This window comes from Convolutriloba macropyga, chromosome 7, assembly GCF_964194025.1.
Source record: "Convolutriloba macropyga chromosome 7, txConMacr16.3, whole genome shotgun sequence".
NCBI classification, from domain to species: domain Eukaryota; kingdom Metazoa; phylum Xenacoelomorpha; order Acoela; family Convolutidae; genus Convolutriloba; species Convolutriloba macropyga.
In genome coordinates this window covers 29,924,533-30,052,888 of record NC_134474.1, presented here as the reverse complement: position 1 = coordinate 30,052,888, position 128,356 = coordinate 29,924,533, and the positions used below count along the sequence as shown (strand labels likewise).

General features: G+C 36.1%; 4 protein-coding genes across 8 annotated transcripts in view; 1 reads left to right on the top strand and 3 right to left on the bottom strand.

The window, feature by feature from the left end:
- Positions 1-11,053: 11,053 nt before the first annotated feature.
- On the bottom strand, positions 11,054-46,831 carry LOC142342762 (protein GDAP2 homolog). Its single transcript, XM_075394305.1, has 5 exons — positions 46,536-46,831; positions 25,535-25,764; positions 24,575-24,703; positions 15,640-15,996; positions 11,054-11,689 (listed from the first exon to the last, which is right to left on the bottom strand). Exons 1-5 carry the CDS (start codon positions 46,743-46,745, stop codon positions 11,143-11,145), a joined length of 1,473 nt encoding a protein of 490 aa, XP_075250420.1. The 5' UTR covers positions 46,746-46,831; the 3' UTR covers positions 11,054-11,142.
- Positions 46,832-47,010: 179 nt separating this feature from the next.
- On the bottom strand, positions 47,011-78,252 carry LOC142342763 (intraflagellar transport protein 43 homolog). 3 transcript variants are annotated; one of them, XM_075394308.1, is made up of 5 exons: positions 78,173-78,252; positions 74,584-74,850; positions 62,205-62,498; positions 56,028-56,046; positions 47,011-47,274 (listed from the first exon to the last, which is right to left on the bottom strand). In XM_075394308.1, exons 1-4 carry the CDS (start codon positions 78,225-78,227, stop codon positions 56,030-56,032), a joined length of 633 nt encoding a protein of 210 aa, XP_075250423.1. In that variant the 5' UTR covers positions 78,228-78,252; the 3' UTR covers positions 47,011-47,274; positions 56,028-56,029. The 3 variants fall into 3 exon arrangements, with proteins under 3 accessions (XP_075250423.1, XP_075250421.1, XP_075250422.1); XM_075394306.1 differs by lacking the exon at positions 56,028-56,046 and adding an exon at positions 47,391-47,429; XM_075394307.1 differs by lacking the exon at positions 56,028-56,046.
- Positions 78,253-94,179: 15,927 nt separating this feature from the next.
- LOC142342197 (uncharacterized) lies at positions 94,180-95,015 on the bottom strand. Its single transcript, XM_075393436.1, has one exon. It carries the CDS (start codon positions 94,812-94,814, stop codon positions 94,206-94,208), a length of 609 nt encoding a protein of 202 aa, XP_075249551.1. The 5' UTR covers positions 94,815-95,015; the 3' UTR covers positions 94,180-94,205.
- A 25,395-nt stretch (positions 95,016-120,410) lies between these two features.
- The window catches only part of LOC142342761 (son of sevenless homolog 1-like), a 129,502-nt gene continuing 121,556 nt past the window's right edge, over positions 120,411-128,356 (top strand). For all 3 annotated transcript variants that reach the window (XM_075394304.1, XM_075394303.1, XM_075394302.1), the window contains exons 1-6: positions 120,411-120,524; positions 120,606-120,896; positions 121,281-121,373; positions 121,732-121,812; positions 122,101-122,331; positions 122,407-122,502. In XM_075394304.1, the coding sequence (XP_075250419.1) occupies positions 120,447-120,524; positions 120,606-120,896; positions 121,281-121,373; positions 121,732-121,812; positions 122,101-122,331; positions 122,407-122,502 (870 nt within the window). In that variant the 5' untranslated portion in view covers positions 120,411-120,446. The remainder of the gene's footprint in view (positions 120,525-120,605; positions 120,897-121,280; positions 121,374-121,731; positions 121,813-122,100; positions 122,332-122,406; positions 122,503-128,356) is intronic.

Below are 128,356 nucleotides of genomic sequence, written 5' to 3'. Positions count from 1 at the left end.
GAGCTGGGCCTGAATTTGGGCTACGAGATCTTAAAAATATACAAAGAAAACTGTTAAAATTTATTTTGAGTAAATTGCTTATAAACATCTCAATAAATTTGAAGATTTTTTTCTCCGTTTTTTCCGTGCAGACACGACGACGACACGATGATATATATATATATATATATATATATATATATATATATATATAATATATATATATATATATATATATATATTATATATATATATATATATATATATATATATATATATATATATAACACGATGAGCCATGAACTCAACAACGTCACGAATGAAAGCTGTGTTTTAACGTGTCTCTTACAAATATGTAAATTAAAGGCTCTGATCGTCGGGTTTAATACTTACGTATGATCTCAAATCTGTGCAGTACATTTTAATACAATACATTTGAGTCCAAATTTTGTCATTTTCAATCAAGGTTTATATTTGATTTGTCATTTTCGTTGACCATTTGACAAATTTCATCAGTGCTGCATATAGCCAGTATTTATTTTGCTATTCGTTTTTGAAAATATTTACTAGTCGCTAAAAATCAACTGATAGTTGTACTTTCATCTAATTGTAGTTTGTATTAATACAAAGATTGTACAATTTCTATGTCATTCTGCTAAAGGCGCCCTCTTTTGAAGTTAGTCATTAGTTTTGATAAAAAGAACACACTCAAGCACAGTGATTAACCTTATTTTGCTTGTCACTTCAGACGCAGTTTTTAGAATTTAATCACTTAGAATCGTTTGCGCTAACATTTATGCATCTGATGTTTCCTTTCTGATGAACTGAATTATCTAGGATTGTTACTTTGAAGCAAGAGGACTCCTCTGAGTCTGAAAATTTCTTTGTATTTTTTGATAAGTTACATGTACACTTTCTCTCATATGCCATCATGCTTGATAAGGCGTTCAATTGTTATGCTATAGTCTTGCCCATAATTATTTATGTTAACCATAAATAGCACTTTTTCACGAACCAGTTTTTAAAAAATACAAAACGAGAAAAAAACGAACCCAAGGTACAATCACGATTATCCAGTAATGAGATAATTAATGCTGATTCAATAGTTTAATGACATTACCCGGACCGAGCTCAAATAATTTTCTGATCAAGTCAAATTTTAAAAGGATCATAGTGAAAATTGATTCCGAATAGATCTTCTGAAATTGGACTGTACCAAATAAAGAAATTAGATTGAAATCAGACTTCATAGAAAAAATTCTTGATATGCAAAAAGGGGCACAGAATGGAAATTTTCTGAATAGCTGGGTAATCAGGATATGAAATAAAAACAGCGCAATATAAAAATAACAAGGTGCGTTATCTACCAAGCATAGCAGAGATAGGAAAATCAAAATGGCCAAGGGTAGATCATGCTTTGTAATTTAAAGCGTAATGTATTCGCGAATAAGTAAGAAACATGTATGCTAGCGATGTTTATACCAGTCTGGTTGTCTTAATTTCTCTAGAATGAACAAAAATGAACTGAGTAACACATTTTAAGCAGAGAAAAGAGTTTAATATTAAAAATAAACTTTCGAGCATAAAAAAATGACGATTTGGTAAATTAAAAACTATGTGTTCATTTTTAAAAAATGATTTCTTAAATTCAACTCCCATCCATTTTTCAAAAGAAATTTCAAATACTAATACCCTTCAACAAATCGAAACTCACGATAAGCTTTCTTAACTCCTAAATAATTTAATAAGCTTATGCTTTCTCAACTTTATAAACTTTATGAAGGGCGCTCAAAAATTTTAATAATCGATTGACAAAAAGCTACAATATGTGACAAAACATTACGTTGAGAGCAAATTCAGCACCAGAGTGTTAGAATTCGAAAAACGGAAAAACGCGCTCTTTAACTTCTTGACGCATGATTATAACCTGAATTGTCACAAAAAAACCGTAAAAGCGAACTTCATCTTGTTTCGGAATCATCAACTTTTTACGATGAACAAAACATACGAGAAAAACGCAAAAAAAATAAATCAAGACAAAAAAAACTCAAGACAAAGAAGAGTTTAATTCGAAATATAATAATGTTAAATTTTATTAAAACAAAACATATTCTGTTGAACAACTTTGCGGTATTCATCACAAAAATAAACAAACTTGCATGCTGAAAACAGGTAAGAAAGAAACAAAAAGGACAAAAGCTGACATTTCGTGAAACGCAAAAAAATGGCAGTGGCGCAAAATAGTGCTCTCAAAATGCAAAAACATGCAACCTCATATTAGAATCACAATTTAAAATCAGACCACACCTCATAGTATTTAGTAACTGAAAAGTGTAAGAATCGATGCTTAATTGCAGTTAGTGACACATTGGCAACAAAACTAACAAGCAGGTGAATGACAACTAATTAAGGCAATTTCGAAATAATCGTAATTTAAAAAAATAAATGGTGTCCTAATTAGTAACTTCAGCTACAAAGTCAAACACTAGGCTCTGCCTAAAAATCTGATGAGACCATATTTTTCAGAATGGGAAAAAACAGACCAGGTGTTGTCCTGAACTTCAATCAACATAATTGGATTAAATAATCACCTGAGAAATCCCGTTCTTAGAGCAACAAAAAATATAATAGGCAAAAAATCTACGACACTATATGCGCAAAAAAAAACAAAAAAAATACAAACACTGCGAAAAACTTTGTTTTTCAAAGGCTAGTGTATCGAAACATAGTAACATTATCAACACTTTTAAAAATATTGAATCTATGCATCTTTAGCATGGGTACACAAAGCAAAAATCTAATGGGAATCAATGGCAGATAAGGCGCAAAAAAGACAAAGACAAAAATGAAGTTGAAAGCAATCAATAAATTTTTGAAATCAGTGGCGTCAAAATAAAACTAAAACATAACTAAATTCCAGGATCTTTAACCACAACATACCATTAAGATTTATAGCAATTCGGAAACAAACAATGACTCAGTCAAAAAAGAAATTAGCTAAAAAATGAGGCAAATAAATTGACCTAAATCACGCCGAAGGCCAATGAGAACTGTATTCTTTTTTTAAAAGTGAGTGACAAAACCTATTACGTTTCTTGAAGAGAAGTGCCAAAATCAAAAAATCTATATAAACTCAAGCATTTAATTAAATTCAGTTTTTCTTGATTAGAAACCCATCAATTTTGTCATAATTGGGACTAAACAATACAACTACAACAATGCCATTGAATTCCCAAAAACTAAAGTATAGGTTTACACTATTAAATATTATCTGCATAAAAAAAATTTGCAGAAAAGAATTGCAAAAATAAAAAATCTTTTATTATGAACTCAAACACTCGATTAGATTCACTTTTTTCATGATTAGGAACCCATCAAATTTGTCATAAGTGGGACAAGAAATACGACTATGCAATACAACAATGCAATTGAATTCCCAAAAACTAAAGTATAGGCTGACACTATTAAACATTTACTGTATAAAAGTCACCAAAAACATTAGTTACGTACCAGAAATTTTTTTCAGTTAACTAAAGCTTCATTAGCAACTGAACGAATACCTATGATCAAAAATTATTAACTTGATTAAAGACACTTTATGTAGCAAATGATAAGACTTATCAATAATTGACTTTAATTAACTTTTCAGTTAATTAAGTCTTCATTAGCAACTGACTGAGTAGCGATGGCCAAAAACTATTAACCTGATTAAAAACATTTCATGTAGCAAATCATAAGACCTATCATTAATGAAATTAATAGATAAGACAACACAGTGACAGTAAAAACAATTTGACACCAAAGAACTGCAACCATCCAAAATTGCAAGAATTGATTCTTAATTGTAGTCAGTAACAAAGTGGCAACAAAACTAACAGACAGATGAATGTCAACTAATTAAGGTAATTTCCGATTAAACCTAATCTTTAAAAAAAATAAATGGTTTCCAAATTCATCATTTCTTCAAGTTAGCTACAAAGTGAAACCACTAGGCTCTGTTTAAAAATCTGATAAGAAATAAAAGGCAAAAAAGATTTGAAACTATATGCGCAAAAACAAACAAAAATTATACAAACAATTAGAAAAATTTGGTCTTCAAGATGTAGTGTTTCGAAACACAATAACATTATTAACACTTTTTGAGAATATTGACCCTATGCATCTTTAGCATGGGTACACAAGGCAACAACTAATGGGAATCAGTGTCAGATAAATCGCAAAACAGACAGGGAAAAAAGGAAGCTTATAGTAATCAATAAAGTTTTGAAACCAGTGCATAAAAAAGTAGCACAAAAACACATTCCACAATCTTTTACCACAACATACCATAAAGAGTTATAGCAATTCGGAAACAAACGATGACTCAGTCAAAAAAGAAATTAGCTGAAAAATGAGGCAAATAAATTGACCTAAATCACGCAGAATGCCAACAAGAACTGTATTCTTTTTTGAACGTGAGTGACATAACCGCAAATAATAGAAATTTCAAGACTATAAAACAATTTTCGTTTCTTGAAAATAATTGCAAAAATCAAAAATCTTTTATTATGAACTCAAACACTCGATTAGATTCACTTTTTTCATGATTAGGAACCCATCAAATTTGTCATAAGTGGGACAAGAAATACGACTATGCAATACAACAATGCAATTGAATTCCCAAAAACTAAAGTATAGGCTGACACTATTAAACATTTACTGTATAAAAGTCACCAAAAACATTAGTTACGTACCAGAAATTTTTTTCAGTTAACTAAAGCTTCATTAGCAACTGAACGAATACCTATGATCAAAAATTATTAACTTGATTAAAGACACTTTATGTAGCAAATGATAAGACTTATCAATAATGAAACTAAAAGGACAATACAATGACAATAAAGCAACTTGTAATATCAAAGTTATCGAAATTAATTCTCGAAAATTCTTAGCGTCAAGGTCAAAGCAATCAATAGCTTTGAACTGAAAAAATTAAAATGTTCAAACTAATCTCCTAAATTAGGTTGAATACGATTAAAGGGTATTAAATTAGGCCCCGAATACGATTAAAGGGTAACGAAAAATTCAACAAATACTGAAAAAAAAGTTGTCACTAAATTCACAACAAATTTTCTGGAATAAATGGTGCCAAAATCATGAAAACCATTATTCATGGACTCACGCCATTTGTAAGTTGAGTTATGTCTGGTTAGTGACCACCAAAACCATTAAAGATAATATGTTATAGAACGCGAGTAATAAATTTAGAAAAAGGAGCAAACTTCGTAGGTTCACATAATTTTTATGATTACAAGTAGTGTCAAAGTCAAAATAAGCTAATGCTGCCCATTGATAATTCAAGCAAATGAAAATAGAAGCAGTTTGAACACATATGTTTCGTTTTATCAATACTCAAGAGGAAACAGTGAAACAAGAGGTTAAATTGACGCACGTGAAAATTGCCTTCTGAAAAATCTTAAAGTCTTCTCACTCACCAATTCTCACTCCAGATTAAAGGTACTCTGAAACAAATCACACCACCAAACCGCTCTTTTTTATCACATTGCCTGAAATCACCAATCTTTTTGAATTCTCTTGACGTAAAAAGGCCGAAAAAAGTATTATCCGATTTTAAAAACCCAATACAGTCCAAATACTTCGGATTACAGCAACTACAAGCAAATCTCATTGAACCATTTTCTTTTAAAAAGCAGTAACAAAGTCAAAACTGTTTGATGAAAACTAAAATCACTAAAAACAAAACTCTAAGTTTTACCAGAAAGCTGCCCGTAGCTGTCATTTCTGAGACTAAGATAAAAGTCGAAAAAATCACGATAAAAAGGAAAAGTTAGATACTTAATTGAGTTTTTGAGTTTTTCAGGACAACCGATCTTCTTTTCATTGAAAAGATGTTTGGTCTCATATAACTGAAGAGCAAAATAATGGCTCTCGAAAACTCCTGCGGTTCTTCATTAATCAAAATTTTGCGAAAGAAGCCCAACATAAAAGAACAACTTGAATCAGACAAAACGAAAGCAATGGTGTGCAAGTAGCCAAAACCAAAGCATTTTGAGAGCTATTATTATTTTAAAAATTGTCCCATAAAAAACCTAAGAATTCCTCTCATTAAGTAAATAAATTGCTAAAAAAACAAATAGATGAAAAAATTAAAAGTTCAAGGTAGGCTCACGAAAACACACAGTGTCAAAGACACAGACACAATATGAAAAATTGAAGGCAAAGATTAAAACAGAGTACTTAAGTCTCCCAAGAGAGTCAAATTGTCTTTTCGTTGAACAAACTTAGTAATCAGGCCTCAGAAAAAAACGAAAATACAGACATAACTCAAAAAAGAGAAATTGATGGATATGAAGATGACAAATACGAATATTCTTTTCCAAAAACAGGGCTTCATTTATGGTTTTTGAATAATTTTTTATTTTTTGAGATTTTTTGAATATAAAACTACGCAAAAAATCACAATAAGAGAACAATAAGAGAACAATAAGAGACAGTAAAAGCTATGAAAAAAATTCACTGTCCAATGATTGATTCAAACTCTAAGTCCTATGCACCTTTAGAACACATATATGAGTTTTGAAAAATGTTGCAGAAAATCAGTAGAAAACCAGCAAAAACATCACTGAAAAAAGTTTCCCTTAAGTCCTAATATTTCGTTCAGCGTAAAAAGTTGTCTCTCAACCTGAAATCAGTAATAAATAACTCTAAGCTTTCAAACTACTCTTTCTTTTGCTACTTTTAGTGTTCTTTTGATATCAAAAACGCTGCTTAATTGCGGATTCTCAGTGATATTCTCATTGGAAAATTGAAAAAAAAAAACGCTTAAAAAAGAAGGGTCCAATCGACCATTAATTAATAAGAAAAACTGTCTTATGAATTCATTTGATGTATAATTTGCGTTCAAATCCGTACATATCTGTTTTCTGTTGAAATGAACATTAATATCTGCTGGTTTTGCGTTATCACTGCGGCTTTTAAAACCTTTTTGAGTCATAGTGATACTGGTCAAAAAATTGGTTATTCTCTTTGTTGTATTTTCGCTTAGCCCCTTGAAAACAGTCATTGTGTGTGTTCAAGTGGGGTGCAAGTGAACAAAGGTACTTTTTTCAATGAGACTCTTATCGTTTTAATGTTTTCATCACTGATTGTTTTCGTGCACTAAATGAGAATTTTTGCGATTCACCTGTACTTGCGGTGTCATTTTGTAGTTTTTTGACTTAGTTTCACTAATGACTGGTAAAATAGGCTAGGTTTCAATTTAGGTTGAGCTTAGGTTTAATTTGATGCTATTTGTATATCTTTTGAATAGATTTTGAGTTTTGCGCGCCATTAATTTTTTGCTGTTTGTCTTATCTTTTATTCTCCTTAACGGCAGGTGCCATCAGTCATAAATTGCGGCTTTGTTTTCATTTACAGGCTGGAATTTGCAACAATTTTGTGAACTCATACACCATTAGTTTTTGTAAACTATGTGAACTTTTGGAAGTTTCTTTTCTTCCTCATTTGGTAAACAATTAGGTCAAAATAAGTATGAGAGGGGTCGGAACATCATATGCAAACGCTCATTACCGAGCCTTTTTTATTACAGCGCATTTGGTCCGTTTTCCTTTAAAATTTCAATGTGTTTCCATACAGTTTTGTACAATCTTTACAGGTCAATGTACCTTTTCGAAAATGGGGTCACGCCAAATCAGCTCATTCAGAAAAATATGTCGTTATGCCAAGCATTACTTTTACAGCTTATCACACAGCTTAAAGTGTCTGGGTGTGGATATAATTTAGCTTCTCATTCTACGCAGAACAATCTTATGCCAATTTTAGCGGCTATTCAGGAAATCACTGCCTATTTTTCCGTCAATTTTGTGTAGAAAAAGAAATATTTTTATCTGATGTCCATCGGTTATTTCTAAATTTGATGTTCTTCAGATCTAGGTCAAATTCTCAAAAATTCTCAGGATAATAGCTATAAAATATATTAAATTACTATCTCTGATTTCCAAAAAAAAGAAGCTAATATAGCATTGAAATTATTTATATCATTATTTTTGCATTCGACGCATTATTGCTGCATTTTACGATGTTTTGCTGTATGATTTCAAAATAGTTTTGTGTTGATAAAAAAACTTTTTGTCTAATCTGTAGATACCCACATCAATTCTATCAATCCTTTCAAAATTTGTTGGCCAAATTCTTTTTAGTTATTTTTAAAAAATGATCTGATGCGTTAAAATACTGAATGACTTGGTATCTAATTACTAACATTTATGTGAAGCTTCTAACTAAAGTGAACTAAACAATTGCTCAATTTGGGCGTTTTTCGCAGATTATTACAAATTTATTAATAGCAAACTAATCAGACATTTTATGGTTCATTCTTTCAAAAACATCAATTGTTGTCTAATGAATTACTCAGTGTCTACAAGAGTGAAAAGTTCAAACTTTTACTGGTCTGGAAAAATCAGACATTCAAAGTTTCAGCTACTACTTTGAAATAGTAAAAAGTGTGACAAAACTACTTGTTTTATTGATCATCAGAATTGATGTGAAATAAAAGGTTGGTTTCAAATAGAACGGAAGAAAAAATCAAGTTGAAAACGCATGTTCAAGCAGTTCAAAAAAAACAAAACAGAAAAACTTGTGAATCAATAATTGATTCGAAACTAATTCCAGGATGCTTCAGAAAACCCGAGCTTTGTAGAGAAAAATCTCAACAATAGCAAAAATTTAATAAACAGACTTGTTAAATATTGGATGTTTTCTCACGAGAGCAGCTTGTTGCGGCTGCTCACGATTATCAGCGGAAACCAATCTCTACGGCCTGGATCTCGAGTTTTACGCCGGCCTGGTTCTTCACTCTGTTCCAATTGACTAAAGATCGCGTCGACACAACTAGTCGCTCGGACGTATTAAAGGACTGTGTTTAAAATATGCTTAATCTTGTATTGAAGTTTGTAAGGCTTCAGTCAGTGATAGTAATGATGCTAACTTCTCAATCGAATGCTCAACTAACTCAGCAATCTTTGCCGATTCTACGATCTAGCAAACTTAACAAGAAAAGACGTATGCTGATGGCGAATCAAATTAAAGTCCAACTGAGAGATTCTAAAAACAAAGCGGTTCCCCTATTGAAACAATTCATTAATGATAAATAATCAGATAAAAATCATTTTTAACATCTTTGTCAATCGTTTCTGATTGGCAAATCAATTAGAGTAATTTAGATCAATATTTACATACCAAACGTCATGTTGTTGCATTATTTGATTGCATTTGATTATTTTATTTTGCTGACATAAGCAGGGATGATATGATGCCTTTGAAGCAGTAAAGGTCTCAAATATATGGCATTTGATCATGAATAAACAACTAAGGGTTATATAAATAATGTATAACGAATTTTGGCAAAAACCGGATAAAATATGAAAAAAGGCACTTTTGCACCATATAACGTGTTAATAGCCACACTTGTGGGTTTGATGCGGAAATGTTAGTTGGGTTAGCTTAGAGCCTCTCAAGCGCTAAAAACATTAAGCACTCAGAATTTCCTTTTCCAAAATCCGGGGGGTGTATAGATTTTTGGTCCCAACTTTCAGTTTTTGTCTTTTTTGAAGTTTCTCTAATTCAGTTAATTTTCAGTTTTAAAGTTCATTGCCTGCTCTTTTGTGGTTCTTTAGACTTTTTGAAGGGCGCGAACACAACTGCCTCATCAATTGTTTCAAGACGAGAAACGAAAAAGCAGCAAAACGGGCATTACTATCAAAAGGTTATTGATGATATAAAAATCGAATAACCGAAATCTAGAGCAAAATCCCGCTAACTGCGCCGGGAGTCTGAAAGCAAATTGCAATTGAGAGATGTATCTGGAAAGAGACAGAAATGGTACAATACAAAAGTGTTCAACTCATTTAAATTGGCAGACATATGTTGATGGAGTCGACGCTTTCAGATCATTTCGACCAAATTGACGAAAGTAGAAGGCAAAAACTATGTGTTTAAAAGGTGAAATTTTTTGCAAAAAGCAGTTCATACTGTAGAAAATCACGCAACTATGCAATAAGGCAATTTATTGATCTTGTTATGGACAAAGTAACAAGTAATTTAGACGGCAATTTTTTTCGATGCCTTTGTTACCGGTTTCTGTCCGATGTTTCTGACTTGAAAATCGATTCCTATTTGGTCGGCTGATGTGTAAAAAAACAAAAAATTTAAAGCAAAGGCCACCTTAATTGGTACATATCGTGGTTGAATTTACTAAAAATTATGTTTAAAAAACTTTCCTGAAGCTTCTACGTATATTAGGACGCGTTTTTTGCGTATTTTCAAAACTTAGAAAACTTCAATTACTGGTTGGATAAACATACAGATTAGATAATCATCGTATATTGACTCAATATCATCCTCTGGGCGCGAAAGTGTTGGGAAAATGGGTATTAGCTTAACTAATGGACGAACCAGTGACCTGGTATGAGTACACAATACCGCGGAGCGTGCAACGCTATAGAGGCCGTGAAGCAGTTCTACAATCCGAGCTGTACGGTAGTAACACCTATGGTTGGTTTCTCTATTACCGAAACCATGTCACCGTTCTTAAGGTATTGCCCTGTAGTCGTCTGCCACTTAGAAGGCCTGTTTAGCGTTTGCCGAGGATAGTAAAGTTCTATCAGGTAAAATTCATCAGGCAACATCTGTCATCAAAACCATCCGCTAAGATTTAGTAAAGAATTTATCTTTTTCATTTTTTGTCACTTAGCATGTAACGTTTTCTCCACTCTAGTACCGAGAGATCATGCATCACAATCGTACACCCCAAAATTGTTTTGTAATTAAGAGTGAATGTTTGAAACAAAAATTATTTTCTGTTAAAAACTATTTCTATATATTTTTTGCGTTCTAAGAGATTTCAGCGGAGACATTGACATCTAAAATATTAAAAAGTACGTTTATCGGCACATATAAACAGTTTTTGGTTGCCTTTAATTATATGAATTACAATGATGTTAGTTGAAATAATCAAAAATTCTATGAGCCGCACTGCTCATTTTTCTGCGTCTTCCAATTGAGGAAGTTTTAAAAACCCATTGAAACTAAATTAATATTGATTATATTTAGAAAACTAAAAGTATAAATTCAACTGTTATGTTTTTTGAGCATAATCATGTTTTATTAAGGAGTAGTGGCTTTTTTCGTCCGAGCAAGAGTCTCTAGCTCATATATAACAGTTGGCAACACAGGTAAACTGTCTAAATCAGTAAGTTGCTTCAAATTGTACAAACTGGGCACAAATTTCATCTTGTCTTTGATCCCACTAAACCCGTGCATTGTAGTCATTGCCCATGTCCAAATGCGGTCAACCACTTTGCAATAAACTATGAACAAGTTGACCAAATTGCGTGAATACTTTTCGTCCAAACTTTGATACATGTCCCGGATACTTTCAATTGTAAGTCCGGACTTTTTCTGAGCGCAGAAAAATATCGCAATATATTTGCCGTTTACAATGTGATCCATGACGTCAATGAAACTGAGAAATGCTTCGTTCATCAGATCCGCATCTCCAAAGGGTAAATGCGGTCCAATCACAACCACAGTTTGTTCACCGAATTGGTTGGGTCCACACACATGCAGGAACTGTTTCAAATGTCCAGAGTAACTGTGTCTCTTTGCATCAATGAGCAGGCGTTGGTAGGGTCGCACACACCTTGTTGATTCACTGCAGAAAATGGAAATAAAATTTATAATGAATATTGGTCATGTGGGAGAAACGGAAAAAATATATATAGGAAAAACGACGTAGATAAGTTGGTGCCGAGATAGCAACTAAACCGACTGATGTCATACAAACTGCTCTCGAACCTAAATTGGAGCTATATGAAATTGGACTTTATGAAAAGACTCAATGGTTCGCAGGAAGGGGATAAATATTGACCTCATTTACACCAATAAGGTCAAGCCTATTTTCGCTAGTTTTGGCGTTTTTCGGACCTATTTTTGACTATTTTTCGGCTAATTTTGGCGCTTTTTGGACCTATTTTCGACTATTTCGGACTTCGATCAGGCTTAAATTAGACTTGGATTTCAAATTGACAAGTCTTAAATCAAATTTGAATATAGACTTGCCAAGTCTCAGCCAAGACTTGGATTTAGACTGCCAAGTGTAAAAAGTGACATGATCATAGCTCTGAATCAGTAGTGAAATGAGACTTTTTTCCTGAATGAGATATTTTTTGAGATGAAATGAGATATTTTTTCCTGAACAAATTTGTGTCTGTCCAAAAAATTCTTTGTGACTCGGGTTCGTTCCCTTATTCTAAACAAACATAGTGTGCGACCTCACCTACGCTTTTAAAATTCTAATTAAGAAAACAATATATAATGAATAACTACCACAATTAGAGCCTAAAATCGTGAACATCGTTTATTGTCGAGTCAAAGTCAAGGACATCGTTTATTTCGACTGACCGGGGCTCGATTACTTTTTAGCGTGTTTAAACAAAGGGAGGCCAATGTTTACTAAGCAGCTTCGAATTTTGTAAAAGCTTATTTAAGTCACTGGTAAGATTTGAAATAAAATGAAAACCGGTTTCAGTAAACTTTTCAGTTGACTTCTAGTGGTAAACTGCCAACAGGTTTAGTTGCTTAAAGTTGGTATTTTAATCTTTCAGTCATAAATCTATAAGACAAAAATTTGCATAAAAAGGACTTCCCGGGTTGCTCGTCATAAAACTTTCTTTGATTTCATACAAGGTCTTATGGGATTCCCAGGTAATCATAAAGGTCATTTATGATTTGTGTGATTTCCCGTAATCATAAACGGAGCATACAAAAAATTATTAAACGGGGTATGGGCGCCTTTTTGCAACTGATATTAACAATAATCTATAAAAAAAACGCATATAGAGTATACGCCTCCACTAAAAAACTGTAAAATTTTTGCCCTGCAATCATATAAGGTCAAACAAGACTTCTATGATATCCAGTAAGCAAATAATACTCATAAACATTTTTAATTCAAGAATCATACATGATTTCCTGAATCTCATATTACTATATAAACGGTATTTTGAAGGCTGGTGAGAATTAAATTGAGAATTCAGGAATCAAATATGATTTCCATAGTTCCATGCAAAGATCGTACTAGAAAGTATGTCTATGATCCTTGTATGCAACCTAGCAAATGTGCTCCCGGCTTTTGTTAAAACGGCCAAGCAAAAACTTGACAAGCATAAAAAAGACACGCACGATTACAATAATGGCTCCAAATTTTTTCAAGAGATATATAAAAACCGGTAAATATGAATCCCTTGCCATCCATGTACTCTTTTAAAGTCTCGTAAAGGCTCTGATAATATAATTGGTTGACCTCAATTGTTGTAATTGCGTTTTAAATGATATCAGCCCTCATTTGAGAACAATATTAAAAAATCAAAATTCAGATACTAAAACGGTTTTGTAGTTTATCCGAAATAAGAATGGAGCCATGTAAAAGCATTAATGGCAGGAAGTTATCAAGTTGATAATGTAAAAAAATAGGGCGAAATCAACAAAAGAGAAAGAAAGAAGATCAGTTACAAAAATCCTTTCTTCATTGCTCTCAAAAAGTGTTAATATTGGTAACTGAAATATCTTGACCGTTGACTGGTTACTTAAGAGCCACAAAACTGTGGATTTAAGTGACAAATAGCCAACAGGAAAGTGATCGTTATTTTTTTGTAGAAATCGATATCAATTACAACAAAAAATTTGACAATTTTGATTATTATCCAAAAACAACAACTTGTTGGAATAGTTATTTTAACAAAAGTTTTCTTCCTCTGTAACACTGAACAGAATGAAACTAGAATAAAAACATACACCAATTCACGTATTATAATCTGATTCCTCAACGGAAAGAGAAGTAAATATGATAATTACAAAAAAAATTAGACGTGGTAAGGCGAAAACGTAAAACAGTCTGACATTCTTGTACGACACTGCATCTTTTCCCAAATCCATCCCTCTACAAAACATTTTTTGAAAAATTTCTGCTTAATTTTGTAAAAGATTACAGTAATACATTGACGTAAAAAGGGAAGCGAAAACCATTTTAGCTGAGAGAATCTGACAGCTACGGGTGAAAACAAGGAGAATAAATATAATATGCATTACAGGTATTACACGTAATTTTAGCTAAATAGTAGGAAAAAGTGTAAAAGCCTGGAAAGTAATTCAATGTGCGTATCTGTAGAAACTGAATGCAGTGTTGTCCTCCTGTTGTTATAAAAGCAAGCCTTCTGGCAACTAAAAAGGTTTGGTATAAGGGATGCGTGTTCTCAAGCCCTTGATGGCCGCAACTTTGTATTTTCACTTTTCAACATTTTGTATGGTGACGTCGCCAACTGATTTGACGACAAGCTCAAACGTGGGTTTTCTTTTTTAAGCACGTGATAATCAACAAAATAGATTGTTCTCATAGATAAAAATAAGACGTGCACAATGCGAGAAATTATATCGAAATTTGTTTGAATTTCGTGCAATTAATGAACGTTTTCTGCTGATAATACGTCTGGTTGATACATTACAGACTAGCACCCCTATAACATGGAACTTCAATTAGATTGACACAAATTCCACAAAAAACGATGCTTATCCCACGCAAAAGTTTAATAATAGTAATTAAAACTATTTTCCCGACACAACAGACCTGCGCAATTGTGCAATAATGAAAATTTTTTAATTAATTAGGTGTGAATAAGTTAAAGGAATTCTTCACACAAAAAATCGGACAAGGCTCTCGACTGTTTCAAGGACTTATGATTACAAACTTTTTTTCAGCAAATTGAAATCCAATAGGTAAAAACAGAAAAACAAAAGAAAGTGAAAAATAAAAGCTTTCAAATAAGCAGTTTCGATTAGGTCTGAATAGAATTGAGGAGAAAAAAATCATACGAGGTTCATGTCGGTCTTAAGGACTTAAGGTTATAATTTTCTTCCAAACAATTTTCAGTTGTTAAAAGTATAACATTAATTACAGAACATAAGTAAAAAACGTATGAGATAAATTTCAATTTTTGACTGATACGAATGAAAATGAAAAAGAACACCAATTGAACTGAATTAGTGTGAAAATATAGGGACTCAAGGTTGTGATAATATTCGAGAAAAATTTCCTCATTTTTCCTAAAGACATGAGAAAATTTAAGACGTTTTTTCGAAGATCTATTCATTTTCTCGTGAGCCTTTTAATATATGGCTGATATCAAACTTTTAGAGTCAATCAACCTTTTAGTGGATTCCTTGCCTTTTGACGTAAAATGATCAATTCTCTTGGTCGAGCTCTTGATAATCTTTTCATCATTTTCTTCAAATACTCCGTTAATGGTGATCGGAATTGATGTTTTTAAAGGTCAAGTTCAGCAAAGTTAATAAAATCAAAAAGGCTAAGTTTCTTCTGCAATGCCCTGAGAAAAAAGGAAAAAGAGAAAGTGACTGGAGAAAAAAGGTGCTTTTAGATATAAAGTTACGTTTGGGGAAAATACTATTAATGAGCATAATAGGCCTAAATGAGGGAAATCCAAAATCTTGATTTCAATAAATCGTTTACAGAGACCTAGCATGTGCTTTATAATGTCAAAAGAAAAGCATGAAAACAGAACTGTTCTATTTGAGAGCATGAACTCTTACCGTTTTGAGCTTTTCTTTTCCTTCAAACTACTTGAACAACCAGCAACAGATGTGAACTCTTTCAACGCATTCTCGCTATCTTGATCAGACTTGGCCACCTCGTACACCATCGAGTTGAAGTCATCCAACCTGCCGGGTCTGGTGACAACTTTGACATTTTTAGTCTCTTTTATTAACTCGCCCCACTCGTTGTAATTCATCCGGGGGAGGTAGAAGGCAAGCAGCTCCTCGTTCTTATTCCGAGGGAAGTAGTAGGCAAGAACCTCCACAAATTCGTTGATTTCGGTTGAAATTGGGCATAGCACCACTGATTTGAGGTCGGAGAACATCGTGTTTTCTAGAATCTTTCGCAGAACTCTGCAAATTGAAAACTCTTTAAGTAACCGTCAAGTACATATTCGTCCCGCCAAAAATCGGTTGAATGATTTGATTTTCTGTTAATCTTAAAACTTTCCAGATTTAGACCTCCAGACATGAAAAAACCAAACTCGACCCAAAAAAACGTATGGAAAATCGTGCTCGGCCCAAATAGCATATGATAAGACATTAGATCGACTTAAGCGAACAGCTCGACACAAATTGTTGTGCTACTTTTGCTGGCGACCCATATTTATCAAACTGAACTTTATCTTGACCCAAATTGCCATGCTGGACTTTTGCTCGATTTAAATTAACGACGTTGGACTTTAGCTTGATCTAAATGTTTCTTTCGACTTTTGCAGCACTCAAAATAATGTAATACAAAAATTGGGTCCCTGGGCTAATGCCAAATCAGGAGTCGAGTAAAATTTTTTCAGGAGTCAGAATTTTTGCCTGGAAAATGGGACACGCATTTTTATTGCTCAATTTTGGTTATAAGGTAGTCAGCATGTATGTTCTGTCAATTTTTGCCATTCTGAAGAACCACCAACTAATAAAAAAGCTCGATTGTTGTTCCGACCCTCTTGAGGGGGGAGGAACTATATACTCAACTGGGTTTTTTTTTTTTTTGTTCAGTGAATTTTCGCCGCTCGATATATTCATCGTAGAGAGTTGAGACTGGTATCATTAGAAAGCTCGTTCAGCGTAGAATATGGAATTAAAAAGATTTTTTTAATTTTCGTTTTCTACAGGGAGTTATCGAGGCTTAAACTTCTGAGAAAAGAAGAGTGAATTCACGTTGTTTTTATTCACATTTTCCGGAATTTTTGCCTAAATTTTCGTCAATTTTGCTAAAATTTGTTATAATTTTTAAGAATAGTGTCGTTGATTTCATTTTTGAAGACGAACAAGCATTTTTGATTGTTTTGATTTAATTTTTTGGTCAAAAAATCTGGATAAACATTTCAAAATTTAGCCTTTTTCATCAACAACAGCACGAAATAAGCTACTTTAGTCCACTTTGATTAAATTTGCCTACAGTACACCCCCAAACAACACTCATACAATCTTTGTAGACTCAGAGGGGGGCTATTTCTACTTCAGAGTCCGCAGAGAGTGCCTTGTAGTTAAAACTTTGCCGTTTTTTGCTAACTTTACTCGTTGATTATCAAAAATGCAAAATTTATTTTGAGTTTCAACTCAGAAATTATCTATATCTACAACATTTGAAAAATCAATTGTTCTTAACGGACAATAAGTATTAACAGGGGTAGTTTTGGGCCATTCTTGGACTGTTACAATCCAAAAAAAAATCGGGTTGTAATCAGTCGGTCTTTTTTTTTTAAAAAAAGACTTTTTTTTAATAATAAAGAACAGAACATATCAAATCAAAGCTCAGGAGTGATAGGTCCAACCAATTCGCTTGCGAAACAGCTCCAGGCTAATTCATTTAGTTTTTTAATTGAAAGTTTATGGTGGTTTTTTTAAAAAATAATTGACTTTTCAATAAATAATGGCTTAATTAACTTTTCCTCTATTTTTTTCTTAATTTGTTCAACTTCCAGCTTAGTGTCAGCAAAAAAAGACTGCTTCTTCTTTCTACTGAGTTAACATTTATTCTCGGTTGCAGTTTTAAGCCTGAAATTATTGTTTTCTGGCTTTGATACTACAAGATTTTAGATTTTTGTTTGTTTTGATATTTGCCAGTTTTTCATGTTTTCTAATTTTGTCACATTATCACATTATTGACAGTTCTCATGTCACCTTATTAGCATTCAAATTAAAACACAATTGAACATATTAAAATCTTGAAAGATATAAATCATCGTTTTAATGGCCTCGACGCCTCTTTCTTGAAGAAATCAATTGAATTTTTTAATTTTGTCTTAACTGTCATTTATACTTTGTCGTTTCGGTCGTATGAAATTTCCTGTTTAGTGATAGCTTTCATTGGCTTTTCATGGAAGAATAGAAAAACCGATGTTCTGATATTAGCAGATAGCTGATGGCTTTTATGACTTTCAAACCCATCGTTTTCCAAAATTAAAAAATAATTTTTTAACTTCGCAATTTTGTTCTTTTTATGTTTCTTTTTGTTACCTAATCTCGTTAGTTGATTACAGGTCAAATATGACATTATGGGTGTCAAGGGAATAAAAGGGATTAGTGTCCAAAAATCTTTTTTTTAAAGATTTTGTTATGACCTTACTGGCTTCGACACCGCTTTTTCAGAAAAAAAAATTAAATTAATTTGATTTTTGTCATATTTGACGTTCTTTTTGTAGATGCAAGAAATATTCTGGATAATTACAGGTCTCGAGGGTTTCTTTTTCATGAAAAAACGACGATATTTAAATAGTTCTTTTTGTAATTAATGCCTTTCATGACATTGAATGTAATTTTGTTTCGAAAAAAAAATTAAAAGTATTACATACTTTAGCACTCCGCTTTTTTGTCTACTTGTTACCTAGTCTTACTAATGAAAGGCCACGTACTACATTATAACTGTTTGAAGAAGGCGCAATCAAATATATTTTGAGTGCCAAAATTTGGCTTGACGGTTTTGACAGCGTTTTCTGGCAAGTTTCAATTTAAATTTTGTTTGTTCTTTGTTGTTCTTTTTAGCCGCTCTAAAAAATGAATAAGGTCAGGTCCTAATGCCCTTCTATAGAAGCAGTGGTAATCGCAAATTTGTGGTAATATTAATTTATTCCTAATGGTATTTATTACTTTGAAGTTAATTGTTTCAAAAAAAAAGTTAATTTTTTTTACTTTTCTGTTTTTGTTCTTTTTTGTATAATTATTACCCAACCTCTCTATGGACTGGTCGCATATGTTTTGTGGTGATTTTTAAGTTATTTTTGTTTAGTTTCAGGTTTATCTGACGGTATGTTGACTTTGTTATTAAATTTAGTTTTTAAGAGGGACATAAATTTTTTGATATAATTAATGTTTGTTGTTGTTGTTGTTTGATTTTGCTGTTCGTTTTGACTCGCTCTCTTAATATTGACATATTACAGCAATCTAATGCATCAATTTTTACTCCACTGAGTTATTTGTTTTGGAGGTTATCTTATCGTTCATACGGAATTTTTTGAAAAAGACTTGGGCTTTTTTGGGATTCGCAAAAATAATTTTTGGGTTTTTCTATCTGTTCCTCATTTGGTCGCCCATCCACAAAATTGTGGATGGGCGGGGTCGGAACCTTATGTGCCATTGCACATTACCGAGCCGCCTTGTTTTATTTTAAACAAAAATGATAATTCGCAGTTTTGGAAGGGAAAACAACTCAAAAACGGCACATCTTGATCATGGCCCAATCGGAAGAAAGACAAGTGCAATTAAACGAAGTAATTTTATGCAATAGAGTAATGTAGAAAAATAGTCCAGCTACGATAAATGAGAATTGACAAATGTCTTCAGAATTGAAAAAAAAACTCAAGTGTTATGTTTAGTCTTGCCCCGTTCCTGACCCAAAATGTAGAAAAGCAAACAAAATTGAATCTTGCAAAAAGCAGCCCTATGAAATAATTTTTTCTCGACCTATGAAAAAATCATGCTCGACCCAAATGCCTATGAAAAGACTATGCTTGACCCAAAATGAACATGAAAACACTTTTTGCACAACCCATGAAAAAATTTTTTCTCTTTAACTGCAAAACTCCACTGTGTAATTCTGGTCAGTAAATGCCATCCCCACTCAAGGAGTTTTTCATAAGTTGAGGCCAAAATGTGGGTTGCATTGAGTTAATGCAGTAAACCGATATCAAAATTCCTGAGGAACCTTAGGTGATATATTGCAACGCTAAGAGAAATGATGTAAACGCAGAGTTTTCAACAGAAAATAAATTGATGAGAAAATATGGAGACTTTGGCCGATCGATATATTCATTATAGAGAAATGTGAGTGGTATCATTAAAAAGCTAGTTCAGCGTAGAATTCGAAACTAAAAAGATATTTTCGAATTTCGTTTCTTCGAGGAGTTATCGAGGATTGAAGTTTTGTGTGAACACGTGATATTTGGTTTGATTGTTCAATTTTAGTGTAATTTTTCTTCAAATTAAGTTATTTTTTATTTAAATATTAATTCAAAATTACTTTTCAGGCCTCAAAATAAAACAATTTGAGGCTCCCAAGAGACAAAAGGCGATAAAAAAGAATGATTATAGTCTCTTAAGGAAGCTTACTATGAAAAAAATTGAATTCCATTTCAGAGCTTTTCTTTAGAAATCATTTCATTTTTTTGTTTTTTTTCTTTTTTGGGGGGTAACCTATTGACTAGCCATATTTTCATATCTAATCTCCATCTTCTCCATCATCTCTAATTTCATATCTAATTTTCATATCTAATCTCCATCAATGACAAACCTGATTTACAGTCAAATGAAGCCCAACGAACAAACAATTCATTCTCAATTAATTGCTCGTGTTTTTTTGGCTTTGACTCTGAGTTTTCGTAATTTTAAATTAAATTTTGATTTTCATTTTGAGCTTTTACTAAATTTTTGGAGTCCCATGCCATTGTCTCTTAAGTTGAAACTGCAATAGGTTTCATGAGAATCATTAAGTGAACCTATCTGGAGCTTTCATTGGACAGCTAATGGCTGTTAAGCCTTTAAAAATGATTTTTCGAGAAATTTTTTTAACATTAACCGATCATAAACTTATTTCCGTGAAACGTAAGCCAGTCTCAGGCGAGAGGGCCCCATTTTTTTACTGCAACAAAAAATAATCTGGTTATCAGTGTTATATTCTTACTACTTGTCCATGAAAACACTTTTTGCACGACCCATGAGAATTTTTTTCCTCTTTAACTGCAAAACTCCACTGTGTTATTCTGGTCACTAAATGCCATCCCCACTCAAATTATTGAGTCTTTTCATAAGTCGAGGCCTAAATCTGCCTTGCATTGAGCTATTGCAGTAAACCGATATCAAAAATCCTGAGGAACCTTAGGTGATATATTAAAACGCTAAGAAAAATGATGTAAACGCAGAATTTTCAACAGAAAATAAATTGATGAGAATATATGGAGAATTTGGCCGATCTATATATTCACCGTAGAGAAATGTGAGTGGTATGATTAAAAAGCTAGTTCAACGTAGAATTCGAAACTAAAAAGATATTTTCGAATTTCGTTTCTTCGAGGAGTTATCGAGGATTGAAGTTTTGTGTGAACACGGGATATTTGGTTTGATTGTTCAATTTTAGTATAATTTTTCTTCAAATTAAGATATTTTTTATATGAATATTAATTCAAAATTACTTTTCCGGCCGCAACATGAAACAATTTGAAGTTCCCAAGAAACGAAAGGCGATAAAAAAGAATGATTCTATTCTCATAGGGAAGTTGACTATAAAAAAATATTGAATTCTATTTCAGAGCTCTTCTTTTCTTTTTTATTATTTTTTTTTCTTTTGGGGGGGTCACCTATTGACTAGTCACATTTCATATCTGAGCTCCAACAATGATAAACTTGATCTACAGTCAAATGAAGCCCAATGAACAAACAATTCGTTCTCAATTAATTGCTCGTGTTTTATTTGGCTTCGACTCTGAGTTTTCGTAATCTTAATTTAAATTTTGATTTTCCTTTTGAGTTTTTTTACTGCAACAAAAAAATTATCTGTCTAACAGTTTTATATTCTAACTATTTGTTTCATGACTTCAATGCGACAAATTTTAAACAAAATTTAAAAAAAATTTTGAATGTTTTTTTATTATTGGTTCCACTTGAAATCTTATAACATTATCCCAATATTGATATCTCCCATTGGCTTCAAGAAGAAGTTCACTGCATGAAGGATAAGGTTTTCAGAGAAATTCTTTTGGTTTAAATGGCTTCGACACTTTTTTCCCGCACTTTTCTATTTAATTTTTGGTTTTTGCATTTACTTGTTGTTGTTTCCATAGTAATAAGATGTATTGTCACTTCTTATTGATTATCTATAAATGGCAAATAACTTTGTCCTCAATCCGAGGCATGTGCTCCAATTGAGCGTATTTAGTGACTTCTGTTGAAAGCTATTGAATTTGATGGCTATTAAGACTATAAAAATTATTTTTCGAAAAAAATTTCGAAAATTAACCAATCTTAAACTTACTTCCGTGGAATGCTAGTCAGTCTCAGTAAAAATAGGATCTCTAATTCAACCAAAATCAATCTGTTCAGCGGTTTTATCTTCTAAATATTGGTGTTATGACTTTGATGCACGAGTTTTCATATATTTTTATAGTTTTGTCATGTTTTTCTTCCTAATTTTGTTTCCTGTTGGAGATATAACACATCATCCTCATACAAATAGTTGCATTGGCATAGCAATGACGTTCAACGGATCTTATATGAAGTTTAAAAGGCAAAGTTATGGTTTAAATGGCTTCGACACTTTCTTCTCGCACTTCAATACTTAATTTTACGATTTTGCCTGTATTTCTTTTTGTTTTCATTATCTATGACTTACTGTAATGTCCTATTCATAACTTTTTAATGAAAAACATCCTTGTTGTCTCATTGAAGCATAACTTAGCGTATTTATTAGCTTCTGTCGAAAGCTATTGAATATAATGGCGTTGATACTACGGGTTTTCTCAAACAATTCGTGGTTTCAATGTATTTGTTCATCTTTGTTGATCTTTTGGAGTCAAATTAATTTAAAAAACCATTGCTGTTATAAAAATAATTGGAAAAGAAAAATTCCTACCAAAAAAACAGTTTTTAATGGCTTCGACACCTTTATCGCTGATTTTTTTTTTTGAATTCGATATTTTTTGCTTTTTTCATTCCTTACGTAGCAATTGAAAACTGACGATCCCACTAGCGTGTGTACAAAGATTGACTAAAGGTCATTACTTGAAGCATTCAGTTTACTGCGAACAGCCCAAAAGTTTTTGATATAATACCTGTTAAGAGTTTTAAGGATTTTTCTGGTTTTTTCAGTTTTTGTTGTTCTTTTCGTGAACTTGTAACTTAATCTCATCATTGAGAGGTTACATACAATTCCATGTACTGTTTAAAAATTGACATGTCTACTGATTTTATGACGTAGTTGATATTCTGTTTGTTGACCAATATGCCCTTTTATAAATTTATGTGAGTGTTGTGTGTTTTTGTTTCTTTTTCTCTTCGCTTAGCACAATCGCGTAATAACAGATCCCAATGTTTTTCAAATGTGGTCCAATTGAACTGATTTATTCATTCAGTATAATGTTAGCTGAATTAGTATGAAAAGAAATTCAACTAAAAACACATAATATTCATATAATAGCTAATGATTTTAATTACTTTACTAATTTGTGCATTCGCAATGTTTGTATTTTTTTGTTTGTAATTTTTTAAGTTTTTTGCATCTATAGTCCGTTCCTATGGCTTAATCTATCCAGAGACAGGTGCTATTGGTTTTATTAGGACTTTCTAGTAAATTTATCTAGAATTATTTCCTTAACAGCTAATTATTTTTAAGACTTTTGAAATTATTTGGTTTAAAAAATGTTCACTGATTTTTCAGTTTCACCTCATTATTTCTTCTTTTTGTCGCCTTTTTACGTAATCTCATTAATCCCATCTGATGTGTAGTTAGGAAAAATAAATTTCTGCAGTTAGGATTTTGTCTGATTGTAATTTGACGTTACTAGGTGCCTCTAAATTAAGATATTGAGTTTTCGCCGTGAAATTTTGTTTTTGTTGCTTCTGTTGTTGTTATTTTATTCTGATAGACTTTTTAGTAGCAGATCTTGTTGTAATGAGGCATGGCATTATTTAATTCAATTATCATCTTGGGTGTATAACAAATTTGTAAAACTCAAACATCTATTTTTGACATCTCTTTGTCAAAAATGTAAGTCAAAAGACAGTTAAGTTAAAAAATGTAGATGAGCGCGGGTCAGAACATCATGTGCGAACGCACATTAACGAGCCTCCTTGTTGGATCTAGAATGATTTGATGCAATTGCATCAATTTATTCTGAATCCAACAAAGTAAGTGAACATATTTTCTTAACCATGCATTCTCATGATCAAAATCACCATGTTTTTGATCATGAGAAGTGTCTACCGGGACCTAATTCTTGAGTGAATTTTCTCATTTTTACAGCTGGTTTCCACTTTTTGTCTTAATGTATTGTTCAAGAGGACTGTACCCACTTTTACATTCTTTGGATTGGTCTGTAAGATACACCCACTTTCTTCGCAAGTTCCTTTATTTCGGTACACGTTGACGCTTTTATTTTTTATTTCGGGCCAATTTTTTTATGTAAAATCATCATGCTGCGATAGATTAACCTCTGACTTAATTTTCGAAACTATACACAGGAAAGTAATATATAAAACTAAACCCAAAAGGACATTATAAGACCCAAAGAAAATTAAGAGGGCGTCGTGTTAACGTATGTTCGCTAAAGAAAATCTGATGGGTACCGTAGTATATATGGTGGCTAGAATAATGGGTTTTACCCATTATAGCCCTTAAATCCTCCCCGATTAGCGGTCAAACAACATAAACCACCAGCCAAAACGGGGGCTATATTTTGGTCAATAATGGAACGACTACTGGGAAAATCTCATACTGTTGCAGTACCTGAATGCACTGTGCATGCCCTCGTAGCAACACTCTCCTGTAGGATATAAGCCACATATGGCAATGGTGTCCACTATCCCAATGTCTTCATCGTTCTTAGTCTCTATCATTAACTGCTTGTATGTCTTCGTCACTGTGTTACAGTTTCATCAATGGAATCTTGCTCAATGTTAGGTTAAATTACTATTCAACGCACTTCGTTTTTCGGGAGTTTGGTTAAAGCTAACATATTATTTACAGAATATGAGGATCCAGAATATAAGGATGCAAAAACCAACCCGGGTCGAGGGGTCAGCAGCTGTAAGCGGATAAATTTGTAAGAAATCCGCTGAATGTGCGGAAATTATGTAAGATTTGTGCTGATTGCGATGAAAAAATTAGTCTTCCTCCTGTACTACTTTACTTCTGTATGTACAGGAGCAGAAAAAATTTTTAAAAAAATCAAAATTGTTTAAGGAAAGCGTAAGATAAGTACTGAAATTACTGAAAATTATGTAAGAAATGCACCGACAGCAGCTGAAAAAAAAATTCAGCGGATATATCTTACTTAATTATCCGCTTAATGTGCTGAAATGTGCTGAAATTATGTAACAAAGATGCTGAAAATTCAGCAGATTAAGCGGATTATTATGTATGATTTATCCGCTGAAAAAATTTTTTTTCAGCGGTTATCAGCGCATTTCTTACATAAATTTTGACGAAATCCTCGACGCGAGAAAGAAAGCATCTTGTGGTGAAAGCGTCGCAGAATGGATTTTCAAGGAAAAATCAACATTTTAAATTTATCCAAATTATCTTTTAATAGCCTTAATATCCATTTAAACTAATATAAATATTTTTCACAAATTTAATTAGATTTTCGCATTCGTGGCTGGTTTGTATCGTATCAATCGCATTGTGTCAATTAGTAAAACTGCTATTTGAGATCGCATCTTTTTCTAACAAAGCCTAATTTACAAGATCCCTAAAGTGTCCAGGCTGTTTGCAAAAGTTCCAACTGGTCCATCGACACCCGAAACAACTGCCACGTGTTGTGCCCCGACTAGGTTGTGGGTACTGGCTATCTCGATTTGCCCGCAACTGAGACTGTGTTTCTCTTCCGCAAAACTGCGAAAGGATTTGCCAGCTTTCTGCATGAGAGTCTTGGACAGCTCAAAAGTGTCAGGAGCTCGGAATACGATAACGTCAACCTGTAAATTCGTCCACATTAGTCAAACTGAACATCGCGATTTTGCTAAAGTGTCGCAACTAGAAACCCAAACTGTTGTCCATCAATTTCACACTTCACAACACTTAAGCGATCTTAGTGAGTCCTGTCATAACAAGATTTCAAAAAAAGCTCAGTTGCCTGATCTAAAGCCTCTGGTTGCATTCTCTTTTTATTTTGGTATTTGGAAGCAACTGCTACCGCTATTATGCAAACATTGAACATCTCCAATTCAAGGTCTGATCACGACTGCTTCTTCGATGGTCACTTTTCTAAAAGCATCTAAGTTTTTCCTATTGATCAGAGAAAAAATTTTTGAACAAAACAAAATCTCGAGCAGTTGGTTTAAACTTTTATCAAAATCACTGTAAAAGGTAACACATCCCCTAAAAAAATCGGAAGTACACGTATCTTTACACCTGGTCTCCGAATCAAGAGTTGGAATCCACGTATCCTTACACGTGGTCTCCAAACACAATCTAAGAAATCTTTAAGAAAGCTTGATGAAAACTGCCTCAAATCTTCTTTGGTTAAATTCTATTTGGAAAAATATCAATTTCATCCTGACTTTCATTCACTGAGCAAAAACTCTTCATAGATGGATATTATGTTTACAAGTGTTTGATTTGATGGGTTTGCACAATTGAAATAATTGCAAATTAATTCAAATAATCGTTTTCAGATTGGCTCAATATATTTTTTGATAATCATTCAATACGTCCTGAGCGCCAAATGCAAGCACCATAAAGCTGTAGAGTCTAATTTTGTGTCGCAAGGAGCGGTTTCCTTTTTCCACATTCAATCACTTTATAAAAAAAAAGAGAATGCCACCAAAAACACCCCATGATCATTCACCTAAAAAAGAACGCACTTGAAAACCTAACAAAATTTGAAAAAAAACATCATGATGTAATTCCGTGTTAAATTATGCAAAATGCTATTTATTTTAGATTCAATTGTACCAATCTCTATTAAATAATCAATTATCTGCTCAAATGTCTATCAAATTGGCATATTGTCTCTTATCTAAAATTTTAAATGTATTTTATGGCATTTTGGATTCTCACAGGGACTAGTTTTCTGTTGTTTGCCGCACGTGTTACACGTGGATGTCAGATCATTCGCTCTTCGTTTACCCATTTTTTTTCAAATTCGTTTTTTGTGAAAAAAAAAGATGTTGTACGATTTCCCTTTGATAATTCAATCTAAGCAACCGCGCTAAACATTTTGATATTGCGTAAATTTGCAGTAATTTAATGCAATTTTGTTTTGACCTCTTCAGCCTCTAACTTCTTCACATTTCCTTTTACAGATCATAATTCTCAAGAGTTAACTGTCATATCTTTGTGATTGATCAATTATTATATTCTTAGTTAGTCCGTGAACAAAAACACCAAAAAACCGAGGAACCTATTAAAATTAATTACCAAAACTAATTTTCACTGCTCTCCGTTTGTTTTACAAAACCTTTGATGAATCTAATCCTATTTCCTGGAATCCCGTATGATTCTAATTTCAATAGTAAGAGTTGATGATATACGTACTAAAAATTTCTGATAGATCTAAAAATGAGCCTTTGCATTTTTGGTTCAATTGACAAAAAGATCCTTCAGATTTTCAACTATTGAAGCTGCTGTGGACTCATTACTGGAAAAATCCTCTTATTTTAAAGTCAAAACCCCACATTTAAAATAGGAGCCTAAGTGCCTTCTGTATATAATCCATTCAAATAGTTTTCCACATAAACTTGATACTGTTCTGTAGTTAGAAACTTTGTTTTATCACCAGTTTCTTGTATAGCATCACTATAGCCGTTCTCAAACTTTTGTGAAAAGTTACTTTTTCAATTCACGGGTTATTAAGCAGAGAAACCATCACAGGGCATATGACTTTGAAAGTTTAATCGAGAAACTATTTTTTATCACAAACGCCTTTGTTTTCCAATTGTTCTTACTTTCATTGAACACTTCAATAGATTTTTTTTCCAGAAAAAAAACAAGTGAAAAGATGCGTGATTAGATATTAAATGTCAATCACAAGATATCATAAATTTTTAAAAGGCTGGGTTGTGCTTCCAGAAAAAAACTCTAATCTTCAACGTCTAGGGTTTCACCTTCACTTAATGTGAGATCTTCTTTTCTCTGTTGTGTTCTATTGAAAAGGCTTTTTAACTTTTTAACTTTTGTTTTGGAAAAAGTTTTGGAAAAAGCTTACTTTAATTTTTCTCACCAACCAATTTTACCAAATTTTTTTCAGTTTGAAAAGTATTCTACTTGATTTATTGCGCTTGTATTTAAATTTCATTTGCTATCTGTTTGCCCCATTTTTTTCTTAAAAAAATAATCACCTAATGCAGTAAAACGCACTCAAGCACCTCTAAGACATAGTTTTGAAGCGCTTCAAACAGCTCTTCTAAAACCCGGTAATTACTTCGCTACACATCATCAGTTTTTGCTTCTTTTAACATTTCCTTTGTGATATCCAGTCAAAAGTCTCAACAATCAGGTTCTTTTCATTGTGTGGTACGGTTGTACCATATTAAGTTCACGTTTAGTTGTCTAAGTTTAGTTTCCCTTTAAGTTTGTCCTTGTCTGACTAAAAGTCATAATTCACATACGCCGCCGACTAATAAGTCATCTTTTCAGTTTGTTCACATCACCCACTTTTTATCATTTTTCATTCTCTTAAAATTCATCACTAAATTCAGTTGCTCTTAATCTACTCTGTCTTCCAATAAGAAGAATCCCATTGGATTCGAGGAGGATTTCCAAGTCAGATAAAATACAGCTACACTCGTAGCTCAATTGCTAAGCAAAATTAAAAGTGGTAATCCCACAAATTAGTAACAGCTTGGTTTCGCACCTCGGATCCCACTCTACATTTTCTAAGTGGATTCGTGGCTCAAGTACAAATCTCTACGGTCAGGGATATCACATGGCGCAGTCAGCAACCAACGAACGTGCACTCCTTGGAATTGAACCCTTTTGGGAGAAACCAACACTAGAACCACCTTTGAGACGGGACCGCTGGCAGATCATGTTGAAGTTTGCTATCATGGCAAAAGAGGGTATTTCAATCGACATTCTACTCGAAGATCCCCCAGACAAGGTCATCCTACCTCCTGAGCCTATATACGAGGATATTGTTGAAAACAGTACATCTCAGAGCGAAAGAAATCGAAAAATTCGAAACGAGCAATTGAAGAACTCGTGGCTAAACCGTTGTCAAAAAATAGAAATCATAGGTGTTTTGTGCGGTGAAAAACCCTGGAAGTATTGTGATAACAAAGCAGTCTCCCTAACGTATCTCAGCCTGGGGATGGAGAGTAGACGAATATTTGGTTCTCAAGAACCGAATATTCAGGTTGATCGGGTAACAACAAAGGATCTCTGGGAAAGTCTAGATAGGGTGTTTACTAAACAACGAAAAATCACTTTCGATCGGTATACCTTTCTCACTAAGAAACAACTGAAGGGAGAACCTGTGGAAAAGTTCTACGGTTGTCTTCGGGAACTATCCTTGAATTGCGATTTAGGAAGCCACGAGGAATCAATCATTCGTGATGTATTCATAGCAAACATGCAAGATCGCGAAACCCAAAAAGAATTGCTAAAGGAGACAAGAACAGCGAAGAAGGCACTAGAAGTTGCCATGAACATTGAAATGGGAATACAAAATCAATTGAATATATCTGGGACTACAGCTCAGGCGTCAACAAACGGAATTACCAGTACGACAGTGAATAATGTACAAGGATCATGGAATAGATCACGCCCTTTGACTAACCAATTCGTCAAGCCTACAATTTGTCCAAACTGTGGCTATGGATGGTCAGCTTCGCATAGACAAAATTGCCCAGCCCGTGAAAAGATTTGTAAAAATTGTGGTATTGTTAACCACTTTGCAAAAATCTGTCGCAAACCTAAACTTCCCTATAAACCAAAACCCAGAGTAAATAATGTAAATGATTCTGTTTCTGAGGCGGCCACAGTGGGTACCTCTACAACAGCGGCCGAACAAGTCAACAATATAGATAGACTACTCAAACAGCAGAGCATATACGACGCCAACTATGATTCGAATTATGACGACTATAATGATAACTGTGTGGCGACAATTTCAGTTAAAAGCGACACTCGCGAGGTGGAACCGATGAATTCGGACATTTTTGTCGGGAATAAGACGACAAAAGCATTAGTGGATTCGGGAAGCGTGTGCTCAATTATTAATAAAAGCCTCGCAAACGCGGTGGCGTCAGCATGCAAAGAAAGGTACTGGGTACAGTCACCAGAAATACATGACTTGAAAACTTTCTCTAATGATATAATCAAGATTTCTGGTGTGATTAATACATCAATCAAATGTAATGACTGAATAGCCTCGGGCATTGATGTAACAGTAGTGGCAGATGTTCATCGACCCATCATTGGACGAGATCTCTTCTCAAAGCTAGGCTTTTCTCTCACACAATTGAAACAAGTGGGAAATATTGATCAAAATCAATGTTGAATCAAGAAACAGATTACACCTACACCTACACTGTTTACACCTAAACATCAAAATGGACGACGAGTCCCAATAAATTTACAACCACTAGTGAACTCAGAAAACTACTTGACGAAAAACATATCATAAAATTAAACAGTTGTTCAAATAAAAATTTCATTTCTCCAGTAGTTATCACAGTAAAGAGAGATAAAATAGTTAAACTGGCTCTAGACTCCAAAATTTTGAATAAATCTATTCATAAAAATAAATACCAAATGCCGAATAACGATAATTTAATTGACACGATTCAACAAAATTTAAATACAACCGCTTCACAAAAGACAGCATATTTTTCGACCTTGGATTTGAAGTACGCATACAGTCAACTTAATCTAGACCCGAAAACGGCTCGGCATTGCAGCATTAATATTATTAGTGGTGAAGGAACTGGTACCTACCGTTTTATTACCGGTTTCTACGGACTAACTGATATGCCAGCGGGATTCCAAAAAGTAATGGATTATACATTAGTCGGACTACAAAATACTTATTGCTTTTTGGACGATATATTCGTAGTTAGTCGAGGTTCTAAAGAAGAACACTTAAAGTTAATCTATAAATGTTTAAAGAAATTGGATGAGGATAATTTACAAAATAAATCTACCTAAATGTCACTTTGCTAGAACCGAATTTGAATGGTTAGGACATAAATTTACTCAGTAAGGAATCGCCCCACTTTAATCAAAAACAGCGGCCATCTTACCACTACCAACACCAGACAACTTAAAACAACTACGATCATTCTTAGGCTCTGTTCACTATATAGGAAAATTCATCCCTAACCTATCACAACTGTGCCACCCACTTCGGCCATTACTTAAAAAGAACATCAAATTTGTTTGGAATGATGAACTTGAAACCCACTTTCAATCAATTAAAAATAAAGTAGCAAATGCAACGGAAGATACACATTATAATCCACACTTGGAAACGCGGATCAAATGCGACGCATCTAGAGCGGGATTAGGAGCAGCATTAGAGCAGCGCTCACCTACAGGTTGGCATACAGTTGCATTCGCGTCTCCTTTCCTCAACTCAAACAAGGAACGTTACAGTGTTAAAGAATTAGAATTATTAGGAGTTGTGTGGTCCGTTGAATATTTTAAATACTATTTATTTGGCAAATCATTCACAATCATCACAGATCATCGTGCACTACTTTCAATTATGGAGGAACACCGGTCCAACAAATCTTATAAAAGTCGTTTAACCCGTTGGATAGGTCGTCTTTTACCTTTTGATTTTAATATTGAACATATACCAGGCGCAAAAATGGGGCTGGTAGATTATATTTCCCGCCAACCAAACCAAAAAGCAAAAGTTACAAACAAATATGATGAGGAATTTGCAGTAGCAACAATTACCCGCATTCGTGACGCTATTGCAGCAATTTATGTAAATACCACACAGCAAAACTGTCAATCACACACATTCCACATGTGTCTCATTTCCTCGCTCAACAAACTATTCCAATTTGCTTTCTGCCATTAATCGTAATGCCACTCAGTTACTTCTCGAGAATTCTGCAAACGCAGCTCAAATCCATCCTCATTCAAATTCAAACACACACTCAAGTCGAATCCAGCCAAAATTCAAAACTCAAGCAAATTCAACTCAAATTCATTCAATCTTCCAATTCAATATGACAAGCCCGAGGTCAAACCCGCAAAGCCCCCCTACCCACAGCAGGGTCACATTCCAGTCAACCCCCAACTCCGCCGTGAACTCCACCCATTCTTCAAATGATGGCCAAAACTCTCCTAACTTGGAACTATCGAAGGAGGAAGTATTTGAAAACAACTTAACGCAGTTGTTTACTAGGGGATTCTTGGCCGTCCTTACCAGTAAGGACGCGGTCCTTAAAGACGAGGTGCGAGATTGCATCTTGCAAAACAACCCCCAACGGTGTAAAAAGGTGAACCCATATTTGTTCTCATACTGGAGAGACTTGCACGTCCGGTCTGGTTGTGTATGTGTGGACGAACGTGTGGCAATTCCACACTCCTTTCAAGTCGCCGTACTCGAGAGTCTCCACCTCACGCACTGGGGTGGGGTATGATAACCCTGGGACAATATGCATTTTGGACATATATCCATCGTGAAATTCTAAACAAGGCAGCTCAGTGCAAGCTTTGTACTGATATTGGTAAGAACCTCAAACCCGTTGTTCTGGCGTCAATATGGAAGCCTTTATTAAATTGTTCCGAACCCAATGAATAATTACAAATTGATTTTGGCGGCCCTATCAGAGATGAAAAAAATCAAGATATCCATTTTCTTGCATGCATTGACCGTTTTTCCAAATACCCTACTGTGGAAGTCATAGAAAAAGCTAACGGACCTAATGCTATTAAATTTTTAGATGAGTATATTCATATACACTGTGTCCACCGTAATATTAGGTTAGATCAAGCACGTTGATTAATCGGATATAAAGTAAAGAGTTTCTGCTAGCAACATAATTTTAACATAATTACTGCCCCTGCTAATGACAATAGAGCTATTGGATTAGTAGAGCGTTTGATACAAACAATTAAAAGACGCTTAGGCTGTATAATATTAGATAGTAGAAATAACACTTTCACAATTAAAGAAGCAATAAAGTCAATAGTATATCAATTGCGTATATGCAAACAAAAGACAACAAATGTAACACCTTTCCAAGCACATTTTGGAAGAAAGCCGAATACACCACTAAGTAATATTAGCACTATACAAAAGTCATCAAATTTATCATATGAAACCATTCTCCACCACTATTTAGACCCAGATACAGTTCCCGTGGAGGACTACCTCGAAGAAAATGGATGAGTGACCGGTGATCGCAGTGACATACTCATCAAAGATGCGATGCAAAAGGCACAAGTGGATGCAAGACGTCGTTACAATGGTGACACGAACAAATCGGTGTCCAGATTCATTATGCATCCGAAACTAAACAACCCCATCCCACGGTCGGAAAGGTCACTGGAAATCAAACTTGCACGCAAGGTGACTAAGAGGTCCAAAATAGATCTTCGTGGTCTATGGGAAACATTGGCCCCGGGCAGTACGGTTATCCGCATTTCTGACACAACCACAGTTATTAAGGAACCTGGAGTTCCAGAGGTAAGTGTGAGGAACTACGATATTGCGAAATTCGACACTCGCGCTGAACGTAAAACAGAGTTATGGCAATACGCTCAAAGACGTCCTCTTCCCTATGAGAAAACAACGGAAGAAAAAATAGCCCAACACACAAAGGACCTTAAAAAGAAATATCGTGGGGAGATCAAAATTCGCCAGCGACCTACCCAATCTGATGCGGCCTCAGGAGTCTCATCAGCCAACAGCAATATTTCGAAGGCCATGTCTTCCCGTAAACCGAAGAAGCCACAACCGGGAAGTACTCGCTCGAGCAAGTCGTGAACCAATTTAAGTACGTCCAATGCATCCTCTATTGCTGCGTCATCGGTCACCTCGTCAACTGCTTCGCCGTCCACATTGAAATCAAAAAGGAATCGACGAGCTCCGGACTATTTTGGTTTCGAGAAATCTGTCTGTTCCATTAGCGATGAGTCTGCCGCTGCTTGAAAAAGAGAAAAGACTGCAAATCCGGTTATTGAAACGATTCTTCAAGAAGAGACGTCACAGCCTCCTGCATTTGAAATAGAATTTGAGCTCCCAATAGTGAGTCCTCCTGCACCTCCCACTGTCGGAACCTGGTCTCCGGAGAGTTATGAATACGACGACTATGCAAGGGAGATTAGTATGAGCGTCATCGACGCAGAAAACCAATTTTAAAACTAAGTAAACTATTGTTGATAACTTATTACTTCAATGTTTCAATTTTCATTAGCAGTTGTTTAATGTAAATCTGGATTTGCAGTACAATTGTGCTGATTTTCTGTTAAAAGTTCACCATTTATTTGTGAGCGTGTTTAGTTTTTAAATTGTTGAAATTCATTTGGTTTCCTCGCAGTAAATCGCAATCATTTAATCCATTGGGATACGCACCACTATTGTGCAATAATTTGTGCTTTGTACTTACAATTAACAATAATTGTCAAGGACTTCCATGTAATGTAATCTAATCAGCTTTAGTCCCTCCTTTCCACTATAATTTTCTGTTGATTGTTGCTGCTCTCATTCATCTACTAATTATACTGACCAGTTCATATGTTATTAATATCCTATATTTTACACTGTTGCAGTTTAAAATTTAATTAGAGCCGACGATATGTGGTACGGTTATACCATATTAATTTCATGTTTAGTTGTCTAAGTTTAGTTTCCCTTTAAGTTTGCCCTTGTCTGACTAAAAGTCATAATTCACATATGTTAAGTTTGCCGTCGACTAATAAGTCATCTTTTCAGTTTGTTCGCATCACCCACTTATTATCATTTTTCATTCTCTTAAAATTCATCACCGAATTCAGTTGCTCTTAATCTACTCTGTTTTCGATAAGAAGTATCCTATTGGATTCGAGGAGGATTTCCACGTCAGATAAAATTAAAATACAGCTACATTAGTAGCTCAATTGCTAAGCAAAACTAAAAGTGGTAATTCCACAAATTAGTAACAGCTTGGATTCGCACCTCGAATCCCACTCTACAATTTCTAAGTGGATTCGTGGCTCAAGAACATATCTCTACGGTCAGGGATATCACACATTGTTATCTTTTCAGTTTGCCAGGACGGAAGCAGCAGTCATGAAGGAAATCATTTTTCGATCAATTGTACACGTAAGGATCTATATAACTATTTGTCAGCTGTTCATTTTGTTTTAAGTGGACAACCTGGGTAGAACAAATTATTTTTTTTTCATTTCTCAAGCTATTCAGCAGTTTTTTTTAACGTTTTATCTCTTAAAAACCCAACCTATTTATAGTCTTGCCTTTTCAGCAATCGAATTTGGCAGGTTCATGTACTGTCATCAAATCATTTGCACTCTGACCAATTGGTTTCATTGAGTGTTCTGAAGATCCCTAAATTTCCAAACAACTTTCATCTGAAAACATATTAATGAGAGATATTCTTTTCTCCGTCGTGTTCTGTTGATAACGCTTTAAAACTTTTGGTTAGTCTCTCCTTCTTTTTGTCAGATAAGTTTTGGAATGAAATTTCCTTTAATTTTTCTCACCAACCAATTTTACCAATTTTTTTCTGTTTAAAATTTTTCTACTTGTCTCAGTACTATCCGAATGCTTTTCCAAAGCTTCGGTTTATTGCGCTTGTATTTAAATTTCATTTGCTATCTTTTTTCCCTTAGTTTTTAAATTTTAACTTAATGCAGTAAAACGTGATCAAGCACCTCTAAGATATAGTTTTGAAACGCTTCAAAAACCTTTTCTAAAAGCAGGTAATTACTTCACTACACATCATCGGATTTTGTCTCTTTTAACATTTTCTTCGTGATATCCCGTCAAAACTGTCAAGAATCAGGTTGTTTCCAACAGCTTAGACAGATTTTTATCTTTTCTTTTCTTTCACCCTTTAAAAAATTCAGAGTAATCTATTACCCAATTATTCCTGTTTTGTAATTTGGGCAGTTTGAGATGCGTTGAAATTTGAAACAAATGAGGTATGTTTTACTGCATGTGCTTTTCACTTTTCTAAGTTTTCATGTTACGTTACTTCTAATTTTATTGTTCAAGGTACTCAATTGGTCAATGGGATATTCTTTATATATTAAGTTTATTGCTAAAGCCTCTACATAAAGTATGATGGGTTCGCTTCTCCAAACAAAAATCAATTGATTCATGGGTGAATCAAAAATTTTCGAATATGGGTGATTTGTACAAAAATCTGACTTATTCGCCACTCTTTAAATTAAAACCTTAGCAATGAGATACTTTGAGAGGTTCGGGGTTGTTCTAATTTTAATTGAAATTCTTCCAAATCTTTTTCCATTTATCAGCGGGAGCATGATCTTCCGTACCACAACCTGATGCATTGTAATCTTTTCAATTTGCAATGATGGAAGTATCAATCATGAAAGAAATCAGTTTTTGTTAAATTGTGCAAGCGAGGATCTAGATAACTATTTGTCAGCTGCTCACTTTGTTCTCAGTGGACAACTTGATTACAACATATTGTTTTTGTTTTCAATTCTCATGCTATACAGCAGTTTTTTCCAAGTTTTGTCTCTTGAAAACCCAAATTCTAAACAGTCTTGCACTTTCAGCAGTCGAATTTGGCAGGTTCATTTACTGTCATCAAATCATTTGCACTCTGACCTTTTGGTTTCATTGAGTGTTCTTATGATCTCTAATTTTCCAAACAACTTTCATCAGAAAACATACTTTTTAGCTTCTATGCTAATTTGCTCGCGAGTTCCGTCTGATTTTACACATTGGGTAATTAAACACTCTAGCGTATTTCATATCCTCATTGATATCCTTGAATTTAGCACAATCTTGAATTAGGCGTTACAACGTTATAAAAGGACGACATTTGAATAGGACGACACGAAAACTTTATTCAGACCACTGCAAAAAAAGCAGACTACAAACGAACACCCCGCTCTGATATGTTTTCAGTTTGCACGCAGAATTTGCACGCTAAAATTAATTTCTTTGTCTGATCCATGTGTTTTTAAGTCGACAAAGAAAACAGCAAGAAAACATTTGCAGAACAAAAAACCGCCATGGTACCATAAAGCTACACAGCGCAGTTTATGCTCTTTAAGCGTTAATTTTGCTCCAAACATTTGGTTTGCGCTAAAGTGTGAAAAAACTGTGAAATTTTGAAGTTGGAAACCAGATTTTATTCTCTTCTATCAGTTTACACAGAAAAGTTTTTTCAGCTGCTTTGATTGATCGCTACGGTGTTGCAAACCAAACCGAAATAAACAATTTTCATATAAGAAAAGCAAAATTCATATAGCTTAAACAAAGAATTTAGAACACAATACGCATACAAACGTTAACGAAAAAGTTCCAGGCGCAAGGCATCCTCAGCGAAGGATAAGTGAGAAATTTTTGAAATGGAACAAGATTTCTCGACAAAAAACGCAAAAAAAATCAAGTTTGGACAAACAATTACCTGATGTGGGGTAAAAGACAATCAAATGGACAGAAACAATTTCTTTGAAAAGGTTCCAGCCTACTTCGAAAATTTGAAAAATTACGAAGAAAAGGCAAGATCTTAAGTTCAAACAAGAGAAATCTCTTGTGCATAAATCAAAAGTGCCAACAATTTCTCCAAAGATTAAGAGCCAGAGGTACTGGACTGGTCAGCCAATAGTCTCAACCTGAACCCGATTTTAATTTTATGTACAATTTTGCAGCAAAAGTAATGAAAACAGAGAGTTCCTTGGGATAATTTAGAACTTTTATAAGAACTATTGAAACCGTCTTCGAGTTATTTCTATAGCTAAAAGCGTAATGAATCGTTACTAGAGAATTGATTTGAACTCAAAATATTACAGTGTTGCATGTTTGTGGTGCTTTTATGAAATTCCGTCAGATGTACTTAGCTTTTTGGTACCATATTTTATATCAGTACTTTGCGACGAAAATGAAAAAATTCACACGTTTACGGACTGTTCTTTTTTACGTTATGTTCCCACAAAACGTTTTCACCACAAAAATTAGTGAAACATTCATTAAGCAGATGCAACTTGGTAGTTAAGCAAAACCAACAGAAATTTCTCTTGACCAGAGTAACGTGCATGTAACCTAAAACTCAAACCACTCTCAATTATTTTAAAAGCCATTCAACGTTAAATCGATTTCTTAAGCTCTTAGCATTAGTTTTCGAGAGAAGAAAGATAGGATAGTGTAGAGCTTTAATGAAAAGAGAAATCGGGGGTAATTAACTGTCAAAAATGAGAAAGCGCTTAAAGGCGATAACTTCCGAAACTATTGCATTCAACTAAACTCAAAGTAATTAAGGCACGCTGTCACAAACTGTTTAAAGATGCGATTGGTCAGCATTGTTGTTCCAACTCTCCATGAAGTAGGCTTCAGAAACTGTATACTAGTATTTTCCACTTTCCAAAGTATGCTTAAGCATTGATTATAGATAAAACATCAAAGATACGCATTGCTTAGCTGATCAAAAAACACTATGCTGTTACAGGTGTCCAAGAATGAGATTCTCTGAATGTTCCAACTGAAGTATTATAACTTTTTAATACTAATCCACTGTGCCGAATTTCTTCTCGACAGAACTACTTCTAACATAATGCCCTGTAACACTAAATAAATGGATTATTGTTCTTAGTAATTCGTCGAATTTTTCTTATCGTATTAAAGATTGCTGATAGCTAAAACCTGTTGCTAAAAACCTATTGTTCAGACACTCCACCCAGTGATTCTAGACTTAATAGACGCAAAATTAACCATCTTAACTAACTTATTTTAAACTTGCTACACACGCGAGTGTCGTTTGAGAGCAAATTGTCCACTTTTATCAGATAGAGCAAAAATGATTTTCAAAATTTGAAGACGTGTGAGTACGGCAAGATTTAAAATGTAAATGATCGGAAAATTTAATGTTAATAATTGAGATTGAAGTGATTACACAACAAGACGACCCGCTCGAGACTGTGCCTAGCACAGAATGTTCCAACATACGTCCCAAGTTTGTCAAGTTTTTTTCAGCATTTTTTCCGTAGAACCCTTGAGAACTTTTTTATATTGCAAAACCCTCGTATTTTACCAGACGAAAAACAAATTGTTTTTATCAATATTTTGCTATGAAAAACAGATTTTCAGAGTCTTCTAGTTCTAAAAGCCTTTACTTACATCCGAAATGTGCTTAGCTGCGCACAAATAAAAAAAGAACAACTGAAAATAATAACTGAAAAATAAGAAAAGGAGACCGAGTAATTTTTATTTAAAAAAAATGCAGTTTTTCTGTTTTTTTTTCTGTTATAATGTTTAACAATTTCATTCGTTTTCAAATAAATTTGCATCATAGCCGACACATTACAGGAAAACTGTCACCGTTGGCCGCTAAGCGCACATCCGGATTGAAAGAGACAAAGAAACAAGATGGTTCGTGCAAGTCTGTGCGTAGGACAGAACGTTCCGACATACCGCTCAAGGACGCAAAAACGACTTCAAACTTCTGTCAGAGAAACCACTGGGAGTATCCGAAAGCAACAGATATGCATTGGAGAAAACTAGTTGCACTGTTTGGAAAAAAACATGCCGTCCATTTAAATCAGCATAAACAAAACTTCTTTACCACATTCAAGAAAGATAAGTGTAGTATACAATTTGAAATACACGAACACGGAAAAAGCATATAAACCAATACAAACCAAACATTATGAAAAAATCCACAACACTAAAAAACCTTTTAAATTTTTTTTTTGACAAATGGTCAATATTCTTGGTTCATCAATGTGTTCATTTAGTTCTTTCTTTTTGTCTTCTTTTCTAAAGGAAATTTCGTGCAGACTTTTTGAGACAATGATTATGCTAATTTTAATAGTGACACTAATGTTTGAAATGTTTTCAAAAATTTTAACAACCTGAGAATTCATGAGCATAATGGGACAAAAATCCCGCAGATGGGTCATCATTGAGAATTGAAAACAATCAATTTGCGTTCTGGACTCACTTTTTTTTATTATTGGTGACAGTTTTAGCACGCTGCCTCTACTGATATCTAGCATTTGAAGGAACCAACTTTCTCAGACTAGCTCTATTTCTCGCAATCACACATAAATAACAAACTTTGCCTATACGCACACTCATACATACACACACGCAAGAGCGCGCACCCACGTAAACAGTACCAACACAGACACCAAAAAAAATTGTAATTTTTTTCATTTGGTTTTTACTCAACACATAACCGCTCGTCTAAGTTTATTTTTTAAATTAAGTGATCACATCACGGGGCAATTCTACCGGTAAAACTGGTACCAACATTTGAATTAGACTTTTTGAAGTTTTTCGAAACTTTTTCTCATTTTTGATGATGGGGCAAAAATTAAACAAAAATTATTTATAGGTTTTTTTGAAAACAATTTGCGAACTTCTTGAGGCAATTGTATCGGTAATTGTAAAAATAACACTAAAACTTAAATTTTAGAAAATTTTAGAAAATATTGTCAATTTTGATTTTCGATAAGCATAATGGGACAAGTAAATTATTAACGTCTTGAACAGATACGTGCTATTGACCAGATTTGAAAACACAGGGTTTCGGTAAGGGATATACGTAAAGCAGCAATTTGAACCAATCATTAACTTTTTTAATGGTTTCTGACAGTTTTTGCATTCTGCCTCTATTTTTGACTAATATTAAAAGGAACTGGATCCATCACACTAACTCTTTTTCCCTCTGTCACTCTCCTACACAAGCAAAGCACACACATTCCATACACGTGCACACCTACGTACACCCACAAGCGCGCGCACACACACACACACACACAAAGCTCGAAAACCATAAAAAAATTGAATTTTCTTTTTGGGCACCTGCTTGGTAATCGTAATATGCTTTCTATCGCAGATCGTAATTTTGACACTTTGAACTGAATATTTTAAAATTTTCGAATCTTTTTTTTCATTTTTGATGTTTCAAGAGCATAATGGGCAAAGTCATTTTTTAAATGTCGCAGGTAATGACAAACTGAATTTAAGGAGCACATTTTAATTCTCTAAAATTGCTAAAACTGCACTTTTTTGGCAATTATTAATTAGTTTTTCCAGCTTTCTAACTTTCCTACATTTTTTGACTTTGCATCTAATTGTGTCCACATATAAAAGAATGTTGAAATCTCTCCATAAAGGCTCTCAATACGTGTTTTTGAGGAACATTGGTCTTGAGTTAAATTTACGTTTTGGCTTTTTCACTATCTTAAGTCAAATTATTTTTTATAGAGATAGCAGATTTTAATTGTTTCTAATTTTTACTTTCTCTTCTTTCAAAAATTACTTTCTCTTCTTTCAAAAGAAAACTTTGTGAGTCATATGAGGAGCCTCATATTTAATAAAACCATTTCGTTTGTCGAATTCTAAAAACGCCCAAATACTAGAAAAGATAAGTTTGAAGAGCAAATTCATAATACAGAGAAATGAACATTATTTTTCTTACAATTTTCAAAACATTTGAACATTTCTGTTAAATTCCCATCCTGGCTATTCAAAAACTCCCTAAATATCAAATTCTTTTCTCTTCGATTATTCTAGAGGACACAAGTTCAAACCATCCAGACTAAAAAGGTAAAGAATACAAAAAAGGATCAGAAAAGAATTCCATCTTTACTTTTCAGTAATTAATTTAATTTAGGGAATGATTTCATGAAAAGATTTTTTTTACGTCTCCACGCTTTTCTAAAAACTGAATTGATTACTTCCCTGAAACTATCTTGAGTCAGGTTATTTTTTATAGAAATAGGAGATTTTAGTTGTTTTCATGTGAACTGAAAAAAAACTACTTTCTCTTCTTTCAAAATGAAAATTCGTTAGTCATATGAGGAGCCTCACATTTAAAAAACAATTTAGTTTGTCGATTTCCGAAAATGCTCAAATACTAGAAAATATAAGTTTGAAGAACAGATTCAAAATACAGAGAAGTGAAGAGTAATTGTCTTACAATTATAAAATTATTTAAACATTTGTGTTAAATCCTCATACTGGCTATCCAAAAACTCTGATCTAACTATCAAATTCGTCTCAATTTCATTATTCTTGAGGAGATAAGTTCGAACCATCTAAACTAAAAAAGTCAAGAATACAAACAGAGAATAAGAAAAGATTTCCATATTTAGTTTTCAGTAATTAATTTCATTTAGTATTAATTTCATGAAACGTTTTTTTTACGTCTATGTTTTTCTAAAAACTGAAATGACTAGTTCTTAAAAAAGAAGAATTGTTCGCAAAAACAACTCTAGAATTCAGGACAGAGTGCAATTTTCAAATCTGATTCTTGCAAATTTGAGTGTCTGAAATCGTCGATTTCCCAAAACATTTGCTCGATACAGAGAAGAAACAGGATCAGACAATATTTTGTAATAATAAGAATACATAGAGACAAAAATGTTATTTTGAAAATTTTGGGTTAAATAGTTCAATTGTCAAATTGTTAGTTTTTTAGCCCTCAACTTTAGTGGTTATAAATCTCCACTTAACCTAACTAATTTCAATACAAATTCTCCTGGAGCCCCGTTTTTTCCTTTTCATTTTTTCCTTCGAAATTTCAGAGTCCCACTTTCCATTTTTTTTGGGAAATTAAATCAAAACTAGATCCTGGGGGTCAGAAAATGGTGTCTTTTTTCTCTATGGTGCGAAAACAAAAAGTGAAGTTTTGACTGAGGAAACAAAGCCAGCCTTGCATATATAGTCCCCCATTATCAAAAATTCTGTTACGAAAAGAACAGATTGACAGAAGCTTTCCTAAGTGTGCTCTCTTTGGCGTACAGTTTCAGTTAGATCATAAAATTAGAATTGAAACAGCTTCTCAATTAAGATATTTAGTTTTTTACTTATGAGAGCTAGAAATCGCTCAAATAAAGCTTGATCATCTAATGCACGATGACCCAATGGGGGGTTTTATCGCTTTTTTTCAGTTTCTTTTGACTTTGCTCCTTTGACCTTAATGGCTCGTATTCACTAAATTACCTAACCCACTGAGTGAATGAATTTAAATACTATTCAGTTGCAACAGTGCGTTAGACCAGTCAGAAATCAATAGTGAAAGTGTGCCTTTAGAACCCGAAAAACGTAATCGAAAGGTAACACGAAATTAAAAATATAGGAGGAAGTGTTCAACAAACAAATCGGGAAATTCTCTCTCTCACGAAAACTACATTTTCAATTAACTGGTACTTAATAAAGCGACTAAAAACATTTAAAAATTGGATAAAATGATAAAAAATTATTCTAACAACCAACCGAAATAGAAAAAAATTCCCATTAGTTCTTTATAGGATACAAATAAAATTAAAAATTTAGGTTTGCTAGCACACAAAGAGTCGGGTTCACAAACTTTCCCTTTTTTGAAAGAAAAATAAAACTACAACAAAACGGCAAAATAAATTCATTTTTGCCTCAAAGTATTTTATACCATATAAACTGTTGAGAAACGGACGCCTTGTCAAATCCAATGAATGCGATAAAACAAAGAAATGGCAAAAAGTTTACTTATAAATTGCATAATGGATTAACACCCTCAAAATTAAAATAAAACTCGAATCATTTCTTTCAAAATAATCCAAACATTTCTATTGAACTTTTTTCCTTGTCCTCTCAATGTTTCTCCTTTTTCGTTTTACTTTCAATTTTTTCAAACATTTAAATAGCTCCACGTCTTTAATTAACTCAATTCAAAATGCAATACAACTTGCAATTTTTGAAGAAACGTTAAAAGTAGCCTCTAAGGGTTACAAAAAGATGTTTGTTTTTTCGCTACGATGCGTAAGCAGAAACTGAAAATTTGACTGAAGAAAAACCGGCCACGCATTTATTCCGTCATTTGGAAAATTGTTCGTACAACTGGTAACGTGCTCTTATGGTTGGCGTAAGACTCGATTAAATTACTCTTGTTTTGCATCTTGTTCAAACCAATATTATTTTTGACCAGAATTAATTAAATTGCAACTGGCAATGGGATATCTCAGGTACTCTCCTCTCCAAATCACTACTACATCTTCTAATCAATTCCGCCACGAAAGTTCAGATAAGTATTTAATACTACGTAAAATGGGATATGAACTTGAAATCCACCTTCAAAACCCAAAATCAATAAGAAACTCGTCTATAATTACTGGTGGCATAAAAAATCGTCTTTTACGGTACAAGAAACGTGATCTGATAGCCGAGAGGCTAGGCGTTTGCTAAGCATCCAGTTGGTCAATGGTCGGTGAAGACGCCTATTTGCGGATGGGCTCTTTTAAACATCGCTTCGAGTCGATCACAACCTGACCAATTTTCGCTTTAATGTTTGTACCACGCAAAAAAAGACCTAAGTCAGTAAAATCAACGATAGTCGCAAAAAGAAAAATCTAAAAGGTGGAATAAAAAAGCTTAATGCTTAACTGCTGCGATTACGTAGAAACAAAAATTATTATTAACAATTTAAGTCCTGGATTACCACCGGCAGAAAATGCAAATGAGCACACGACCCTGCCTTCATTGACTAAATTTAAAAAGGGCATTACAATAAAATCCGTTTATGAAGAGTCAGGCTCCGATTTCCATTTGTTTCAAAACGTCTTTTACGGTACATACGAATCTCATATGATTCGATGGAAAATTAGTAATTTTAATTTGCTAAACTCCAGAAAAATAACTAACTACTTTAGAAAATCTACGTTAAATTATACAAAAATACCAACCGAACTTTACATTAAAAAATGCTCCTTTTTTATATAATACAAGGAAAACTAAAAAATCTTTTTTCTATTGCATTGAAACCATTAGTTTGCTCGCAGAGCAACAGGCGAGCCATGTCAGGCTCACAAACTTCTCTATTACTGAGAAAAACGCAACTTCAAAAAATTGGCAAAATAGTTTAAATAATTATTTTGCCTATTTTCTACCATATAAGCAAATTTTCTGGTAACTACATAATTTGAGCAAATGGCGTCACGTCCATGAAAAAGAACATAGCCGGCAGATGGCCTGCTGCCTTCCATGAATTGAATCAACTAAAGAGATAAGATAGACATATTGACCACCAGTCCTTTAAAAGACCACGAGACTTTTTGGATAGGTTCGAGCTGTCATTTTTATGAGACTCTATAAGGAAAAAACCCTAGGAGCTTTTTCAAAATTAATATTCGGAATAGAAAACTAAAGACTGTAATACTCAAGAATTAGGGCTTATAGGTTTGGCACTACTTAGATGCAGACTGTTGACCTTTAACTAATAACTGTTCATAAAATAACATACCCGGCAGATTGCCGGAAAATAGCCGCCGTTGATTCCAATAAGCATGATTGGGATTGAACGAATAGAATATATTGAAAAAAAAAGATTTTTGTACAAAAATTTTTTTTAAGTCCGATTTATTTTGATGGCATTTCGTAGTTGAACATACTTCTGTTTCTTAGAGAGAGGCTACAGGGGCTACTATCAACACCAATAAGCATTAGAGGTGGTAACTAAGACTTATAGGAACGACGTTCAAATAGCGCGCATCTAAAATTGGGCTTTATGGGTTTATCCCGTTTCTATTTCTGACTTCAATTTTTTATACCGACTCTATTCATTTTGAATTGCTTTGCTTAGCAACTGATGTTCAAATTCACTTTTAGCAGAATGAGAGAAGAGAGAAACTAGCCTAGAGAAGTCAAAAAGATTTCACGCAAAATGTCGAAAAAGCGGCAAAATGGTAAAGCGAAAAAAAGTTTGACGAAGTAAAAAAACATAGCAGGACAAGTCCTGACGTACAATTCAAAGAATTTTCATTGACTAAACAGGAAAACTAGACCTCGAATGGTTTATGAGTGAATTCAGAAAACCATTTTTACAAAAATGAGATTAAAAAAATAAGAAAAAAAAACAGAAAATCAATATCAAAATGCCGCATGTGAACAGAGAAACCCCCAGCGAGGAATGAAAATTTAATTCAAATAAAAAACTAGGCCTAGAATGAGCTGTGAATGGATTGTGAAAACCATTTAGAAAAAAATCCGATCCAAAAAATCGAAAAAACAGTAAAAATCAGAGTGAAATTGCCGCATGTGAACAAAAAACCACTACCGAGAAACCGAATTTTTGTTCAAACACCGTTTTCTCACTCTACTTTAAAATTAGAGCGAAAAAAATTCACGCCGCAAAACCGCTCGCTTTTTCGCTCCATTTCCTGTTCCGGCGTGACCAAAATCACTACTCCAATTTGACTTCAAAAATCATGAAAATGTGTGAACAGATCTTAAAAAAAAGACAGCGCCCCAATACAATTCAAATTCTTTGAATTGTAAAAAAAATACGAGCGCAATAATAGCCGGCTGAGAAGATGAGGGCGGCTATTAATAAAGTTCATTAAGTGATTTCAGAAGTCATTTTTTGAGTGAGGTAAGTGAAGCAATGGACCTGAAAGGAGAACAAATAACGTCACGCACACAAATGTTAACTGCAAAGCAGTAGAAGTCACTGAAATTGAAAAAGTCAATTTCAAGAGGCCAGGTCGCAAAAAACACACGATGTCCCCAATAATAGCAGCTATCACATCGCGGCTATTAATAAAACAAAGAAATGCAAAAGTGCGTTTTCTACAAAAAGCAGAATTTGTAGTGTTCAGACTATGAACTTACCTCAAGATAAGGATACTGATCAGCTTCGCATATTCTTATCTTGCTGTTGATTTTGGCGTTAATAGGGTAAATTGGAGTCTCGTATATTGTGTCGTGACACATTGGCACTGAGGAGGCGAAATCGGACCATTTTTCAAGGTCACTTATCTCCAATCTTTTATATACTTCCTCGGAGGATTTCTCCGAACATATTGAACTTACTTCAGACATCGTATATTCCAATAAAATATAGCTGTTAAGATGCTGATAAAGGTTCAAATATTTGGCAGACAGATTTGAAGAGTAAAATCTCTAAGTCGTCGACGCAAACTATTAACAATATGTTTCTTCTTTACCAAATGTTACGTACGGTCAGATTCAACGTAACGTCATAAAGAGCGCGGTCAAACTAGGTCGCCTTCGACTCATTCGTAAACTGCACAAAAGAGCGACAAATGAAATTCTTAAACTCTGTGCAACTATTCTTTAGAAACAATGCATTTGAGATGGTCAGAATTGAAGCTATAAATTAAACTACAGAGCTTAAATTTGACAATATTTACAGAAATACATTATTTACATCACAAACAAACTGCTTACAAGTCTCTCTTACAAATTTCACAGTTTTCTTATTTCTATTGGCATAACATTCAAACATATGATTCGAATGTTTTGCTTCGAAAGATTTTTAACTTTTTTTACTGCATCGATTTTCATAATAAGTCTGCCAGAGGTCCGTCGTTTTTCGTATCCCCTCCTCCTGGAACAAAAAATGATCAGAATTGAAGACAACTTTTTTCAAATTCAGAAGTTTTGAGAATACAGAAAATTGAAAAGAATGAAACGAGAGGTTGGATTGTACATCAGACAACATACTTCTCCGCCAAATTCGCGTGACCTTGTTACAGATGCGACCTACAAAAATGGTAAAAGTACAAACATAGCTGGCAGATTGCCAGAAAATAGCCGCAATAGATTCGTAGATCGGCAGTCTAAAAAAACAGTAAAAAAGACAGACCAAAAAAATTCGTCTTTTCATTGAAGGCTGATCTGTTATATTTTGATTAAAAATCTGTATAAGTTATTGCTGCCTCTATTAGCTGATCTCAAATAACCTTCATTTAGAGTGACACACACCCATTTGACCTTATCTCTTTGAATTAAACTAAATAAAAGTCAATTTCAAAGTGAGGAAGTCATTTTTGAGAGTGAGGTAAGTCAAGTGTGACCAAAAATTTAATCACGCGCATGAACAAAAAAACTCGCTCCACTAAGAGCGAAAAATGACGTCACGAATGCAATTCAGTTGAAATTGCATGAACGAATGAACAAAAAATGGCTGTGACGTCATATGGTCGTAACAAAAATCATGACGACGAAATAAAAAAAACATAGCAGGACAAGTCCTGACGTACAATTCAAAGAATTTTCATTGACTAAACAGAAAACTAGACCTAGAACGGACTATGAATGGTTTGGAAAATCCATTTAGAAAAAAATCCGATCCAAAAAATCGAAAAAACAGTAAAAATCAAAGTGAAATTGCCGCATGTGAACAAAAAACCACTACCGATAAAGCGAATTTTTGTTCAAACACCGTATTCTCACTCTACTTTAAAATTAGAGCGAAAAAATTTCACGCCGCAAAACCACTCGCTTTTTCGCTCCATTTCCTGTTTCGGCGTGACCAAAATCACTACTCCAATTTGACTTCAAAAATCATGAAAATGTGTGAACAGACCTTAAAAAAAAAAAAAAGACAGCGCCCCAATACAATTCAAATTCTTTGAATTGTAAAAAAACCAAGAGAAGGCCAATAATAGCCTCAGCTATCGCTGTGCGGCTATTAATAAGAAACAACATCAAGTACAATTAGGAAAGAGTATCCGCTTAATTAATGGGAATCTTGAGCTTATCAGGATCCACAAATTCACGACATTGTCAAATTATACTCGAAAACTAGCAGTTTTTTAATCTTTCTGATTCACCTTGGTTTAGATCGGTTGAGTAATAAAATTACGGTAGTTAAAGCAGACTTTAACAATACAAGAGTTAAAAGTGATACTGATGGTTATTTTTTTTAACAGACTTGATGCTCAAAACTCAATCCAGCAAAAATGTCTTCTGTGACCAAAATTTTCAATCACTTGCAAATTTTTACCACAATTTTGTTCTGTTGAGCCATTTGTTTGCACTAGTCTCCACAGAACTTCAGGTAGCTACCAATCTACTAGTTTCTTTCTTCTGTTCTACCCTTTGTTTGTTTGGCTCAATTGTTTGTTATTTCACCTCTACTCCAATTTATTAACAATACCCGCCACCAATGCTCCTAATAAAGTGTCATTGCAATTGTAAAACAGTAATAATTAATTAATTAATAATTGTGGTTTCTGCGTAATCGCAGTGGATCAGCATTAGGCCTACAGTAGCCTGTTTTCAGCTGCCCTTTTTCGTATTATTCCCCACATTTCAGACTGATCTTTTCATGAGCAGCATTGCTCATTTTTTGGTGACCATATCCACTTTTTTTTGCGTCTGAAACTTTCACGTGGTACCCTCATTGCAGCCAACATTGGTCAGGCTATGGTCAACCTGAAGCTATGGTTAAGTAAGAGCTCATCCTCACACAGACAGCTTCACGGAGGCAGGGGATTGAACTCTCAATCATTGGCGTGTGAACCACACACCTTACCTCTCGGCTATCACGCCACACCTCTCGGCTATCACGCCACGTAGCACTCAGCATCCATTTTTCAATTGCGGAAAAGTTCATAATAAAACTAGTCGGTAAATATGACACAAATAGATGCAACAGCATAACTAATTTGCTAAAAAAAAACAGATTCGGTTATGGGCTTTGCCACAATGACCAACCCATCACGATAGAAATAATGCACCAAGGGTGAAAATTGAGAAATTAGCCCTGATATTTTCCTCAGTTAAGTATTCGAAAAAAAATAAAATAAAAAAGATTGTATGTTGTTTAAAAGACAGGAGTTGTCAAACAATGTGCAAATCGGACTGCTCTTTTTCATCCTTTGTTTCTCAAAAACAATTCTCTCTGGCTTCTCAAAGAAGCTCAATGAATTCTATCAGAGAAACTCATTTTTTTTCAGTAACAACAGCTGACAATCAAACAATCAACAAATTAAGTTAAAATTGGAACAGTCTAAAATTTCTGACATTTCAAATGAAAGCAATTGATTGCCTCGAAACGAGAAATCGGACAATGAAGTAAAAAATCAATTTATTTGCTAATGTAGTAATGCCCGTAAATGTAATGATTATTAAGATAAGCAATGATGTGCAAAAATTTTTAGTGACCATCTGAGAGTTCTAACTAGATGTTTTGCTAAATTAAAAATTCATATTGAATATTAAAATCTGTTTGCCTTTTGAAACTCAAATGTTCGGCAAAACGAGATTATTCAAGTTAATTATAAAATATTTCATTTTCAAGACTAACGATTATGATTGCCCTAGGATTTTTGTTACAACTAATTCAGCCTCGATTCCTTCCACAAAAAAAGACAATTACAGAACAACCATTACGTTTTCAATTTGTTATACAAACAGTTCGCCGTTAAAGTAATATTTTCTGCAAAGCGTCATTTTCAAGAAAAAAAGTTTAATTGAAAAGTCTTTTGAGTCACATTTCTGACTAAGCTAATACTTCAACTATTCTATAAATATTAAAAATGGGCAAATTCCTAAATTAGAAGCACTTCAAACAGCAGATGCTTTCAGTGTAAAAAAAGCATAAAGATCGATTAATACGGTTTGAGAGCTGAAGATGAAATTCAAGCACATTGCATTTTTTTTCTAATTTAACCACGCTATCTTAAGCTTGCCATTGAATATCAAGTAAATCTGCTTGGTTTTTAGGGAATTCCTTTTCAGAAAACTTATTATACCAATTTCATAATAAATCTAACGTTTTCAGCACTTAGTCAGGAGCGTGAGGAGCAGAAATACTAAAAAAAATTGAAATCTATGCGCCTCCATTTATCTTCCAAAAGCAAAATTTCAAAAAACCTCTTCAAAGATTGATTCTGTTCTTTATGAGCTTTTGAATGATGCCACTTTTTATTTAGTAATGTTTGACAAACAGACTGAGAAAATAAAAAGGAATAATCTGTAATTATTGTTCCGACCCACTTGTGGGGGGGGGCTGGGGAGAAACTATAAGTCAATTTTTTTTTAAAAAAACCGTCAATTTTGGCCGATCGATATATTCAACGTAGAGAATTGAGATTCGTATCATTAGGAAGCCCTTCCAGTGCTCAATGTGGAAAAAGAAAGATTGACTTTGTTTTTACAGGGAGTTATCGAGGTTTAAAATTTTGTGAATAGTAGACAAAAATCCGTTGTTTTTATTATTTTTGGTTGTATTTTTGACCAAATGTTCGACATTTTTAATTAAATTTTTAATGAAAAATTTATTGGTCCAAAAATGGCCACAAAATCGTTCTTGTATCCCACTTGTGTAAATAGTTAAAATATGCCGGAAGTATAACCTAACATCTCCTGTCCCAATCTCTTGAAACTCCAATAAAGGCTAGTTGTACTTTCGTTTCATATAGAAGTCTAATGGAATTAAAATTTTGTCGGCTTTTTGAAAAATTAACTCAAAATGCATCATTTACTTTTGGTTTATTGAAATTTTTAATTTGCTAATTCATCTATTCTGCAAACATATGGAAAAATTATTTTTGTTTGTTAGCACGCGCTAATATTAGGTCCAGGCTTGGACTCATCTTGCACTGTTACAATCAAAAAGTATTCAGATCACATTGGAGCGTGGTCTTTCGAAATATTTTATTTGTTTTTTATGTTGATTACAGACATGATTAAATTTAAACCAAGGCCCAATTTATGACAAATCCTATTTACAAAATGAGGCCAAATGAACAAATTTTACGTCATCATAGAAAAGTTCGGAGCTTTTCTGGCTTTGACAATGTGTTTTCAAAAACTTTTAATGATTTCTTTTGCTTTGCTTTTATCTGTCATTCATTTTGCAGCCTCCTGACTTCGTCTTATTAATCATAGATACAATTTTTTTTAGAAAACATGTTTCTTTCTCCCAATTTTTGTTCTCATTGTCGTCAACAAGTAACTTAGTCTCATTATTGACAGGGCTCATCAATTTTTTGTTGCTCTAATCAATATGAGCTGTTGGGTATGCGTTAGCTGATCTCTATAAAGCCTAGAAATGAGTTCTCATAAGAATTTCGTGAGTGTCTGATATTTGTCAATATTTGTGGCTCTTTACAAAGAACAACACTTTACAAAGAAGACCCAGTTAAAATCAAATGAGACCCAAGCATAAAATTGAACCTTTTGTCAATTTGAAGTTTTTAAAAGGTTTTCGAGGTCTTAGTTTTAATGACATCACTGGTTTCGATAAATTGTTTAAAATTTTAATTTGTTTCCCTATTTGTCCTTTTTTTTCTTATGACTCGGTCTCGCTAATAAAAAGCATAACTGACTTTCCCAGAAGCTGCAAGTTCATCTGTTTTTGTTGGTGAAATTTATAGTTTGTTGAAATTTTTGAAAAAATTTGTTTAAAAAGATCAACGGATATTTCAGCTTTGTCCCTTCTATCTTATTTCCTCGATTTTGTAGCTTGGTGTCTGTAGCGACAGACGGCATCCCTTTTCTTTTGAACAGAGATCCAATTCTTATTGATTTTTTAAACTAATGGTTTCTTGTCTTTGCATTTTACGCATCTTCAGAAGTGTGATTTTTGGATATTTGACCATCTTGAGTTGTCTGTTTCCTTTCCACATTATCACACAAATGTGTCAGCCCAATTGACGTTAAAAAAGCAGAACGGAAAAAATTTAATGCTGTCAACGTATAGCCTAAGGTTTTAACGGTTGCGGCACCACTTTCTTGTTAAATTTAGTTAATTTTTTTTCGTTTTTGCTGTTTCGTTGTAGACGTTTGACATATAATGGATAATGACAGGTCTCAAATGAGGTATAAAAAAACCTTCTTAATGTGCTGAATTGATAATTATGGGTTTTAATCAATTTGAAAAGGGTTGTTTTCAAATAAAGAAACGTATTTTTGAACTTTGCCTCTTTTTGCTCTTCTTTGTCGGCCTGTTACCGAGTCTCATTGTTGACAGGTTTCATATCTTATCTAATGAAGGTCTAATTAAGTACAGATTACTTTGTTCAGCTCAGGTTTTATCTGATTCAATTTCAATTTTGTTTCGTAATTAATGTTGGCTATTATTCGATTTTTAAGTTCGTCTTGTCTATTACTCTCATTACAGGCAAGTCTCATCGGCCCTCTAATCCAGCAATATTCTTTTCACTTAAATGTTTGTTGAACGATATGTGAATTTCTATCTCTTCCTCATTTGGTAGACAATTGAATCAAAACGTGGATGAGCGGGGTCGGAACATTATGTGCGCACGCACATTACCGAGCCTCCTTCTTAAGACGAGTTTTACACATAACCCACAAACTGCTCTCAAACGACCGGCAAGCTATTGGCTTCGGTGGTACCCAGCTGGTGTTTAGGGATGGCAGCATTGAGGGGCAGCATTGAGAGGGGGTAAAAAGGGGTGGCGTGAATGAGGGTGTTCAATTTTTTAAGATTAAGAACTGCCTACACACTAAGAAACTGTCTCAAAACAATTTTGGTGAATCGCATTTAGGGATTGGTAAGGCTCGAAAACGAATTTAATGATCTCCGGGCATTACCTATTTATCTCGCTTTTGATGGAAACAAGTCAGATGGGTCAGACGAAAAATTGGTCAAGTGAAAAATCGCATAAAAAGGACAACAGGACTAATATAATTGCTACAAACTTCACTTGAGAGCATTTAACCCAAACTTCGTTAAATGCAAATGCTTGTTATGAAAACTGACGACAGGCAACACTAAACATGTACTATGATAGGCAATGCTATCTAAACTAAATAAAGATGCATTTTTTGGTATTTTTCACTCAGAGAAATGCCAGAGAAGCTAACGGGCTGTTAGTAGATCCAGAGAAAAGTTGACAAGTCTCAATGAGAACATTAACTGTTAGTTGGATGTGTACATAGACAGCTTAATTTGTTATAAAACTCGAATTATGTCACACATCAACAAAAGCAACAGTACCAACCTCATTAATCTAAAGCGTTTACAATCGATTCCATCAATAAGCAAAAATGTTATTAATCTACAAGCGTACGCTTGTAAAGGTGGACCATTAATTCTGTGGACCAGTGATTCAATTGTCCACAATATACATATAATGGAATATTTGTTCCGAGCCCTCTTGAGGAGGGAGGAACTATATACTCAACTGGGTATTTTTGTTCAGACAATTTTGGCCGATCGATATATTCATCGTAGAGAGTTGTGAGTGGTATCATTAAAAAGCACATCCAGCGTAGAATATGGAATGAAAAAGAGTTTTTTGAATTTCGTTTTCTAGGGCGAGTTATCGTGGTTTAAATTTTTGTGAAAATTAGACCGATTTGCGTTAATTTAATTAACACTTTTCGGAATTTTTATCTAAAAATTAGTAATTTTGTTAAAATATGTTAAAATTGTTAACAAAAATGTTGCTGATTTAATTTTCAAGAACAAAAAAGTTATTGACTGATTTTTTTGGCTAAAATTTTGGGTAAATATTTCAAAATTCAGCTTTTTTCATCAAAAAATGCACGAAATAAGCTTCTTTATTGTTTGCCGAAAGTACACACCCAAAATCCACAAACACGATCTTTGTAAAATCCAACGGGGCTAGTCCTAATTCAACTTCCATTGTCAGTGCTCTGGAATTAAGGTTGGCCATTTTTTTTTACTTATCTCGATTATCAAAAACGCAGTATTTATTTTTGATTTTTCTTACAAATAAATTATCTATATCTATAACATTCGAAAAAATTAAGTGTTCTCAGTGGACGAATAGCAATTGCGAGGCTAATTATGGTTCAATCTTCGACTGCTACAATCCAAAAAAAAATCGGATTGTGATCAGTAGTCAGTCTTTTTTTTATGTTAGTCGATTTTTTTATGTTAGTTAAAGAACAGAAAAATTCAAATCAAAGCTCACCAGTGATTGGTTCAAATGGCTACCTAATCAGTTCCAAATTCAAGTATCTAGATTTTTACTCGAAAGCTTCAGGTTGTTTTGGCTTTTAAATTGTTTTAAATAAACAAGGGCTTTTTAAACTTTGACACTATTTTTCTCCTAATTAGTTCAACTTGTAGCTTAGTGCCAGCAAAGAAACAATGCTTCTTCTTTCTAATGAAACAAAATTTAATCGTTTTTGCGGCTTTACGCCTTAGTTATGATTTTCTAGCCTTGATACCACCAGATTTCTCAAAAAATTTTTCAATTAAGCAGCCCATTCTTCACGCGTTTCTTGTTTTTTTTTTACATTGTGACATTATTGACATTTCACATAACAAATTATTGGCGTTCAAAATAAGACGCCATTGAACAAATCAAAATTTTTAAAGGTAGAGATTATGGTTTTAACGGCTTCGATACCCCTTCCGAAGAGTTTAATTGAGTTTTTCTTTTACTTTTGTCTTTAACTGTCGTTTTCACTTTGACTTTTAGCCGTCTGAAATTTTCTGCAGAATGAAAGGTCTCACTGGCTGTTTATGGAAGATTAGATGAACCTATATTCTGACTTGAGTAGATAGCTGATGGCCTTCATGAGTTCAAAAACAATTGTTTAAAAAAACACTTTCTAACTTCTCTTTTCTTCTTTTTTTTGTCTGTTTTTGATACCTAGTGTGGTTAATTAAAGATAACTTGTGACAATATTAGCTTCGAGAGAATGCGCGAGTGTACAAAATCTGAAATTTTTTACAGAATTTGTTAGTACTGGCTTCGACACGGTTTCTTTGCAAAAAAAAAGTAAATTAATTTTTCATTGTTGTCTTTATTTGACGTTGTTTTGTAAACGTAGGGCATATTCTGAATAATTACTAAAGTCAAGGGCTTCCTTCGGACGTCTAAACGCACTTACGTAATTATTTCATTTTATAGCTAATGGCTTTCAAGACTTCGAAAATAATTGCTTTCGAAAAACACAAAATTATTTCTTAATTTTACCTTTTTTCGCTTTTTTGTTGACTTTTTACCTAGGTCTAATTACTGAGAGGTCACATACTACGGTATTGGCATTCGAAGATGGCGTAATCGGTAATCGAACATATTTTGAAGGGCAGAAAAGGGCTTTACGGCTTCGACAACGTTCTCTCACAGGTTTCATTTAAATTTTTGTTTTTGTTTGTTGTCTCAATTTGTTGTTCTTTTTGTAACCGCAAGAAAACCTGAAAAAGGTCAGGTTTTAATGTCCTCCTATATAGAAGTCCTCCTTAATGTCCTCCTTATATTAAGCATGATAGAAAACTGTTTCTTGGTACTAGCTGCTTGTTACTAGTAGACAGCTAGTTTCACTCGGCCCAACAGCCTTGTTTCAATCCAAACATTTAATCGAATTCAATACGATAAAGCAATAGTCTAATGAAACACGTATTACCTTCATCTCCAACGGTTCTCTAAAATTAACTTTTTTGCACCCATCCACTCATCCCATCGCATACCAAATTTAATTTAACTAACACTTAGCGACTGCTTTTGATCAAAACTTATAACAAATTGCAAATTACTTCGAAAACGTATCAGATCTTCTTCGAGAACCCATTTTGTTGTCACTCAACATGCAACAATAAAACTTCAGCTTAACATTCAATGCTTAACCAAGACCAATGAATAGAAGTTCTATAAAAAGAGCCGAGAAAATGCAGTTTTGTTATAAAATACGGAGAATTTCCCCCCAAACATTTCAAAGCATAAAATGCCAAGAGTGCGACATATTGAAAAAACAAAGCGCCTTTTCACTTTGCAAAATGAGCTATTAAGAACTGAAAAAAGATAAAACATCGCCGGTAGATTGTCGGAAAATAGCCGCGATAGACGCTTGCGGCCTTCCATGAATTGAAACAACCAAAGAAATAAGAGAGACAGATTGACCACCAGTCCTTTAATAGACACATACGCTCCATATGGAAAAAACCCTAATGGAGCTTTTTCAAAAATTAAAATTCGAAATCAAAAATTCAAGACTCTAATACTCAAGAATTAGGGCATATACGTTTGGCACTGCTTAGATGCACACTATTGACCTTTAACAAGTAAATGTTCATAAAATTTAAAGTTCATTAAGCGAGTTCAGAAGTCATTTTTTAGTGAGGTAAGTCACACAATTGACCAAAAACCAGAACAAATGACATGATGCACACAAATTTTCACTTCAAAGCAGTAGAAATCACTGAAATGGAAAAATTCAATTCCAAAAGGTCAGGTCGCAAGAATAATCAATGGAGACCACGAATTAAAAAACTTAACAGGACAAGTCCTGAAATACAAGTTAAAAATTGAATGAAAAACTTAGAAGTACTCTACCTGACCAGAAGATCAACTGAACAAAGAGAGCCAAAACGAACAAACAAAATCATCTCAAAGTTGAGAAACTAAAACAATCAAACAAACTAAACAAAATTATACTCATTCCTAAAACTCGAAGCTTTTACCCCTGAGGCAAAATTTAATCGCTTTAAATATACCTATTACAAAAATATCCTCAAGACCAATTTTTGTTTCTGAAATCGGTCCAGTATCATACCTGCAAGACCTGAAAAAAACAAGGGCCCTTGAAGATCGATTAACTCAAAAATGAGAAAGTCTTTACAAAGAAATCAATTGCAAATTTTAATGAAATGTTGCTGAAAATCGAGATATTAATATCTTCAGAATCATTTCCGTGTCTGTAGAGGCTATCCAGTAACCGATTTCCAAGCCTTAGAAAATTCATTAGCTCACAAAGATCGATAGGCAATAGTTTTTAGTATTCTGTTAAAATGTTGAAAATCATTCCATTACCCCCTCGCAACTATGCAATAAGAAACTATAAAACAGCGGACAAGGTTTCCTGGCTACTGAGCCAGGAAAACTTAAAAAATGCGAAGTTTATAAAAAAATTTCTGAAATTCGAAATGTTAAATTGTTGAAAACAATTCCATTGACACCAACAACCATTCAGTAACTTTTTATCAGACCGTCGAATAGGTTTTCTTGCACTTGAGAATGAACCAATATTTAAAAAAAATTGACAAAAATTATAGAAAACTTTTAAAAATTGCAGATTTCATTAAAAAATGCTGAAATTCGAGACATCTAAAAACCACTCCATTGAAAACCACTCCATTGTCACTAGAAACTATGCAGTGCCCTATTATCAAACCTTAAAGGAGCTTCTCTGGTCCCTGAAGCTAGAAAAACCCAAAAAACAAAAAATTTAAAAAATGCAAAAATTAGTATCATTTTGCGTGTTTGCGGTTGTAGTACCAAAACATATAGCTCACAAAATGGTCATAACAAGTAATAATGTTTTGCAAAAGACCTTCAACAACTTCTTAAAACTTCAACCTACGACTAATCATTCAAAAACCTCAAAAAACAATCACAAAAAACATGAAAAATTGAACCATTTTGAGCCCAAAAACTCCTAAAAATGACCTTTAAACGTTAAATTAAGGCCATCCCAGCAGCTGGACCACTCTAAGCACTTGAAGAACTACTAAAACCCACTTTTGGCCTCTTATGAAACAAAATGCCCGCAGGGCTTTACCTGTTTAATCCGTTTTGAAAGATCAAAGTCAATGAAAAATATGTGAAAAGATAAAATTTAGCAGGACAAGTCTTGAAATACAATTCAAGGAATTGAATAAATAACATAGAAGTACTTTACTTGAACAGCAGATCAATTGAACAATACCAGGCAAAACACAAAATCATCTAAAAAATAGAGAAAGTAAAACAACCGAACAAACTAAACAAAAGTATACTCATTACTAAAACTCGACGCTTTTAACCCTTAGGCGAAATGTCATCCCATCAAATATACCTATTTTAAAAATATCTTCAAGACCAATTTTTGTTTCTGAAATCAGTCCAGTATTATATCTACATGACATGAAAAAATTCATTCGCCCGTGAAGATCGATTAACTCAAAAATGACTGAAAAATTCAAATAATGAAATCAATAGCAAACCTTATTGAAATCTTGCTAAAAATCGTAATTTTCATATCTTCAGAATCATTTATGTGTCTCTAGAGTATATCTATTATCCCAATTCCAAGCATTAAAACATTCATTAGCTCAAAAATTGATGGGCAATGATTTTTAGAAAAAAAACTCAAAACACAAATAGAAATTCGTTCCATTAAAATGTTGAAAAACCGTTCAATTGCCCCCTAGCAACTATCTTATAATATACTATTGATCCCTGGATGAGGTTAGCTGGCTACTGAGGCAAAAAACTGAATAAAAGACATGTTTTGAAAAAAACTTGAAAAAAAATTGCAAAATTTATCAAATTTCTAAAATTCGGAAGGTTAAATTGTTGAAAACAAATCCATTGAAGCTATCACACATGCAGTAAAATTTTATCAGACCATGGAAGAGCTTTCTGCCGTTAAGAACAGACAAAAAATCAAAAATTGACAAAAACTTTAGGAAACCTTAAAAAAGTTGCAGGTGTTAAACAAACAAATGCCGAATTTCCAGACATTAAAATATTGAAAACCAATCAATTATTACTAGAAACCATGCACTGCTCTATTATCAAACCACAAAGTACATTTGCTGACCCCTGAAGCTGAAAAAACTCGAAAAAAATTCAAAATTAGTTTCATTTTGCGTGTTTGTATTTGTAGTACCAAAACATATAGCTCATAAAATGGTCATAGCAAGTAATTTTGACTCGCAAAAGGCCTTCTTCATCATTTTTCGAAAACTTCAACCTAAGACTAATCAAACAAAAAAATCACGAAAAAACATGAAAAGTTGGAATATTTTGAGTTCAAAAGCTGCACCGCTCTAAGCACTTGAAGGACTACTGAAGCCCACTTTCGGCCTCTAATGAAACTTAATGCCCGCTGTGCTTCACCTGTTTATCCCGTTCTGAAAGATCAAAGTCATTGAAAAATGTGTGAACACATCTTAAAAAAACACAGCACCCCAATACAATTCAAATTCCTTCAATTGTAAAACATAGCTGGCAGATTGCCAGAAAATAGCCGCAATAGATTCGTAGATCGGCAGTCTAAAAAAACATTAAAAAAAAAGACCAAAAAAATTCGTCTTTTCATTGAAGAGTGATCTGTTATATTTTGATTAAAAATCTGTATAAGTTATTGCTGCCTCTATTAGCTGATCTCAAATAACCTTCATTTAGAGTGACACACACCCATTTGACCTTATCTCTTTGAATTAAAGTAAATAAAAGTCAATTTTAAAGTGAGGAAGTCATTTTTGAGAGTGAGGTAAGTCAAGTGTGACCAAAAATTTAATCACGCGCATTAACAAAAAAACTCGCTCCACTAAGAGCGAAAAATGACGTCACACATGCAATTCAGTTGAAATTGCATGAACGAATGAACAAAAAGTGGCTGTGATGTCATATGGTCGTAACAAAAATCATGACGACGAAATAAAAAAACATAGCAGGACAAGTCCTGACGTACAATTCAAAGAATTTTCATTGACTAAACACGAAAACTAGACCTAGAATGAACTATGATTGAATTGAGAAAACCATTATAAAAATCAGATCAAAAAATAAGAAAAAAAACAGAAAATCAATGTCAAAATGCCGCATGTGAACAAAACCACTAGCGAGAAAAAAAATTTAATTCAAACAAAAAACTAGACCAAGAACGGACTAAAAAAACTGTAAAAATCAAAGTGAAATTGCCGCATGTGAACAAAAAACCACTAGCGAGGAAGCGAATTTTTGTTCAAACCCCGTTTTCTAACTCTACTTTAAATTTAGAGCGAAAAAAATTCACCCCGCAAAACCACTCGCTTTTTCGCTCCACCTCCTGTTTCGGCGTGACCAAAATCACTACTCCAATTTGACTTCAAAAATCATGAAAATGTGTGAACAGATCTTTAAAAAAAAGACAGCGCCCCAATACAATTCAAATTCTTTGAATTGTAAAAAACCAAGAGAAGGCCAATAATAGCCCCAGCTATCGCTGTGCGGCTATTAAAAAATACAGCGCCCCAATACAAATCCAACTCTTTGAATTGTAAAACATAGCCGGCAGATTGCCGGAATAGCTGCGAAATAGACTTGCGTGCCGTAAAATACAGATGGAAAAAGATACAGAAGTGAGTTGATAATAGTTATCGTCGCCGCCTATAAAACTTACAAGTTTATTTCAAAGGTTGTTTTTGGGTGCAAAAAAATTTTCCCTGTCGCGTCTCGAACCGGCGATCTCCGGATTAACAGCCAGTCGCCTTAACCACTCGGCTGTCGGACCATACAATCTGTTTTCTTACAATCAACTTTGTTTTAGGAACAGATTCTGTTTCTGAATAACCGCAATTTAGGTCACGCAGAAAGCGTGAAATCAAGCGCGAAAAAGCCATTTAAGCAGTGACGAGACAGAATGTTCTAGAACAAATGTAAAACGAAAATGAAGCGTCAGACGACGAAACAAAACAAAACCAAGAGCACCGCAATATAGCTACGCTCAGCTTACAGCTTCGCAGCTATAAAAAAACCACGATGTCCCCAATAATAGCCGCTATCTCCCCAAGTTTAGGCAAGCTAGGCTGACTGGGTGAGGGGAGAAAAGTAAGGAATGGGGCAAAAGTAGGACGTGGAGCAAAAGATGGGTGTGGGGCATAAGTGGAGAAGGGGTCTAGACCATTTATACTTGCCCTTAAAACCCTTAATCTACCCATATGCAGCAGAATTCAACGGATGAGAGGTGTAATGTGGTGGCCCGGGGTGTACGAGGGTCTAAACTGTTCCTCAAAACCAAAAAGTTATTTCCATCAGCCGTTTCAAGAATAATTACTTAGACGCTAGTATTGATCTTAGATGAAGGCTCAATAAGTTAAAGCTCTCGTACTTTACCAGTTTATCCCGTTTCCCATTACAAATCGACAGCAAAAAGACAAAAAGTACTGATGAAATTGCAACAAACTTCGTTCTAGATTTATACACATCAGATTTCAAATGGCATGCACCTTCAAAAAACCAAATTACAAAATTCAATGCGAGACAGATAAAAATGATTTGATTACATAAAATCGATGAAAAATGCTGATTTTTAAAATCTACTCCATTGTTTTCAAATTTTTGAAACTTAAATTCACTCAAATTTCATTTCAACGCAAAACAGCGGAACAAATATTATACGTTAAAATAAAAAAAACAAAACCACACTCAAAAGTTGTTGAGTTGCAAGAATATACGCTAACTCCAAGTTATCAGGCAATTTTATTTCTATTTCTGGGAGATCACGATGTAAAATTCCGCACCTAGTTCGTCAAGAACTATCATGCAGAGGATCTCCAAACAACTAGACCCACACAAGTCTTCCAAACTCTACACCATTTTAATAGCTTTTGATGGATAAGAATTCAAGACAAAATACTTTCCATATCCATATCAAGCATAGCGGCTGAGATGCTCAACCATGATCAGGCCAAAGGACATCAACTAAGATATAATCAAAGTCATTAACAAACTGAATTCATGCAGTTGCAACAAAATCTTGATCCAGAAAATAGCGATGCGCCTTAGTTAACGAAGGCCGCAGAGAAGAATTATTAAGCAATAATCGGACAACTGTTACCTGTTTGGGATGTCCCTGAAATTCCTGCTGAGCTCCTCTCCATATCTGCTCTTAGCTCTGACGTCACCTGCGTGAACAAGATATTCCAATCCCACTTACGGTCGTCCTCAACAACTTCTGCTTCGGGGCTCAAGGCGAATCTGGCGAGACTTTTGAGGTCTATTTCGTTGTCGAGAGTAAACATGGCGGAATGTTTCTGCAAGGCGTTCTCTAGTTCGTTCATACTGGCTATTTGCACTGCCGCAGAGGGAGCTGCCGCAATCGATGAAGAAAACTCACGTTCTTGCATGTCATCTGAAGCAACAATTATATCCATTATTTACTGTAAGCTTTACCGCACAACAATATTCTCTGATCCAGATTCAAATGGCAAATCTATAAGCATAGCTGGCAGATTTCCAGAAAATAGCCGCAATAGCTTTGTAGATCCGCAATCTCAAAAAGATGGAAACAGACCAAAATAAATTTTTCTTAAATGCTGAGATGCTAGATTTTGATTAAGAATCTGTATAACATATAGCTCTTTCTATTCGCTGCTCCCAAATAGCCTTCAATTAGAGATACACACACCAATTTGACCTTATCTCTTTCAATTAAAGAAAAGTCAAATTCAGAGAGAGGAAGTCATTTTTGAGAGTGAGGTAAGTGAACAATGTCAGCCAAAAAACAAAATCTCCAAAGGCGAGAAACTATAATAATCAAAACATAGCTGGCAGATTGCCAGAAAATAGCCGCAATAGATTCGTAGATCGGCAGTCTAAAAAAACAGTAAAAAAGACAGACCAAAAAAATTTGTCTTTTCATTGAAGGCTGATCTGGTATATTTTGATTAAAAATCTGTATAAGTTATTGCTGCCTCTATTAGCTGATCTCAAATAACCTTCATTTAGAGTGACACACACCTATTTGACCTTATCTCTTTGAATTAAAGTAAATAAAAGTCAATTTCAAAGTGAGGAAGTCATTTTTGAGAGTGAGGTAAGTCAAGTGTGACCAAAAATTTAATCACGCGAATGAACAAAAAAACTCGCTCCACTAAGAGCAAAAATGACGTCACGCATGCAATTCAGTTGAAATTGCTTGAACGAATGAACAAAAAGTGGCTGTGACGTCATATGGTCGTAACAAAAATCATGACGACGAAATAAAAAAAACCAAGAGAAGGCCAATAATAGCCCCAGCTATCGCTGAGCGGCTATTAAAAATAAACATTAAAATCATTGCTAAAACTCTTGAAGCTTTAACCACGAGGGCCAAAATTATTGCATTCAAATAACCATAAACTCCCGCTCAAGCCTGGAAAGCGCTTAAATGTTCAAAAAAGATTTTAAAAAATATGACAAACTTAGGATTGAAAACCGCAAAACTTAAAGGAAGTCTTAAATTCGAAAATTAAAAAGTTCAAGACCACTTATATGTCTCTCGAATCTGTACAGTAACCCATCTGTAAGAACCAACAAAGCTTTATTGGCCCGTAAAGATCAAACAGAGAAACAATTGCAGATTCAATGAAATGCTGCTAAAATTTGTGATAAAAATTTTTGTGATAACATTTTTTTATTGTCTACAGAAGCTATCCAGTAATCTAATTTGAAGCCTTAAAGTTTCATTGGCTCATAAAGATCGATCAAAAACGCAAAAATGCCTGATATAATTATATTGAAAACCATTTCGGTTCCACTAGAAGCTATTCACTGACCTATTATTGAACCCTTCAGGAGGTTCCCTTGACCCTGGGGCTGGCAAAACACTAATTACAAGAAATTTCATAAAACATCGCAAAAAATAGTACCAATTTTCGTGTTTATGATTGCAGTACCAAAATATATAGCTCATAAAATTGTCAAAACCTGAATTTATAACTTGCAAAAGATGCTTATCAATTCAATTTTGACAAACGTCAAGACTATTAAAAAAAATGACCAAAGATCGTGCAAAATTGTACCACCTAGAACTCAAAATCGTTAAAATGACCTTTTAACGTTAAATTAGGGCCTTCCCAGCAGCTGCACCACTCCAAGCACCTGAAGGACTACAAAAGTCAACTTTGGTCATCTAATGAAACTTCATGTCCTGTGGTACCTGTTTATCCCGTTTTGAAAGATCAAAGTCATTGAAAAATGTGTGAACACATCTTAAAAAAACACAGCACCCCAATACAATTCAAATTCTTTCAATTGTAAAACATAGCTGGCAGATTGCCAGAAAATAGCCGCAATAGATTCGTAGATCGGCAGTCTAAAAAACATTTAAAAAAGTTATTGAAAAAGGTATGACAACATCCTAACAAGAAAAACATAGCAGGCCAAGTCCCCAAAAAAATTCTCATGAAACTTAATGCCCGCAAGTTACCTGTTTAACCCGTTTTGAAACCTGAAAATCATGGAAAAAGGTGCGAAAAGAATTGAATGAAAACGTTAGAACTACTGTATCTGATCAGTCAAGATAGGAGAACAAACAATCAAACTAGACAAAAAAATGTTCAACTGTGAACCTGGACGTCAAATTTTATCTACTTATACCCAATAATCCACGGACAAGCCTCAAAAGGTGTTTAATGGCCACTAAACTTGAAAACGAAATTGCAACAATTTGTATCAATTTGCGTTTTTATGTTTGCAATACCAGAACATATAGCTCACAAAATGGTCGAAATAGACCTATAATAAAATTTAAACTTGGACCGATAAAACGAAAATTCGAAAATGACAAAAAACCGTAAAAAAATTCACCATTTTGCGCTCAGAAATCCACGACCATTTAAAATTAAATTAGGGCCTTGCCAGCAGCTGCACCGCTCTCAGCGCTTGAAGGACAACTTAAACAAGCTAAGGGCCTCTGATGAAAACTGATGCATGCTGTGCTTTACCTGTTTTAACCACTCAAAGTGATGGAAAAAGGTGTCAGAACATTTTACAAAAAAACATAGCCAGAAGAAATTGGGAAACGACCCGAAGGATAAATAGACCAACCTTACTGAAAAACTGAGATAAAAAGTATCCTAATAATTGGCACTAATCACTTAGAAACATTAAACAAGAAAAGGAAAAATAAAAAGCATCTGACCAGATAAAATGATAAAGCATTTGATAAAAAAAATTCTTTAAAGTTCACAGTCCAAAACAACTATTGGCAAAAGCCATGCAACACGTTTGGCTTTTGCTCCCTAAACGGAAATGAAATGACAGAAAACCCCAACGAAAAAATTCAAGTAGCGAAAACGGAGGTAACGAAGAGTAAATGAAAGACAAAAAAATTCTGCTAAAATTTAACAAAATTTAGCTACAAATAATGGCTAAATCACCAATTTGCCAATTCCAGACCATTATTTCTTTTTGAAAATTCAATAACTACTTCTGCTTAAGCTTACACCAATCCAGCACATTGCCGATTTAAAAGCAAAGAACGGAAAAAATAGAACTAAAATAAGTATTACTCTCAGTAGAAAACTGCCTGTCTACGTTCCAGCGACTTCGAGGAACCTCTACAAGCCTCTAGAAAACCTCTACAAGAAAGATTGCACATAAGTAGAAACAAGCTACTTTTTAACAAATTCAGAAGAAATCATCAAAAGTAAGCCAAAAAAACTCAAAACTTAAGCCAAAACAATCAGAAGTCAGCAGAAACAACTAAGTCGAACCACAGATATCTGTTGCGGCCGCTCAAGAATCTCAGCGGAACAGATATATCACAGCCTGGTTCTCGAGCTTTACGCCGCCCTGGTTCTTCACAGAATCCAATTGTCTCACAGAAATAATTAGTCGCTCGGACGTATTAAAGGACTGTAACTTTAATTTCGTTGATTGAAGTTAAGAAAATCCTCAGTGATAATCTATGTTCAATCTGGTGCTGCAGGTTGTAAGGCTTCAACCAAAAACTAGAATTGTTGCTAAAATCTCGTCAAAGCTCAACTAACTTAAAACTCGCAAGATCTTAAGAACTAGAAAAACTTAGCAAAAAAGACTGAAGTTGTTAGAATCAATTTTTAGTCTAATCTGAGAGCCAACTGCTCTTAGTATCAGTATCTAATGCTTCTGAATACAAAACAGTTTCACAATTCAAACAATTCGGTTCAAGTAAATAGTCAAATATTTATCATTTATAATATAACATCATTGGTAAATCAAGAAAATGATTTAGGTCATTGTTTACATAGTAAATGTCAAATTACTGCAATATTTACTTGTATTGACATGAGCACGGATGGTGACTACGTAGCTCTAAATCCCTCAAACGTACGGTACTTTACCTTTAATGAACAGCTAAAATATCAAAACAAGCAATTTAAGAACTTTAGCAATAAATGACAAAATATCGAAAAATGTCAGTTTTGCACCATATAAGTGCTTATAGCCACACTTGTGGGTCTGATGCAATAACGTTCATTGGGTCCACAAGTAGCTAAGAGGTTACCCTAACCTTGTGCTATGAACTCGGGCTCCTCGGGTTTTCCATTCCAAAAATCGGGGGGGGGTTGTACAAAATTTCGGCCCCAACTTGTAAAAAATTTGTTTTGACCATATTGGAGTTTTGACAAATTCTATGTTTTTTCAGTTTCAAAGGCTATTTCTTGCTGTCTGATGGCTCTTGTTGCTGATTTGGAGTGGTGCCGACATCACCGGCCCTGTTTTCGATCTGGGAAACACCATCATAGAATACTGGCGTTAACTTCACGACTGTCCGGTTTAGTTCTCAATGTGCCATTTTGACTCTCGCTGACCGCACAACACCGTCGTTATCAGTGTAGATCTCAATGATCTGTCCAGCTTGTACTCACAGTGTTTCACGGAGTCATCTACTATCCATACTAACTCGCCTTCTTTCAAGTTTCTTTTGACAACTTCGATCGCTGGTTCCAGTGAGGAAGGTTTTCGCGAGTCCATCTTTTCCAGATCATGTCGGCATATGCTTGAGCCGTTTTGAAAGATTTCTTTAAGTCATGGAGCGTTCCCTGGATGGCATGAATCGTGCACTCCCGTTCTCTCGTCTCAACAGGAAATGATTTGGTGTGAGTGCCGTAGAGTCTTCAGGGTCGCCACTTACTGCTGTCAGGGGTCTTCCGTTGAGAGTCTGCTCTACAAGACACATTGTTGAGCTCAGTACTTTGTCGGTAAAGCTTCGGATGTCCAAGATTGCAATCATGACTTTCTTGCAACTTTGAACTAATCCCAGATTCTACCAAAGTGTGGGGCTCCAAGTGGATTGAATTTGCAAACAATCTTCGCAGCTAAGACACTCTCAATCTTAGCTTTATCCAACTCGCATATGAATGCTTTCAGCTCGTTGGCGGCGCCAACAAAATCTGTTCCCTTACCGCTGATGATGGTACTTGGGTAGCCACGTCTTGCAATGAATCTTGTCACTGCAGCTAGACATGACTCGGTGTACAATGACTGTGCGACTTCGATGTGCACTGCTCTCGTTGTTAGACATGTGAAGAGGCAGCACCATCTTTTCAAAGTACGTCGTAGGAACCGCCGATGGGTCCGAAGTAATCAACACCGGTATGGGCAAATGAGAACACATGTTCAGCGAGTCGTTCTCGAGGTAGGTCTGCCATAAATGGGTGGATTGGGTTGGCGTTCCTGTGTCTGCATTTGATACATCTCAACTTGATTTTTCTTAATGCGTTTAGCAATCGAACAATCCAGAACTCTTGTTGAAGAATGTTTCTTACGTACTCTGTGCCTTCATGTAGGTTGTCTCGATGTGTTTTTTCCAACAGAAGTTGTCCAACTGGATGTTTCGCTCTTAACAATATTGGATGTTTGGCATTGTAATCGAGATTTGAATGTTTCAGTCGACATTTCACTCTAATTGTTCCGTCTACCTCTATGAAGGGTTACAGTTTGTCGATGATCAGTGTTTCGGAGACCTCTTTGCTGTTTGCTATCGACCTTGAAACATTCAGCAAGCTTTCGTTTTGAACAACTCAAAACAGTATTTGCTCTGCTTGATGAATTTCGTGTGCTTTGAGGGGTCCCTTCTACTTCGTCTTGAACCTCATGCAGTAGGCAACGAATTTTCTAATTCTCTTGAAGGTACTGTATTGTCTCCAGTCAAATAGTTGGTATAGTTTAGTTTCTATGGCTACAGTTCTGGTAACTTGCTCGGGTTCGAGTTCGTTCTCTTGGCACCATGGCTTTGGCCACTTATCTTTGCTCCGTTGTAGCCATGCCGGTCTTTTTAACCACATGGACTCCTTGAATCCTTCAATGGACATCCCTCGGGTTCCGATGTGGGAAGGGTTTTCGACACCTTTGACGCTGTTCTGTTCGCAACGAAAGTTGTTCCTTCTTGTACGCTGCTTGTAGCCAATGTTGCACCGTTGATGAGTCGGTTCAATGATAGATTTTGTCAATTCTGACATCATTTTCGCTGAGTATCTGCTTTCTGAGACGAACTCCGTAGACTGCGGCATGGAGTTCTAACTTCAGTATTGTCATGTCTAATGGGTTTCATTTGCAGTTTGTCTTCGGTTTTATTCGGTTCCTTTTGATCACCTTTCCGAACGTATACAGCAGTGACGTTCGTGTCAATGGTTTCTTGGTAGCGCTTCTTTAGCGTTTCAACTCTCTGCAGACGCATATTTCATCGCTGAATCGTGTTGTTTGCTCCAACGTTTGATTGCTCGTTGTTCCTCTTTCAAATGTCCGGTGACATCAGTTTGAGGCGTAGAACTCGATATCCCACCACTTACTCAACTGGTTCGCTATTTTATCATCAGCAATTGATGTTGCTGTTGTGGCAAGAGTTGCTGCCTGCTTCGCTGGTAGCGGACCACTTAAGGCCCGGCCAATTTTGGATTCGACTGCCCATGGTATAGCTTTGTCTTCTGACTTTCTGCATTTGAAAGGGTGATGAATGTCGTAACCATCTTGTCCAAGAATCACTTGAAACTCGTTTATATTGTAGGTCTGATTTGGCAAGTTTCTCAATTGGGGTACAAGGCTTTTCAACTCTCGCAGCTCCACAATCTGGTCACCGAATTTCAGTTTCCCGTGCACATAGAATTGCAGTGTTGCAAATGGTGAGACTTCTCATGGGCTGAAACAGCTATAGGCACTATTTCAGTCTGGACATCTTGTGAGCCATGGATCACCGCTACTGATAAGGAGGCTTTTCGGCCTTGAGATTGACGTTTAGACATCACTGACTTTTCTACACATAAAATCGAGGATCCTGAAGTATTGCTAGTATATTTAGGCTTAAGTCTATTTGTCAGCTTGATTCGCACCACTGGGAGTCCTTGAGTAATGTTATTGCTAATGCCGTTGTAGCATCTTAGACAATCTTTGTAGTATCCTTCTTCGGTTAGTCGCTTTGCAAAAGTCTGTTGTGTCGCCTTCCACAGCTGGGCACACTAAATGTCCTGATTTTGCAGTCCTTCGACATGTGATCTGGTCTCACACAATTGAAACACAGTCGGAACTTCTTGACATGCTCTCGTCGTTCATTTACTTTCATTGATTTGAAATTTTGAAGCAATATTCGAGATTCTTGTGTTTGCTTGACTCTTCAGCGTTTGAAGCAAAGGTGCTCGACTTCGGTTTATCACGACTTTGAAATTTATTTCTGTCAAACGACGAGTTTGTCTGTGCTAACAAGTTTTCACTAATTACTGCTATAGGCGCTAGCCACTCCTTGAAAACAATCAGGTTGCCTCTCAGTAGTCGACGATCATGCTTATGCTGCAACCACTGTTCTCTCAGTTGCGGAGAAACTTTTCTCGTTGAACTTTGCCCTCCTCCTGATTAGAGGTCGGATGTGTATCCAAGTTGAGTCGAAGTGTTCACCACATTTGTAACATTTGCAAATGTGACGTTACTCGCAGAATTTTCGTGCCTAACTGGAGGATGTGTATGTATTTTCTTGAATTGAGCGTTGAAAATGACATCTGATCTGCCATACGTCTCACAGAAAATATCCAAAACATGATAACATGATTGTGAGCTGAATCCCATTCCCGATATTGCTGCTTTTGCTTGACCCTTGAGACTGACCCTTGACATCGTTTCCGTATCGCTGATTGGCTTTTGATGAACAACGTCAAAAAGAACTGCCCACTCTGGCCACTCCAGTGGATCTCGTGAAAACTCAGTCAGTTGTAGTTTTGGCAAGCCACTGGCACCACTTCTCTGTAATGGCTGGTAATAACTAGGGGAGTGGTTCGGTTCATTGTGCTCCTGTTTCTTCACTCGGCAGACCTGTTTCGGGAGTTGTTTACGGGACTGTGACTCGTGTTTCTGTTCTAGAAAGCTGACGTTCCTTGCTGCTGAAACGTTGTCCTTGTCAACGGCGCTGGTGGGTCCGTAATTCTAATTGAGTTATGGATTATTGGTTTCTTGAGAATGTTCGGTTCTGTCAGTTGTGTTGAGAAAAGTCCTTCACCCGGTTGGAACAGCGGGGTAGTTTTCCGTAGGTTATGAAACGTTTGTCAACTTTGCCCTGTGTGACATTCATTGGAGGGTCGATAACAACATTTGAGGATAATGGCCGTCTAGGAACAGACTGTTGAGCCACTGATTCTGCCCACCCCGCTGTTCTTTCTTGACTGCGTCTTCATCCAACACTTTCTATATCATTTGACACTTATCCAGATGCCCTTGAGCCTCCTTTGGTCAGCTCAAGTTTCAGACGTCTTTGTTCTTTGTCGGCTTCAGCATTCTGTCTTTCGTTTTCAAGGGCTCGCTCATGCTGTCGAAGACGCAGTTCGTCTTCTTGTTGCATCTTTAGACGTAACTCCTGTTGTTGTTGTTGTAAACGTAATTCTTGTCCCTGACGACGAAGTTTATTTCCTCACGCTCCTGTTCTAACACCAACCGCCGATCTCGCAGTCTTTGCTCTGTTTTTCTCTCAGCTCTTAGGTTTTCGAGCTCCATTTCGTCAATCTGTCGCCTTCTTGATGATCGCGAGTTTGCAATACTAGGCTCTTTTCTACTTCAGTGTGTAGCAGAATGCCTGGAAGAGACCTCGATGTTCTCTTCAGCATTTTCTATCTCTTCAACTCCTGTATCAATTACAGTCTCGTTCGGATCTTTATCAACAGCCGATGTAGATGACACTAACGATGTTTGATTTCCACTACCTGCGGTTTGCTGGTACTGTTTAAGCATGCCTTGATGATAATCTTCATTCTCACTTAAAGTCGTCCATCAATCAGTAGCAATATTTGACTTCAAGATTTGTATAAGTGCTGCATGAGTTTGTGTTAGTGTATAAGTGCCGCATGAATCTAGTTTCGTTACAAGCTGTTCTAGTTTACTACACGATGCTTGCTTGCGGGAGTCGTCTACATTTCTGATCCCAACTCCTCTTCGAATTTCACTGCTTCTCTATAACGATTCCCATTTTTCCGACATTGTGTATAGTCGCAAGGTGTCTTTTCGTTGATTAAGAACGCATCTGCGATATTCTTCAATTTCTCTAAGTTTTGGTATTTGTTCAACTAAACATTTGAGTGTCTTCTTCTTTTCGCCTAATTTTCGTTCGGTGTCGGCATCGAAACTCTCCAAGTACTTTGGCTTAGGGAGTTGCCTCTGCTGCTGTCTGTTTTTCTTGAGATCATCTTACGTCTCGAAGAAACATTGAAATGCTCTTTCTGCGGACACTGTTTTCTTCTGAGCCAAAGGACTTCACATCAGCTAGATGTACGTCAAACGTTTTGAGCAATTCAGCCTGCTCAATTTCTAGTTTCTTGAGTTGGCCTGACCTCTTGTAGTCAGTCGTTTTCCAATGTCTATCGGGGCTCTTTCCAGTCATCGTGAGGATTTCGTTCTGGTCCACCAAATTGAATTGAAGAGATTCGTTGCTGTTCGTGTTGTTGTCCGGGTTGGCGGACCAAATGTTGCGGCTGCTCAAGAATCTTAGCGGAACCAATATATCACAGCCTGGTTCTCGAGCTTTACGCTGGCCTGGTTCTTCACTGAATCCAATTGTCTAATGATCTCACAGAAATAATTAGTCGCTCGGAAGTATTAAAGGACTGTAACTTTAATTTCGTTGATTGAAGTTAAGAAAATCCTCAGTGATAACCAATGTTCAGTCTGGTGCTAAATGTTGTAAGACTTCAGCCAAAACATGTATTGTTGCTAAATTCTCGTCAAGTAAGCTCAACTAACTTGAACTTAAGAACTAGAAAAAATTAGCAAAAAAGACTAAAGTTGTTACAGAATCAATTTTTAGTCTAATCTGAGAGCCAACTGCTCTTAGTAGCAGTATCTAATGCTTCTGAATACAAAACAGTTTCACAATTCAAACAATTCGGTTCAAGTAAATAGTCAAACATTTATCATTTATAATATAACGTCATTGGTAAATCAAGAAAATGATTTAGGTCATTGTTTACATAGTAAATGTCAAATTACTGCAATATTTAATTGTATTGACATAAGCACGGATGGTGACTACGTAGCTCTAAATCCCTCAAACGTACGGTACTTTACCTTTAATGAACAGCTAAAATATCAAAATAAGCAATTTAAGAAATTTAGCAATAAATGACAAAATATCGAAAAATGTCAATTTTGCACCATATAAGTGCTTATAGCCACACTTGTGGGTTTGATGCAATAACGTTCATTGGGTCCACAAGTAGCTTAGAAGTTACCCTAACCTTGTGCTATGACCTCAGCTCCTCAGGTTTTCCCTTCCAAAAATCGGGGGGGGGGTTGTACAAAATTTCGGCCCCAAATTGTAAAAAAATTTGTTTTGACCATATTGGAGTTTTGACAAATTCTAAGTTTTTTCAGTTTCAAAGACTATTTATTGCTGTCTGATGGCTCTTGTTGCTGATTTGAAGTGGCGCCAACAATATCCCCAGAGGTTATCAAAACTAAAAAAAAGTATTCAACAACTTAAAAAAAAGTTTATTAAATTTTTGATATTGCGCGAGCACACAGCCAAAAAACTTGGATGAAAAAGAATTTTGGAATGTATGCAAAATAGGCAAGTCCTAATAGGCGAAAAAACTTACCCAAGAAAAGATAAACGAAAAACTGCAATAAAATTTAAAAAAATTTCTCATTGTCAATTTTTCTCCACAGAAAAACATTTCATACCAAAAACACTGTGCTCACTTGGTAAGTAAGATTTCCTTTATTAATAGGCGTCTATTCAATTCCCACACAAAGCAGTAAAACAAAAAGCGTAAAAATTTGCCTGAAATCCAGCAAAATAGCTGTGAAAACCTGCAAATTTTTATAAGGTTCAATTTAATTACCAGAAACCTTCAAACCACTATCAGAACAACATAACAATATACAATATCAAACTCAATTTTCAAAACCAACAAAAAAATAAGAAACATATCTGGCAGATTGTCAGAAAACAGCCGCAATAGCTTCGTAGATCTGCAATCTCAAAAAGATAGTAAAAGAAAAAGACAAAAGAAATTTTTCATTAAATGCTGAGATGTTATATTTTGATCAAGAATCTGAATAACTTATTGCTGCTTCTATTAGCTGCTCTTAAAAAACATACTATTAGAGTGACATACACTCACCTGACCTTATCTTTTCGAATTGAATTTTGAAAAGTCAAATTCAGAGAGAGGAAGTCATTTTTCAGAGTGAGGTAAGTCACGTGTGACCAAAAATTCAATCAAGCGAATGAACAAAAAAACTCGCTGCACTAAGAGTGAAAAATGACGTCACACGCGCAATTCAGTTGAAATTGCATGAACGAATGAAAAAAAGCAAAATTGAAGTGGTTGTGACGTCATATGGTTGTACAAAAATCTTGACAACGAAATAAAGAAAAACCAAGATAAGGCCAATAATAGCCCCATCTATCGCTGCGCGGCTACTAAAAATTTTTCAAAAAAGCCGCACGTTAAAAAAATTTCTCTCACTTATAGAATTTTTTCACACTTCTATTTCTCGATCTCTCGTATGCAGCGGTATGAACAAAAAACCATTCTCTTTTCGCTTCACTCTTCCATTTTTTTCATTAATAATACACTTATGATACACACACAGAATATGCGCTAACGAATGCTTTTTGTGAATAGTTAACATGAGCACCGGAAAAACTTCGAAATTAACTGAGACAATTCATTTTAACCATTAATAAACAGATTTACACAGCATATATCATCACAACTTAAGGCACACGTACGTTCGTGTTTTCCGTTCAAACAAAATTGTTCAGATAAAAATTGAAGATTTAAATTTCTAGAGGTCTAAGCAGTTCCATGGTGCATAATTTCTCTTTTCACTCGCAACGAGCGAACTAATTCGTTGGACTAATTTTTGGACGGATAATAGAAGGTACTAATAAAAGTACTTCTATTCTGCAGCCTATTAGAATGTTCAGCTAGCTATTACAATAACGCATCATTACAAGGGTGTGAAGCTATTAATTATAGAAATGAACCCACCCAGTGTTGGTATGACCGGAATGTCGTCATCCTCTTCGGCCTCATCATCTTGAATTCCTTTGGCATCAGTACCACTTCTCTGTAGCCTCTGATCGACCATTTTCTGGTCGTTCTGTTCTTCCGAACCCCACCCACCCTTTTCGCCTGCATGTTGATAGGAATTTTTATTGTTGCTCTCGGTGACAGTGTTGGAATTGACATTTACACTTCTGCCTTCGAATGCTTGATCTTCCTCGGCCTGACCTTGCTTCAGAAAGTCGAGTCCCTCTGCAGAAAAAATAATAATTAGGTTGCTTGCTAAGGCTTCATTGTCACAAATATTACCAGATTGAAATTCCTGCTTTTCTACGCGGAATTTAGGTTGGTCAGTCTTAACAGTCACCTGTTCACATTTTTCTTAAAAGTATTAATGATATTATTGAGTGATTTTGCTTTTCCATAACCAACTGCAGTGCCTCAATAATTCTTCATCAACAGTGACCACGTCTTTTTTGTTTTGCCGCATCTGTCGCTCATTTAATTGTTCCGACCCCTCTTGAGGGGGGGGGGGGGGGCTATATACTCAAATGGGTTTTTTGTTCAGACTACTTTGGCCGATCGAGATATTCATCGTAGAGTTGTGAGTGGTATCATTAAAAAGCACATCCAGCGTAGAATATGGAATGAAAAAGAGTTTTTTGAAATTCGTTTTCTAGGGCGAGTTATCGTGGTTTAAATTTTTGTGAAATTAGACCAATTTGCGTTAATTTTATTAACACTTTCCGGAATTTTTATCTAAAAATTAGTAATTTTTTTAAAATATGTTAAAATTGTTAACAACAGTGTTACTGATTTAATTAGAAATTTGCAGTTTTTGCTAACTTTACTCGTTGATTATAAAAAAGGCAGCATTTTTTTTATTTTTTAAATAACAAACTATATATAATTCGAAAAAATAAGTGTTCCTAATGGACGAACAGCAATAGCAGGGCTAGTTTTGGACCAATCTTGGACTGTTACAATCCAAAAATACAAAAATAATTCGGATTGTAATCAGTCGGTCAATTTAAATTAAATTAGTCGATGTTTTAAATATTAATTGAAGAACAGAACATTTCAAATCAAAGCTCAGAAGTGATAGGTCCAATTGGTTTCCTATGCGGCTCCAAATTAACGCATCTAGAATTTTACTCTAAAGCTTATGGTCGTTATTTTCAAATAAATAATGGCTTATTGAATTTTTTCTATTATACTTTTGGTCAACTTTTAGCTTAGTGTCAGCAAAGCAAGAGAGCTTCTTCTTTCTACTGATTTAAAATTTAATCTCTATTGCGGTTTTACGCCTTAAGTTATGGTTTTCTTGCTTTGATACTACTAGATTTCATATTTTTTTTAAAAAAAAATTTACGTATTTGCCCATTTATCACGTTTTCCAGTTTTGTCACATTATCACGTTTTTGACAGTTCACATATCACAATAATGGAGTTCAAAAAAAGCACAGTTGATAATATTAATAGCCTTAAAAACAAAGATTATGGTTTTAACGGCTTCGACACTACTTTCTCGAAGAATTTAATTGAACTTTTTAATTTTGTGTTTAACTGTTGTTTTTTCTTTGTCTTTTTAGTCATATGAAATTTCCTGTATAAAGAAAGGTTTCACTGTCTTTTCATGGAACCATAGATGAGCCAATATTCTGAAATTAGAAGATAGCTGATGGCTTTCATGACTTTGAAAACACAATTGTTTTCCAAAATAAAAATAGACTGTTTAACTTCGCTATTTTGTTCCTTTTATTGTCTATTTGTTACCCGGTCTCGTTAATTACAGGTCAAATATGGCGCTAATTGTGTCAAGGAAAGGTTTTAGAAGGAATTCGTGTCACAAAATCCAATGTTTTTAGAGAATTCTTTATGACTTTACTGGCTTCGACACGGGTTTTTCAAAAGGTAAATTAACTTTTGATTTTTGTCATAATTGACGTTCTTATTGCAGCCGTAAAACATATTCTGGATAATTGCAGGCCTTAAGTGCTTCCTTTGGACGAATAAGGGAACCTATTTAATTTTTTCATTTTGTAATTAATGGCTTTCATGACTTCGGAAATATTTTTTCGAAAAGAAAAACAAAGTATTACTTAATTTTGCCGTTTTTTCTTTTTTGTCTTGTTACCTAGTCTCATTAATGAGATGTCACACACTACATTATCTGTGTTCGAAGACGGTGCAATCAAACATATTTTGAGGGCCAAAATATGGCTTTACGGCTTCAAAAGCGTTTTCTGGCAAGTTTTACTTGATTTTGTTTGTCGTCTATTTGTTGTTCTTTTTGTAACCGCGTAAAAAATTGAACACCGACAGGTCTTTACGCCTTTCTATAGAAGCATTGGCAATCATAAACCTATGGGATATTTTAGTTGAATTCTAGTGGTTTCCATCCCTTTGAAAATGTTTTATAAAAAAAATAAGCTTAACATTACTCTTTTTGTTCTCTATTGTCTAATTGTTACCAAGCCTTATTATGGACTGGTCCCATATATTTTCTGGTGAATTACAAATTATTTTGTTTAGATTCAGTTTTATCTGAAGCTTTTTTGACTTTGTTTTTAAATTTGATTTTTAAAACGGACAAAGTTTGTGATGTAATTATTGTTTGTTGTTTTTGTTTGATTTTGCTGTTCGCCTGACTCGCTTTCTTGATATTAGCATATCTCATCAATCTAATGCCTCATTTTTTATTCCACTGAGTTATTTGCTTTGGAGGCTATCTTTTCATTCATACACCAACTTTTTTGGGTTTTTCTATCTGTTCCTCATTTGTTAGACAATTATGCCAAAATTGTGGATGAGCGGTGTCGGAAGCTTATGTGCGATCGCACATTACCGAGCCTCCTTGTTTTAACTATAAATTTCAACGCAGACGAATTGCCCCCAAACGACCAGCAAGGAGTTAGCTCAAATTGTAGCTAGCTTCAGCTTAGGAAAGCCAGCCGTACTGGGCAAGGGGGAGGGGGTTCAATTTTTTATACCGCCTCAGAAGTATCGGCATATGGAGAATGTTCACTTAAAAACACAATGCATTAATGCCTTCTTGGAACTTCTACAGTTTTTCACGTTCCATGCGAAAAGTCACGAACACTTATCGGTCAGAGGAAAAATTAAATTAGAAAAGCTATAATAGCTGATACAAACTTCTTTTGAGAGCGATTAAAAATTCAGGTAAAAATTTTGCTAAGAAAATTATTTAATAGTAAACTAGTAATAAAAAAGTGCTCCTTTTTCTGTTGATAAAAGTTTAGTTAAAAGTGCTTCAAAGTCATGATGCTCTGTACATGATTCTTGGAATTCATCAGATGACTTCAAAAGTATTTTAGGAAATTTGCGGCTGAGCATCCATTACCCATCATTCAAGATACATTTTACAAGTTTTTTCTGACCAGAGGTTTCCCTAAGATTTTATTTCTGACAAGTTAAGGGCTTCTAAACTTTGGGATAGCTAAAGTTTAACAGCTACAGAATATCTATCAAATTACACAAACATTCAAGGATATTAAAAATTTCTTTCGCATCTTTTCAACAACTAGCTAGGCATGAAACTATGCTTACTGACCTAAATCAGCAGGAGCTCTTCGTCTTGCTCCAGGCCTTCGACCAGGTCTGTCCATATATCTGAAAACGATTATGATTGAACCAGAACGCTCATTTTCTACCATAAAGTTAGCTAAGTAAGCAGCTTGATCCGTTATCGCACACATTCCGTCTCACGTGCCAAATTTTTCCAGACTGTAACAACTAGCTGTTTTTTTAAGAAATGGTTAAAAATTATAGGACTTCGGATAATGTAATTAGTATTTTGTGGCCAATGGGCTTTAAAATATTTCAGATTACGTTCGAAATTAATACTGACTCACAGTTCAGAAGACAGGGGAAACAGAAACAAATACTCCTTTGATAATTTAAAATACAAAATAGAGAGTTCAATCTGCGAAAAGTGATCTGATCACATATTGTACGATTCTATTTTATACACGCTGGTCTTTTGCGTATTTATCTGTACAATTCTATAAGAACAACAGAACACCAGCAAAAACATTAAATTAAGAGCCATATATTTCTCCGCTTACAAAATACCGTTTCAAATTGCCCAATCACATCTCCCGAATAAAACTCAAAGCTCATTTTACTTAAATTGTCGGGTCTTTTCTGTTTGTGCCCTCCTCCCTCCCCCCCCCCCCCCCCCCCCCCCCCGTACGTTATGCTCCCCCAGTTACAGAGCACGTGCCATTACATAATAAATCATCATGTAAAAATATAGAACGTGCGTCTGGGGGTGCAAATAATATACACCCACTAAGATGGGGGGCACAAACGGAAAAGATCCAAATTGTCGACTGAATTTCCCTTTCGTTTGGCTGTCAGCTTAATACGGCGTCAACCAGCACGAAGTTCCCATTCATTAATAATTTTGATAGTGAACTACACAAAGTAGAGATAAATCAGACCGTAATGGTCGGTCGGCAAGTTACATCGAAGATGTACTCTTATTTTGAGGCATTTGAGGCAGTGTGGTGAACTTTGAAAATACTTTTATCTGTTTTATTTGTCAGCTTGATACGAGTTACGAAAAAAAATTGCTGCTGTGACAGCAAATAGTGACCCCTAACACGGCTTGAACGACTGCACAAATTAAGTGCTTTAAGGTTCTCAAAATACAAATCAAAGTGCAAAGAAATAACTATAATGACAAACATGATTAAACGGGCGAGTCATGAAATACATTCAGACAAATATTGAGAGGGAGCAACCTGATCCAAGAAAAAGATCTTACAAAACGAAACACAAATTAAAAAAGAAGTCTTATTAAAAAGCAAAAAAAAAACTCCAAATCCAAAAACATAACCACTTAACGTCGGGCGAATTGCCCTCAAACGACCAGTGAGCGGTTGCCTTCGACAGTAGCAAGCTACGGTTTAGTGAGGCTAGCCTAACTTTAGCTTAATTGAGGGGCGTGAGGTGAGCGCAGTCGGGGAGGGGGTGGGTGGGGTGAATGGGGGGGGGGGCTGATGGTGGCAAGGGTGGGTGGAGGGGGTCATTGACTGCACGGGGCTGCGTCCCTACGGCCTAAATGATGTGCAGGGGGGATGAGGTGGAGTGAAGAGAGGGGGGCTGATATGATGAAGTAGGTGGGGGTGTGCGTGGGGTGTCAATAAGAACCGACTAGTGAGCTCAACGCCTCTAAGAGAGCTCCATGCCCTCTGGGGGCTACCTGTTCATCCCGTTTTTGAGAACAAAAAGTCAAATGGTCAAAAAGTCGCCCGGTGGAGGAGAGTGGCCGGGGGAGTGTTAGGGGTGCGTGGGGGGGGGGGGGGGGGGGGAGTTGACCGGGGATTCTGGGGGGTCACACTTTTAAATTACGAAACTCCCTTCACACAGTGAAATTTTCTCAAAACAGTTGAGGTCAAACTAGTAAGGTGTAAGGCTCTAAGAGAGCTAATCAGACAGTAGGAGAGCTAACCAGCCATTCAAAGCCCACCGGTCATTTAAGTCAAAAGGGTCAGACGAAAAATCGGTCAAGGCAAAAAGACCACAGGACAAATAAAATTGCTACAAACCTTGTTTGAGAGCAATAAGATACTATGCTGTCAGAATTGCCAACAATTTAAAGGCGTTTCAGATTTAAAAACAAAAAGACAACTACAATGAATATCAACAGAAGAGAAAAATAAGGACAGTATCCACTTTTAATAATAATAAACAGCGGCGTTTTGATTAAAAATGATTTCGAAAACTGTGTTTAAATACTGCTCTCTTTGGGGAAAAACACGCTAGTACCCAAAAATGAAGCAAAACAATAAAAAAAATCAAATTACGAAAACATAACCGACTCACGTCGAACCATTTGCTCTCGAGCAACTGGTGGGTGCATCGAATGTACCGTTCTAGTTGTGGTTCCTCTTTCAAGTCCCCATTATACTTTTATAGTAAACTAACCACAGTTAGGTACAACTGGTTAAAATAGCGAATGATAGATGAATTTAGTTCATGCAAAACTAATGTCAAAGGGAACTGTAATAATTGCATCAATTTTCGTCCCAGGACAATTAAAAACTACTCCATTAAGACTAAAACTATTTTTTTTAAATATTTATAAATCAATATAATTTCAACGGCATTTAATTTTGAGCACGTGCGCGGTTGGCTCCTAAAGAAATGAGTGCTATTCAAAAAGAGAAGGTTATCGAAGATTAAGTTTATATTGTTTTGTGTCCTGTATGTTACTTGTTGCCTGACGAAGTGTTTTTTTAGTCTGTTGGGGCAAGAGGAAGAATGCATGTCCCCTGGTGAGATTGTTCCTGTTTTGATAGCAATTGATTACTCGAGTGGTTGTTGCAAAGTTACGAGCAAAGTTACCCCCCCCCCCGCGTTTTTTTTTATTCTTTAAGATTAAAACAACATAAGTTATAGTTACTGTATTAAGCCAGCCCACTTCAGTTTCCGATATTTAACAATGCGAAATCTATATTTAAGTCAGCAGTCCGATATTAAGCAAGACTATCGTGATTTGAGAGAAGCTTTTCTTCTTATCAGCAGCGAAATTTGAGATCTGTTGGGATATAAAAAGCTATTCTTTTTATTCGAAAAAAAAGGGGAGAAATAGGAAAGAGAAAAGGTGACAAAATGAAAACCTCTTCAATTCAAAATAATGAATGTACAACAGTAGAGTTTTTGCTTTGGTGAAAGCAGTGTGTTATCAGTCACTTTAAGTGAAGGGAACCAATTCTCTGGATAAACACAGTCAAGGAGCAACTTGATAGTTGATTACTATGACCCCCCGTTTTCAAGTTCCTGTTGATACAGTGCTGATTTACCCTGATAAAAATGACAAACTTTAAAATAAAAAAGAAAAACCACAAAAACAACAAAACTGAGTTGGGGACCACATTTTGACGAATGGGTGTGCTCACGATCCACATGGGCATACGCTCAATTCAGCTCCTTACTGAGAATTTTAAAAAAGATTCCGCGTGATATAACAACCTGCATTGACGAGATAGTTTTGCCTGGCGAAACAGAAGCAAGTTCAAATAACACGGCAGTCTTGGTGCATCAAACATGAATCCTATTGAACTGCCAGACTTGAAAACAATTTGCAAGAAACAGATTCCAACAATACGGTACACACCTCTCAAGTTTCGACTCAGTCGCTCGGAAGATTTCACCAAAACTATCGAGGGATGTGTCTCAAAGCCAAACAGCACCGAAAACTGGAAGAAGCTATTTGCCATTAGTAAATGCATATTAAGAGCATCTCATAGGGGTGGAAAGAAACAAAGTCAGGAAAACTTGTTGTCAATAGGTTTGAGCGCCCGAAAGCGGGGGACTACGCCGGACTTCAGTATGATGCTACATCGATGAAGCAATCAAGAAAACCCTTTAATGGAACAGAAGCACTTGCAGCTCGTGCTAAGGCGCTGTGCCTCCAAGGCTAATTCGATAGAGGAGCAAAAATTCTCCAGCCAATGGAGTAGCACCAGATAATATCCAAACATTCAGAGATCTTAAAACTATGCAACTTTTGGAATAAGAACCTCGGCTGCAATTTCAAGATTACAGCTCCCAAGAGCATCAGTTTGATGAGCCAACTGTATCTGGCCAAATAAAGCCATCCCCAATTTCTCAGCTGTTTGTCCATCTAAAAGGTACCCCGAACACCTTTTGTACGCAGTCAATGGCGCAGCTCCTGATCAATCTAAACAAGCCATTACAAGCATAACAAAGCTACTGAATTTGACCAGCAGAGGTCAGCTCCCAGTAAGTGGCACCAGTTTCCTGCAGTGCTTCTTTAACTGCTTTAAAGAAAATAACATGTGTGCGTTTAATAGCTGTGGGTGAGGTCTTGCGACGCTTGGCTGCAAAATGCATAGCCAAACAAACACAATCGGAGTCGGCTGAACTGTTTCGTCTAAACAACTTGGTTAGGAGTCAAGGGGGAGCTGGAAGTACCATACACGCAACCAAAATTACATTTGACAAACTGCAGCTTTCACAGGATGCAGGAATTTTACAGACCGAATTTAAAAACGCCTCTAATTCCTATAAAAGAGGTCAAATTCTGAAGGCAGCTGTTACTTTAATGCCGAGTCTTGCAACATTTGCCATATATTGCTATTCACAGCCGATTCATCTTTATTATAGCCCCAAATCTGTAACAAGTCAATCCGGAGTGCAACAATGAGATCCCTTGGGTCCACTGTTGTCCTCCCTGACCTTCTTGCTCATAATAGAAGAGATTGAATTAAAAATATCCGGTCTTACCCAGCACTGTTGGTACCTTGACTATGGTATTATTGCTGGAACAGAAATCGAACTTAAAGAGGCTTTAGATATATGGACTGTTTCGTGCGAAATTTACGGGTTAGAATTCAGAGGAGACAAATGTGGGGTCTGGTCAAAAGAAGCTTTGAACGGGGTTGATAGCAGAGATAAAAGAAACAGTACAGAGGGAATCAAAATACTGAGTACTGCTGTTGGATCCCCAAGATGTGTTGCTTCCTAGATACAGAAGCGTGTTCAAAAGATCCAAAAAAACCGGAAAACCTGGAGTACAAAAACTACCCACAGCGTAATCATGGCATTCTGCGTAGTTGACTGGGTGCACCAAAAAAGGCGTAATCACTGCACTGCATTATACCAACAAAGAAAGCCGTAAAAACTTTTGAGGAGTTTGAGTCGCTTCAAAGGACAACTTTCGACAATACACTGTGTACAGTCTTGTCCAATGACTCAGGGAAGCAAGCATTTTTACCTAGCAATAAGAATAGAATTGGAGTCCGACAAGCGTATGACCAGATAAAAGCAGCCTATATTGGTTCGGTATCCCAGTCAACTAAAATGGTAGAGCTTATAACTTGCCAAAGTCTGACAGCAGATCAGGTTATTAGCAAAATGATTGATGAACTAAATGGCTTCTCAATATCGCAGCTTAATCAAAGCAAAATACAGGAAGTCCTGGACGAAGTCGCTCTCAATAAATTAAATAAAAACCAAACATCCAAAAAAGAGAAAAAGCTCGTTTATTGTCACTTTCTCTGCCTCAATCAGGAGCCTGGTTATCAGCAGCTTCCATACATCTGGCTCTCGGTCTCCATTTGTTGCCAAACGCGTTACGTGAAGCTGTGAAGTACAGACTGGGCGCAAAGAAATGAAGTGTCCCCATTGTAAAACAAGATCTCTGGATATACTTGGTGATCATACTGTTACATGACATGGGCAGGGCTATATGAATTTGCGACACGACCAACTAAGAGATAAAATTATCTGCTTGCAGCGCTGCCAACCTGTCGCCAGTTTGCGAGCAGAAAAACCTGATATCAGATACATTCTAGACCTGGAGATGTATATTTACCATGTTGGTCTCCTGGACAGCCAGCTCTGGATGTAACAATTACCTCCCCACTGCAACCTAATAATATTTCAAATACGACGAGGAATCCTGGGGTTACCCTGAGAGCTGCGGAAGACAGGAAGTTTGAACAAAATTCTCAATAATGTGCCTACATAGGTGTTCAATTTAATCCCATGGCTTTTGAATCATTTGGTGTACTCTCTGATTTGGTGAGAAAGACATTGAAGCGAATAGCTCTAACCACTGACAACCGACAGTTGCTTTCAACAGGATGGCTCAATGGGTTTCCGTCAAACTAATGCGAGGAAACACTATTATGTTCATAGCAAGAAGTGCAGACCTGTGAGTCAGTTGCAAGCAAAAGAAGCATCCTTAATGTCTCATTACCTCTGATTGTGTGGGTTTCGGTATCCCAATTGAAAATCAGATCGTGTTTGTTCAACCATCCCAATTGAAAAACCGATCGTGTGGGTCTTATTACTCCACCTGAAAACCCGATTGTCTGGGTTCTACTAATCCAATTGAAACCCGAAATCATTATCAGAGTGACGAGGGGCCATTAATCCGAGAGTTGCTGTGATTCCAAACTTGGATTATGACTTTGAACTGATAACTAATGGCATGTCAATGAGTTAATGAAGTCGACTAAGATTATCTTGCCGAGCCATGTATTAATTGAATTTACTGTAAAATTGTTTCATTGGCCGAAAAAATTAACAAATGGCCTTTCTGTAACAGCAACGGTGAGGTGTCTCTGGCTGCACGAGGGGGTGGTCAACAGTTGGATGGCAGCAGCAGCGTGGTGGGGGGTCAACAGTGGGGGTGTCTTCAAACTCTAAGAACCGCTCTTCGCACCATGATTATACATCTTCAAAACAGTTTCTGTAAACCGCATACATGGAGACTAGTGAGCTGAAAGATTTCTGTCGAATGTCGGAATGCAGTCACCCACTTTACAGTAACTATGAATAAGTTGACTAAAATGGGTGAAAACTTGTCGTCCAAACTCTAGTACATATCTGGAATCCTATCAATTGTAATTCCGTATTTCTTTTAATGTAAACTTTTTTATTCGGATGCCTTCAAGAAATGTCAGATGCCTTCAAGTCAGTAAAATTAAAGAAAAGAGACGATACCTTAGAAATCAATCAAGCATACGACGCATATTTGAAAATATATGGTATGACACAACAAAGCAAAATGCGGGTGAAACCAACGAAACAAAAACCTTCCATGTAAAAATTATTCCCGTCTTGATCAAATGCCTGTCCAAAAAAATAAAGCACTGTGAAAGTTTTAGGCATGTAAAATTCAAAAGCTGCAGCTTGATAATATATCCTGGGTAATGGCCGATTTTTGCGATGTTATCGTATGAAAACGTTAGCATAAAAACTACAAAAAACAAAACAAACAAACAGCCGGTAGGATACTTGAAACGCCACAAAGAGTCGTGCAATAGAAACCTAATTAAAATTATCAAAGAAGGAGCTGGTGTTTGGCCTAAAACGGAAATATCAAAACAAAAGAAATAAAAAAACTAATTACCTACTAGAACTAAAGTGGTTTGAACAAGCAGACAAAACTTTCAGTTTCAGGATGTGGGTTAGTGAGGCCGGGAGGGGTTGGTAGGTGATGTGGCATGTATCTGATGACGGGGTATGCATCTCGGGGGCGGGATAGGTATGAGGGACGGGCTTAATAGTCGGGGGAGGTAATAAGGGAGAAGTGGGTAGTAGGTAGGTCAGGGGAGGCGTAGGAAGGTGGGAAAGGGGTGGTAGGTAGTTGGGGGTTATACTTGATGTTTGTAGTAATTTGAATAGGGGGAGGACTGACTGCTATGGGAAAACTTCAAGAGGACCTGTCGACCCTGAACTTTACCAGCAGCACCTATTTACTATTTTTTAATATCTAAGCTACTGTTGAAATCTAATGTTTGCAAACAGAAGTCAACGTTCTAAAACAGAAGTCAATGTTCGAAAACAAAAGTCAAAGTTCAAGTCATGACCAAATTTGCTTCAGCTAAAAAATCTGTAGAATACCAATACTCCTAATCGAGTCTTAACAACATTCCCATTAAACCTCAATAAGTCAACATTAGGAGGGCCCAATATCAATAGCCGAGACACACTATCAATAGCTTTGTAGCAGTGCTGCATACAATACAAAACATTTTTCATGCTATCTGATGCAATCCTACTGTGTTATTGCGTTAGTATATTTCTATATTATATTTCATTGAATCAACCATTCAGGCTGTGCTAACTGGCGAAAAATATAAAACATCACTATAATAGCAGTGAATTTGTAAGCAGTGAATTTGTAATAGAAGCACCTTTTCCAACTCTGTGAGGAGGATAAAATCCACTGGCTGGCAACTCAAGTCCAGTAGCAGAGGAAAAGCAGCGAAACACGAGCACAGCTGAAAGCGGCGGCTACAACTTGAGCGATATTTCTGGAGCATTAGAGATAATGCATAGTTTATTTCGAAACATTAGTAATACATACAAATATGCGCTATATTAGATAGAGATGAATGTAACTAAGTACTCGTAGTCAATACAACATCTCATTATCCACATCAATTGTTTACTCTAAAGCTTCACTATTTTCAGTTTAAATTTTTTTTCCGAGATAGTAGCCATTTTTAGTCACCCTCCACATTGGGAGGGCCAAGTATCAATAGTCACCTAAAAAAAACTCAATTTTAAGTCACCTCAAAAAATCACCCTCAACTTTAGGAGGACCCAATATCAATAGTCGAGACTCACTATCAATAGCTTTCTAGCAGTGCTGGACACAATACAAAACATTGTTAGTGCTATCTGATGCAATCCTACTGTGCTATTGCGTTAGTATATTTCTACATTGATTCAACCAATCAGGCTGTGCCAGCTAGCAAACAATATAAACCATCACTATAAAAAGCAGTGAAATTGTAGCAGCAGCACCTTTTCAACTCTGCGAGGAAACAATCCACTGGCTGGCAATTCAAGTCCAGTAGCAGAGGAAAAGCCACGAATAACAAGCACAGCTGAAAACGGCGGCTAAAATTTTAGCGATACTTCTCGAGCAGTAGAGCTAATGCTTAAATTATTTCCTTACATCAGTAATACATAAAATTATGCACTATATTAGATAGTGATGAATGTAACTAAGTACTCAATGTATTCAAAACATCATCTCATTATCCACATCAATTGTTTACTCTAAAAGCTTTACCATTTTCATTTTAAGACTTTTTATAGAGATGGCAGCCAGCTACTTTTAGTTCAGTTCAATCAATGGTTTTTCTCAAAGCAATGGAAACAATTTCATTTCAGGAAAATCGATGGTTTACTTTTCATCTTCGAAGAGCTATATCCTTTCGTAGGTTTATGTATCTTACGTTTCTAAAGTCAGGAAAGATGCGAAAGCAAAGTACGCTGCAGGACCCTGATCTTTACTCGAAAACATTGAAGAAAGTTCTCCGTTATACGATCAATCTGTATTTATTGATAGCAATTAGGATGTCTATCTCAAGACGCAAAAGATGATATTTTGATTACAAAATATCTACAAATAAACCAAGTATTAGCTGCTATTTCTCGTCGAAAGGTATTTTGGAAAAATCCATGAAAACAAGACAAAAAAATAAGTTGCTTTAATATCTTAAAATAACAAACCTTTTCAGAAATCTTCTCTAAAAAATGTACAGTTAAGGCGAGACTTTCAGCTTACCTTAGAATATAATAACATAGCTGGCATATTGTCATAAAATAGCCGCAATAGCTTCGCAGTTGTAAATTCTGAAAAATATAGTGAAAGCAACAGACCAAAAAACCTTTAAACGCTCAGATTTGTACATTTTGATTAAGAATCTGTCAAACTTATTGCCGCCTCTAATAGCTGCTCTCCAACAACCCTCAATTAGAGTGGCACACACTCAATTGACTATATCTCTTTGAATTAGAATAAAGAAAGTTCAAAGACAGATTCTTAATCAAAACGCAACATCTGAGCATTTGATAAGAGGTTTTTGCTCTGTTTCTTTTTGAGAGTGACAAATTCACTTTTGAGAGTGAGCTAAGTGTGAGTTACCTAAAATTGAAAACCAGCAATACTTAAAAAATTATTAGCGAAAAAGTTTTCACAAATGCGATAAAGTTGGCATATACATCAAAAATAAACCAGAAACATTAGCATTAAAACACCCGCATAGCATAATAGCCACATATAATATCACCGACCTTTATGATCACCAACCAAATGATTTTTAGAATAGAACAGAAGCCAGTCAGCATGCAACACAATTTGCAGTAGGCAATTGTCTAACTACAAATCTGGGCATTTGTTTTTCAGCGCTTCTGATCGCATTCAATTCTTCAAAGCATTAAACATGCTCGACTTTTCATGGCAAATATAAAGCATTGTAAATAAAATAATAGATCAATTCTTAAAGGTGTCTTAAATCGTTTATTTTGTACTATCTGTTGAAAAAAAAATTGTCCTGAGCTCTTGTTAAGGGACTTAAAGATGCATAAATTCCCTCTTCTCAGGATCGTATTTCTATAGCTCGAAGAATCTTACTAGAAGTAAGTTGCCTTAAAAATTCTACGATAGTAGTTCGTTCAGTTGTTCAAATTTGTTAGTTTCTGATTGCTGTTGCAGTTTCTAAATTAGCACTTGATGCGCCAGGTGCATTTCTTTGAGCAGCGATTGCAGAAATAGTGCCAAAAACTTTTAGACAACGTATTCTTACAAACATTTTTGTATTTTGTAAAAAAAAAACACTGGCTTGTAGAGAATTTTCTTTCGGTTCACGAAATTTTTGCCAGTCCTGACTAGTCGATTTTTGCTCAGACCTAGTTGTCCTCGGCTATGTTGACTCGTAGTACATTCTTGAACATATTCTAGGTTCACTAGTCGGATGTCATATTTACCCTCTTTAAGGTCATGCATTTCAATACAAAGACAAAGGGGGAATTTTTAACAAAAAATTCGCTGTTTATAGTTCTGTACTTAATTTAAAAATCATTTTGCAGCAAATTTTGTAGCTTTTTAAATCCTAACATTTGCGACTTATTTAGGAACTATTCCTGAGAGCAGGTAAATCTCAGTACAACGTAAACTAAAAGACGGTTTAGCTTTAAATTTGAGTCCGATTTACAAAGCAATGCGCACGCAACAAGAGTTTGAACACAATGCTTTGCCTATTTCGAAACCAGTGTAGACTCTTCAGGTACGATGAGGTTGGAGTTGAAGGTGACAATCGAAAAATCAAACGCGCGGCCGAGTTCAATCGCTGAAGTTTCGCTAACAAAAAGTTTGGTACACCATAAAAAGGCGAATTACAGTAGTCAACACGGGATAACACTAAAAATCCAATTAACTTAATTAGGAAAGATGTTTCAACGCGATCAAATTTACCGCTCTTTACGGAGATAAAAATGAATTTGAACAAAGTCGACCTGTCGTTGCAGAGTAAATTTACGATCAGAAAACAACTTAAAACTTTTACCTGTTCAGTCTAGTAATCATCCTCTTGCAGACGTAAAACACCATGTTTAACAATTTTACGATTCAGAATAATCATATACTCACTGTTATACGCAATCAATTTTAATATTGCAGTGCTGAACCAACATTGAATCGACGTCAAAATATCATCAACCATGCATTGACTGAGGTCAAATCGAATACAAAATAAAAAAAACAGTTATCATCTGCGTAGAAAATATAATGCCTTTAAGTTCTTTCAGTTTATCTTCTAAAGGCAGCAGGCAACAGAAAAATTTCAGATTTGTTACTGTGCGATAACTCAACAATTCAGGATCAAGGTAACTTCTTCAGCGGCCTCACGCCTTTTTTAATTGATTTGGAAAGTATCCTGTCTTACGTGTTCAATTACTTAACGCAAAAAACTGGTCAGGAGAATTTTACAGAACGTCGTTGTTAATAAAGCACTCGGTGCGGTACTGTTCAAAATTTTTGGTATAAATGTAAATCACTCACAGTAAAAACCTGAAAAGCCTCCAGGATAGCTGTATGTGGACCATTCAATTTTGGACCATTAGTTAGAAGTAGTGAAACTAAAACGGTTTCTATTTTCTTAAAAAAGAAAGCAGTAAACTTCTATGCTAGAGATTCAGGTTCCCCTAGCGACTTCTGCAGGACATTATTTCGTAAGAGTTGTTGCAGCAAAGAATAGTAACACGCTTAATTTCACTAGCGCCAGATTCTTTACAGAATTCATTTTTCCTTTGGTAAACAGCTCAACAAAAAACTCGGAAAGCCGTTCTTAGCTTGGGAATTTGCATTCCTGCGTTAAGCCTTCTCAATCTTTGCAGCGTTCTTAGCTTATCATCAAAGAAAAGGCACGTATGGTTTTGCATATGCTTAGTTTTCAGAGGATGGTTAATATCGAAATAACTGATTCGTTCATTAAAACAGCGTTCCAAACAATTTCAGGATTATCTGTCGAACGAGGCAACAAAATTTTTTGCAAACACTACCGCGTCAAAATTTTGCCATTTTCTGCACAAGCCCTTCATAACTGAAATCTGGGGCTCTTGCAAAAGGTAAGTGCAAAACTGCATGACCTGAGCTTGTTACGGAATAGGCAAGAGGGCCTGATACTTCAACCTGCTCGGACGTTATAACCTGTTCTCCAAACTTTTGTGTGTAGGCACTTTGGTGAGTAATCCATCCTAAAAAAGTCCCCTGACGCATCTTTTGAGAGCAGCATAGAAACATTGTCACCTGCAATAAATAATTTTTAAAATGGCGCTTTCTCAATAAATGATGCCAATTCACTTATAAAGACACGAACAATGGTATTTGGTCGAAGGTATATACACACCAAAAGAAAAAACGGCCTTGCCCCGCGTAAATTCAAGAAAATCGACCTCCGCTTTTGTTATACACATGTTTGAAAATTATCGACACGTAAAGTTTCGTCATAGTACACCGCTGATCCTCCATTTTTTCCTTTTCAGCTGCTGGAGGAAAACTCAAATGATTCAAGTTTTTGTGTAAACTATAAAGTTATAATCGTTAGCTTAAATAAAAATTCTTATTTTCGAGCTCTTGTTGCGAACCGATCTTGCATTATGTACACAAACTTTTTAACGGTCATTGACAGATTTGAAATCAGTTATTCATGTATCAAAGCAGGCCAGTCAATCCCTCGCTTTCTGATTTAGTTAAAATCGTGAAAACATTTCAGGCCATAAATTGGAATATTCAACTTGATCATTATCGAATTTAAAAACACAGTGGAAATATTGCAGATCAGACTCTTTTGGAAAGATTGCAGATCAGATATTTCAGAAACAATAGATCAACTCCCTTATTCCTGCAAAATCTACTATATCGTCCGTAGAGACAGTTGCTTAAAAGACCAATGTAGGGATGCCGCCTTTTCGGTGGCTTTTTATTTGCACTGACTGTTTTCTGATGATTAATATTTGTGACCGTATTGAAAACTCTGGTTTTCTGTCTTCAAAAGTTTTGGTTTTCTGTCCTGAAAACTTTTGGTTTTCTGTCTTGTTTTGTCAGTAAACAGGTTTTAATTGCCTTCAACTTTCCGTTTTTTTGAACTACGATCGCTAGTAATGTTGTCAGTCCCATTTCTGAAAGCAGCCCCAAAACGCCGTTGATCCGGTTTCATCAAAAAGTTTCTCCAGCGTAAATGATTGAGTTTCAGAAAACAGCACGTCGTTTTTCTAACTTAACTTCAAGAGCAGATATTCAATCAAGAGCTGATAACTCTTCATTATAAAATGGCACACAACTCATCAAAACGTCATTCCCATGCAGTAAGAGAAAATCCAACGCAAGATCCATGGACACATCTAGCTTTAAATCAAACAAAGATAACGCGTTCTTGTTCTGTATATACCCATACACATATTGCACGGCTGCTCGGATGGAGGAGATGGCAGGGATAAAGCCGTCAAACTCATAAAGCTCAAAGATTGCAATAGGCGCTGAATAAGTCCTAATTAAACGAATAATCTTAATCCTATTATCTAAATAAAAAACTACAAGAAAAGTAAAAAAAAATCAGTCGAACAAATGCGGAGAACTATTTGAGAAATGTTGACTGGAAAAAAATTTAATGTAACAAAAGCTCAAATGCGAAGGACTCTTGAGCCACAAGATTAATCTCAGAAATCAGGAGTTTACTGTTCGTTGAAATACAACACCGCTTGCAACAATCGAAAATGGAGCGCACAGGTTTCTACCGCCGGAATCACAAATCCTCGAAAACTGGTGCTATACAAACAAGGTCCGTCCACTGACTAACCAGTAAAAATTACATTCAGGAGATGAAACAGAATTGCATAGCTTCCCAGTTGCACGTGGAGGCTATTTAATAAATTTATTACAATTAGAATAGACAGCAGAAACATCATAGTTAATTTTCGTCTATTGGAAAATTAGGATACAAAATTAGCTAAATTTATTTAGCTCAAGACCCGATGATATGAAGCTTTGTATCTGAACGTTTTATAGTATCGTGTCAAAAGCTTTCGCAAAGTCAGGATACAAGATACTTAGACTTTGACTGCTTCAATGTCAAATTTTTTGTAAACGGTGTCCAGAAGTAACTGTAATGTGCCGTCGGTTTTTTCGGAAGCCAAACTGATTATGACCGAAATGGCGTCTCACAAGTTCGTAAATTTCATCGAATACGTTGTTCTAAAAAATTTAAGATAAGAAATTGAAAAGAATTATGGGTTGATAGCAACTTATATCTGATTTGTCCCCGTCTGCAAAAATTGGACTCATTTGAATTACTTTGCAATATGTGGGATAGATTCCCTTGTTGATAATTGATTACAAAAAGAATATGGTCGGCTTTGTGAGAGATATACTCATCTGGTCTAGATCTCATCACCACGAGATATAAATATCACTGAGGCTTTTTTTAACTTTAAGGGAATCAACTTTTATATAAATCATTACCTTTTTTGCGCCAGAAAGACACCTGAAAAGAAAGAGTTAAAGCTCTCAGCTTTTTGTTTATCGACGGGTTAGTTTCAGATCCTTCAACATTATAGGTCATATTCGTGGATTTTGACGGATCGATGAAAGAGATATTTTTGTATTTCAATAAATTGTCAGCCTTCAAAAACTACAGCTTCATAAATTGAGAGACCAGTATCAATCGAGTTTTGAACCTCAACCTTCAATTTCCGGAGCTTATAGGATGTGGCACTTGAGATTCATGTTTGTGAACTAGTTCGATGTTTGGTGAAAAATGGTACGTTTTCTCTTATTGTTTCGTAGCCATGTGTAGAAACATTCTAGAACGAAATCGACATTGCTATTGCAATAAGGGTTGAAAACCCCTTGTAATGTTGTCATTAAACATTTCAATTGGTACTATAGACTTTCGATAAGATTTCGAGATCTCACTTACTGACCACCGGTACTTACTACCTTGGGCCTCGTTTTCCAAGAGGATTGTTTGAAGATGATTTATGGTTGTTAAAATTTTTCTTCCAACCGTTAGTTTGCTGCATCTAATATACGCCCTAGCAAACTAACAATTGGAAGAAAAATTTTAACAAACATAAATCATCTTCAAACAATCCTCTTGGAAAAGGAGACCCAAGGTAGGGTTGGGGTGGACGAGAGGGGGTCCAAATCGCTATGGTCCGAAAGGGGGGCGAGTGAGGAAGGGGGTAACTGATGGGGTTAAACTTTTGATATTAAGAACCGCCCTTAACACTATGAAATGTCTCCTCAAAACGCTTTTGCTGAATTGCATATTTAGAGAATAGTACAGCTTGGGATTCTTAGAAGAGTTGCTCAGCCAATTAATGCCCTCCAGGTTTTGCCTTGTGATATCGTTTTTGTGGGCGCAAAGTTAAAAGCTTCAGATGAAAAATTGGGTTAAAAAAGGCCACAGAACTATTATGATTGCTACAAACTTTGTTTGAGAGCAATTAATCAAAATATCGAAAACTATTTTTTGATAAGGCCCATGATTCGAGAAAAGAGATCTGCTAATTGAATTAAAAATGGAAAATATCAACATTTTAAGAAATAGGAGTAGAAAGCAGTGTAAATTGTGAATTACTTAGTATCACTTCATAGAACGGCTTATTACTTCTATTCTACATATGTAGACATCCCTCTAATATATTTGCGAACCCCCAAAATGTAAAATTCATTAAACGCGTGCTATTTGTTCTGCTTCCGATCCGGGGCAAAATTACAAATGATTAATCAAAATTTATTATTAAATCTAAGAAGACAAAAACATACTGCTGAGATAATTATATGTATTTCTATATTTCTTCTCATTTTCAGCATTCATCGCATGCCACGTGGCTCTCGTCCGCATCCATTCTTGTTTCGACACAGTAAAATCAATGTTTTGCGATTGCACTAAAGTTCGATCAAGCCTATGCTTTCGCAACTGTTTTTCATTCGGGTGAAATTTAGTTCGTTTTGAGACACCAGGTACTTTCTGTATTTGGATACTCGAATCCGCTTTTGGCATAAATTGAAGATTTTCTGATGCTTTCGCACAGTTTGGCATTTTCTGAGATTCGTGCATCCAGTCGCGGCAAATTGAGTACAGTGAACTTTTGGCATCATACCTCTCAACGTCAACTAATCGATCAAACAGCTTGACTACACAACCTGAGTCCTCAAACTTGGAACTACTGTCGCTTGACTTAGAAAAACCTTTTCCTTCAATGTCTATTATTTGGAATTTATTTTGTTGCAACTCTTTTGAGGACGGTTCTGTGGCCTTATGCTCAAAAGTTTGGTCATTCTGTTTAATAATTACGTCTTGGAGAACGTTTGAAAACTGCGTTCTTGCTCGCTGTGCACTCTCTAACGCCATCAGACTAAAAAATAGTCCGCTTAAAAGTTTCACAGCCCTAATAAAATTTTAAAAAGGCATTCGCATATAGCATGAAAATAAAATTTAGCCGGAAAGTATTTATGGAGTAAAAATATAAATTTCAGTGTGAGATTATGCAAATTTTACGTCTTTCCCACTTCCGTGAGCATATAACCTATAGGTAATAACCAAGGTAGGATCTTTTCCGTTTGTGCCCCCCAGTACGTTATGGTCCCCCATATTACAGAGCACGTGTCATTACATGGTAAATAAGTAGGTAAAAATATGGCACGTGAGTCTGGGGGCGCAAATAATATGCACCCACTAAGCTGGGGGCACAAACGGAAAACATCCCCACGGTAATCTACGTGATAAACATATAACCAAGGTAGTGAAGTATTTAGAGAATTACACCATGTGTTAAGGACGCCACTCTAGCCACTAGGTTGTTTGAAATGTGTCTTAAGAAGAAACTGAAAAATGGAAGACTGTTGGTCGTACTAGAGAAATCGGAGCTTCCCGGGGATTTTGCGCCCCTGTGCCAGTCCAGTTTCAGTTGTCAAGTCCCGTGGTCTTATGTTCCTTTTCTGGAACATAAGAAAAAAAAAGAAACGGGAAAACGCAAATGGTTGGGTTTATTTTCTAGAAAAATCCGCTGAAAATGATGTTATACCAGACTTTCTAAAATTTACTGTTCCAAAAAATGATTAGATTTTCTCCGTACGTGGTTTTCAACTTAGGCTACTTGAAACAGAAAGGGCCGAAGTCAGGCCCGACTTGGAGTGAACTGTGTCGGGGTCTGAACGAAAAATTACTCGTTTCTGTAGCCTTCAACATACGCTTATCTATCCTGAAAAATAGAATAGAACACAAATGTTTAAATCAAATTTTTGAACTTTCGAAAATCGTTGGATTTCAACTTTAAAAACATGTCGCTCAATTTTTTCCATTTTTGTAATTTTGAGGGACCATCTTCCAACAGTAGCGTGATTTTTCGCTTTTCATATATTGTTCGTTAAAATTTTTTGTTAAAAATTTGTTCGTTAGAAACATAGTTCATTCGGAAGCGATAGAAACAACTCTAAGATGCCTCTATTCAAGTGACCACGCTCCAGATTAAAGAAAGATCAACATTAAAACTTAGTAAAAATTGGCTGTGAGGAATGTTCATTTCAAATGTAACAATAAACGGCACTACCAAGTTGAAAGCCTAGCAATGGACGCATCTCTGGCGGTCATATTAGCAAAAAATTGGATGAAATGGTTCGAAGATAAACTGAAAGAATAGAGTTGTAGTCCTGAGCCAAGCTTGAAGAAAGTGAAAAATTCCCCGATTGTTCAAGAAATTTAGTTTGGAATAGTAAAGGTGTTGAATGTGAAGAGTGCAGAAATTGGTTTCATGTGGAGTGCCAAAAAAGCAATGAAGAATATAAAAATTGGGGGATATTGTTTGGTTCTGTAGCCACTACAACAAATTACCAAAGACAGATCTCAAGTTAGAGAAGGATTTTTGCACGATATGTTGACGACATTGCATGTACCGCACAATCAACAAGCAAAGAATTGCTCGAAAAAGATAACGCACTGCACAAAAGCCTTCAGTTTACATAAGAAAATGTAGATGCAAACGGCGAACTGGCCTTTCTTGACATATGTGTAAGCAAGGAAGTTAAAATTTCATGCAAATGGTACCGTAAGCCTACTGATACATCTACAATTTTTGTAGTTGCGCCCCGTTGCAACATAAGAAATATAGTGCAGGGCACTGTGCATAGGTTTTTCCGTACCACGAGTAATTGGAAAAGTTTTGACGAGGCACTTAAAACAAATCAGGATACATGGTTGAAAAACCAGTACCCTGAAAGTTGGACTGCGACAATTGTAAACGAAACTATCGAAAAACTTTTGGTAGGGAAACAGAAAGCCTCAAAAACCGAGAAAAAAGAAATAGCATTGGCAAAAAAAGTCGAAAGAAAATCCCCACCTTTTTAATGCAATACAAGGGCAATTTAAGCGTGCCATTGAAAGAAAAACTACCGCAAATATCTTTTTTAAATATTATTTTTACCACTAGGAAAATGAAAACCTGCTTGCCTTCGCTGGAGTCGAGTTTCAATAAAAATCTAAAACCTCACTTGGTTTATGAAAATTCTTGTAGTGGATGTGAATCCACCTATGATGGCCAGACTTGCCGCTATAATATTACGAGAAAGACTGAGCATCAGAATTGATTCACCGGTTGGGCAGCACGTTAGCGACTGCTGCGATTCGTCAATTAATTTTATTGGCGAATCATTGACCAGTGCAGCGACACTGAAAATTTGATTATCGTGGAGTCATTGCACATATGGCAACGAAAACCGAAGTTAAACACGCGCGACGAATACTGAGGGCGGGAGCTAACACTCGAGTATTAATCTGATGTGAGTTGGCTTGCTCGGAAAAAAATATAACGAACATATGAAGAAAAGCAAAAAATCACGCTATTTTTGGAAGATAGTCCCTCAAAATTTCAAAAGAGGGAAAAAATTGAGCGACATGTTTTGAAAGTTGAAGATCAACGATTTTCGAAAATTCAAAAATTCTGTTTAAACAAGTGATCAATTCCGAGAACTAAAAAAATTTAATAGAACACAAACTAAGGTTGGATGCCAAGTTGAAAAAGCTGTTGGTACGTCAAAACAGACCTTCGAAGGAACAAACTTCGATTCCATCAGAATACCTTTTGTAAAAGATCTTCTATCCTATGGCCCAAAACCATTCCGAGATAAGTTTAATGAGGCTCACTTTTTGGCAGAGATAGACAAACTGGACCGCACGCTCCGGGAAAGCGGAAGCGATGGTAGAAAACTGTGTGAAATTGAAGCCTCTGCTGAATGGTACCCTAAAAATGTTAGAAGAACACCCGCCGCCAAAGTGGCAAAATTTTCGAAAGAAAACGACATCGTGGTTATACCTTTTGATAAAGGGACGGGATTTTGTGAGATGAATAGGCAATCCCATCACAAAACTTGGCTCAAGTTCTTGATTGCTCCCAAATCACTTTTGTGTCATGAAAAATGGAATCGTGATATTATTTATCTCTTTCTTCCAGATAGAAAAAAAATTACCTCATTAATTCTTCGAAAATTTAGCTGAAGAGGGTCAAAAAAACAACATCTAGCCAGATGTCGGCAACATAGGCGTCACTCAACCAAGGATCACCTGAGCTACGCAGAAAACTTCAAACAGCCAAGGTCGAAACACCTAATATTAGAAAAAAAACTAAAAGAAATCAAACTATCTGTGGTCGCTGTTGCCATTGGGACAACAGCTCACGATCAAACAAAATAAACGAAGTACGCAATTGAGGAGATCTCGTGAATTCAAACTCAATATGCTGTCGGTCTTGCTCATTAATCAAGGCACACCAAGTTATATCATTAAGAAAAAACTTCCAGCCAAGCTCAACAAGAATCGTAAGAAAAATACAAGAAACTCAGCAAATTCAAGATCAGACCAACTGCACAATCCCTCGTTCCCAGTGTTTTTGAAGACGTTCAGAGATAGGGAAGCACTACGAAAGACGCTTGGTTACTCTCGTCCCCCTCCTTCAAGTGTCTTTGTACCTGTACGGAGATACAGATTTCTCCCGGCGTTTCTTCATTTTTAGTATCTCTGTACACTTACCGAGATACGGAAACGAATCAGAACCTTTGAAAACTCAACCCAGCGTGGTTCACGCAATTGACTCCACTAAGCAAACGATGCAAAAAACAACCTCGCCTAATAAATGTTCTCTTGACAAAGCCGCCGACTAAGCAGCCTTTAATTGTGTCATATTTGGTCGCAAAAGTGTACCATACCTAATCCTGCACTGAACTCGGTTGCACTACGGTTGCAATCGAAGGAATAAAGACTTCTGAACTACGGTTGCAATCGAAGGAATAAAGACTTCGTTATTGAGAAGTGACCGGACAGCTGTGTTACCTTGCCAATTATGAGTTCTTCTCACCCGGGCCGACGTTTCACCCTTAATCCGACCCTAATTAGCAGGGATTAGGGTGTAATGTAAACTCCACTCCTATTTATCGGGGAAAAGAATGTAAGAGGGTAATTTTTAAAAATACACTGTATTTACACTGTTTTCTCCACTCTGTTCACACTACTCTTCGCAAAGAGTGTAATTTAGGGTGGACTGATAAAAAATTACACTCTTACACAATTACCATTATAACCGAAATTGAAAAACAAAATGAAAGTATCAGTTGGCACAAAGGTTAACGCACAAGGTGAATGTAAAATGTTCGAGAGAGGGAAGATGTGGAACAATCCTCAGTACCTCCTTCCAGTTTTATTTTTTAAAATTACACTTTTGTAATTACACTCTTCCACCGTTAATTAAGCGGAGAAATAGGGGTGTAATTTTTTTGTTTTTACACTTTTCCCCGTTTTTTTGTGGGTAAAATCCTCGGCCCGGGCAGTGAGATCACCTTGTTCAACAAACCAAACATAACCGACTAAGGTCGGGCGAATTGCTCTCAAACGACCGGCGAGCGGTTGGCTTGGTCAGTAGCTAGCCACGGGGGGGGGGGGGGGGGTACACCGGGGGCTGATGGGGAAAGCACTGGTTGGGGGGGGGCAAAAGCGCGGTGGGGGGGGGGGGGGGGTGGAACCAATAGTGGGGGTGGGGGGTCAACAAAGGGGGGGGGGGTGTCAACCTCTAAGAACCGCCCCTCACACCATAAGTATAAGTATAAGTCTCCAAGACAGTTTGAGCTGAAACAGACCTGAAAGGCTCTAAGAGCACATAATGCCCGCTGGGCGCTACCTGTTAATCCCGTTTTTGAGGACGAAAAGTCAAAAGCGTCAGACGAAAAATTGGTCAAGCGAAAAATCGCATAAAAAAAGACCGACAGGACTAATATAATTGCTACAAACTTCGTTTGAGAGCAATTAAAAAAAATGCGAATGTCATATTCTGGTCCCACTGAGGACAAATCCCTGTAAACTCCTCCGGTCGAAGTGACCAAAGAATTGAGATGAAGAAAGCGATATCCGAAAACAACCAATCTGTTTGGGCGCAAAACCCCCATCTGCTGCTGATGTAGCTCCCAAAAGTCCCAGAAATCGAAAAAGTTCCCTAAACCAAAAGGGTCAGAGTATGAGGGGTCCCCAAAAGCCCGTCAACTAAAGGCTTGCAGAAACAGGATTACGATATTCAACACAATTAAAGGAATGCTGAGTTTCCTCGAGATGGATTACAAAATCACCCAACTTCGACGACTTGCACAAGAGAAATCTGACCGCATGCAAACAATATTGCTTTAACTCACAAACGGTTGTCAATGGAGAGAGTCATCCTTAATATCTCTAAAAGCTGAAGGACCACCAGAAAATCTTCTTCGTGAGCAAAACAAAACGTGAATCTTGCTGAAAAATCTCAAAAAAACGCGTAGATAACAACAAACTTGATTGCAATAGTCTCACGATACACAATCTTAAGCTATTGAAACATTGTGGAAGTGAATGGCAAGAAGTTCCAATTGAGGAATCTTAAAAAAAACTTGAAATCGTCCAGCAGAGAGCAACCGTCAGGATTCTCAACACATCAAGTAACATAGAAGGACACACTAAAAAAACTGGATCTGCTACCGACGTCTATGTACCAGGAGCTAAATGTCCTCGTAGTTTTCCTTGACATTCTATACAGGACATCCTAAACAATAAAAAAGTTTCAGAGAGAAATGATATTCGGTGCAGCCGTGATGGCCCCTTAATGTGGTTGTCATTGTTGGAGGAAATTCAATGAGCACAGCTCTCAGCACGCCGGGCCAGGAATTGACGGAGCTAGATATGGAACTGACAGAACACGTCTACAGCGAATGAGGGAATCAAAAGCCCTATCAACAGCAAAGATGTTCGAGCTTTGGGCTCTCCCCAAAATAGTTGGCCTTGTGTACTGCAGACGGGACTGTGCGTTCACATCAACCTAAAAACGCTACACATCCCAGAAATCCAATCTGTGATAGATCTTGATATCCATCTGAACAAAAAGACACCTCAGTATGTTGTTGCTGGTCAAGAAAACCACCAACTGTACAACCCACTCTATTCGATTGCTTTCTTTTGAAACTTGCTGTCAATAGTGGTTTCAAATTCCAAAAATTGAAACGCTGAATCTGAATGGAATGCGTTTATTCAATGTATTGTAATAACTCCAGCAGACCAGACTTTGTGATCGAGAATCCTTTATAAGAATATTACTACAAATTGTTTACTATCCACTTCGTGAGGAGACTGGATTTCCTTTTCCTTCACTTCTTCGTTCACCATTCAAATTTGAGTACAAAATGCGGCACAAAATATTGGCGACAAATTACTCTATCTGCAAGAAGGTGATCAGCGCATACGCGACATAATAACTTTTTGTGTCATATAAGGCTTATATGCATCTCAAACCAAGCTGTTTAGGACTGTTACAAGTGGCAATTAACGGCATCAAACATATTGGACAGCTTACAATGCTTCCAACAATGGCTTTAACAACAACAAAAATGACAAATTCGCAAGATGTCGTACCAACGAGAAGATGGCTACATCTAAAAAACCTGCGAGAAAGTTGACGAAAGCTATGCTGAGGCTCTAGCTGTTCAACTATAATAGCCTAGAGTACCCTCTCTTGGTTAACCGACAGGATGAAGAGCGAAACGTATCAAGCGGCCAAGCGAGAATTTCGCCAAGCGAGAAGAAAGTGGAGACCCCAGACGCTCATTATGTCTGCTGAACATGAGGCCTGATTGGTTTTAGATGAAGCAACTCAGAAGTGATCCGAATTGAACGGCAAATGTGTAATTGTGCTGACAGCATTATCGAAAGTGGCTGCGAAGAAGGAAAATCAATGCTTCATGAAGAGAAAAGAGCTGCAAGGATAACGCATATTATCGACCAGCGGTAGAGTTTACGGCTCGCGCAGGCAACCCTCCGGATGTAGATTTTTTCCAGAACTTTTTCTTCTTTGCCTGATCTGACAAGGAATTTACAAAATCCTATAACAGTTTGTACCACAAAGAAATCAGACTTCTACTGGAATCATGGAACCTCAAGGATATGCTTTTGACAGAAAACTTCCGCAGCATTGGGAGAGCTGAAACCTTGCGGATAAACAGAAATCCTTGGGAAGATTGAACTCTATTCATAATGCAAAACTAGTATTTAAAACATGTGCAACGAGTTTTTCATTGACTCTCGGATTGACACTACGGTAACTACGGTACCCGACAAGCTAGGAATTAGCAATCACTAGAGACGTGACGTGGATCATCCCAAACACGCGAAACCTTCAGAAGAAAGTGAAAAGACTTCTGATGCAAAAATCCAAAAGCTATGGAAAAATATTTAATGCCAAGCTGGAGAAAAAGTAACATAAGCAGTTGAACTAGATAAATGCTATTTCCATGATAAAATGAATTACACAAGGGACACCAAAGTGACGTTTAATGAGCTAAAAAGCATAAATGAGTTCGGAGGTCTATCAAAATCTCTTTAAAAAAGATCAACAGTGTGCATTAATCAAAGTGAAAAACCTGAACCTACTGAACAAATTCATCCCATCTGTGTGCTCACCCAAGAAGTACTTCTAAGTAGAAGACATAGCACCACAGAACCCAAAGGTGACAAACATCAACCACCTCTCAAGAAAAAGAAACCACCAGATTCTTGAATAACTTGACGTCCAAAATCACAAGGCTGAAAAAGCTACCCAACAATCATCTTCAATGCGACGACTAAAAAGGATGGTTCTATCTCTGCCCAAACTTCAAACGTGTCAAAATGGTACCAAGAAGTTGGAATATTGCGGCCATCACACCAATTCTCAAAGAAAAGGTACAAAGGCAGGTCAAAAACTGCCGGCACTATCTATGTGAAATATCGATTGCAAAGTTCTGGAGGAACGTGTACATAAAATATCTTACTTTCGCTTTCTGAAATTCGTGACGCAACACCAACATGACTTCGAATGGAAGCAATCGCTGCTCATGGAAATGCTGTAGTTTTTAAATAAGCTATGTGAGATGATCAAAAAATATTAACATCTTCTACTCATATTTCTAGAAAACCCTCAATAGTGTCCATCACAAATGTCTTTTACAAAAGCTCAGCCAACAGTTAGTTGGTGGCTGTCTTCTTGAAATCCCGTGCGAATATCTAAACGAATGAAGTCAGTACATAAGACCAGAGAAAACTAGCTTAAGGGTGTTGGAAGTCACCAATGATGTCCCTGGTGATCCGTTTACGTGGTCCACTTCTCCTCTGCATACTCTTAATTGATCTGTCAGACTCAGTCCAACTTAGTGAGCTTGTCGTATCTGTGGACTGCCTGATGATGCTGACGATTGGTTAAGACGTTAAGTGTGGTCCAAGAGGACATCAAACCGATTCCTGAATGTGTCTTCAGAAAAAAGATGGAGCTATCAACAAGAGAAAGGCTCAGCTTTGAAGGTACGAGGACAAGAATCAGTTCTGACAATATTCTGTACTCCACCACTAAAGTGAAATTTCATGGGATTATTGTTAGCTGAAAATTAGGCTCGGTAACCTACATGAATATTTGCGTGGAGAGGCAAAAAAACTCCGTCCAGCACCAGACGGATTGTGGTGTATAAAGTTATAACATTTGACAAAGAGGAATTGTATAAATTACCTGTCAATCGAAAACACATGATGCACATGACAAAAGTTCCAGCAGAAGGTCCAGCAGCAGTTCCAGTTGTAAAGTGGATCTCAGGAAAACAGGTTTCCTACGGAAGCCGACAAAAGATATTGATTTTCTTGCCTCTACCAAATCTACCTTCCAGTGAATATTTTTGTGACTCTCGTCTCGCTGAGATAGTGGGCAAGACAATATGAGCACTAATGACTAATTTGTTCAAACCACAGACAACCAGACTCGAAAAAGAGGACCGAATTGATCTTTAAAAAATGCAGCATGTCCAAGAAAATTGATAGCCAACTAAATTTCATGAAGCTCAAAGGCCTCAACAACCGAATGTTGAAGCTATTGCTAAATTACGTCAACGAAAGGCGCAATGAATTGAATAACTGCACTTGGCATCTCTTCTATGAGTGTCACAAGTCACGAATTACCCAGGCAATCTCTTATGAAGGCTCAATGGAAGGCTCAATCAACAAGTAGCACAACTCCGAATATATCAGTTTTCAGATGCCCTTTGAGCATGAGCAATGATCTCTTCTTTGCATTCAGCATCATTCTGTTTTGCAAGCACCAGTTATGTAGTCCGTCTCGAAATTTCTCAAGGTCGTGTTGGTTTGTAATTACCACCTTAAAGTCATCTGCAAAGCCGTAACAGGGATGTGTGACACAGACTTTAGGGCACAGCCAAGGGTTTTCACCCTACAGTTCATCAGTTCGTTGCCTTGAAATAAAAATATAACAGTTTCAGAGTTTTGAATGAGGGTTGCAGCTATCACATCAGCACAAATTCCTCCAGCTGCATGTACTCAACTCGTTGTACTGTTCCAGGAAGAAGTTTCGGTACAAATAACTCAATTTTGGCTTGTTTAGATCCTCCAAGGATCCCAATTTTCGCGAGATGTTGACTAACTTGGCAGTTCGATGGAAGAAATTTTCACTACAATTGTTTCTGTTCACCTTAGGGATTTCGAGTTCATTTCGTGCATCTTGTCTTGTTTTTTTACTCTTTGAGATTCATTTCGTCAGTGGTAGTGTAGTCATACTTGTTTCTTAACAGATCATGCATAAACAAAACATCATGAAGTTCAATGTAAATTGATAAGTGTAGTAGACCACATTTAATTAGTCTTGTTTTATAGCCAACATTTACTCCGAAGAACCACTTTATGGCTAGTCTTTGATTTTTTTTCCACTTTTCGGAGGCACATGGTGGTCAAATGAGAGACCTGAGAACTATATACTAGAATCGGGACGACGTATCCGGTGTAAGCGTTCAACTTAGCTTGCAGCGTGACATGCTTAGTCACATTACTTTTGATTTGATTCAATGCTCTCAGTGCTTTGCTGGTTCTTAAGTCAACGTTGCTCGACCATGCTAAGTGACTGCTAACTAACACACCAAGATCTTTCCGCTTTTTTACGATTGGTAGTTCAACTGCGAATATATCAGCTTTCAGATCCCCTTTGAGCATGAGCAATGAGCTCTTCTTTGCAATCAGTATCATTCTGTTTTGCAAGCACCAGTTATGTAATTGGTATCAAATTTTCTCAAGGGCGTGTTGGTTTGTAATTACCACCTTAAAGTCATCTGCCAAGCCGTAACAAGTTTGTGTGACACAGTTCGGCAAGTTGTTGATAAAAATCAGAAACAGAAGTGGTCCCAACCTTGAACCTTGCGGTACACCTCTCGAAACTGTTTTTAGGGATGACCTAGCTGTGCTAATTTGTACGAAATGTCGCCTGTTTGTAAGATAGGAGTGAAGTAGCTTAAGAAAGTTTCCTTCAACACCATGACGATCAAACGTTTCGTGGAGTCTTTCATGACAGACTTTATCAAGAAATCTAGAAACAAAAACAGAAACAAAAATTTAATTGCCTGGGTTTGTCCAGAAAGCCACAACAGTTGTGGAAAGTAAAAAGCACACCAAACAGCATTACCCACGCTCTCAGAAAGCCGAAGTGACATCTGTAAAAAGGAAACAGAGCTAGCCATTATCAGATCTTTCATGGGAGCAGACGACATCCAGAGGAAAAAAGAGACTGATCGGTGTTTCTTGCAACTTCTTTTTGTTACGTTCGATTCAGACATCGATTGCATTGGAGAATATACTGTGGCTGTTGCATTCGCAAAGAACACAAGAAAAATTTACTATTTAAATGCCCTTCCGTAAAATTGGTGCATAATTGGATGATCAGGGCTCATCAAAACGCAACGTTTTTAAAGAAATTTAACCAATTTAAAAAACAACAAACATTCAACAAAAGCATCATTTGTGAAAAACAAAGATAGTTAGAAAAAACAAAAAGACATACATCCTTTGAAAACAAAAAACTGATAACGAAAAGAAATTGAGTTCCACTAACACCCTACCCTCTTCATCCCGATTGACGAATTAGCAATATCACGCAGCCGAGGTGTCCTAGAGACTCGAATGCAGATGATAGAGCTCTTTGCCAAAGTTTTTTCTATTAGTTTTTTTCACAGATTCGTGATACCTGTAGGCAACGTCATTGCTTTTGGGGCAGTTTTTTGCTAGCGAGTTGAATATTTTTGACTGGAAATATGTTTTGTTGAACTTCGTTTCCCGAAAGTACGTTGGCATTGACAAGTAGACTTCATCAACATCATTCGTCGTTGATTTAACACCAAAATTTCCCGTTGCATCGGCTGACGATGAGGTTTGATCTCAACACGCTAACGGCTTTCACTTAACAGATGTGCAAAACACTTGCAAAGTTCTTTATGTATCATGTGGTTTTACCTCCTTTACTGCAATAGATGGCTTGTCCGACAGTGCTTAATTTTGTCCTGCGCTTGCAAAAAAACTCTGTCCAGCACCAGACGGATTTTGGTGTACATAGTGATAACATTTGACAAAGAGCAATTGTACGAATAAATTACCTCAGTCAATCGAAAACACAAGATGTACTTGACAAAAGTTCCAGCAGTAGTTCCAGTTGTAAAGTGGATCTCAGGAAAACAGATTTTTTACGGAAGCCGACACAAGATATTGATTTTCTTGCATCTAGCAAATCTACCTTCCAATTAATATTTTTGTGACTCTCGTATCGCTGAGAGAGTTGGCAAGACAATATTAGCACTAATGAATAAATTGCTGAAAATATTGCGTCCTAGTTATTGCAAAGAGCTCTGTTTTTTTAGTTGATGAATTAAATGATTAATTGTTTTTTTTTAAATGAATCATAGTAAGATGATAACCGAAAACAAAACCATGTTTTCTTCATTGAATCAGAAAATTTTTTAGTTCACCAAAAGAGCTTACAGCGTTACATCCGTCCGCATAACAATTTTGTACTCTGAAACAATTGTCAAAAAAAATGTTGGATTATAGCAATCATATACATCAACATTGCAAAGTAGTCACCCTGCTTTGTGCCTTCCGGAGAGAAAACTGTTTGTTTGTTAAATCAGACTGTTTGTTTTTTATTGTTTATAGAATGATTTTTACATAACACAATAGATGGAAGGACATAAATTTTTGAAGATTCTAGAGGCACGGTTTAGACAGTGAAAGCATAATCTGCGTTTACGACAATGATCGCTGCTCAATCTTTATTTTTGAAACAAGCTCTCAATGAAACAATTGAGTGGCCAATTCACGCATTTTCACTCATTCATAGTTTTTGACCGTCATAATATATTTTGAAGTCTAGTTTAACTAATTTAGCAGTAGTTCTTCAAAGATTTTGCCTATAAAAGTCCCCTATTTGTAAAAAATGTACACCAGGGCATTATGATGTGCTATTAGCAGATATGAAACGTGTAGTAAAGGAACTTTGAGGAGGTGCGGAAAAGAGAAGAAAGAAATGTGACGAATGAGAAGTTGCGATGCGTTTTACTCCCTTTGATATTGTTTTCCAAAGTTCAGTTGAGAACTCCTCGTTTTCACTTAAAACCTATTTTCATCTGTTTTTTGTTAGGTTACTCAGTTAGAAAAAAGGGCACCATCTTTCCCCAAAAAAGGGGAATTCGAATTGCATTGAAAAATTTTCCTGTTGAAAAATAATTGTTAATTTCTTTGTATTGACTGAGAAATTGTTTTGTTTTTGTTTGACTTATACGGCTCGTTTTTGTTCCCGGATGAATTTTGCTTCGCAAAACAGGTAGTCGATGTAATATAATATCCAATGATCTAATGGTCTTGCAAAGTTTTGTTTGTTTGTGGCGTCCAGCTCTGTCCTTGTTCTTTTTAGAATATGTTGAGGCATCAGAATGGTACAGTCCTTAAACCTTGCTGCGATATAATAATTAAAAGTGGCTGACCGGTTTTCTTTTTTTACATGAATGTCCCGAATTTTTTCTCGTTCAGCGCTGAGTCCGCTACATTTAATATGCTAACGCTTCAATCATTTTGAACAATTTGATTAGTAGCAGTAGAAATAGTAGTAGTAGTAGTAGTAGTAGTAGTAGTAGTAGTAGTAGTATTAGTAGTAGTAGTAGTAGTAGTAGTAGTAGTAGTAGTAGTAGTAGTCGTAGTAGTAGTATTAGTAGTAGTAGTCGTAGTAGGTGGTGGTTGTGGTGGTGGTGGTGACAGAAGTAGTAGTAGTAGTAGTAGTAGTAGTAGTATTGATCTGACTGCCAATTTGAAGTAGTAGAAAAAGTTGATCTTGGGACAATATGAAATTTACTATTATTCATTTTGGCACTTAAATTGGCATCACCTATATTTTTTTTTCGGTGACCACTATCAACTTTTTTTTCCAGAAAAGCAGAAAGCAAGGTCATTGGACCCAAAAAAAATTTTTAATTTTCACTTTCAAAAATTTTTCCTCGAAGTTGTAAGAGTTGAGTTATATACCATTTTGAAGCAAAAATTTTGTCGTACTGCCAATATGAAACATCAAAATTTCATTTTGGCATCACTAAATCTTGGTAGTAAGAAGAACCGAAACAAATTTTTTTCGTCTTAAAATCTAATACAAAAGTCAAATTTGTGCCAACCAATAGCTCAAAATTTAAAAAAACTAATTTTTATTTCAAAACCAAAGTGCTGCATACAATGTATGTACACGAGTGTTGGCCAAAATGAGTCGGATTAAAATGGACTCTAATCGGATTAAAATGTTCGTGCATTTTAAACATGTCCAATTTGTTCAAACTAAATTTGCATGTGCACTTGTTTGCTGGGACTTGAAACAAAATTAGTGCAAAAGCCAAGAATTAGTTGATACAATCTAAACTATCAGTGCAAAAGCCAAGCGCTTGCATATAAACCATATGCAGTCTACCACTGAAAAATCATGATGGATGTCAAATTGTGTAAATATAAATAAATGCTTTAGGATGATGGATGATGAGGTGGACAGAAGGAAGTCTCACTGGACGTATCACCCTTGATTCATTAGTCTCTCTGTAACTGTCACCCATCGTGTTAACATTGAACTTTTACATATAGGAATGTTGACAATAATTGTGCATACATGACTTAATAAATTCTTGATTATTAATTTTTTTCAATCGTGTAACAATTTAACTAACGTAGCAGTTAATTATAAACTGTAAGCGATATGGTTACTCATAAGCTTCAGATAAAACTCGATTACAGATAAGACTGTATTGTTCGCTCTTTTTGCGCTCTCTTTGTCTGCTTCATTGTCATGATGCCAGTCACACTTAGAGGTTACAATGGTATTATATATCATTACGATATTATGAAAGGAATGAAATTATGAAATCAAATACTGAATGGAATGTAGCAACATTATGAAATCAAATACTGTATGAATTATCGGTGCAATTTCATCACAAATGAGGGACGATTGTAACATAGTTCCCCAAATGAGGGACAATTGAAACATAAATATGTAAACGTACTGCATTTGGCAGAAAAGAAAATTGAACAACGAGAAAAGAAAATTGAACAACAAATGCATACTGCATTTGGCTACTGAATTACTCACAAAGTTATCAACATGGATCACAAATGATTATGAAAATTATGGATTTATCAACTGAAATATGTAAGAAAGTGAGGCACAGTAAGTAAGTGAGGCCTTGGCACAGTGCTGTCAATTAAATCTTCAGAGCACTTACTAATTGCACTAATGAGTGTTTTATAGTTTTGACAATGTTCTTACATTTGCTGGCAAACAGGATTACAGATCCTTGTGACCCAATTCATGATCCGAAATGTCAACCTCATATTCCTCGTATTCATCAAAATTTGAGTCCGAGTAACTATCCTCCTGAGGGCATTGTTGAATTGAACTTTTAATCATTTGACGATTGTCGGGTAATTGCGCGGGTTGGAATGATGATGCGCTGCAAGATGGCCCTTGTACCACGATTTCATCATCTATCTCTGTATCGGATGCTAGTTCCCCAAAACGGCTTGTTGTTTTGCGGAGACGTTTGCTTCTACGAAATCCAGTTTCTTGTCGAATGATCCTTACTGGGGGTGCTGAGTGATAAGAACTAACTGAATTATCTGGGCTAGCAATTCTTACTTGTTTATTGGTCGGAAATTCTTTCGAAGATTTTCTTTTGGAACTTCGTCTCTTACTTGTCCTTGATACTTTCCGTTCTGGAATTTTAATTCTGATCGCCTTTTTGGTGTTAGATTTCGATGGGTCTCGGCTGGGATCAGTCTCTGACTGTTTTCTAATTGAAATTTCCCCGACATTTTCTTTAATGAAGTTGAGACATTTTCTTTAATGAAGTTGAGCCCGCAGGTTCACTGAGCACCAAAAACAGTTGGCAAAATGTGCGGGCAATGAATATTGCAACGAGGACAGATCAGGCTTAATTCAGTTGATGGCTGTATTGTATGGGGAAACACAAGGTCTGAGGCGACCACAGCAACTATTACAAGCTTGCCTCCAGTTGCAAGAGCGAAGAGGATTGAAGCCTCAAACGATGCTAAACTATCTCGCAACTTTCAGCAACTTCGTTGATTACTGTTTTTTGTATTCAGACGGTGTCTCCAACAGGATGGAACGAGAGCACTCAACGATGTTGGCGGCAATTAAAAGTGTAAGGAAAGCGTTCTCCACTGCAGCTATTAAGAACTATCGTACCACAGCCAAACAATTGCGAGCCCGGGTCCCGTCGATTGCTCTGGTACGAAATCGTCACAAGCTGGCCTTGAGTCATCTAATGGACAACTTAGCAACATCTACCTTAACGTACAAGCAACAACAGGCCCTAAATTTCTTTGTGCTACAAGGTAGACTTAATGTACGGTCTGGACCCTTACTGGCACTCACTTGGGAGGACGTCAAGTACATTGAAGAAAACAGCGTTCTGGAAACTGATAGGCACAAGACGGGAAAGTTTTATACGCTGTATTTGAAAATAAAGGCCGATCAAATACCGCTGCTTTACAAGTTAAAGGAGACATTTGCCGACGAGAATGATTCAATGGAGTCGAAGTATGTCTTCAGCTCGAAGCAGAACAAAATTGAGCGGTCCATTTCAAAACACATTCAGGAAACTTTCTTTACTCTATTCGGCGATGACCCAAACGAAGTGCGATTTAACGCCAACTCCATCAGAAGGTATTGGGAACGCCGATGGAAAAGTTTCATTGGCAAGGTTCCAGAAGGGGTGACAAAAGCGCATTTGGCACAAACGGCTCACAACAAGACAACAGCTGAGGATATCTACATTGGTAGAGAGGGAACCTCAGAGGACCGCGACCAGCTGTTGTCGATATATTGTAACGATTTGTCGTCAGATATCCCACCGGAAGAAGCCGAAGAAGCAGAAGTAGACGACAAAGAGTCTGATGTAGAGTCTGACTTTGAAGCGCCCGAAGAGCCACATCCCATTGATCCACAGACGCCAATGGAGACGCCTATATGTTCGGAACCAATCGTACGGCGATTCAATGCAATTAGGCCGTCAGTTAACCTAACTCCAATTAACCCGGTTACTCCAACAGAACAACCTGCTGCAAACGTGACTCGGGAACAAACGGTTACTGCAGACGCTCGACGGAGGTCAACTATAGGTCAGAGTAGTGAAGACGTTCTCCGAGAGAAGTTTATAAAGTCTTTGAAATCATTCCGCGTCAAATCGGGAGCCCCCGCGTGGACTGACCCCGAAAAGAAAGCATGCTTGCTGTTTTCCGGAGTCAGTTCCACAGTTTCAGTTCCCGACATCAAGGCACGATGTGAGGAAGCTGGAATTAGATTATCGAACGATGCGCATTTGCGGATATACACAAAACTAAAGTCTGCTGTTCAAGTATTCAAACATAGATAAATTTTTTATTGTTTTAGCCATTATATTTGTTTAACCTTGTTTAACCTAGTTTAATTGTTTAACCTTGTAACTTAACATGTTTAACCTTGTAATCATAACTTAATGTTTAACCTTGTAATTGTTTAACGTTATTTAATTGTTCAATCATAACTTACCTAAAGTACCTGTCTTTTCTACCAAGAGTACTATGTTTAATCAGTCGTCCGACGATTTTAGTAGTGAAAAATAGACCAAACGTCCGACGCAATGTTTGTTTGTCTGTAAAATTTGAGAAAAAAGTCTGTAAAATTTGAGAAAAAGTTAATTTTTTTAAAAAATAGTCTGTAACTACTGTAAAAAATTTGGTAGTAAAAAACGTATTCTCAATACCAATTTGAAAAATATTGTAAGAATTTAGTAGTAAAAAATTTAATCTCAATATCATATTAAAAAAATTGATCTGAAATGCCAATTTGAAACCCTTACAACCACCCTTACTACTTTTTTAAATTGGCATTTCAACAAAAATGTTGTTTCAAATTGGTATGAGCTTTACACTTTTCGCTTCAAATTGTCCTTCAGATCATGTAGTAGTAGTAGTAGTAGTAGTAGTAGTAGTAGTAGTAGTAGTAGTAGTAGTAGTAGTAGTAGTAGTAATAGTAGTAGTAGTAGTAGTAGTAGTAGTAGTAGTAGTAGTAGTAGTAGTAGTAGTTAATACGGGAATATGGGTGTTAACACCCGAAAAATATGGGTGCTAAATGCGAAAAACCCGGAGCCAGTGTACCCATTGCTCAAAGGAACGTGGAAGTTCTTACAGGAAACCGCAAAGGCCGTTTTAGGACTCTCATTGAGGCCGAAAACCAATCCCGACTACTCATTGGCAGAGAGGTGCTGGTGGGCAAGAAGAAGAGTGCGGGCTGGTTCGAGACACTAGCTGGTGAGAAACTGAGACTGAAGAGTTCAGCGGAGGCTGAGCTTGTGACAGTTAGCAGCGACGAGAGGTCAGTGGTTGCTGATCTAGTGTCTACAGCGAATAAAAGATCATCTGCGGTTTCTGATGACGATAGTTGTGTATGTTCAGGTTGTAAACGTCGCTTCGACACTGCAAGAGGCTGCAAAGTGCATGAAGCCAGATTCTGCAAGTCTAAGGGTTCGAAGAGGGTCGAAGACAGCGCGTCAAAGTTTGTTGGGCTAGAGAAAAGCCTCACTTGTCAGAAGTGCACTAGGGAAATCGCAACTGTGAAAGGCCGACGAATTCACGAGTCACGATACTGCGGCAGAGAAAATGCTGGAAGATCCCGCATTTTCTCCTGCAATGTCCTCGATCGAGATGGAGTGGAGTTCGAAAATGTAGAAGCTTTCAAGTATCTCGGTTCTTTCGTGAGCTGGCAACATGGTGACCTAAAGGAAATCAGTGTCAAGCTGGCGGAAGGGAGACAGCAATTTGCGAGCTTTCAGAAGCTTTGGAAGAGCAAACAACTTAGTATTCCCCTCAAAGTTATACAGAGCTCTCGTGTTATCAGTGGTCTTATATAGCTCTGAAACGTGGACCATGAATAAATCAACGCAACGGAAATTTGAGAGCTTTCACACCAGTTGTCTGCGAAGGATACTATGTTTTTCATATCTGGAGAGGGTGACAAATGAAGAAGTACTGGCTAGATCACGTATGTCGACACTTTCTGCAATGATCATGATTAAACGGTTGAAATGTTTTGGCCATATCCTGAGGATGAATGACGATCGTCTAGCGCTCCGAGCCTTCACTTGGGAGCCGACAGAAAAATATCGATATGCTAAACGAGCTCCAGGGGGTCAACGCAAGATGGATGAACTTGAAGAAGATTGCTCAATGAACAACATGAGCTACATCACCTTACAACAGAAAGCGAAAAGAGAGTCTAAATCCCGCTTCAACAGTTTTGTCGAACAGCATTTCCTGGATTAAATAAACCCGGATAAGCTCAAACTTATATGCATTCTATTAAATTGTTTGTACTTATTGTTATTGTTCCTTTATTTCTTTATGGAAATTAAGTGTTCAAACAGTAGTAGTAGTAGCAGTAGTAGTAGTATTAGTAGTAGTAGTAGTAGTAGTAGTAGTAGTAGTAGTAGTAGTAGTAGTAGTAGTAGTAGTAGTAGTAGTAGTAGTAGTAGTAGTAGTAGTAGTAGTAGTAGTAGTAGTAGTAGTAGTAGTAGTAGTAGTAGTAGTAGTAGTAGTAGTAGTAGTAGTAGTAGTAGTAGTGGGGGACAAAATCCAACCTCACCTCCACGTGGTGTCCCCTGGGGGTAGGTCATGTGCTGCGGCTCTCCGCTCACATGGTCGAGCTAACGAGGCACTGGTCTTCTAGTTTGTGGCGCAACTAGTCGTATCTCAGCCTTCAAACACCAAAGCAATGAGTATGGACAACAATCTGCGGTAGCAGATTCAGAGAAATGAGAGTCGGTCAGTGGTGGCTGACCAAGAGTCTTTAAGATGTCAGAATTGTCAGCGGCAATTCAGTACAGTTACCGGACGCAAAGTGCACCAAACAAGATTCTGCAAAGCCGGTTTGTCAACGAATGTCGTCGACAAGTCAAAGTTCGAGCAACTAGAGGCGAGCCTTACCTGTGACAAGTGTGAAAGAAAGTTCAAAACAGTCAATGGCCGAAAAGTTCACCAATCGAGATACTGTGGCAAACCTAAAGCAGTTGCCACACGCGTGTTTTCCTGCAAAGTACAAGATGTTCTCGGAAACGAGTTTGAAAACATAGAAGCGTTCAAGTATCTCGGATCATATGTCAGCCTCAAGCATGGAGACCTGCAGGAAGTCAATTGCAAACTTGCAGAAGGTAGACAACGGTTTGCTAACTTCCAAAATCTCTGGAAGAGCAAGCAGCTCAGCGTGCACCTCAAGTGCAATTTGTACAAAGCACTCGTTTTATCAGCCGTGCTGTACAGCTCAGAGACTTGGACTCTTTCGAAATTAATGGAGAGAAAACTTGAGAGTTTCCACTGTGGTTGTCTTCGGAGAATTCTACGTGTGTCATATCTGGAGAAAGCAACGAACGAAGAAATTATGTCAAGATCACGAATGCCCCAACTATCCACGATGATCATGCTCAAACGGATAAAATGGTACGGACACATCCAGAGAATGGAACCAGGAAGATTAGACCGCCGTGCCTTCGATTGGGACCCGCCCGATCAATACGTCCATGCTAGACGCGCTCCTGGGGGGCAACGGAAAACGTGGATGAGTCAAATCGAAGGAGACTGTGTGCGAAACAAAGTATCGTTCACCAGATTGCAGGAGAAAACAGCAACCGGGTCAAAGAATGCCTTCAACAATTTCGTCGTACAGCACTTCACAGAATAACCAAACAAATAACTCTTCTTGTTTTGTTTGTATTTGTTGCCAACCGTGCCTTTATTTCATATTTGGAATTAAAGTGTTGAAACAGTAGTAGTAGTAGTAGTAGTAGTAGTAGTAGTAGTAGTAGTAGTGTAGTAGTAGTAGTAGTAACCGTAGTAGTATTAGTGGTGGTAGTAGTAGTAGTATTAGTAGTAGTATTAGTAGTAATAGTAGTAGTAATAGTAGTAGTAGTAGTAGAATTAGTAGTAACAGTAGTAGTAGTAGTAGTAGAAAAGTAGTAGAGTAGTAGTAGTAGTAGTAGTAGTAGTAGTAGTAGTAGTAGTAGTAGTAGTAGTAGTAGTAGTAGTAGTTGTAGAAGTAGTAGTGAAGTGTTTTGGAAATCATCCAAGAATGTTGCCCACACTTCCTCGTCGGCTAGATTAGTTTGGACTGTGTGTTACAATTAGTACTTAAGCATGGAAATTTTCACTGGCGGGTGCCGTAAGCCACCATAAAAATTCTGGCTGAGAAATTGTTAGTGAATGTTAGTAATCAGATCTTTAATTTTTGACTTATTCTTCAAATCTGTTGTTCTAATAAATATCTTGTACTATGTTGCTGTTCTGAGCAAAAAATTGTCATTGTTTTTACAAACTCTAGTTTTCGCTAAAATAAATTTATGTGTTCCTTGTCTTTTTCTTTGGTTTGTATTGTACATGATGAAATGCTTTATGTTTAAAACTTGATCTCTGTGGGCAATATTATAATAAAGTAAGAGACAATGGAGTTCTTAGTACCTAAAAACAGAAAAGGGGCTTGAACTTGTTCTTTGGTAGCCGTTGGGGATATCAAAGAGCCATTTTTTGGACTTTTTCTTTAAATCTCTATTAGAACTAAAACCTTCATTTTCTGTAACTCTATTGTATAAGATACAAAGGGTACAATATATCCCTTGTTGAAATAAGAACATAGATAGTACTTCCTATTTTTCCTATTTAAATGCCAGTGTTGTGGCATTTTCTTTGAGATATGCCTATGTGCAATTGCTGTCCGGTTGAAATTTTAATTTTTCGTTACTCTGACACCAAGAAGATGTTGACTGGTCACGATTTTAAACTTTTGTCCTCAACTTTTGAATACTTTTTTAATATATATATATATATATATATATATATATATATATATATATAGAACGCCACGTTTGTTCTCGTAGAAAACCATGTGATTTTCGTTTTCAATGTAACTGCAGTTGTTGTCACTCAGTTTATAGTCTTCTCTTAACCATATGTAGGACTATGATCTGTCGATTCTTGTAGATCACTCTTACAAACAAAAAAACAGCAGTGGTTCAAGTAGTGAATCTTGTGGGACTCCGCTGAATACATTTTAAAAACTAAAAATTTTTAGTTAGTTTAGTCTTCTGGTTTTTAATGAGTATAACGGTCAATGATGATGTCTAATGCTTTGCTATCTAACAATAGGTGATGAGTTAGCAAAACGTTTATTTGAAGTATTTTGTCGAAAATTCTCTGTAAAAAGCTGCTAGATCTTTGTTGCGTTTTAGGTCATTTAAGTTATTGATTTTGCTAAGAAAAGAAAAAATGAACAATGGTTGATCGCTTTGACCACGCCGAACTGTGAATACTAAATTTGTTGGTTTTTTTGTACAAAAGACCGCCAAAGAACTTTTTCAAGAGATTTAGGTGGAAATGAGGGGCAGTTTATAGGCGGGCAAATGTTGATCGAGATTTTGTTCCCGTCAGTGGGTTGTTCTGATAAAGTTTTCTTTCCACTGGTCAGGAACTCTACCTTTATTGGGACAAGTTTCAAAAATTGAATGTTGTGAAATATTAAGGGTGGTAGATACATGTTTAGAGATCATGCATTGAGGATCTTTGCTTTCTGTTGAATGCAACTTCTCAAGAATCAATTGAAGTTGTTGTCTCCAACAAGATGTTATATTTTATAGCTTTAGGAAAGTTTATATTGGCTTTAATAGCTTGATCGTTCTTTGTTTTTACTTTTGCTGTGCATTGCGCCCAAATTAAGCAGATGATATGTGATCCTTTCAAAATTTTCAATTTGAGTGCGTAAATATTGGTCTTTTGCTTACATAAACTAACGTTTGAAAGTCAAAGTCAATAATCTGCATTCGTATGAGATGATTTGCGACTCGTTGAGAACGATTCAAAAAACGTTCATCCGTCTTAATTTTCTTGTTTTTTGAAATTTCAAAATGTTCAAACTGATGGGTTTTTGATGTTATAGTGAATCATAATGTATGACATGCTCATAAATTACATTTTAAATGCATAATTCAAAATGTTCACAAACAAATAGGAGAACAAAAAGAGATGGTTACTTATAGTAAACCGGATTTTAATAATATAGAGAAAGCATCATAAATAATGATGGGAATCATCATGGGATTTCATCTTGACGGGACAAGTCAAGGAATGTTTGTTCATGACGGGATTCGTCAAGCAGGTAAACCTGTTATCTGTAACAGGGACCCGTGCGGTAGAAAATAACTATGCGAAAATCCCAAGGAGATTAACGAAAATGGGTAAAAATAACCTAAGATTAATTAACCATTGATAGGACTGTAACGAGCAGACAGAAGTTGCATTGAGATTGGAATAAATAAAAACAATAACTATTTTTCATTGAAGGAGTAGGTTTGTTCTTATTAGCTGAAATGAAACAGGCAAGATGTCCAAGACTTTCATAATTTCAATGTATGATTTTTTACAATTCGGAACCCATTTAAGACATCAGTGTCGAAACTTTTCCGACTTCCACATTGCCAAAACCGAAAAATTTTACGCGAAACCTACTGCCAAATGGAGGACACCATCGACCAGATAAAAGTTTTCTTCTAGACAAATAAACTGCGAGTGGAACACTACCCTTCAAAAAATTGAAAATTTTGTAGATTTTGCATTGCTGAGGTCAACATGCTTATCCCAACACAATAAACTGTTTACAGTGATGACCAAATCTACAATTGAATCAACGTGTTTCAAGCGGGCCCATCGAAATAGAGGTCAGCATTGTCGTAGTGTTGAGTAAAAGACGAACTTTTACAATTGTCCAGATGAAAGTCCAACTCGTTTGAAATTGACCAGGAGGATAAGCTGTCTATTTCATTTTGAATTTTGTCGATTGAAGAAACAGAAAACAATTTAAGGTCATCCCAAAAAAGAAAATATTCAGAATATTGAACTGAGTCTGTAACATCGTTAATAAAAATGATAAAGACAAGTGGACCCAGCACGCTACCTTGAGGAACTCCTAACGTCATCTATAATTCACTTGAAGAACATCCGTCAACTTTAATCACTTGCTTTTGACCGAAGATATACGATTGAAAAAGTATTAGGAGATTCTGATCAAAACCAAATGAGGATAATTAATGTAATAGTAAACCATGCGAAACTGAGTCAAAAGATTCTTCACATCAAATATAAAGTCAAGCGATAGTGAGTTTTATCTTTAGCAGCATAAGCTTTGTCCAATTACGTATTGAGTTGATTGACCGTGCTACGTTGTTTCATGAACCCGTGCTGTTCACGCTTTTTTTAAAACAGACTCGGGAATAATTGAAGTTGAATAATAAACGCTCAAAAACGATTGACAATTTAGATAGGAAGCTGATAAGTCTGTAGTTTGACACATCGGATGTTGACCCAGATTTGAGATAAGGAGTAACGATTTACGTTTTCCATTGAAAAAGCCATTGTCGAGTTTTATTAATTTGCAAGAAAAACTCAAAAATCAATGGTGACAATTGTTGAGCACATTCTTTGAGTACAAAAGGCGGAATTGAGTCCATTCCCGTTGATGAAACATCGGGAATCCTGCTTAACAAAATATATACGTTGTCAATTGTGAAAAAGAAATCTTCCAAATAGATGCTACCATCCAAGCTGCCATCCTGTCTTGGACCACAGTCATTGACGATATCAAGAAATTGTCGTTCGACTGCGCTTTTAGCAGTTAAGGTTGTCCAATCTATTCCCGAAAAATTGAAGTCACCAAGAAAATAGTAGGAATTGTTTGTCATATCTCTAGAGTATGCAAAAGAAAAAGATTGATGTATTGGCTAAAACAATTTGCAATGGTTGATTTTTCAATAGAGTACCGCGACGACGCTGGAGGTATGTAGACATTAACGCTTGCTTTATTGAGAATTTGGTTAAGCCTTTGATACCATTGACTGAGAAGCTCGTCAAAATTACTGGAGCAATACGATAGAAACGGTTCTTCGTTGGTTATCTCATTTAACTTACGGCGATCGACTTTTTAGCAAATTTTGTCAGTTTATTATTTATTGAAAACGAACTTCGTCTCACACGGCTGTTAATAATATGAAAACATGAGTAATTAACAAGTCAAGTATTCAAAATGTGGGTTCAATAACTAGCAGACATATGGTGCCCATAGAAAGAGAAATGTATACCATCTTTACAGAAGTAATTAAATGGGAGGGTGAAGTATGGGGACAGAATTTGAAAGGTTGTATTTTGATAACCACTTCGACAACAAATGAAATGGAGCTGAAACTCCACGGGAGCGACCTAAATCTGGTCAACTAAGCAACGTCGTTTCTCAAACTTATGCTTACCTTTGACTTCAAGAGACCTGCTGATGCCTCAAACAATATAAAGTCCTCAATTACAGCTCAGATTTCCGTTGTAGTGCTGTGTTGGCGCATGCGGCAACCATCTTGATGTTTTCGTCTCGGCATGTGCTTTTTGAACTGTTTCACTGAAATAATTTTTTCAACAGACTCCTGAATAGCTGGTCTCCGTCTGTGATACAGTATATCATAGCTCAATTATTGACGCAGAATTCTTTTTGCTGTATATATTCCACAAGATCCTCATGATCGCACACTTTGATCTATGTGAACTTAGAGTGTCGTTGATGTTGTCAAGCCGTAACACAAGATCAGTTTAATTTGAACGTATTGGCTGTTTCCAATCAGATGTCTTCAAATACTTTGAGATCTCTCTGGATAATTTTGTGATTATACTCCTGATGAAGTGACTCAGACTCCTGATGAAGCTCATCGTCCCCAGAGACCTCAAAGGTGAATTCCGAGAAGATCTAATAGTTTTCATGCGGTCGTTTTGACCTGTCTTCACGGACAGAGTTGTCATCTTGTTCGGCATAGCTTCCTGCTTCACTAGTTATGTCATACATCTGAGAACCAGGGAATGGCTGTATCCCATTTTTTAATGAAAGGTACTGTAGGCATTGTTGGATAGGCTGTCTTTTCACCGTTTGGTCCTTCCCCTGAATAAAAGTTATGTGATCTTCCCTGCTAGCACGGAGCAGCGCAGTGACACATTGTGGTATTAAATTGTTGCTAATTTTATTTCGTTCTAGAAATGGATGTTAAATATGATTTCAAATCAGACGCAAATAGATCTAAATGGGAGAAAATTCTTATAGAAGGTTTAGAGAAGGCAAGTAAACAAAATTTCAAAGAGTTTAACATTTGATCGACAATTAACTTAAAAGCTTGTGAAATGTGAACTTCTGTTTAGATTCTGATTGAGATACATCCTACCCTTACCTTGACAGATTCTGCAGCCCTGTATATCCAGGATTTAATATTAACCAAATGTCTTTATCCAATTTGTACTACCTTTTCCAACGAAATAGATGTCATAAAGGACGTTATTATGTCAAAATTCCCCCCTCCCTTAAATCATTGGGCTGTATCAGAGGCTTTAGATTCAATAACTAATAGGCAGCCAAAAAATGGAAAACAAACTACTCAAGGAAAGGACCAATTTCTGCTTCCTTATGCCAAACTGCGCTGTCTAATTTGCAGGGTAAGATATACAAACCTAAATTTCATCCAGAAGTTAATTGCCGCGTCGGGATTTTTATGTGCCTCAACTTTGATTCGGAAATTTTTGCTTTGAATGTTTGCAGTATTATGAATGCTACTGTAACATAAAAAGAGGTGAAAGTCTGTAAATGACAAGTAAATTAGGTCAGATGAGGCACATCAATGTAAGCGGGATGTAGTTAATGGCAATTGTTTTGAGGCTGTACCGTCTGAAGTATTGACACAACCTTCAAAAGATGAGAGCTCAAATAAACAAACCAGCTATTCTGTGTGACTCTCAGCTGTTTCATGCCCTCGAATGCAAAGATCCCAATATCGACCTAAGTATACTTATCCAGTTTCGGCAATTCTTTTTCTGTTTCAGGAATTTTTCCAACTACCAGTTACTGAAGTAAACGAGGACGTGATATGGTTAATAGCAGGATGCGTGGAGTTCCTCTGCGTAGATTTAATTCGGGTTTGTGATGTCATTTCGTTACTGCTCGAGGGTAGAGCGGTACAAGTCTCCCTCCTGTCTTAGTAGACTTGTTTTGTATTTATATTCGTAAATATCTACATCGTGTTTAAAAAGAAACCGGAAACATTGATCAGTGATAACAAAACATTATTTGTTCATTGGTAGTATCCAGCAATATTTAACAACTGTAAATTTTTATTTGTTAAAGTGAAATGTAACTGGTGCTGAACATAATGTGAACATCAAAAACACAGTAACAGAGCTCGGTTTTTAGCTGATTGTATTCAATTTTGACACATTCTTGAAAACTTATGTTTTTACTCAGCGTTTAAACGTTTTCAACGCTTTTTTGTTTCAGCTAATCGGATCGTTTGTCAAAAATTTGAAGTGCTTAGAGATGAAAGTGGAAGATGTGAAAAATTCACTTTGCGCGGATAAGGTTAGCCAAATAAGTTCACCATCATTATTCGGTCATATTGCTGAGTCACCATGCTAGACTGAAAATCAAAGTAAAAGGTCAAATAACCCTGGCAAATATATTTCATTGTTTATTACAATCAGTTGGCGAAAGTTTGAAAGGTCACGCATTTTGCGTTGTTTACTGCTAGAGTTAAGTCCTAACATGACAAGCGAAAGAGGTTCGAAGTATCCTAATAGGCCTTTAATACAATATGAGAGCATTGAAGCCCTTGACCTCGCTTCTTTCAATAATAACATCAATGTTAAGGTTCTGCTCGAGTTACTCGAAATTAGCCGAGATGTCAACGATAGACCAATGCTGGAGGATGGACAGAGCTACCAAGATTGGGAAAATTTGGATAAAGAGGCTTTGACGGAGAAATACCGTTCAGTTGCTAAGCTTTTAATAGCAGAAGAAAGGCAGAACCTCCGAAATATTCAGATGATTTTGTTTGTGTTCATTGCCCCACTGCAAGATTTAGAGGGTGTCCCTAAACAGGTACGTTTGTCTTTATATTGTTTCGAATTTTAGCATCAATAATGCAGTCATGGGTTGGAATGTACTTTGTTTCAGAAATTTGAGGATATTTTCTGCAGTGTCAACACAGTGCATGAAATGTCAAGCCTCTTCTTGCCACGTTTAGAAGGAATTTTAGAATTTTATGGAAATGTAAGTTGCAGCTGTGTTATGCCCGAATTCTTTAATGATTAATAGCCGCAAAGAGCTAGCTGAGCCTATTATTGGCCTTTTCTTGGTTTTTACAATTCGAAGAATTGAATTGTATTAGGGCGCTGTCTTTTTTAATAGCCGCGAAGCAATAGCTGAGGCTATTATTGGCCTTCTCTTGTTTTTTTTATTTATTTCGTCGTCAAGATTTTTTTAAAGACCAAATGACGTCACAACCACTTCAAATCTGCTGTTTGTTCATTCTTTCAAACAATTTCAACTGAATTGCGTGCGTGACGTCAGTTTTCACTCTTTGTGGAGCTAGTTTTTTGTTCATTCGCGTGATTAAATTTTTGGTCACACGTGACTTACCTCACTCTCAAACTTTAATTCGCAGATATATCATCAAATGAGTGCTTGTCACCTTAATTGAAGGTTATTTAAGAGCAGGATATAGAAACAGCAAAAAGTTATACAGATTCTTAATCAAAAGTTAACATATCTGCCCTTAATGAAAAGAATAAGTTTCTTTTTTGATCTGTCTTTTTTTTTGCCTTTTTGAGACTACAGATCTAGGAACCTATTGTGGCTAATTTCTGGCAATTTGCCAGCTATGTTTCAAGATCTGTTCACTCATTTTTATGATTTTTGGAGTCAAATTGGAGTGATGATTTTGGTCACGCCGCAACAGGAAGTGGAGCAAAAAAGTGAGTGGTTTTACAGCGTGAAATTTTTGCGCTCTAATTTTCAGGTAGTGGGAAAATGGGTTTAAGTTTGCTTTCTCGCTGGTTGTTTTTTGTTCACATGCGGCATTCTGACATTGATTTTAACTGTTTTTTTAGCTGTTTGGTTTTTTCTGATTTTTCTAAATGATTTTCCTAGTCCAATCATTGTCCATTCTAGGTATAGTTTTTTTAATTTAGTCAATGAAAATTCGAATTGTATGTCAGGACTTATCCTGCTGTTTTTTAAGTTTGTCAACAGGATTTTTGTTTTACGACCATATGACGTAACAATCACCCCTTCAATTCTGCTTTTTCTTCATTTCATTCGTTCATTCAACTTCAACTGAACTGCATGCGTGACGCCGTATTTTACTCTTAGTGAAAAATGTTTTTTTGTTGATTCGGTTGATTAAATTTTTGGTCAAACGTGACTTAACTCGCTCTCAAAAATGACTCAGAAATCGAATTGTCTCTGAAATTGACTTTTCTTTTAATTCGAAGAGAAACGGTCAAATGAGTGTGTTTCACTCGAACTGAAGGGTATTTAAGGGCAACTAATAGGTTCAGCAATAAGTTAAACCTAATCTTAAATTACAAAAGCCCAGAAATTTTTTTAAAAATTCTTTTTTGGTCTTTTTAATGGCCGCCGTCACTCTCTACGGCTATTTAGGCGCTCTTTTTAAAATTTGCTTTACCTTTTGATCACGTTTTTCGTTTTAAATAAGTAACAATTTTCACGTTTGACTTCTGTCTTACCCCACTCATTGTTTCAACTGAATGTATTTTAAGTTCTTTCATGCATTGAATTACGCAATCTAGTGAATTCTGTCGAAGTCAAAATCAAGAGACCGGATAAACCGATAGAGCCTGGTCATTAATTCATTGAGAATTAGGTTATCAAAGTTCATTAGAATCTTTGCGAGCTGAGAGTGGTATTAAGCTCTTTTATTAAGCCCTTACCATCTTTTTGAGACTGCAGATCTAAGAATCTTGTGCGGCTCTTTTCTGGCAATCTGCCAGCTATGTTTTGAAGTGTATTCATAAGCATAAAGTTATGTTTAATCATTCTCGTACGAAGTTTGAAGTACGTATTGTAAATGTATTTTTATATTCCTAATTTCAGCCTGACTTTTTTTGCTCTATAGTTTTCTCTTGCTTGAACGGATCTGACTTTCGTCAACGTCAACGAGATCAATCGGTAGCAGATGTGTTACTCCTTTATTATTTAGTTGGTCTCAAGTCGTACCGTTGTTTGAGCGGAAAGCGTCCGACGGCATATTTTTTCGAGTGAATTTACTGAAAGATTTCAGTATTTTTGACGGAATTGTTTTACGACTAGCGATGTTAGATAATAAGCTGTTTCATGGTTTCTGAAATTAATGGAAGGGTTATCAATATTTTGAAATTAATGGAATGGTTATTGTGATATTATTATCTTCAGAACCATTTGCTTCAGTCGAGACTATCTAGTATCCTTATTTCAGTCCTAAAACAGTTTCACTGGCTCATAAAGATCCATAAAACTTGAACATGATCATAATTTTCGAAAATCAGAAATTTGCAAAAACTTAGGTCATTAAGTTTTAGCATTTTTGTGATAAAATTTAAATTTTTTTGAATTTTCTTAAAATTATCATGTTCCAGGTTTATGGATCTCTATGAGCCAGTGAAATTGTTTAGGGACTGAAATTGGGATACTCGATAGTCTCTTGACTGAAGCTAATGGTTATTAATATTACGAACTTTAGCAAGATTTTTGTATTGTAGCCTGTTTGAGTAAGCCTAAGTGTTGTGATAAACTTACTAAATAGTCTCCAAGTGCACCCCGGAGGCTATTTATTTCTGTTTCAGCTTTTGATTGTTGTTATTTACTGTGGTTTCAGAGGCCGGACTTTGTTTGAGTAGCCCCATTTACCGGGGATTTCAGATTCCGGCGGAAGATATTAAACGAGAATTATCTACGATTCCATATTTGGTATCACGCATTTGGCGAGAGTTCTCCGCATCTGCTTGATTGTTTCCCTACGTTTTTTGCCATCCTAAATATTTCCCTTAGTCAAACATTTGGTGTGAGGGTTCTCCACATTTGCTTGGCTAATTAGTTTAGGCCCCTAGCGGCCACTTCCCTTAGTCCCCCTTTTATCCCAAGTTACAATGTTACCGCCGCCACCGCCCGAACCTATCTGCAATATTTGTAACGAGCCATGTACAAGTGAGTGCGTTTTGTGTCAAATGTAAGAAAATATATGTTCACTTTGGTTGTTTGGGAATTCCAAGTACCGCAAATATCAAAGGAATGATCTACTGGTTCTGTGGTGGTTGTACCCGTACTCCTAGCTTTACTGCAGAACTATCTGCTCTGGACAGAATTACGGCCGTTGAGAAAAAGCTCGATTGTGTTGATTCTGTGATCCGCGTAAAGCCCGGAAGTTGTTTTTATGAGAGCCGTTTCTTATTTCCGAGTTTTACCTCCGACTGTCTTGTCCCGACTTCCCCCCAGAACTCCTTCCGTCAACCTCGCGACTTGGTTCCCCCTCGTCGAGCCCTCCAAATCTCACCCACCATGGGGCTTCCACTCAGCTGACCCCCTGCTTATGCACGCCATAATGCTATCATCCCTAAGTTCGTAAGTACCCTTTAGCTATTACCAAAGCCAGCAGTTCGTTTGAAATTTGTTTTCCCCTTGTTCGGCCCTTGTTCATCTTGTGGGTTCAAATTTTTCGTGTAACACCATATTTGACTAAATCGCTAAAAATTACATATTTGATAAGCTTCTGTGCTTGTTTCCTGATTTCATTATTTTTTTACCCGCGTAAAGAGCTCGTAACTGAGAACATTCGTGTTTTTAAATCGCGTTCTGTGTCTATTTTTCTCTTCTTAATTAATTGCTCTCGAACAATGTTAGTAACAAGTGTATTAGAAGATGACCCCACTTAAATGCTTGACACCCCAATGCTTGCATCGCTAAGCGCCAGCTAGATACTACCGAAGCCAAACACTCGCAGATTGTTTAGGAGCATTTCGCGCGACGTCAGTGGGTTATCTTTTCCTTTTTCAAATTGTTCTATCGCATTTAAAATGCGAGATGAAAATGTCCTTGAGTTTAATTGATTGTCTCTGAGTTCATGTCTGTCGTGTGATAAAATTTTTGACTTTTGGGTTTCCGGTAGATTATCGATTAGTTTATTTCAAGTCTCATTGAGTGAATCCTGACATTAGAATCTATCGCATAGGTTAGGTAAATTCTGGTTGATGTATTACTTGAACTTTTTTACAAGCTTTGACTTATGATTTAGAACGTTGACTTCTTAGCTGGTAATTTTTAATAATTTGGAACCGAAGGTAAAATTCAAGGTCAAAATGTCATTTCGATAATATTTGATCCCAGCTGAGTCCCTTCTACCTTTCTAAACTAGTTCGCCTCCAAATTGCCGACCTCTGTCAAACCTTACACTTGCCTAACCCCCAAATATTTTCCTGGCCCCTGGGAGCCTATCTACCACCTGCGTACACCACCCACCTACTCTTTAACCGTACACCCTAAATACCTACCGCGAACCCCCTTACCATCCTACCACCTCCAACTGCACTACCTATACCCCATTTCGTACCTACCCCCAACACCTACCTACCTACCCCTTCCCAGCTTTGATCTCAAGCGACAGATATAGATCAGTTTTAAATTATGAAAATTGAAGATCAGTTAGTATGAAAGTTTTATTTTTACAATGTTGTATCGCAATTACCGCAGGTGGGACAAGATTACTGGTAACCTTTGTTGAAATTGAGGAAATTTTGCGCAGTCTTTCTCGTTTGTTTGGAATTTTTCCGCGTTATCGAGTCTAATTTGACATTATTTGACGAGTTTTTTTAGTTTCGTTTAAGCTCGAGTTTCCTAGTATTATACTCGCCCCAATTCTCTACTCAAATGAGTGAGGAGATAGTAAATGAAATTTTTTGCACCAAAGCCCTACTCCTCCAATGAGCGAGGAGTTAGTAAGTGGAATTTTTCACGAAGGAATTTGTGGCAGACGATGACGGGTTGGGGGGAGGGGGTGGGTAACGACTCTTATTTTTAAGATTCACTCATTGAAAGAAGGTAACTCCAATTTAAACTGTTTGATATCTTTAATCAAGTAAATTTGCGCCAAATGAATTTAAATTCCAAAAAATCCACTACTTAGTTTTTTAAATGAAGTGCTACGAAGGACAGACGATCTTTATTTACTCTCAAACAAAGATCGTAGCCATTTTCTACGTCCCAGCTTCTCAAGTTTCTGTCCTCAAAAACGGGATAAAGAGGTAAAACCCGGAGGTGGCTTTTTTATGAAGCCATTTCTTAATTCCGAATTTGACCCCGATTTGTCTTTCCCGATCCCTCCAGAACTCCTTCCGTCAACCTCGCGACTTGGATCCCCTCTTCCAGCCCTCCCAAGTCTCACCCCCATGGGACTCCAACTCAGCTGACCACCCTGCTTATGCAAGCAATAATGATATCATCCCTAAGTCCTATTAAGCTATTACCAAAGTCAGCCGGTCGTTTGAAATTAGTTTTCCCAAAGTTTTTCGACAATGTTTCATCTTGTGAGTTCAAAGTCTTCGTGTAACAGCATATGTGACTAAATCGCTAAAAGTTACGTACATCTGATAAGCTTCTATTCTTGTTTCCTTAATTTAATTTTTTTTCCACGTAAAGAGCTCGTAACTGAGAACATTTGTTTTTAAATTGCGTTCTGTGTCTACTGTTCCTGCAATTGGTAATTATTTGCTCTCAAAGAAAGTCAGTAACAATTGTATTAGAAGATGACCCCAGTTATAAGCTTGGCACCCCAATGCTTGCATCCCTAAGCGCCAGCTGGATACTACTGAAGCCAAACACTCGCAAGTTGTTTAGAAGCAATTGGCGCGACGTCAGTGGGTTATGTTTTCCTTCTGCAACTTGTTCTATCGCATTTAAAATGTAAGATGAAAGTGTCCGTGAGTTCAATTGTTTGTCTTTTAGTTCATGTCTGTAGTGCGATAAAATTATTGACTTCTGGGTTTTCGGTGGAGTGTAGATTAGTTTGTTGCAAGTCTCATTGAGTTAATCTTGACCATTGAATCTGTCCGAGAAGTTAGGTAAATTTTGGTTG

Bases quoted from the DNA above. Each gene is read 5' to 3' on its own strand.
- LOC142342762 (XM_075394305.1), bottom strand. From the start codon at position 46,745: ATGTCTGAAGTAAGTTCAATATGTTCGGAGAAATCCTCCGAGGAAGTA. The intron at 25,765-46,535 runs GTAAGTTCATAG...ACGAATTTACAG, and splicing joins ATCAGTATCCTTATCTTGAG to GTTGACGTTATCGTATTCCG. The intron at 11,690-15,639 runs GTAAGAGTTCAT...CATTTTCTGCAG, and splicing joins GAAAAGAAAAGCTCAAAACG to TGAATCAACAAGGTGTGTGC.
- LOC142342763 (XM_075394306.1), bottom strand. From the start codon at position 78,227: ATGGACAGACCTGGTCGAAGGCCTGGAGCAAGACGAAGAGCTCCTGCT. The intron at 74,851-78,172 runs GTCAGTAAGCAT...TTTTTTCTGCAG, and splicing joins AAGAGCTCCTGCTGATTTAG to AGGGACTCGACTTTCTGAAG. The intron at 62,499-74,583 runs GTGGGTTCATTT...TTGTTGCTTCAG, and splicing joins TCCGGTCATACCAACACTGG to ATGACATGCAAGAACGTGAG.
- LOC142342197 (XM_075393436.1), bottom strand. From the start codon at position 94,814: ATGGCGTTAGAGAGTGCACAGCGAGCAAGAACGCAGTTTTCAAACGTT.